The sequence below is a fragment of the Rattus norvegicus genome, chromosome X (genome assembly GCF_021556685.1).
Source record: "Rattus norvegicus strain SHRSP/BbbUtx chromosome X, alternate assembly SHRSP_T2T, whole genome shotgun sequence".
NCBI classification, from domain to species: Eukaryota; Metazoa; Chordata; class Mammalia; order Rodentia; family Muridae; genus Rattus; species Rattus norvegicus.
In genome coordinates this window covers 138,727,045-138,871,223 of record NC_141554.1, presented here as the reverse complement: position 1 = coordinate 138,871,223, position 144,179 = coordinate 138,727,045, and the positions used below count along the sequence as shown (strand labels likewise).

The 144,179-nt window shown below is 41.9% G+C and overlaps 1 long non-coding RNA gene across 50 annotated transcripts; it reads left to right on the top strand.

Moving 5' to 3' along the window:
- Nucleotides 1–65,289: 65,289 nt before the first annotated feature.
- On the top strand, nt 65,290–138,528 carry LOC103690083 (uncharacterized). 50 transcript variants are annotated; one of them, XR_015646769.1, is made up of 45 exons: nt 65,290–65,661; nt 69,420–69,528; nt 73,789–73,862; nt 76,162–76,201; nt 79,024–79,141; nt 81,712–81,863; nt 82,481–83,560; nt 83,997–84,065; nt 84,143–86,722; nt 87,153–89,245; nt 89,676–89,744; nt 89,822–89,986; nt 92,250–92,402; nt 92,833–92,901; nt 92,979–93,143; nt 94,773–94,925; nt 95,356–95,406; nt 95,502–95,666; nt 97,929–98,081; nt 98,512–98,562; nt 98,658–98,822; nt 100,452–100,604; nt 101,035–101,085; nt 101,181–101,345; nt 103,609–103,761; nt 104,192–104,242; nt 104,338–104,502; nt 106,132–106,284; nt 106,715–106,765; nt 106,861–107,025; nt 107,327–107,411; nt 110,025–110,314; nt 111,426–111,558; nt 112,028–112,160; nt 113,105–113,246; nt 114,051–114,203; nt 114,649–114,716; nt 115,723–115,864; nt 116,679–116,831; nt 120,903–121,003; nt 122,175–122,238; nt 124,470–124,541; nt 127,486–129,358; nt 129,783–131,935; nt 135,123–138,528. It is a non-coding gene; the product is annotated as an uncharacterized LOC103690083 (long non-coding RNA). The 50 variants fall into 50 exon arrangements; XR_015646764.1 differs by lacking the exon at nt 122,175–122,238 and having other exon boundaries at nt 90,734–92,402; nt 92,833–94,925; nt 95,356–95,424; ... (4 more) ...; nt 106,715–106,783; nt 120,379–121,003; XR_015646765.1 differs by lacking the exon at nt 122,175–122,238 and adding an exon at nt 105,244–105,385 and having other exon boundaries at nt 90,734–92,402; nt 92,833–94,925; nt 95,356–95,424; ... (3 more) ...; nt 104,192–104,260; nt 120,379–121,003.
- Nucleotides 138,529–144,179: the final 5,651 nt, after the last annotated feature.

Here is a 144,179-nt window from a genome sequence, read left to right as displayed (position 1 = left end):
ACACCAAGGTATTTTATGTTATTTAGGACTTTTGTGAAGAGTGTCTTTTCCCTAATTTCTTTCTCTGCCTGTTTATCCTTTGAGTGGAGGAAGGCTACTGGTTTGTTTGAGTTAATTTTATACCCAACCACTTTGCTGAAGTTGTTTATCAGGCTTAGTAGTTCTCTAGTGGAACTTTTGGGGGTCACTTAAGTATACTATTATATCATCTTCAAATAGTGATATTTTGACTTTTTTCTTTCCAATTTGTATCCCTTTGACCTCCTTTTGTTGTCTGATTTCTTTTGCTAGGACTTCAAATACTATATTGAATAAGTAGGGAGTGAGTGGGCAGCCTTGTCTAGTCCCTGATTTAATAAGATTGTTTCAAGTTTCCTCCATTTAGTTTAATGTTAGCTACTGGTTTGCTGTATATTGCTTTTACTAGCTGTTGGACTGGGACATCAATCAAGCCACAAACCCTTAGACCTACAATCTGTCCTGCCTACAAGTCTTGCTAGGGCAATTGTGGCCCAGAACTTGTGGGAGTGGCCAGCTAATGACTGGTCCAAGTTGTGGCCCATGCCAAGAGAACAAGCCCATGAACGACACTGGATAACCAGGATCCAGAGGCAGGACAACCCCAGAGCCCCAGGATATAACCAAACAAGATTGGCAAAAAGATTCCTAATGATATTCTGCTATCGTTGTAGATTGGTGCATATCCCAGTTGTCATCTGGGTCTGAGAATTGTGACATGATTGCCCTTTATTTAACACCTAGCCCAGGTGACATCTGACAACCAATGCCAATGCAGTTGCAGAGACCCACAGCAGAACATTAGGGAGAACCAGGGGAAGCCCACTGAAGAGGAGGAAGAAGTAGAGGGGTTGAGAACACAATGAGAACATGGCCCACAGAATCAAATAAACAGGGCTGATGGGGGCTCAGAGAAACTAAAGTGACAAATGCAGACCCTCTATGAGTCTGAGCTAGGTCTTCTGCATATACTTGTGTAGACAGGTGTTCTCATGGGATTCCTAAGAATAAAAGAGAGGAGTGCGGAGTGTCGTATTTCTGATGATTGCCACATCCATCCTTGATATGTCCTAATGTCAGACAAAACAGACTTCAAACTAAAACTAATCAGATAAAGAGGGACATTTCATTTCAATCAAGAGAGCAGTTAACAAAGAAGACGTTACTATCCTAAAAACATATGCACCAAAATTTGAGGCACCTAATTTCATAAAAAAATTCTACTCCTGAATTATGAAACACAGATTAACATCAATCCATCAATGGTAGATCATTTCAACACTCCACTTTCCCCAGTAGATAAGTCATCTGGACAAAAGATAAACAAAGAAACATTAGAATAAATTAACATAATATATCAAATAGATGTAACAGATATCTACAGACTATTCTATCCAAACACGAAGGAATTCACATTCTACTCAACAACACATGGAAGCTTTTCCAAAATATGCACACATCTAGGGACACAAAACAAATCAATACAAATTCAAACAGATTGAGATCACCCCCCTTTTCCTATCTGACCTCAATGCAATAAAACTTAAAATTGACAGCAAACAAATCTCTAGGGAATACAAAAATTCCTGGACAGTAAACTACTCATCACTGAATGAATGGCAAATGGGTCAAAGAAGAAATCAAGAATGAAATGAGAGACCCCGTGAGAGAGAGGGACCTCACCGCCTGGTCAGGTGGGCACTCCTGAGGCTGCAGAGCGGAAGAGACCACCAACACTGCCCACCCCTGCCCACATCCCTGGCCCAAGAGGAAACTGTATAAGGCCTCTGGGCTCCCGTGGGGGAGGGCCCAGGAGCGGCAGGACCCCTGACTGAGACACCGCCTGAACCTGAAGGAAACAGACCGGATAAACAGTTCTCTGCACCCAAATCCCGTGGGAGGGAGAGCTAAACCTTCAGAGAGGCAGACAAGCCTGGGAAACCAGAAGAGATTGCTCTCTGCACATACATCTCGGACGCCAGAGGAAAACACCAAAGGCCATCTGGAACCCTGGTGCACTGAAGCTCCCGGAAAGGACGGCGCAGATCTTCCTGGTTGCTGCCGCCACAGAGAGCCCCAGGGCAGCACCCCGTGAGCGAACGTGAGCCTCAGGACCACAGGTAAGACCAACTTTTCTGCTGCAAGTGACCTGCCTGGTGAACTCAAGACACAGGCCCACAGGAACAGCTGAAGACCTGTAGAGAGGAAAAACTACATGCCCGAAAGCAGAACACTCTGTCCCCATAACTGACTGAAAGAGAGGAAAACAGGTCTACAGCACTCCTGACACACAGGCTTATAGGACAGTCTAACCACTGTCAGAAATAGCACAACAAAGTAACACTAGAGATAATCTGATGGCGAGAGGCAAGCGCAGGAACCCAAGCAACAGAAACCAAGACTACATGCCATCATCGGAGCCCAATTCTCCCACCAAAACAAACATGGAATATCCAAACACACCAGAAAAGCAAGATCTAGTTTCAAAATCATGTTTGATCATGATGCTGGAGGACTTCAAGAAAGACGTGAAGAACTCCCTTAGAGAAACACAGGAAAACATTAATAAACAAGTAGAAGCCTACAGAAAGGAATCATAAAAATCCCTGAAAGAATTCCAGGAAAACATAAATAAACAAGTAGAAGCCCATAGAGAGGAGACACAAAAATCCCTGAAAGAATTCCAGGAAAACACAATCAAACCATTGAAGGAATTAAAAATGGAAATAGAAGCAATCAAAAAAGAACACATGGAAACAACCCTGGATGTAGAAAACCAATAGAAGAGACAAGGAGCTGTAGATACAAGCTTCACCAACAGAATACAAGAGATGGAAGAGAGAATCTCAGGAGCAGAAGATTCCATAGAAATCATTGACTCAACTGTCAAAGATAATGTAAAGCAGAAAAAGCTACTGGTCCAAAACATACAGGAAATGCAGGACTCAATGAGAAGATCAAACCTAAGGATAATAGGTTTAGAAGAGAGTGAAGACTCCCAGCTCAAAGGACCAGTAAATATCTTCAACAAAATCATAGAAGAAAACTTCCCTAACCTAAAAAAAGAGATACCCATAGGCATACAAGAAGCCTACAGAACTCCAAATAGATTGGACCAGAAAAGAAACACCTCCCGTCACATAATTGTCAAAACACCAAACGCACAAAATAAAGAAAGAATATTAAAAGCAGTAAGGGAAAAAGGTCAAGTAACATATAAAGGCAGACCTATCAGAATCACACCAGACTTCTCGCCAGAAACTATGAAAGCCAGAAGATCCTGGACTGATGTCATACAGACCCTAAGAGAACACAAATGCCAGCCCAGGTTACTGTATCCTGCAAAACTCTCAATTAACATAGATGGAGAAACCAAGATATTCTATGACAAAACCAAATTTACACAATATTTTTCTACAAATCCAGCACTACAAAGGATAATAAATGGTAAAGCCCAACATAAGAAGGCAAGCTATACCCTAGAAGAAGCAAGGAAATAATCGTCTTGGCAACAAAACAAAGAGAATGAAAGCACACAAACATAACCTCACATCCAAATATGAATATAACGGGAAGCAATAATCACTATTCCTTAATATCTCTCAACATCAATGGCCTCAACTCCCCAATAAAAAGAAATAGATTAACAAACTGGATACGCAACGACGACCCTGCATTCTGCTGCCTACAGGAAACACACCTCAGAGACAAAGACAGACACTACCTCAGAGTGAAAGGCTGGAAAACAACTTTCCAAGCAAATTGTCAGAAGAAGCAAGCTGGACTAGCCATTCTAATATCAAATAAAATCAATTTTCAACTAAAAGTCATCAAAAAAGATAAGGAAGGACACTTCATATTCATCAAAGGAAAAATCCACCAAGATGAACTCTCAATCCTAAATATCTATGCTCCAAATACAAGGGCACCTACATACATAAAAGAAACCTTACTAAAGCTCAAAACACACATTGCACCTCACACAATAGTAGTGGGAGATTTCAACACCCCACTCTCATCAATGGACAGATCATGGAAACAGAAATTAAACAGAGATGTAGACAGACTAAGAGAAGTCATGAGACAAATGGACTTAACAGATATTTATAGAACATTCTATCCTAAAGCAAAAGGATATACCTTCTTCTCAGCTCCTCATGGTACTTTCTCCAAAATTGACCATATAATTGGTCAAAAAACGGCCTCAACAGGTACAGAAAGATAGAAATAATCCCATGCCTGCTATCAGACCACCACGGCCAAAAACTGGTCTTCAATAACAATAAGGGAAGAATGCCCACATATACGTGGAAATTGAACAATGCTCTACTCAATGATAACCTGGTCAAGGAAGAAATAAAGAAAGAAATTAAAAACTTTTTAGAATTTAATGAAAATGAAGGTACAACATACCCAAACTTATGGGACACAATGAAAGCTGTGCTAAGAGGAAAACTCATAGCGCTGAGTGCCTGCAGAAAGAAACATGAAAGAGCATATGTCAGCAGCTTGACAGCACACCTAAAAGCTCTAGAACAAAAAGAAGCAAATACACCCAGGAGGAGTAGAAGGCAGGAAATAATCAAACTCAGAGCTGAAATCAACCAAGTAGAAACAAAAAGGACCATAGAAAGAATCAACAGAACCAAAAGTTGGTTCTTTGAGAAAATCAACAAGAAAGATAAACCCTTAGCCAGACTAACAAGAGGACACAGAGCGTGTGTCCAAATTAACAAAATCAGAAATGAAAAGGGCGACATAACTACAGATTCAGAGGAAATTCAAAAAATCATCAGATCTTACTATAAAAACCTATATTCAACAAAACTTGAAAATCTTCAGGAAATGGACAATTTTCTAGACAGATACCAGGTATCGAAGTTAAATCAGGAACAGATAAACCAGTTAAACAACCCCATAACTCCTAAGGAAATAGAAGCAGTCATTAAAGGTCTCCCAACCAAAAAGAGCCCAGGTCCAGACGGGTTTAGTGCAGAATTCTATCAAACCTTCATAGAAGACCTCATACCAATATTATCCAAACTATTCCACAAAATTGAAACAGATGGATCACTACCGAATACCTTCTACGAAGCCACAATTACTCTTATACCTAAACCACACAAAGACACAACAAAGAAAGAGAACTTCAGACCAATTTCCCTTATGAATATCGACGCAAAAATACTCAATAAAATTCTCGCAAACCGAATTCAAGAGCACATCAGAACAATCATCCACCATGATCAAGTAGGCTTCATCCCAGGCATGCAGGGATGGTTTAATATACGGAAAACCTTTTCTCTGATTATTATTATTACATATATGTATATTTGTAGGCAGATATATGTTATAGGTATTATTGTTACATATATGTGCTATCGTTTTGTCCTTCTTGTGTATATGCTTTCAGGGCTGACCACTCTTCATTGAACAACCAATATGAAAGCTCATCCCTGGGAGAGGCTAATTCTTCTCCCAGCCATCATTAGTTGTCTGCACTACTCTGTCTAGGGGTGTAACCTTGCATAATTTCCCCCATTCCATGTTAACATGTCTGTTGATGCTGCCATTGTCCCAGTCTTACTTATATAGCGATTTTTAGCAGACACTGCTTCACAGCAGACTTCCCAGTGTTCTGCCTCTGACAATCTTTCTGACCTGTCTTCCTTGAGAAGTTCCCTGAATCAGATATGCAGAAGCTGTGATATAGATTTATCTATCAAGGCTCAGCTTCCCACGATCTGTTGATGTCTACATTGTGGTTTTCTATGATACTCCAGTTACTATAAAGAGAACTTTCTTTGGTAAGTGGTGGTAGCTATGTCTAGCTCATTAGTCCTCAGAACGTGGGTCCATTTCCAGCAACTGGAATGATTTCCCTCCTGTTGAGTGAGTCTTAAGCCCAATTAGCCAGATGTTGGATGCCACCGACACTTGAGTGCCAAGCATATCTTATGTAAGTAATTATTGTGGTTCATAGGTATCATGTCTGGATAAAACTGTGTAATCGCTTCTTTCCCTTGGCATCTCGCATAGTATTTTCCTGAACCATGGTTGCTAAACTACAAGAGAGAAGCTTTCGGGTCAGATCCAGCTAGAATCATCTGAGTCCTGTGTTCTAAGATTGCACTGTCTTCAGCCATAGAGATTTGCTCACAACCCCTGAGAGGCAACATTGATAATCTGTATTGGTTTTGAGAGTCATTTGGACTGCCCTGAGCATCCAATAGAAAGAGGATTTCTAACTATATCCATATTTTAAAGGTGAAAAAGCTGTGATGAGTGAGGGAGAAGGGTCAACTGTGTAGAGGGAGCCAGCTGCTAAGAACCAGCCAGTTCAGGTGGCCAGTTCAAGGCTCAGTCTTGCATCTGTGAGGGCTTGCTGTAAAGAGACGCTCCTGCTCGGCTCATGCCAAATTTCCCCCAAGGAAACACAGTCCTGCAAAACACACACTTCCCAATTTTCCTGGTGAAATGAAAGAAAGAAGCTTTGGGGGAATACAGTGATTTCTTGTTAACTCCCCTTGTTTACTTTTCCATAAACTCCCAAGATGGCTTACATGTTAGCTGTTAATCACACCATCTGTTCAAACAGTGCTTCAGTAAATGACTCGATTCATACTTTTCCTCTAAAAGAATCTTTCTAAGGACAATGTTTATGTCTCTGTTATCCTTCATTTGGCGATGTAGCAGGAGATGAGCTATTTTAACTTTGCTGTCACTGTAAACAGGTATTGAATTTCCCATTTCTTCACTGTGCAGAAAACAGGACAACTTCTCTGCATTCATTCCACTTTACTCTGGGCTTGGGTGGGGGTGGGGTAGGAGTGTAACCAGGCAGAGATCCTATTTTAAAAACGAAAAAAGAAAAAAAAAAGATGAAGGAGAGGAGTTCCAGACAATATTTCCTCCGAAATCTTTAATTTTGTGATGAGTAGCTTCCAGCTGTGTGAGGCTTCTCGAGCCAGGCAAAGAGAACAGAGTGGCCTCAGTATTTGGAAAGGGGAAGCTATGTTGAGGGAACTGGCCTCTCTAATCCATCTCATTACTTTGGATACAATGTTGCGGCTGTAAAACCATATGTGAGTTTGACTCTCAGCAAGTCAAATCTCGGGCTTGGATCATTACCTGCCTTGGGTGGGAGCAAAGGGGGCTTCAGGAGTAGAAAGGACAGTTAAATGTGTGATGACAAGCTGCTCTGAAGATGTGTGAAGGACCTGCCTTCATGGCTGAACCTGGGTAAGTTCAGCCAATAGGACTGGTACATTCAAATGCTGGTCCACACTGATGGCCACTGCCCCTTCCCCTGCTTGCCAAGTCTCTTACTTTCATGAAAGCTTGTAGTAGAGGACCTGAAGGAGGGACTCATTCTACATGCACTCTCTTCTACATTTTGTTTTGTTTAAATTTTAGTTCATTGTATGAGAGCTTCATACATGGATGTAATGAATTCTGGTTATATCCACTCTACCATGCTCTAATGCCTCTTGGTCCCCCTCCAAAGATCAGGTCCTCATTTTTATAGCTCAATCAGTGCTGTTTGTGTATACACAGATCTAGGGCCTTCCACTAGAGTATACATAGGAAATCTACCAGGGGTCTCTTTCATTAAGAAAATGGATTGTACCAAACCCATCATCCTTCAACAGCCAAAGTTCCTCAAATAGGGGTGAGGCATCATGAGCTCCTACCCATCTATACTACAAGTTTAAGTATGCCAGAGCTTCTGTGAGTTCCTGAGGGCAACGACCTTGACATGACAAGAAAACACTGTCTTGCACCAATGCTCTATAATTTCTGTCTCTTAGGAACTTTCTGTCCCTTCTTTCATGATGATCCCTGAGCCATGCATGGAGGGGTGTGATAAAGATGTTCATTTAGGGATGAACATTCATTCCCAGATTACCCATTCTTTGGACTCTGACCAGCTGTGAGTTTATGTAGATCTTCTTCAAGTAGATGATAATTAACACAGAGAACCACAGTTTATCAGTGTGTCTCAGAATAACAGACTATGGAATACTGATCCATAAATGGACATCTATATCACACCGTCCCACCAAAGTTAATGGATCATCATGGAATGGGGGGGAGTGGTCACTGTAAGAGTCAAAAAAAGTAGATGGCTACAGCCAAATTATGTTTTTCAGACACAACAGGGCGATTATTCTTATGAACTCAAGCCAGACAAAACCTCAGCATGTAGATGGGGCATGAAGTCCTACCCCTAACCAAGCAGCTATGGGTAATAGGTTCTGGGAGAGAGTTGGTTTTCATTAAGAATATGACCCCTAGTAGGTCAGCCATACTTCATTTGGAAGGCCACACATCTAAGAACACTTGGCCCACACAGATTGAACTCCATGAGCTTTAAAATAAAGGACAAGAAGCTCAGTGGATTGATTAGGAGGTCCGATGAATCTGCAAGGAGTTGTGAGAGGGGTTTGTGAACATGACCAAAATAAATCGCACTAAATTCTCAAAGAATAGGATTGAAAAGTAGAGATGAAGCACCTACGATGGAGAGCCACAGTGGTCTGTATTTAGAAGGAAATTTGATTCAATGTCCATTTAGCAAATTAATAGCAGTAGGTTCTTTCCTGGATTTGTGAGCCAGGTTCCTGAGTATTTTATTTAATCTTTTATGTTTTTATGTTTTTAATTTTTATGTGTATGTATGTTTTGCCTACATGTACTTCTGTGCACTATGAGCATGCTTGGTGTCTGAAAAAAATCATGAGGGCAATGGATCCCCTGGAACTGAAGTTATGAATTTTTGCGAAGCATCATGTGGGTACTAGGAACCCAGATCTTTTGCAATAGTAGCCAGTGCTCTTACCCTCTGTGCCATTTCTCCATTACTCCCATATGGTTTGGAGGAAGGACAAGGTCTCACTATGTCACTACACAGTTGAGGCTGGCCTGAAATTTGGCATACCAACTAAGGTGGTCTCCAACTTAAAATCTTCATGTTTCCTCCCCAGGAGCGGGATCTTGAGTATGCATCGCATGCCTGGCTTCTTCATATGTCTCAAGATACGGACTCAGCCTACATGCCTACCCTAATTCTTCCATCAATCCATGCAAGGTCAGTGCTTTCCCCTCAAACACCTTATTCTTATCAACTCCATATGTAGGGTTGGTGTATGATCTCTAGCTTGCATGTATATAGTCCTTGAGTATCAGTGGTTCTCCAGTGATGGAAACCTAGAAAGAATGAGCTTCATATGTGTTTTCTTCATCCTTTCTTTATCTCTAATCCTAGAGTCAGTGCTTCCTTTCATCCATGTACAGACACTGACTCCACAAATGCACTTCATCCCCTGGTCACCAACTCTTTCCGTTGCTGAAAATCCGACAGAAGTGTGTCACTTTTTTCTCTTTTAGTATCAGGGAAAACTTGCCTCTCTCTGACTTAAAATCGTCTATATGTGTGCCAAATACTCTAAAGGGCTATATGATCTTGCTAATAACGAAGATCACTGTATAGTTGTCTTACTGTGGTGATGATAAATGGTATTCATGAGCAGAAAATAGAAGGCACTCTGGCCATCACCTTAAACGGAAGCATGCATTTCATAGCATGAGAAATGAACCCCAGCCAATCACTTGGCCTGCCTCATTTGGGAACGTACCAATGCTTCAGAATCTCCATGTTGCACCTAAGTTCACATACCTGGTAGCATGCACAATGAAAAGATGGCATAGTATTCAGTAGGCTCCTTTGGATTTTGCAAAGAGCAAAAACAACACTCGGGTATCTCTGCTACCCATTTACCCAGTAACGAATGTGCAATACGGCCTTTTGAGTAAGGACATAGCGTGGAAACCCTGTTTTCTAATGGTGATATGTGCATGCATATAGCCATGTTAGGAAAATACCATTTTCTTTCTTCCATTATTACCTTATTGTATAAATAAGTTATATTGACTTTGTATCCTTATTTAAGTATTGTGGATTTTTAAAAATCCTAACAGCCAACTTATGTGACATTAGAAGGAGAATAAACATCACTTTGATCTTTGTCTTCTCTTCTAGGGAAGGGCCATTTTCTGTTATTCCTGGATGGTGGTGCCTTTTTAGGTCAAGTCATGTCTAACTTTAATTTTTTCAAAACCTATTTTTAGTGATGGTTCTTAAAAACCTCTCTTCTGGACCATCACCCACCAGAGGTAGTGGAAAAGAAAGGCTATGGCAGAAGAGGGCCTCTTTGGAGCCAGTTGCATCTGCATTGTCAGGAAACAGTTCACAGACCAGCAGTGGCAGCTCGATCCACTCATAAACACTTCACAGATACACTAGCAGTCCAGTCCAGTAGTGCTGACATAGCAGCAGTGGGGGGCACGGGCTAGCAGGAGCAGCCAGGCCTGAGCCAAATCAGCACGAGTCAGCAGGGGGAACCAGGGCCAACAGGAACACCAGGAGAAGTTCTCAGCCATGCTCCTCTCAGTAAAGCAAAGATAAGTGAAGATGTGAGACCAATGAGGTTTGCATGGCTAGCTCTACCAGTGACCAAGCCCCCCCTCACAGGCTGTTGAGTCCTAATTATATTCCGTCCAATGTCCTCCATGGGTCTTGCCTCACGACTTGCCTCAGTATGAGTCTGTCTTAGCAAAACTCCACGTGAGTCTGTCTCAGCTGATATCACTCTGCTAATCGGCTGGAGTCCTCGAAAGTGGCAAGAAACTGCAGCACACTACCAGAAGTTTTTGGTATGTTTCTCTCTATGGAATCCCTACAAATGGAGCAATGTAAGGTGAACCAATACATGTGTGTCATTAGCAAAACAAACTTCCATCACATGTCCTTTCACATGCTTGTTTTAGCAGAACATCCTGTTACCTATATCTGCTTCAGCAAAATGTTCCTTCCCATGTCTGCCCCAGCAAAACACCATCTGACACAAATAACTTTCCAAAGAATCCAGAAGTTTCCACTTCAACCAAGCGTGGCGTTGTGGTCTCTATTTGGACATTTGGAGCTCAGTCAGACTTTTGCTTTGGTGAACTAAAATACCTGACAGAAACCACTCAAGGGGATAATTCCTTGTTCTGTTTCCTGGCATCTGATGTTTTGATGCATCATAGCCTGGCTCTGTGTTTCTGAGCCTGTGAGGCAGTTCAGCATGGCAGAAATGTATGGCAGACGTAAACTGTTCACCTCCTGGTGGCTGGGAAGCACAGAGAAACACTAACAAGAAGGAACCTAAACATCTAAACAATGTAGACTTCAAAAACATATCCCTAGTGACATACTTCCTCTAACTCGACCGTGATTTAATTTTTAATACCCTCTCAATAATGCCATCATATTAAAAATCCATTTATTAGGTTATAGCCCTCATATTGTGACTGTATCTAGAAATGGCATCTCAGACACCTCCAGTCATTTTCTTAGGGACTCATAGGATGTTGCTATATTCCATGAGGTTACTGATTAATATTAACCATTACATGAAGTACGATTTAAAGAGATATATATATACTTTCTGGACTGACATGAGACAGCCTTATGGTTGTTAATTGTTTCTGTCAACTTTACTAGATGAAGGGCTACTCATCATTTGGGGGGTGCATACCTGGGAGGGTGTTTCCAGATTAAGTCTGCTAACATGGGCAGGTATGGTCACATCATCTCAGGTTCTAAAGGGTTCAAATATACAAAGGAAGTGTTTTTTTTTTTCTCTTGCTTTTGACCTAGGGGATCCACTTCCCTCTGCCTGCAAACAATTGAATTCCTGGGTCTTGGGCCTTTGTACTCTCAAGCCTTGGACTAGGAGTTAGTTACACCATAAGTTGTCCCAGTTCTCAAGCCTTTGAACTTGGACTGAAATGAAGTACCATTTTATTTATTGCTAAGTTGCAAGCAACACATGATGGGATTTATCAGTACCCATAACCACATGGATCAGTTGCTTCTGATATATCTATAAGTGTAGGTATGTGTATATAATATATAAGTAATTCTCTACCTCAGTCTTCCCATATAAACCTGCATGTGCTCTATTAGTTCTGCCTCTCTGAAGAGCCCCACCTAAGAACAGTCAGAAAGAAGAAAGGCCCTGCAGTTGCTCTGAGCTGTGATGAGTCCTTTCTGCCACCCGACTCTTACAAAGCATCAAATTCAAGTGTGGCAGAGGAGTCAGCGTGCCTGTGGAGGACAGAGATGCTCTGGGTAGCGGCCGGAAAATCCTAACTGAAGAGTTACTGTACAACTACAAGAGTTTTCAATTAGGGCATGCCCTTCTTCATCAACAACTGTCGATTAACAAAATAAACAAAAAACAAAACAAAACAAAACAAAACAAAACAAAACCTTCTCTTGTGCCCTATTCAAGATTGAATATAACAATGTAAACTTTCTGAGCTGGCCATGGTGACACTCCTCTGTAATCCCAGCACTTGGGCACATACAGAAGAATCATTATTTCAAAGTCATCTCCAGCTATATAGCAAGTTCAAGGCCAGTATGGGCTGCATGAGCTCCTGTCTCAGGAAACAAAAGAAATATTAAATAAGTAATTAACACAAAGTTCTCATCAGGAAATGGTTACTCTTAAATCAGCAAGTCCTCCAATTGGATCCATTTAGCAGCATTCTATTGCAAAATGCAAACTATATACAAGGACTGAACTGGATAAGTATAGAAGACATTTATAAATTATGTAAGATGACTCAAAGTTCCACTATGAAAACCCTTCATCAGATATTATTATTATAATTGTTTCTGAGTTTTTATTAACATATATCATATTTATATAGCAATATTTTATTACATTCTCATACATGTATATAATTCGTCTTGACAAAATACACACACACACACATACACACACACACACACATTACCCTCTCTTGTTTTCTCTTTAGGAAGTATCCCTCTTTAGACACTTTGTAAGGTGCTTTTTAAGAGTCAGGTAGCAGAAAGCACTTATCACAGAGGAACACTTTAAAAAGGGACACTTCCACTCCCTTTGACTATCAGACTATTGAAACAATAGATTCCAAAGAATTAAATTTTTTCAGGAGTCTCATGCTGGGAAAAGGGAAAGACTAAAAGCCCTGGTGTCAGATAGAGAAGAAACTTCCCTTCCAGAAAGACAGTACGAATAGTTTCAATAATTTAAATTAACAATCATATTTCTGGTCTTTGTTTCTTCTTTCTTTCATATTTTACCTGCAAATCTGTCTGTGTACCACATGTGCACAGTACCCACAGAGGCTAGAAGAGCGTATCAGATTCCCTGGGGCAGGAGTTACAGTTGTGAATTGCCATGTATGTGCTGGGTACTGAGCCCAAGTCTTCTGGAAGAGCAACAAGGGTTCTTAACCACTGAGCCACGTCTCAGGCCCTATTTCATCCTTTCTATAACATTATGACATGTCAGAGAAAAGGCGGAAGGAAAGTAGGAATCTTTCTCTCCCAAGTTTGATCAAACTGCACATTAAATCTATTTTCCCTTACCAATTGTTTTCTTTCTTTCTTTTAGAAAATAGTGGGTTTCTGGGTCTAAGCAGTTTCTGCCACACTAGTACTGATCCTACTGCTTTCCCCATAGTCCTCAAGAAGAACTTCTTATATGGCCAGTTAGCAAAGTAGGGAGAGAATTAAACTGGTTTACACTTAAATGTTACAATATGCTGATTTCAGCAGATGTGTAAGGATGAAGCATCGTATCCGTACTTAGCAGGATTATCCCAGAGACGCAATAACCATCTCCTACCTAGCCAGAATTCCAAGTATCTATTTCATAGAGGAAAGATGTGAAATATCTGCTACCTTTAAGTTCCACCAATTCCTGGACATTGCCTAGTAATTTGGCAAACTGGTTAGGAAACCAAAACAGCCAGTCATTGAGAAAGTCATGGTTAGTATGGATAAGAACTATAGCTGTGCCTCTAATATAAACACAGATTATATTGCATTGGCCATGTTAGTGGCTTAAACTAATAGTGCCTGAAGAAAGACAGTGCACTTCAAATGCTTCTGCACTGCTTATTTCCGTTCTTGCTGTGTTTGAAATCCTGAGACCATTTCATGTGGTGACACTGAAATAACCTCATATGGCAGAGAGATGAAATGCTTCACTACCAGGCCTGCCTGCAGGGCAATGAAGTATGACACAGTCCAAACTTAGAAGAATCACTCAGACAGTTGAGAAGTTTTTAAAAAACAATGATACATATGTATTGTATTGGGGCAAAAAGGGAAACTATTTTTTATGACTCTATGCATAGAAGCTCAACATTTTAAAATTAATTTTAGGCCAATTGAACTTGCCCTATGCACCTGGGTAGAAGCAGATATTCTAGTAGATCAATTAAAAGGACACTTTGAAAATTTGAATAAAGATACCCCTCCATGAAATGGCACCAGGCTGGGTTTGGTGGAGCTTGCCTATAAACTCAGCTATATGGATGGCTGCGGCAGGAGGATTTCTTATATCCTGGAATTTGATACCACTCTGGGCAGCTTGAAAAGACCCCACTTGTAAAAAGAAAGCTAATAACACCAGACTAAAAATATTGCACCAACCCCTCAACAATCCTATATCAACACAACTTAAACAATTTCATAGCATGAAAAAGACCGGAAGATTGCAGATTCACGTTTTAAATGTATCCGAAGATTGTTTGGGGGGAATCACAGAGCTCAAGCGTTTCATTTAGTTCTAAGGGCTTTGGTTTTTATCTTGTTTAATTTGAAACACTTCCTCAGCCTTCATTTTTCCTGACTCTCAGTTACTGTCAGGATGGCCTCTCTCCACCGGACTTCATATATTCTTACCTCAAGATTGCATCTAGTTGTCGTTTCTCCCTTCAGTCATTTCTTGTCTCTTGTTCAATATTAGGATGTACATGGCTTGGTTTTGCTCCAGTAGTAGCAATGTCCATTCTGAACACTTGATTAAGGTAGCACAGGCCCAGTTAGCCACCATTACTTCCTCCCTGATAAATTTTCCTTTGTGTGCTATGTATTAATATTTTATCAAGGGGCATGTTGGGACTGCATACATATTTTATATTTTATTTCTTAGAGAAATCTCCACCAAATAATCCACGTATAATAATCTCACTTTACTAAGTATGATGAATGAACTTGTAAAGCCCTTTCCGAACCTAAGTTCAAGCCTACAGAAAAAAAAAATACCTTTAAGGAAACAGCATTTTCCAGACCCAGCAGGGCTAATGGACACATGAATTCACACACAATGACAGCAGGCACAGGATCCACACAAGCTCAAGCCAGACAAAATCCAAGCATAAAGGAGGAAGGGTAGACACAAAGTCCCACCCCTAGCCAAGTAGCTATTTGGGATTGATAGCTGCTGGGAGAGGGAAGTCAGTTTTCTTCAACAGAGCTACACTGGGTATATCAACCAATCCAGGGAAGAAGAAGTGAACCAACATAAACTAGAGTCCTTTTTGAAATTTGCTTCTTTCTTTGTTGTTCTGTTTTGTTGTTCTTGGTGTGTGTGAGTGTCTGTGTGTGTCTGTGTCTCTGTGTGTGTGTGTGTGTGTGTGTGTGTGTGTGTGTGCGCTTGTGCATGTGCATGCACACACATCTACAAATATGTGTACACTTGCTTTGGGTTCTGTTTTTTTTTTATGTTTTGCCTTTTTAAAGAGAGACCAAAAAACAAGTAGATGTGTAGAGAAGTGAAGAAGGGTCTGGGAAGAGTTAGAGGACAAGAAAGAATATGATTAAAATATATTGTATTCCATTCCAAAATAATAATAACAGCGTTTTTAAAAAAGAAGACAAAAAATGAAAGTGTAGTACAAAAGTTTTTCTTTCACCCTTTACAAAGGGTACTGAAGAGCTGTTTTAATATTTCTGTGTTAATATTCTTTTGTATATACTTATATATCAATATGTGTGTGTGTATTTTCGTTATACCTTTATGACTTCCTAACAGTAAGTTGCAAACACAACACTTCAGTTTCTATTTGGAAAGGTAACTTAATTCTCTTCCATAACCAAAACATAATTATAAAATCCAAGAACGTTAACACAGCAGAGCTTATATACAGAGCTTATTCAAATAACAGAATTATCTCAACACTGTCCTTTACTGAAAATCCGAGAATCAGCCTGTATTTGTCAGACCCTTTCATTTGGTCTCCTTTAATTCAGAACAGCTCATTAATTTCTCTTTCATTCGGGATTTTCTTTGGTTGAAATTGAACTCATTATGTAGACCAGGCTGCCTTATGATTACTGAGACTAAGCTGACTCTGTTATAATGTTGATAATTCTGTGTGCTATTTTGCAGAAGGTTTTGTTTGGGTTTGTCTGACATTTCCTCATGGTTTTCAGCTATACTTTTTTTTTCCAGGAACGTAACTGAAATGAATAGTTCCCAAGGCATTGTATGAAGAGGCAAAACATGATAATCTTTGCAACTAATTTTGTGATTATTTTTGTTATGCCTGGGCTCCTTGTTGTTTCTACTATAGAGTAAATGTTTTCCCTTTTATATACAGTGGGTATCTTATGATAACTACATCTGAAAGTGTGTAATTGCCTAATTTTGACAGCTATTCTTAATGTTAGCATCCAGGGTTCGTCTTCTATTTTGCTTAATTTGGTTGTTGCTATGATGCCTATCACATAGTCATTATCTGCTTCCATTATTCCTTCTACATCCTTTGTTCATAAGCCATGCAAAGGGACAGGCTTTTCTCTTTTATAATAATTTCAGCATAATGGATTCTTGCTTTTGAATGTGCAATGGTGTGTTACTACCATAATTTATACTAATACTCAAATTGTACCTGATTTGAACAATTGCGCATACTCCAAGCTTCACCCTCTGTCCTTTACCTTATTCCTGGCCCACTTCATATTTTCCATAGAACATGATGTTCAAAGTTCATCGCGTACTTTCCCAGTCACTTCTCTGAAGAATTAATTTGTTTTCGTGGAAAATGGCTTTTTCAAGCTAAGAGCTGAGTGCTAAATGTATTCACCATTACTGCAGTGAAAATGTTTCCAGTTGCTCTGAGGGCTTGGCAAATGGGACTAAGAAATACATGTTCGTGCAGCAATGCATACACTGTGATGTAGACCTACACAAACGCGTGCGCACATACACATGCACACACACACATACACAAACACACACACACACACACACACACACACACACACACACACACACCTGAATCTTTTTCCACATCTATGTGTCTATTATTCAGTCTTTCTATCGGTGATCATGCATCTATATTACTTGTTCATAGTAATATCTCTAATTCTATCTGCCAAACACAGTTCTATACAGTAACTAACCCTTCTTACATTTGATTACCCTTTCAAATTTTAGAAGAGGAAATCATGATGTTTTAGCCGCTGCAATAAGAAAAGTAAGCAAGCAGTGGATTTTTAATAATGCCTCCAAAAGTGCTAATCTCTTTGACTTTACCCATTTTGGACTGCTCACCTCTATAAGTCTATCCTAACCCATTTGTGTTATTCTCTTTGTATGTACTTAAACATCAACACGCATGCATATATTTGTGTGATGTTTTTCTGTCTCTCATTTGTGTTGCTGGGAAATGGTAGCTCATGTCTGTCACCCTTGAAGGGCAGAGGCAAGAGTATTGCTGGGAGTTCAAGTGCACCATGAATGCTACATAAGAACTTTGAGACCAGTTTGGGCTATAGAGTGAGTCCCTGTCTGACATCAAAGATGATGACAGGGTCCGAGTTTGACTTTGAAGAAATGAAGGGCAAGAAGAATGACATTTATGGAGAAGACTAACAGCAGTACATATTATGTTATTAGGACAAACTTAAAATTTGACAAATAATGTATACTGTATGAAATCAATATTGTAAGCCCTGTTTTTATGATCGAAATGAAGATTGAAGAGTGCTATACCAATGAATACACCTTCACTTTTCTAATATCATGTATTAACTTGTTTTCATGGAAGGAGTAATCAGAATTGGTTGGTTCTGTTCAGTTAAACCAGACTCCATTTTTTTGTAGGGAAGGAGCTGTTCTAAACAAATGTTGATATCGATAGAGAACTTGATACAGTACTTGTATCTTTTAATCAGTGAAGCCTTTATGATTGTGTGATGTTGCCCAAGAGCTGGATCCATACAATTTGTGCCATCCTGATATTGGGAGTCTAAATTGAATATCCTTTGAGTTCTGAAAACGTTTAGTTTTCTCTATCTTGTTATGTCAAGTATTACAGCAGGGCCCAAATAGGAGAACCACATGTTTTGTTTATGTGGGTATAAATGGTTTTTTTTTTCATCTTTATTAACTTGGGTATTTCTTATTTACATTTCGATTGTTATTCCCTTTCCCCGTTTCCCGGCCAACATGCCACTAGCCCCTCCCCCTCCCCTTCTCTATGGGTGTTCCCCTCCCCATCCTCCCCCCATTACTGCCCTCCACCCAACAATCACATTTCACTGGGGGTTCAGTCTTGCAGGACCAAGGGCTTCCCCTTCTACTGGTGCTCTTACTAGGCTAGTCAATGCTACTTATGAGGTCAGAGTCCAGGGTCAGTCCATGTACAGTCTTTAGGTAGTGGCTTAGTCCCTGGAAGCTCTGGTTGGTTAGCATTGTTCTTCCTATGGGGTCAAAGCCCCTTCAAGCTCTTTCAGTCCGTTCTAAGATTCCTTTGACGCAGGTCCCGTTCTCAGTTCAGTAGTTTAATGATGGCATTCGCCTATGTATTTGCTGTATTCTGGCTGTGTCTCTCAGGAGAGATCTACATCCGGGACCTGTCAGCCTGCACTTCTTTGCTTCATCCATCTTGTCTAATTTGGTGGCTGTATGTGTATGGGCCATATGTGGGGCAGGCTCTGAATGGGTGTTCTTTCTGCCTCTGTTCTAAACTTTACTTCCCTATTCCCTGCCAAGGGTTTTCTTGTTCCCCTTTTAAAGAAGGAGTGAAGCATTCGCATTTTGGTCATCTTTCTTGAGTTTCCTGGGTTCTATGCATCTAGGGTAATTCAAGCATTTGGTTACCTCACTCAGAATGATATTTTCCAGTTCCCTCCATTTGCCTATGAAATTCATAAAGTCGTTGTTTTTGATAGCTGAGGAATATTCCATTGTGTAGATGTACCACATTTCCTGTATCCATTCCTCTGTTGAAGGGCATCTGGGTTCTGTGCAGCTTCTGGCTATTATAACTAAGGCTGCTATGAACATAGTAGAGCACATGTCTTTGTTATATGTTGGGGCATCTTTTGGGTATATGCCCAAGAGAGGTATAGCTGGGTCCTCAGGTAGTTCAATGTCCAATTTTCTGAGGAACCTCCAGACTGATTTCCAGAATGGTTGTACCAGTCTGTAATCCCACCAACAATGGAGGAGTGTTCCTCTTTCTCCACATCCTCGCCACTATTTGCTGTCACCTGAGTTTTTGATCTTAGCCATTCTCACTGGTGTGAGGTGAAATCTCAGGGTTGTTTTGATTTGCATTCACCTTATGATTAAAGATGTTGAACATTTCTTTAGGTGTTTCTCAGCCATTCGGCATTCCTCAGCTGTGAATTCTTTGTTTAGCTCTGAACCCCATTTTTTAATAGGGTTATTTGTCTCCCTGCAGTCTAACTTTTTAGTTCTTTGTATATTTTGGATATAAGCCCTCTATCAGTTGTAGGATTGGTAAAGATCTTTTCCCAATCTGTTGGTTGCCGTTTTGTCCTAACCACAGTGTCCTTTGCCTTACAGAAACTTTGCAGTTTTATGAGATCCCATTTGTCGATTCTTGATCTTAGAGCATAAGCCATTGGTGTTTTGTTCAGGAAATTTTTTCCAGTGACCATGTGTTCCAGATGCTTCCCTAGTTTTTCTTCTATTAGTTTGAGTGTGTCTGGTTTGATGTGGAGGTCCTTGATCCACTTGGACTTAAGCTTTGTACAGGGTGATAAGCATGGATCAATCTGCATTCTTCTACATGTTGACCTCCAGTTGAACCAGCACCATTTGCTGAAAATGCTATCATTTTTCCATTGGATGGTTTTGGCTCCTTTGTCAAAAATCAAGTGCCCATAGGTGTGTGGGTTCATTTCTGGGTCTTCAATTCTATTCCACTGGTCTATCTGTCTGTCTCTGTACCAATACCATGCAGGTTTTGAGTTCAGGGATAGTGATTCCCCCTGAAGTCCTTTTATTGTTGAGGATAGTTTTAGCTATCCTGGGTTTTTTGTTATTCCAGATGAATTTGCATATTGTTCTGTCTAACTCTAGGAAGAATTGGATTGGTATTTTGATGGGGATTGCATTGAATCTGTAGATCACTTTTGGTAAAATGGCCATTGTTACTATATTAATCCTGCCGATCCATGAGCATGGGAGATCTTTCAATCTTCTGAGGTCTTCTTCAATTTCTTTCTTCAGAGGCTCGAAGTTCTTATCATACAGATCTTTCACTGCTTGGTTAAAGTCACACCGAGGTATTTTATATCATTTGGGACTATTGTGAAGGGTGTTGTTTCCCTAATTTCTTTCTCAGTTTGTTTCTCTTTTGTGTAGAGGAAGGCTACTGATTTATTTGAATTAATTTTAAACCCAGCCACTTTGCTGAAGGTGTTTATCAGGTTTAGTAATTCTCTGGTGGAACTTTTGGGATCACTTAAATATACTATCATATCATCTGCAAATAGTGATATTTTGACTTCTTCTGTATCCCTTTTATCTCCTTTTGACAATCTGTATCCCTTTGATCTCCATTTGTTCTCTGAGTGCTCTAGCTAGAATTTCGAGCACTATATTTAATAAGTAGGAAGAGAGTGGGCAGCCTTGTCTAGTCCCTGATTTTAGTGGGATTGCTTCTAGTTTCTCTCCATTTAGTTTAATGGTTTGCTGTATATGGCTTTTACTATGTTTAGGTATGGGTCTTGAATTCGTATTCTTTACAGGACTTTTATCATGAAGGGGTGTTGAATTTTGTCAAATGCTTTCTCAGCATCCAATGAAATGATCATGTGGTTCTGTTCTTTCAGTTTGTTTATATAATGGATCACGTTGATGGTTTTCCGTATATTAAACCATCCCTGCATGCCTGGGATGAAGACTACTTGATCATGGTGCATGATTGTTTTGATGTGCTCTTGGATTCGGTTTGCCAGAATTTTATTGAGTATTTTTGTGTCGATATCCATAAGGGAAATTGGTCTGAAGTTTTCTTTCTTTGTTGGGTCTTTGTGGGGTTTAGGTATAAGAGTAATTGTGGCTTCAGAGAAGGAATTCGGTAGTGCTCCATCTGTTTCAATTTTGTGGAATAGTTTGGATAGTATTGGTATGAGGTCTTCTTTGAAGGTCTGATAGAATTCTGCACTGAACCCATCTGGACCTGGGCTCTTTTTAGTTTGGAGACCTTTAATGACTACTTCTATTTCTTTCGGAGTTATGGGGTTATATAAATGGTTTAGCTATGGTCCGGCAGCTGAAGTTGCTCGTGGGGGGCTGCTTTTGAGCTCTCCATTAGGGCGTCAACCAGGAGGGCCTGCGCCGCCTTTTCCCAGGGCCCCCGTGCACCTGGGTCCCAGATCGCGTTAGGTGTTTTTCTCTGGAGTCAGAAATGTAGGCAGAGTGTAGTCTCTTCTGGCTTCCCAGGTGTGTCTGCCCCTCTGAAGGTTTAGCTGTCCCTCCCACGGGATTTGAGTGCAGGGAGCTCTTGACCAGGCCCCTTCAGGTCCAGGCGGTGTCTGGACCACAGGGGACCTGCTGCTTGAGTGCCCCTATCTTCCTGTTCCCAGAGGCCATATACAGTTTCCTCTTGGGCCAAGGATGTGGGCAGGGATGGGCAGTATTGTTGGTCTCTCTTGCTCTGCAGTCTCAGGAGTGCCCACCTGTCCAGGCAGTGAGCTCTTTCCGTGGGTATAAACTTTTAACCAAACTTCAGACTTAGGGAGTTGTTTGGAGAAAGCCAATATGTGGTATTTTAACCTATAATTGCTGAGGAAGGGAAAGGAACCTTACGGTAAAGCAGGTAAAAATATAGAAGCACCTTTTATCCCAGGTATGGCTTCTTCAACGGACCAAGCTGCAATGCAGTATTGATTTTACAGAGCCTCAATTTTGATGATGTCTGTTCCAAAATGGCTCCAAATGATTTCTGTACTGCAAAATAAAGCCAAACTCTGGAAACAAACAAACAAAAAAAAAACCCAAAAAAAAAAAAAATCGCAAAATCTGTGTTTTTACAAGCCAGTTGGCTGGTGATCCTCTGTTTCCATAACAAAAGCAAACATACACAGGAGTGTTGTTTTTGTTTGTTGAACATTATAGCTTTTTTTTCAGGGGCAAGAATTTTACCAACAAAAGAGCTTACTTTCCCTTTCCTCCTAGAACCTGTGCTTTTGCCCCATCATCCAACTGACTTGAGCTCATTTAGAGCATCTGTAGTCCATGTGCGCCCTCTACTGTTTATTAAGTAGCATAATTCTACTTATCTTTGAAATTTTGTGGGGGCAGTGGTCGTATTACTGTTTACATTTTCTGGTTTCTTTTGCTTTGCTGTGCTCTTTAAAACCCTGAACTTTTCCCTTTTAACAAATATCTTCCTTACTACACAGTCTTCAAGAGAAAATGCTTATCTTTTTTTTCTTTACCAGAAGTCATGACCTACCCCAAATCAGGGGTTTCATTATATCTGTTTTGTTCATATTTTTGAAGCATTTACTTTATAAGTAAATACATAGAATATATTGTCATCTTATTCATCATTGCTTCCTCTTAATCTTCTCCCATTTATGTGGGATACCTGTATACCAATAATTATCCCTCTTATCTTCGTGTGTGTGTGTGTGTGTGTGTGTGTGTGTGTGTGTGGTGTACGCATACACACATGAACATGTGCACACACACACTGTCCTGTACAAGTCCTGTGCAAGTCTTATGATTTAGTCTGGCTGATATTTTAATATGGCTGAAAATATTTCAGATTCATTTTAAGCCATCTGATAAGCTTTCTCTTTCCCTTGTTTTCTCCGGACTGCCCTTGCTCTCTGTGAAGAGGTTAGAGGAATACAAGAGATAGCTCACTATGACTTTGCCAAATTTTCTACTTGCAGGTAAGTTAAGTAAGCTGAACCAATTGGGGCTATTCTCTGGTTTTATAAGCTCTGTTTTCTGTCTTTTGCTTGCTACTCCAGTCTCTCTTCCAACCAGTCTCAAAAGAAATATTCTTTGTCTCAAAGTACATGTTTGCTTGCTTGTTTTGTTTTGTTTTCCTATTGCTGGGTGCTAAAGATGTCTCCCTAATGGAGTTGCATTGTGTTCAAAGAATATTATTTGTATAAGGAGGACGGTCAAACCACTTGAGAGCTATCTGAAGTCCCCAGATATGGACTATCTTGGCTGTTGTCTGAGTACTTGAGAAGAATAAGTGTTCTTGCTATGTTAGACAGGGTGTTCTAGAAATGTCTGTTACTTCAAGTGCATTGTGCTGTACAAATCTTAAAAGTCTTTAGTAATTTGAAACCTTCTTGAGACAGCATGGTACTGAAAGTTCTAACAATAATTTTTCTTCTTTGTGGGCTTTTAAAAAAACTTTTTAATGAATTTATCTTGAAAATCTACTGAGAAAACGTTTGGATTCTATGATTTTGACAGTTTAGTTATTTAAATACCGCAAATTATTTTTAAATCCAAGATAAATCTAAATTGAGATTAATAAAACTTCTTAAATTTTCTTTTGATTGGTGTTTAAATGGTGTGTCATTTTTCATCCTTTGATTCTTGAGCAGTTTCTGCTTTTAATACTTGAAATTGGATTTGCTCCAACCTGGCAATCCTATATTTTATATAGGGTATTTATGCCTTTAATTTTGAATAATATGTTTTATTCTTTTAAATCCTGGAGTTCAATGTGCTTAAAAACTGGATCCCTATCTCTGACTTTGCATAAAATTCAAGTCTAAGTGAATCAAAGCCCTTAACATAAGAACCAATGCCCTGAAACGTTTAGAGAACAAAGTATGAGGCATGCTTCAACTTACAGGCATGGGTGTGGGCTCTCTGAACAAGATGTTCACAGGATTAAGTCCAACAGCTGACAAACAGATCTCATCATGAAGAATTCCTATATAGGGAAGGAATCTGTCAATGGAGTGATGGGACAGCCCACAAGAATGAGAGAAAATCTTCGCTAGCTACCCACCTGATGGAGGATTTTGTCTAGAATACTCACGCAGAGAGAGAGAGAGAGAGAGAGAGAGAGAGAGAGAGAGAGAGAGAGAGAGAGAGAGAGAGATTCTAAAACTAGCAAGTAAACAAACAACCCAGGGGTTGGGGATTTAGCTCAGTGGTAGAGCGCTTACCTAGGAAGCACAAGGCCCTGGGTTCGGTCCCCAGCTCCGAAAAAAAGAACCAAAAGAAAAAAAAACAAAAACAAACAAAGAAACAAACAACCCAATCAAAAACGGTCTCTTGAACTGAACAGAAAGTTCTCAAAAGTGTACAATATCCTTAGGTGTGAGGAAAACTGAGATTTAAAGCTTTCAAATTCTATGTAAGGGTTGGACAGATGGTTCAGTGGTTAAGAGCGCTGGCTGCCCTTTCAGAGGGCCCAGGCTCTATTCCCAGCAACCAGAAGGTGACACAATCATCCAACTCTAGTTCCAGCAGATCAGACACTCACCACAGGGATGCTTGCAGCACACAGGCAAAACACTCATAACACAGTTTTTAAAATCAAAATATTGTAATTAATTATTTATTTATATGTTGGCCCCCTCCTAGTCCCCCCTCTCAGAGTTCCCCCTCCCCTTCGCCTGAGACAATGACGCTCCCCACCCCACTCCCGGTATCCCTCTCCTCTGGGACATCAAGTCTCCACAGGACTAGGCACGTTCTCTCCCACTAGGGCCAAACGAGGCAGCCAGTCCTCTGCTAGATAGGTGCTGGGGACCATACACATATGTTCTTTTGGTTGGTGGCTTAGTCTCTGGGAGCTCCAGGGGAACAGGTTAGTTTACACTGTTGGTCTTCTTATGAGGTTGCCATCCTCTTCTGTTTCTTCAAACCTTCCCCTAAGTCTTCCATAGGGGTCTGCAATCTCAGTCCAATGGATGGCTCTGAGTATCTGCATCTGTCTCAGTCAGCTTCTGGTAGAGCCTCTCAGAGGACAGACATGCAAGACTCCTGTCTGCAAGTACAACATAGCATCAGTAATAGTGTCAGGGTTTGATGCCTGTCCATGGGATGGATCCCAAGTTGGACCAGTCACTGGTCAGCAATTCCTTCAGTTGCTGCTCCATATTTGTCCCTGCATTTCTTTTAGACAGGAGCAATTTAGGGGAGAAAGTTTTGTTGGTGGGTTGATGTCCTTATCCCTGCACTGTGGGGTGCTGTCTGACTATTGGAGGTGGTCTCTTCAGGTTCCATTTCCCCACTGTTGGGCATTTGGCTAAGGTCACCCACAATGAGTCCTAGATGTCTCTCACATTTCAAATCTCTGGAATTATCTACAGGTTCAACCCCAACACTGGGAGCTAGATATTTCCATTCATTGTCTTAGACCTCTGGGCTTCTCTCCTGCCTTCCCCATATATGATCCTGACTCCCTTTTCCCCTCTGATCTGCCATAGGTGCAAGTGGAGGTGCAGACCAGGAGGGCGATGGGATCATAATCATAAATTTTTAAAACAATTCTATCTCATTCCAGTCAAGAAGGCCATCATCAAGCCACCAAATGGCTGGCATGGCAGGGAGGGTGGTTCTTTTATACTGTGGGTGGGAATGTAAGTTAACACAGTCATTCTACAAATCTATCTGGAGAGTTCTTCAAAAACTAGAAATAGATCTACCATAGGACCCATATTTGATGTTACCATCTCTCTGGTTAGGTCTCATTCCACTTACTTACCTTTTAGTTTCTATGAATCTAGTCACTATTTCTTTTTCTATTTTTTTATACTGCTTTCTCTTGGGTGTAGAATCAATTAATGATTGTGTTTTAACTTTTTGTGGACTAAATTAATTCTTAGCTATTTTGTGCTGTTTTTTAGCTATTATTTTAACAGTTGCTTCAAGGAAAATAACATATAACTTTATCGTAACCAAATACATTTTCGAAATTGAACATGTCTGGGCATGGTGGTGCACACCTTAAACCCCAGCACACAGAAGGAAGAGGCATGAGGATCTCTGTGAATTCAAGACCAGCCTAGTCTTCAGAGAGAATTGTATAACAGTCAGCACTACATAGAGAGACCCTGCCTTTAAAAAAAATGAACACATGAAATATCTGGCATGAGCTAAGAGCCTTACATACTTGTACATCTTGTCCCAGCTTTCATAATGCTATTGCCAGGTATGTTATTGCTTTGTCTCAGCTCCTCCTCCCTCTTCCCCAGATCCACTCCCCTTCCTTTCCTTTTCAGAAAACAGCCATCCTCCAAGAGATGATAACCAAGCAGGACAAAACAAGATAGAATTAAGACAAGATAAAAGCCCTCATACAGGGACTGGACAGGGCAACCCAATAGAGTCTCACCAGCATCCAACAGTTTAGAAATATGCCCATTCCCACTATTAAGAACCCTACAAAACATCAAGCTAACAGCCATAGCATATATGCAGAGGACCTGGTGCAGACCATGCAGGCCCCATGCTTGCCTCTTTAGTCTCTGTGAGCACATATGAGCCCAACTTAGTTTATTAGGGGTCCACATTCTCCTGGTGTCCTCCATTCTTCTGACTCTTACAATCTTTCCTCTCTTCCATGTGGTTCCCCAATGTCTGAGGTGAGGGACCTAATAGAGACTTCCAATTTAGAGACTCTCCTCATAATGTCTGGCTGTGAGCCTCTGCATCTGCTCCCATCTGCTGCCAGAGCAAGCCTCACCAATGTTGTCTGTACAAGGCTCCAATCTATGAGTATAGACCATTATTGGGAATCATTTCATTGATTTTGTTTGTTTGTTTAGACTAGTTTTGTTTGGTTCGACCCTCTTTCTCTGGGCTATCCGGTCTCAAGTTCCTGGTCATCCAGGCAGTGTTGGGCATGGGCTCCCTCTTGTGGCGTGAGCCTCAGGTTAAACCAAACACTGGTTGGCTACTCCCACAAGTTTTGTGCCGACCACAGCTGCTGCATATCTTCCAGGCAGGACAGATTGTAGGTGGAGGGTTTCAGGATGGATTGGTGTTCAGGTTTCTCTTTCCATATCCGGCAGAGTACCTTCCCATGCCAAAGAGACTGGAGCATAGAGGTGAAGGATTCGTACAGACACCAGCTCCATCTCTTTGTGTTCAGTGACCTGTGTGGGTGTTGTCCTCAGCAATGGGGTAGGGTTGCAGCTGTCAGTTTTCAGAGATGGACCTTCTGTTCTGTTCTAGCATCAACCTGTGTTGTTTAGGGACAAACTCCTAATCTCAGTGGCACCTTTGGCCAATAAGTCAAGAGAATGTAACCAAGTTCCATCACTGAAGGTTTGCCTGTCTACAAAGTATGGCCAATTCAGACTCCATATTGTCCATTACTAGGAGTCCTCATTAGATCACCCTTATAGACTCCAGGAAGTGTCCACTGCACTAGATTTCCTCACTATGCTCCCCCATCCCAGCTGTCTTTCTCCTGGCTACTGCTCCCATCCCCACACATCCCCAGTCCACCTACAAAATTATTCTATTTCCCCTTCTCAGGGAGGTCTACACATCCCCTCCAGAGCCCTTCTTTTTACTTAACCTCTCTGTGTCTGTAGATTGCGCTTTGGTTATCACTCACTAAACAGCTAATACCCACTTATAAGTGAATACATAGTGCCATGTTTGTATTTCTGAGTCTGGGTTACCTCATTCGGGATGATTTTTCTAGTTGCATTCATTTGCCTGAAAATTTTAAGTAATTTATTTTTAACAGCTGAGTAATACTCCATCATGTAAATGTAAATTCTTGGACTGGACGGAGAGCTCAATGGTTCAGAGCACTGGTGTGTCCGAAGGCAGCTACAGTGTACTTATATTTAATAAATAAATTAAAAAATCTTAATCCATTCTTCAGCGGAGAGGCATCTGGATTCTTTGGGGATATGACCAAGGGTGGCATAATGGGTCATGAGGTTAACTGATTCTCAGCGTTCTAAGGAACTGTCATATTGATTTCCATAGTGGTTGTCCAAATTTGCCTTCCCACTAGCAGGGGAGCAGTGATCCCGTTACTCTACATCCTCACCAGCACGAGCTGTCACTTGTGTCACTGATCTTAGCCACTCTGAATGGTGTCAGATGGAATCTCAAAGTAGTTTTCATTTACATCTCCCTGGTGGCTAAGGATGTTGTACCTTTCTTTTCTTTTCTTTTCTTTTCTTTTTTCTGTACAGACATTACATACAGACTGCAGTTTCCCCTATCTCCAGTCCTGCCAATTCCCCTTCCACTGCCTCTTTTCCTAGATCCATTTCTTCTCCATTTGTTGAATATTTCACTAAGTGTCTCTCAACCATTTCCAATTTTACTATTGAGCATACTCTGATTAGATCTGTACACCACTTTTTATTGGATTATTTGGGGTTTTGATTTCTAATTTCATGAGGAGATATATATATATATATATACATATATATGTTGGATATTAGACATCTATCAGATGTGGAGTTGGTGAAAATCTTTCCCCTTGTGTAGGCTGCCATTTTGTCCTATTGATATGCCCTTTTCCTTACAGAAGCTTTGCAGAGTTCATGAGATCCCACTTATTGATTGTTGTTCTTAGTGCCTGTGCTGTCAGTGTTCTGTTCAGAAAGCTGTCTCCTACTGTAATGTGTTCAAAGCTAGTTCCCATTTTCCTTTCTATTAGATTTTGTGTATCCAGCTTTATGTAAAGGTCTTTGATTCATTTGGACTTAAGTTTTGTGCAAGGAGATAGATATGGATCAATTTTCATTCTTCTACATTCTGTCATCCAGTTAGACCAGCACTATTTCTTGAAGGGGATTTCTTTTATCCATTGTGTATTTAGGGCTTCTTTATCAAAGTCAAGTGTCCATAGGTGTATGGATTCATTTCTGGGTCTTCAATTCAATTTTATTGAGCAACTTCTTTTATTACTACTGTTCAACTTGAAACAATACAGTAGTACAACTTGAAATCAGGGATAGTGAGACCTCCAGAAGGGTTTTGTTTTTTTCAGGTCTCTTTCAGTTATCCTGGTTTTTCATTGTTGTTGTTTTTCCATATAAAGTTTTAGAATTTCCCTCTCAAGATCCACAAAGAAAAAGAATTACAGACCAATTTCCCTTATGAACATTGATGCAAAATCTCAATAAAATATATGCAAACCAAATGCAAGAGCACATCAAAAAATGTCCACCATGGGAATGCAAACTGGTACAACCATTCTGGAAATCAGTCTGGAGGTTCCTCAGAAAATTGGACATTGAACTACCTGAGGACCCAGCTATACCTCTCTTGGGCATATACCCAAAAGACGCCCCAACATATAACAAGGACACGTGCTCCACTATGTTCATAGCAGCCTTATTTATAATAGCCAGAAGCTGGAAAGTACCCAGATGCCCTTCAACAGAGGAATGGATTCAGAAAATGTGGTACATCTACACAATGGAATATTCCTCAGCTATCAAAAACAATGACTTTATGAATTTCATAGGCAAATGGAGGGAACTGGAAAATATCATGCTGAGTGAGGTAACCCAATCACAGAAAAACACAAAAGGTATGCACTCATTGATAAGTGGATATTAGCCCAAATGCTTGAATTACCCTAGATGCACAGAACACATGAAACTCAAGACAGATGATCAAAATGTGAATGCTTCACTCCTTCTTTAAAAGGGGAACAAGAATACCCTTGGCAGGGAATAGAGAGGCAAAGATTAAAACAGACACAGAAGGAACACCCATTCAGAGCCTGCCCCACATGTGGCCCATACATATACAGCAACCCAATTAGACAAGATGGATGAAGCAAAGAAGTGCAGGCCGACAGGAACCGGATGAAGATCCCTCCTGAGAGACACAGCCAGAATACAGCAAATACATAGGCGAATGCCAGCAGCAAACCACTGAACTGAGAACAGGACCCCCGTTGAAGGAATCAGAGAAAGGACTGGAAGAGCTTGAAGGGGCTCGAGACCCCATATGAACAACAATGCCAAGCAACCAGAGCTTCCAGGGACTAAGCCACTACCCAAAGACTATACATGTACTGACCCTGGGCTCCAACCTGATAGGTAGCAATGAACAGCCTAGTAAGAGCGCCCTTGGAAGGGAAAACTCTTGGTCTTGCTAAGACTGAAACCCTAGTGAACGTGGTTTTTGGGGGGAGGTCGGTAATGGGGTAGGATGGGGAGGGGAACACCTATATAGAAGGGGAGGGGAAGGGGTTAGGGGGATGTTGGCCTGGAAACCAGGAAAGGGAATAACATTTGAAATGTAAATAAGAAATACTCAATTTAGGGGGTTGGGGATTTAGCTCAGCGGTAGAGCGCTTGCCTAGCGAGCGCAAAGCCCTGGGTTCGGTCCCCAGCTCCGAAAAACAGAAAAAAGAAAAAAGAAATACTCAATTTAATAAAGAAAAAAAGGATAAAAAATGAAAACAGAGACATAACAGCAAAATCTGATGAAATTCAAAAACAAAGAAACCCAACAAAAACCAAACACCAGATCCTACTACAAAAGTGTATATTCAACAAAACTGGAAAATCTGGAGGAAATGGAAAAATTTTCTAGACAGATAACAGTTACTAAAGTTAAATGAGGATCAGATAAACCATATAAACAGTCTCATAATTCCTAAAGAAATAGAAGCGGTTATTAACATCTCCCAACCAAAAAAAAAAAAGCCCAGGACCAGATGGATTTAGTGTAGAATTCTATCAGACCTTCATAGAAGACATAATGACAATATTGTCCAAACTATTCCACAAAATAGAAACAGAAGGAACACTACCCAATTCCTTCTATGAAGCCAGAATTACACTTATACCTAAACCACACAAAGAACCAACATAGAAAGAGAAATTCAGAACAATATCCCTTATGAATATCTACATAAAAATACTCAATGAAATTCTCCCAAACTGAATCCAAGAAAACATCAAAACGTCCATCCATAACAATCATGTAGGCTTTATCCCAGGGATGCAGGGATGGTCCAATATAGCCAAATCCATCTAAGTAATCTACTATGTAAATAAACTCAAAGAAAAAAAACACATGATCATTTCATTAGATGCTGAGAAGCCAAATGACAAAATTCAACACCCTTCATGTTAAATGTCTTGGAAAGATCAGGAATTCAAGGCCCATACCTAAACTAAGTAAAAGCAATATACAGCAAACCAGTAGCCAACATCAAACTAAATGGAGAGAAACTTGAAACAATCCCACTAAAATCAGGGACTAGACAAGGCTGCCCACTTTCTCCCTATCTCTTCAATAAAGTACTCGAAGTCCTAGCCAGAGTAATGGGACAACAAAAGGAGGTCAAAGGGATATAAACTGGAAAGGATTAAGGCAAAATATCACTATTGGCAGGTTAGATGACAGTATACTTACGTGATCCCCAAAATTCCATCAGAGAACTCCTAAACCTGATAGTCAAATTCAGCAATGTGGCTGGATATAAAATTAACTCAAACAAATCATTAGCCTTCCCCTACTCAAAGGAAAAACAGGCTGAGAAAGAAATTAGTGAGATGACACCCTTCACAATAGTAAAAATAACATAAAACACTACAATGTGAGTCTAACCAAGCAAGGGAAAGATCTGTATGGCAAGAAATTCAAGTATCTGAAGAAAGAAATTGAAGGAGATCTCAGAAGATGGAAAGACCTCCCATGCTCATGGATTGGTAGGATTAACAAAGTAAAAATGGCCATTTTGCCAAAAGAAATCTACAGATTCAATGCAATCCCCTTCAAAATTCCAAAATAATTCTTCATAGAGTTAGAAAGAGACATTTGCAAATTCATTTGGAATAACAAAAAACCTGGGATCTGGGGGTTGGGGATTTGGCTCAGTGGTAGAGCGCTTGCCTAGGAAGCGCAAGGTCCTGGGTTCAGTCCCCAGCCCCGGAAAAAAAAAAAAAAAAAAAACCTGGGATCTGGAAAACTATTATCAACAATAAAAGAACTTCTGGGGGAATTACCATCCCTGACCTCAAGCAGTAATACAGAGCAATAGTGATAAAAACTGCATGGTATTGGTACAGAGAGAGGCAGATAGACCAGTGGAATAGAATTGAAGACCCAGAAATGAACCCACACACCTATGGGCACTTGATTTTTGACAAAGGAGCCGAAACCATCCAATGGAAAAAAAAGATAGCATTTTCAGCAAATGGTGCTGGTTCAACTGCAGGTCAGCATGTAGAAGAATGCAAATTGATCCATTCTTATCACCCTATACAAAGCTTAAGACCAAGTGAATCAAGGACCTCCACATCAAACCAGATACACTCAAACTAACAGAAGAAAAAGTGGAATAGAAGACATGGGCACTGGGGAAATTTTTCTGAATAGAACACCAATGGCTTATGCTTCTAGAGCAAGAAATGACACATGGGACCTTATAAACTTGTAAAGCTTCTGTAAGGCAAAGAACAGTGTAATGGGACTAAACATCAACCAACAGATTGGGAAAAGATTTTTCACAATCCTACATCCAATAGAGGACTAACATCTAATATATTAAAAGAACTCAAGAAGTTAGACTCCAGAGGGTCAAATGACCCTATTTAAAAATGGGTTCAGAGCTAAACAAAGAATTCACAGCTGAGGAATGCCGAATGGCTGAGAAACACCTAAAGAAATGTTCAACATCTTTAGTCATAAGGGAAATGCAAATCAAAACAACCCTGAGATTCCACCTCACACCAGTGAGAATGGCTAAGATCAAAAACTCAGGTGACAGCAGATGCTGGCGAGGATGTGGAGAAAGGGGAACAGTGCAGACTGGTACGACCATTCTGGAAATCAGTCTGGAGGTTCCTCAGAAAATTGGACATTGAACTACCTGAGGACCCAGCTATACCTCTCTTGGGCATATACCCAAAAGATGCTCCAACATACAACAAAGACACATACTCTACTATGTTCATAGCAGCCTTATTTATAATAGCCAGAAGCTGGAAAGAACCCAGATGCCCTTCAACAGAGGAATGGATACAGAAAATGTGGTACATCTACACAATGGAATACTACTCAGCTATCAAAAAGTTTATGAAAATCATTGGCAAATGGATAGAACTGGAAAATATCTTCCTGAGTGAGGTAACCCAATCACAAAAAAACACACATTGTATGCATACAGTATTATGTGGATATTAGCCTGAAAGCCTGAATTACCCAAGATACAATCCACAGACCACATGAAGCTCAAGAAGTAGGATGACCAAAGTGGGGCTGCTTCAGTCCTTCTTAAAAGGGGGAATAAAAATATTCATAGGAGGAGATATGGAGACAAAGTTTGGAGTAGAAACCAAAGGAAAGGCCATCCAGAGACTGTACCACTTGCGGAGCCATCCCATTATACATACAGCCCCCAAACACAGACAATATTGCTGATCCAAAGAGTGCATGCTGACAGAAGCCTGAAGTAGCTGTCGTTTGAGAGACTCTGCCAGAGAATGACAAATAGAGAGGCAAATGCTAACAGTATACAGCTGAACTGAGAATGGGGTCCCCATTGGAGGAATTAGAAAAAAGATTGAAGGAGCCGAAGGGACTTGCAACCCCATAAGAACAACAATACCAACCAACCCGAGCTCCCAGGGACTAAACCACCATCCAAAGAGTACACATGGACAGATCCATGGCTCCAGCTGCATATGTAGCAGAGGAAGGCCTTGTTGGGCACCAGTGGGAGAAGTCCTTGGTCCTACCATGGCTGGAACCCCCAGTGTAGGGGAATATCAGGGTAATGAGGAAGGAAGGTGTAGGTGGTTGGTGAAGGGGAATACCCTCATAGAAGAAGGGGGAAGGGGCACTGGGATAGGGAGATTATGGATGGGAAAACTGGATTGGGGATAACATTTGAAATGTAAATTGAAAATATCCAAAACCAACAAACAGCCATGTGTAAACCCCACTCTTGGAATCCCACCACAAAGTTGGTGGAAACATGGATTCACTGGCCCGACAGCTTATCATATTTTGAGTTTTAAGCCAGTGAGAGATTCTTCCTCAGGAAAACCGTGGACAGCCTCTGAGAAAACACAGCCCAAGCTGTCCTTGGACCTCTACCATATGAGTGCATATGCACCTGCACACATACATGCATTAAATCACCCGGTGTCCAGGTTCTTCTCATCCCTTGGTATCCCTTGAAATACTATGAGGAGCTCTCACTTGCTCGTGCATGCACACACACACATACATACTTTGTTGTGGTTCTTATGTCCAAAATTTAATTTATTAGCCTGTGAGGAGGTCTAGGTAGCAGTGTTAAGAAATCAGGTGTTCTAGATTGTTGGGGGGAGGGCGGCAATGGGGGGAGGATCGGGAAGGGAACACCCATAAAGAAGTGGAGGGGGAGGGGTTAGGGGGATGTTGGCCCGGAAACCGGGAAAGGGAATAATACTCGAAATGTAAATAAGAAATACTCAAGTTAATAAAAAAAAAGAAAGAAAGAAAGAAATCAGGTGTTTCCTGACTCCTTCTTCCAGTTACCCCACTGGTTTTGTTATGCAGAGGAGAGGATCTCTTTCTCTGATCTTGACCTTAGCAGCCCTTCCTTCCTTCCTTCCTTCCTTCCTTCCTTCCTTCCTTCCTTCCTTCCTTCCTCCCTTCCTCCCTTCCTCCCTCCCTCCCTCCCTCCCTCCCTCCCATTCTCCCTTCCTTCCTTCCTTTCTTCCTTCCTCTCTTCTGCTCTTCCTTCTTTCCTTCTTCCCTTCTTTCCTTCCTTCCTTTCTTTTTCTTTTGCTCTTGAGTGGGAAAAATTCAGAAAGGACACAAAGGTAGATCAAGTAATCAAGGGTACTATCAAAGCAAGAGAGGAAGCAAAGAAGGAATCTGTCCAAGCCAAGAAGCAGCTGCCTAGATTCTGACAGGTATTGAGCCTAAATTTCTCTTTTCTGTCCATTCCTTCTTTGGGCTTCCCCCAGGATGGGCGCTTCTAAGAAAGGAATGTAAAATTCTGTCTGCTCTAAGTAGATGTATAAGACTAAAGAATATGCATAGGGATTTAAGAAAAAGCTGAACTATGCCAGGTATGGATGTGCCTTTGATGGCAGCACTCTGGAGGCATAGGCTTTCTGAGTTTGAGATATAGAAAAACTTCCAGGACAGCCAGCTACACAGAGAAACCTGGTTAAACAAACAAACCAACAAACAAAACAAAAAATAATAAAGAAAGAAAGAAAGATGAGAGAGAGAGAGAGAGAGAGAGAGGGGAGGGAGGGAGGGAGGGAGGGAGGAGAGAGAGAGAGAGAGAGAGAGAGAGAGAGAGAGAGAGAGAGAGAGAGAGAGAGAGAGAGAGAGAGAGAACAACGCTGAAAATAAAAGCTTACTAGGGAAAGAATAAGAAGTCTGGGCATGCTACCCTGCAGAGGAAGTCTTGACTTGAAGTTGTTTTAATCTGATCTAGTTAATATGAACCACTATCTCCATATTCATCTCAGTATCTGTTTCAGATCATGGATGTCTCTCAGCTCCTCTGGGGACAGTGAACCAACCAACGCTCAGAGAAGAAAGCAGAAAGCAACAGCCTACACAGGTGTCCCAGCATCATGCTGACTCCAAATGGTCGATGTACATCAGCCATGGCAACTCTAGCCTTCTGCAAGTTTCTTTTCTGCTCATGTCCCTGGGTGTCGGCTGGCTGTATGTGCCTTTAGTGTTTTCAAGCCTGAGACACAGTGAAGACCTTAAAGCAGGAAGGGTCAACACAACCTACCTGGGTCGCTGGAACAGAACCAGTTGGTCTGTAGCAGTGTACATGTTGCGTCTGGTGGGGAAGGACACTGAACGGAATGGCTGCAGTAGGGTTGAAGACTTCAGTGTGGAGGGGAGGCAGGGAACTTAAACTTGAAAGATGAGAATGAAGCTCTGGTTGGGCCTGACAAGGAGCCGCAGGGCTGCTGAACATAGGAAAGTTGAGCGTGGTGCGCAGCAGGTCTTTTCTGGCCAAGGAAAGGAGAGGGTCTCAACATAGCAGGGTCTGTCAGGTCCTCTGACTCGCAGGGGTGTTCATCCCAGTACCCGGAAGTTGTCCAGAGTAGTAGGAGAGAGTACAGGGCTAAGGCTCAGCCTGTGGTTTCTATCTCCACATGGCCATGGCTGGTGAAGGCACTGGTGGACGATCAGTCTCTACTTGGGACAAAACATGATTCTCTAGTTCTGGTTTTCAGGAGCTTTATGACATCACATTGTGCGCACCACAACACTCACTATGGATAACCTGACAACAGTTGCCAAGAAACACATTAAAGCATCTCCTCGCTGTGCCTCGGGGTCTTGTTCTCACAGATCTGGCCCTCCCCCCCCCCCTTTTGGCCACAGATAAACTTTCAGGTAAGAAAAATCTAGGGTACTCATTGTCCTCACAGCTGGACACGCGGTTTGGCACTCGTTGGGTGTCATACACACCGTTGACCACTAGATGCCGAAAGAGATCCTGGCAAGATGTCTTTTTTTTTTTTTTTTTTTTTTCAGGCCCTATTATTATTTTTTTATTGAAAAGATATAAAAATACAAAAATTTTAATAACACAGTAGTTGAATTTAAAGAAAGATTGAGGCAAAATTGAGAGGAAACTAAAATTGAAATATTTTAGATTATAAACTATCAAACGAATAAATTATTTTTTCTTCTTTTTTAAACTTGGCTTTTCTTTTTTAATCTTTTTCTCCATCTTTATTAAATTGGGTATTTCTTCTTTATTACTTTTTTATTAACTTAAGTATTTCTTATTTACATTTCGAGTGTTATTCCCTTTCCCGGTTTCTGGGCCAACATCCCCCTAACGCCCCCTCCCCTTCTTCATGGGTGTTCCCCTCCCAATCCTCCCCCCATTGCCTCCCTCCCCCCAACAATCACGTTCACTGGGGGTTCAGTCTTAGCAGGACCAACGGCATTCCCTTCCACTGGTGATCTTACTAGGATATTCATTGCTAACTATGAGGTCAGAGTCCAGGGTCAGACCATGTATAGTCTTTTGGTAGTGGCTTAGTCCCTGGAAGCTCTGGTTGCTTGGCATTGTTGTTCATATGGGGTCTCGAGCCCCTTCAAGCTCTTCCAGTTCTTTCTCTGATTCCTTCAACAGGGCTCCTGTTCTCAGATCAGTGGTTTGCTGCTGGCATTCGCCTATGTATTTGCTGTATTCTGGCTGTGTCTCTCAGGAGGGATCTACATCCGGTTCCTGTCGGCCTGCACTCCTTTGCTTCATCCATCTTGTCTAATTGGGTGGCTGTATATGTATGGGCCACATGTGGGACAGGCTCTGAATGGGTGTTCCTTCAGTCTCTGTTTTAATCTTTGCCTCTCCCTTCCCTGCCAAGGGTATTCTTTTTCCTCATTTAAAGAAGGAGTGAAGCATTCACATTTTGGTCATCTTTCTTGAGTTTCATGTGTTCTATGCATCTGGGGTAATTCAAGCATTTGGGCTAATATCCACTTATCAATGAGTGCATACCATGTATGTTTTTCTGTGATTGGGTTACCTCACTCAGGATGATATTTTCCAGTTCCGACCATTTGCCTATGAAATTCATAAAGTCATTGTTTTTGATAGCTGAGGAATATTCCATTGTGTAGATATACCACATTTTCTGAATCCATTCCTCTGTTGAAGGGCATCTGGGTTCTGTTCACCTTCTGGCTATTATAAATAAGGCTGCTATGAACATAGTGGAGCACTTGTCTTTATTATATGTTGGGGCATCTTTTGGGTATATGCCCAAGAGAGGTATAGCTGGATCCTCAGGCAGTTCAAAGTCCAATTTTCTGAAGAACGTCCAGACTGATTTCCAGAATGGTTGTACCAGTCTGCAATCCCACCAACAATGAAGGAGTGTTCCTCTTTCTCCACATCCTCGCCACCATTTGCTGTCACCTGAGTCTTTGATCTTAGCCATTCTCACTGGTGTGAGGTGAAATCTCAGGGTTGTTTTGATTTGCATTTCCCTTATGACTAAAGATGTTGAACATTTCTTTAGGTGTTTCTCAGCCATTCGGCATTCCTCAGCTGTGAATTCTTTTTTAGCTCTGAATCCCATATTTTAGTAGGGTTATTTGTCTCCCTGCGGTCTAACTTCTTGAGTTCTTTATATATTTTGGATGTAAGCCCTCTATCTGTTGTAGGATTGGTCAAGAAGTTTTCCCAATCTGTTGGTTGCCGTTTTGTCCCAACCACATTGTCCTTTGCCTTACAGAAGCTTTGCAGTTTTATGAGATCCCATTTGTCGATTCTTGATCTTAGAGCATAAGCCCTTGATGTTTTGTTCAGGAAATTTTCTCCAGTGCCCATGTGTTCGAGTTGCTTCCCCACTTTTTCTTCTATTAGTTTGAGTGTGTCTGGTTTGATGTGGAGGTCCTTGATCCACTTCGGCTTAAGCTCTGTACAGTGGGATAAGCATGGATCGATCTGCATTCTTCTACATGTTGACCTCCAGTTGAACCAGCAACATTTGCTGAAAATGCTATCTTTTTTTCCATTGGATGGTTTTGGCTCCTTTGTCTAAAATCAAGTGACCATAGGTGTGTGGGTCCATTTCTGGGTCTTCAATTCTGTTCCACTGGTCTATCTGTCTGTCTCTGTACCAATACCATGCAGTTTTTATCACTATTGCTCTGTAATACTGCTTGAGTTCAGGGATAGTGATTCCCCCTGAAGTCTTTTTATTGTTGAGAATAGTTTTAGCTAAACTGGGATTTTTGTTATTCCAGATGAATTTGCAAATTGTTCTGTCTAACTCTTTGAAGAATTGGATTGGTATTTTGATGGGGATTGCATTGAATCTGTAGATCACTTTTGGTAAAATGGCCATTTTTACTATATTAATCCAGCCAATCCGTAAGCATGGGAGATCTTTCCATCTTCTGAGGTCTTCTTAAATTTCTTTCTTCAGAGTCTTGAAGTTCTTATTCTACAGATCTTTTACTTGCTTGGTTAAAGTCACACCGAGGTACTTTATATTATTTGGATCTATTATGAAGGCTGTCATTTCCCTAATTTCTTTCTTGGCTTGTTTCTCTTTTGTGTAGAGGAAGGCTACTGATTTATTTGAGTTAATTTTATACCCAGCCACTTTGCTGAAGTTGTTTATCAGCTTTAGTAGTTCTCTGGTGGAACTTTTGGGATCACTTAAATATACTATCATATCGTCTGCAAATAGTGATACTTTGACTTCTTCGTTTCCAATCTGTATCCCCTTGATCTCCTTTTGCTGTCTGATTGCTCAGGCTAGAACTTCAAGAACTATACTGAATAAGTAGGGAAAGAGTGGACAGCCTTATCTAGTCCCTGATTTTAGTGGGATTCCTTCAAGTTTCTCTCCATTTAGTTTAATGTTAGTGACTGGTTTGCTGTATATGGCTTTTACTATGTTTAGGTATAGGCCTTGAATTCCTATTCTTCCCAGGACTTTTATCATGAAGGGGTGTTGAATTTTCTCAAATGCTTTCTCAGCATCTAATGAAATGATCGTGTGGTTTTGTTCTTTCAGTTTATTTATATAATGGATCACGTTGATGGTTTTCTGTATATTAAGCCATCCCTGCATGCCTGGGATGAAGCCTACTTGATCATGATGGATGATTGTTTTGATGTGCTCTTGGATTCGGTTCGCCAGAATTTTATTGAGTATTTTTGCATCGATATTCATAAGGGAAATTGTTCTGAAGTCTTCTTTCTTTGTTGGGTCTTTGTGTGGTTTAGGTATAAGAGTAATTGTGGCTTCATAGAAGGAATTCAGTAGGGCTCCATCTGTTTCAATTTTGTGGAATAGTTTGGATAGTATTGGTATGAGGTCTTCTTTGAATGTGTGAAAGAATTCTGCACTGAACCCATCTGGACTTGGGCGCTTTTTGGTTGGGAGACCTTTAATGACTGCTTCTATTTCCTTAGGAGTTATGGGGTTGTTTAACTTGTTTATCTGTTCCTGATTTAACTTCAGTACCTGGTATCTGTCCAGGAAATTGTCCATTTCCTGCAGATTTTCAAGTTTTGTTGAATATAGGCTTTTATAGTAAGATCTGATGATTTTTTGAATTTCCTCTGAATCTGTAGTTATGTCTCCCTTTTCATTTCTGATTTTGTTAATTTGGACACACTCTCTGTGTCCTCTCGTTAGTCTGGCTAAGGGTTTATCTATCTTGTTGACTTTCTCAAAGAACCAACTTTTGGTTCTGTTGATTCTTTCTATGGTCCTTTTTGTTTCTACTTGGTTGATTTCAGCTCTGAGTTTGATTATTTCCTGCCTTCTACTCCTCCTGGGTGTATTTGCTTCTTTTTGTTCTAGAGCTTTTAGCTGTGCTGTCAAGCTGGTGACATATGCTCTCTCCTGTTTCTTTCTGCAGGCACTTAGAGCTATGAGATTTCCTCTTAGCACAGCTTTCATTGTGTCCCATAAGTTTGGGTATTGTTGTACCTTCATTTTCATTAAATTCTAAGAAGTCTTTAATTCTTTCTTTGTTTCTTCCTTGACCAGGTTATCGTTGAGTAGAGCATTGTTCAACTTCCACGTATATGTGGGCATTCTTCCCTTATTGTTATTGAAGACCAGCTTTAGGCCGTGGTGGTCTGATAGCACGCATGGGATTATTTCTATCTTTCTGTACCTGTTGAGGCCCATTTTTGACCAATTATGTGGTCAATTTTGGAGAAAGTACCATGAGGAGCTGAGAAGAAGGTATATCCTTTTGCTTTAGGATAGAATGTTCTATAAATATCCGTTAAGTCCATTTGGCTCATGACTTCTCTAAGTCTGTCGACATCACTGTTTAATTTCTGTTTCCCTGATCTGTCCATTGATGAGAGTGGGGTGTTGAAATCTCCCACTATTATTGTGTGAGGTGCAATGTGTGTTTTGAGCTTTAGTAAGGTTTCTTTTATGTATGTAGGTGCCCTTGTATTTGGGGCATAGATATTTAGGATTGAGAGTTCATCTTGGTGGATTTTTCCTTTGATGAATATGAAGTGTCCTTCCTTATCTTTTTTGATGACTTTTAGTTGAAAATCGATTTTATTTGATATAAAATGGCTACTCCAGCTTGCTTCTTCCGACCATTTGCTTGAAAAGTTGTTTTCCAGCCTTTCACTCTGAGGTAGTGTCTGTCTTTCTCTCTGAGGTGTGTTTCCTGTAGGCAGCAGAATGCAGGGTCCTCGTTGCATATCCAGTTTGTTAATCTATGTCTTTTTATTGTGGAGTTGAGGCTATTGATTTTGAGAGATATTAAGGAATAGTGATTATTGCTTCCTGTTATATTCATATTTGGATGTGAGGTTATGTTTGTGTGCTTTTCTTCTCTTTGTTTTGTTGCCAAGATGATTAGTTTCTTGCTTCTTCTAGGGTATAGCTTGCCTCCTTATGTTGGGCTTTACCATTTATTATCCTTTGTAGTGCTGGATTTGTAGAAAGATATTGTGTAAATTTGGTTTTGTCATGGAATATCTTGGTTTCTCCATCTATGTTAATTGAGAGTTTTGCAGGATACAGTAATCTGGGCTGGCATTTGTGTTCTCTTAGGGTCTGTATGACATCAGTCCAGGATCTTCTGGCCTTCATAGTTTCTGGCGAAAAGTCTGGTGTGATTCTGATAGGTCTGCCTTTATATGTTACTTGATCTTTTTCCCTTACTGCTTTTAATATTCTTTATTTATTTTGTGCATTTGGTGTTTTGACTCTTATGTGATGGGAAGAGTTTCTTTTCTGATCCAATCTATTTGGAGTTCTGTAGGCTTCTTGTATGCTTATGGGCATCTCTTTCTTTAGGTTAGGGAAGTTTTCTTCTGTGATTTTGTTGAAGATATTTACTGGTCCTCTGAGCTGGGAGTCTTCACACTCTTCTATACCTATTATCCTTAGGTTTTATCTTCTCATTGAGTCCTGGATTTCCTGTATGTTTTGGACCAGTAGCTTATTCCGTTTTACATTATCTTTGAGAGTTGTGTTGATGATTTCTATGGAATCTTCTGCTCCTGAGATTCTCTCTTCTATCTCTTGTATTCTGTTGGTGGTGCTTGTATCTACGGCTCCTTGTCTCTTCCTTTGGTTTTCTATATCCAGGCTTGTCTCTCTTTGTGCTTTCTTTATTGCTTCTATTTCCATTTTTAATTCCTTCAACTGTTTGATTGTGTTTTCCTGGAATTCTTTCAGGGATTTTTTTGATTCCTCTCTATAGGCTTCTACTTGTTTATTTATGTTTTCCTGCGTTTCTCTAAGGGAGTTCTTCTTGTCTTTCTTGAAGTCCTCCAGCATCATTATCAAATACGATTTTAAATCTGGATCTTGCTTTTCTGGTGTGTTTGGATATTCAGTGTTTGCTTTTGTGGGAGAATAGGGCTCTGATGATGCCATGTAGTCTTGGTTTCTGTTGCTTGGGTTCCTTCGCTTGCCTTTCGCCATCAGGTTATCTCTGGTGTTACTTTGTTCTGATATTTCTGACAGTGGCTAGACAGTCCTATAGGCCTGTGTGTCAGGAGTGCTGTAGACCTGTTTTCCTGTTTTCTTTCAGCCAGTTATGGGAACAGAGTGTTCTGCTTTCGGGCGTGTAGTCTTTCCTGTCTACAGGTCTTCAGCTGTTCCTGTGGGCCTGTTTCCTGAGTTCTCCAGGCAGGTCACTTGGAGCAGAAAAGTTGGTCTTACCTGTGGTCCTGAGGCTCAAGTTTGCTCGTGGGGTGTTGCTAATGCGCTCTCAGCGAGGGCAGCAACCTGGAGGACCTGCGCCGCCCTTTCCAGGAGCCCCGGTGTACCAGGGTCCCAGATGGCATTTGGTGTTTTCCTCTGGAGTCAGAAATGTGGGCAGAGTGTAGTCTCTTCTGGTTTCCCAGGTGTGTCTGCCTCTCTGAAGGTTTAGCTCTCCCTCCCATGGGATTTGGGTACAGAGAACTGTTGATTCAGTCCCTTCAGGTTCATGCAGTGTCTGGGGCACAGGGAATCTGCAGCTCCAGTGCCCCTATCTTCTGGTTCCCAGAGGCCATATACAGTTTCCTCTTGGGCCAGGGATGTGGGCAGGGGTGGGCAGTATTGGTGGTCTCTTCTGCTCTGCAGTCTCAGGAGTGCCCACCTCTCGGGGCGGTGAGCGCTCTCTCCCATGGGGTTTGGGAGCAGTGAGCTGCGGGTGGGGATCAGCGAGGTTGGGAATCCAGCTAAAAACCAGAAGTGTCCGGTCCTAGAGGAATATTGCCTCTGTGCGTCTTGAGACACACAGGTTCTGGTGGTGTCTCGAGAAATATACTTCTGATGTTTAATAACTGTCCTGTCCAAAAGTCCAGCCTCTTTCTTGCTACTCTCTGAGTGTCCTCCTTCACCTCGCCCAACTCCTCCGTTTTCATTTTTGATTTTGTTAATTTAGATGCACTCTCTGTGCCCTCTGGTTAGTCTAAGTGTTTATCTATCTTGTTGATTTTCTCAAAGAACCAGCTCTTGGTTTTGTTGATTCTTTGTATAGTTCTTTTTGTTTCTACTTGGTTGATTTCAACCTGATTTTGATCATTTCCTGCCTTCTACTCCTCTTGGGTATATTTGCTTATTTTTTGTTCTAGAGGTTTTAGGTGTGCTGTCTAGCTGCTAATATATACTCTCTCCAGTTTACTTTTTGAGGCATTCAGAGCTTTAAGTTTTCCTTTTAGTACCACTTTCATTGTGTCCCATAAGTTTGGGAATATTGTATCCTCATTTTCATTAAATTCTCAAAAGTCTTTAATTTATATCTTTATTTCTTCCTTGACCAGGTTATCGTTGAATAGAGTGTTGTTCAACTTCCATGTATATGTGGGCTTTATGTCATTTTCATTGTTATTGAAGACCAGCCTTAGTTTGTAATGATATGACAGGATGCATGGGATTATTTCAATCTTCTTATACCTGTTGAGGCCTGTTTTGTGACTGATTATATGGTCAAATTTGGAGAAGGTACCATGGGGTGCTGAGAAGAAGGTATATTCTTTTGTTTTAGGATGAAATGTTCTATAAATATCTGTTAAGATCATTTGGTTTATAACTCTGTTAGTTTCTCTATGTCTCTGTTTAGTTTCTGTTTCCATGATCTGTCCATTGATGAGAGTGGAGTGTTGCAATCTCCTACTATTATTGTGTGAGGTGCAATGTGTGCTTTGAGCTTTAGTAAGGCTTATATGAGTATAGGTTCCCTTGCGTTTGGAGCATAGATGTTCAAGTTTGAGAGTTCATTTTGGTGGATTTTTTCCTTTGATGAACATCAAATGTCCTTCCTTAACTTTTTTGATGACTTTTTGTTGAAAGTCAATTTTATTCGATATTAGAATGGCTACTCCAGCTTGTTTTTTCTGACCATTTGCTTGGAAAAGTTTTTCCAGCCTTTTACTCTGAGGTAGAGTCTGTCTTTGTCACTGAGGTATATTTTCTTTATGCAGCAATATGCTGGGTCCTCCTTATGTATTCCAGCCTGTTAGTCTATGTCTTTTTATTGGGGAATTGAGTCCATTGATATTAAGAGATATTAAGGAATAATGTTTGTTGTTTCCTCGTATTTTTCTTGTTAAAGGCTGAATTATGATTTGTGGCTATCTTCTTTTGGCTTTGTTGCAAGGAGATTACTTTCTTGCTTTTCCTAGGGTGTAGTTTCCCTCCTTTTGTTGTAGTTTTCCGGGCTGGAGAGATGGCTCAGCGGTTAAGAGCACCCGACTGCTCTTCCAGAGGTCATGAGTTCAATTCCCAGCAACCACATGGTGGCTCACAACCATCTGTAAAGAGATCTGATGCCTTCTTCTGGTGTGTCTGTTGTAGTTTTCCATCTATTATCCTTTGTTGGGCTGGCTTTGTAAAAACATATTGTGTAAATATGGTTTCTCATGGAATATCTTGGTTTCTCCATCTATGTTAATTGAATATGTTGCTGGATATAGTATCCTGGGCTGGCATTTGGGTTCTCTTAGGCTCTTTTTTACATCTGCCCCACATGATCTCTGGTGAGAAATCTGGTGTAATTCTTATAGGTCTTCCTTTATATGTTACTTGACCTTTATCCCTTACTGCTTTTAATATTCTTTCTTCGTTTTGTGCATTTGGTGTTTTGACTATTATGTGACGGGAGGAATTTCTCTCTGGTCCAATCTATTTGGAGTTCTGTAGGCTTCTTGTATGTTTATGGGCATCTCTTTCTTTCTTTTTTTTTTTTTATTAACTTGAGTATTTCTTATATACATTTCGAGTGTTATTCCCTTTCCCGGTTTCCGGGCAAACATCCCCTAACCCCTCCCCTTCTTTATGGGTGTTCCCCTCCCCATCCTCCCCCCCTTGCCACCCTCCCCCCAACAATCTAGTTCACTGGGGGTTCAGTCTTAGCAGGACCCAGGGCTTCCCCTTCCACTGGTGATCTTACTAGGATATTCATTGCTACCTATGTGGTCAGAGTCCACGGTCAGTCCATGTATAGTCTTTAGGTAGTGGCTTAGTCCCTGGAAGCTCTGGTTGCTTGGCATTGTTGTACATATGGGGTCTCGAGCCCCTTCAAGCTCTTCCAGTTCTTTCTCTGATTCCTTCAACGGGGGTCCAATTCTCAATTCAGTGGTTTGCTGCTGACATATGCCTTTGTGTTTGCTGTATTCTGGCTGTGTCTCTCGGGAGAGATCTACATCCGGCTCCTGTCGGCCTGCACTTCTTTGCTTCATCCATCTTGTCTAATTGGATGTCTGTATATGTATGGGCCACATGTGGGGCAGGCTCTGAATGGGTGTTCCTTCTGTGTCTGTTTTAATCTTTGCCTCTCTATTCCCTGCCAAGGGTATTCTTGTTCCCCTTTTAAAGAAGGAGTGAAGCATTCACATTTTGATCATCCGTCTTGAGTTTCATTTGTTCTAGGCATCTAGGGTAATTCAAGCATTTGGGCTAATAGCCACTTATTAATGAATGCATACCATGTGTGTTTTTCTGTGATTGGGTTACCTCACTCAGGATGATATTTTCCAGTTCCGACCATTTGCCTACAAAATTTCATAAAGTCATTGTTTTTGATAGCTAAGTAATATTCCATTGTGTAGATGTACCACATTTTCTGTATCCATTCCTCTGTTGAAGGGCATCTGGGTTCTTTCCAGCTTCTGGCTATTATAAATAAGGCTGCGATGAACATAGTGGAGCATGTGTCTTTTTTATATGTTGGGGCATCTTGTGGGTATATGCCCAAGAGAGGTATAGCTGGATCCTCAGGCAGTTCAATGTCCAATTTTCTGAGGAACCTCCAGACTGATTTCCAGAATGGTTGTACCAGTCTGCAATCCCACCAACAATGAAGGAGTGTTCCTCTTTCTCCACATCCTCGCCACCATTTGCTGTCACCTGAGTCTTTGATCTTAGCCATTCTCACTGGTGTGAGGTGAAATCTCAGGGTTGTTTTGATTTGCATTTCCCTTATGACTAAAGATGTTGAACATTTCTTTAGGTGATTCTCAGCCATTCGGCATTCCTCAGCTGTGAATTCTTTGTTTAGCTCTGAACCCCATTTTTAATAGGGTTATTTGTCTCCCTGCAGTCTAACTTCTTGACTCTATCTGTTGTAGGATTGGTCAAGATCTTTTCCCAATCTGTTGGTTGCCGTTTTGTCCTAACCACAATGTCCTTTGCCTTACAGAAGCTTTGCAGTTTTATGAGATGCCATTTGTCGATTCTTGATCTTAGAGCATAAGCCATTGGTGTTTTGTTCAGGAAATTTTTTTCCAGTTGGGCATCTCTTTCTTTAGGTTAGGGAAGTTTTCTTCTATGATTTTGTTGAAGATATTTACTGGCCCTTTAATTTGGGAGTCTTCACTCTCTTCTATACCTATTATCCTTAGCTTTGATCTTCTCATTGTGTCCTGTGTTTTCTGGATGTTTTGGGTTAGGAGCTTTTTGTGTTTTACATTTTCTTTGAAGGTTGTGTCATTGTTTTCTATGTTATTTTCTGACACTGAGATTCTCTCTTGTATCTTTTGTATTCTCTTGATGATGCTTGCATCTACGACTCCTGATCTCTTTCCTAGGTTTTCTATCTCCAGGGTTGTCTCCCTTTGTGATTACTTTATACTTTTTCTTTCCTTTTTTAGATCCTTGATTTTTTTTTCAATTCCTTCACCTCTTTGGTTGTTTTTTCCTGTAATTCTTTTAGGGATTTTTGTGTTTCCTCTTTAAGGGCTTCTACTTGTTTACCTGTGTTGTCCTGTATTTCTTTAAGGGAGTTGTGTATGTCTTTCTTAAAATCCTCTGTCATCATCATGGGATGTGATTTTAAACCCAAATCTTGCTTTTCCGGTGTATTTGGATATCCAGTCTTTGTTTTGGTGGGAGAACTGGGCTCTAATGATGCCAAGTGTTCTTGGTTTCTGTTACTTAGTTTCTTGAGTTTGTCTCTCACCATCAGGTTGTCTCTCTGTCTTGCGGTTTCTGACAGTGGCTTGACCCTCGTTTAAGTCTGTGTATCAACACTCCTGTAGACTTGTTTTTTCCCAGTGGGATCTGAGTACAGAAACCTATGGGACTGGGTCAGCTCTGGGTACAGGCGGAAACCAGAAGCGTCTTGTCCCAGACTGATCCTGGGTTTGTGTGTCCTTAGGACTCCAGGCAATTCAATTGGAGCAGAAGAGTTGGTCTTACCTCTCTGCTCTCAGATGTGTCAGTGTTCCTGGCGACTGGCCAGGGTGCAGGCAGAAACTGGAAGTGCCCTGCCCCTTGCTGCTCCTAGGTTCCTGTGTCCAGGGGGTCTCTACGCAGGTTCTTCTTGGGCCAGGAATGTGAGCAGAAGTGGTGGTCTTCCCTGAGCTCTCAAGATTGTCCACACTTCTGAGAGTTCAGCTCTCTCCCCCAAGGGATTTAGGTACAGAGATTCTTGGGCCCAGGTCACTCCAGGTGCAGGCAGAAACCAGAATGGTACTGTCCCAGACTGCTCCTGGGTTTGTGTGTTCTGAGGGCTCGGGGAGGGGGGTGTACTTGGAACAGAAGGGTTGGTCTTTCCTCTGCTCTCAGGTGTGTCAGTGCTCCTGGTGACTGGCTTCCAGCTCTGAGTGAAGGTAGAGACTGGGCCGTTTTTGAAAAATGTGGGTTCTGCAGCTTGAACCCAAGTCTTCAGGCTTCCAAAGCAAGCATGTTGCTGACTGAGCTAGTCCCTCAGATGAAGTTTCCAATTTGGGGTACATGATATGCAGTTAGAAATGTGGTAAAAAAAATAACTAGGTGTAGTTTGGAAACCTTAACTTAGACCCTGAGTGCTAAGTGTTTCATGGACATTTCCTGGAGAGACACAAATGAACATCAGACAGGGCTCTGACAGTTCAAGGTTATTATTCCATCAGAGCCCAACTTGGTGAGTCCGTGAATTTAGAAATTTCAGTGAAGGAATGAGGGATTACTTACTGGAGCATTGGTGGCCTCAAAGCAGAGACACCATCAAAAAGTCTCACTGTGGCATGGATAATGGGCATCATCCCCATAGCTGCCTAGATGACTACCTCTAACAGTCAACACTCCATACTCTATTCTCTAGTGTTTCCAGAGAGTACAGAAGCACAGCAGCTGGGTCACAACTACACCCAGCTGGGAAGGAGGTGCAGCAAGGAGAGCCTAAACTCTCAGGTGATAGTCTAATGACATCTCTCCTCCATCGTACCCACATGTCCTTCTATAAAGAAACATCACAGGCAGATGGTGGTGGGGTCTATGAGAAAGCAGGCTGAGTAAGCCTTGGAGCGAATACTAATGAGGAACAGTCCTCCATGGCCTCTGCTTTGGCTCCTGCTTCTGGGTTCCTACCTTGAGTTCCCTTCATGGTGGACTACACTGTAAGCTGAAATAAATCCTTTCCTCTCAAGTTGCTTTCAGTCAGAAGGTTTATAATTAAAACCTATTGAAGACAACATATTCCTGAATAGCTAATAAAACAGACACCCTTAAACCTCATGTTGGAACCATCTTCAGCATGACACTTATCCTGTACTCGTTGTAAGGTCACTTGTTTTTAAGAAAGCTTTTAATTTTAGAGTCTTATATTTACAGAGAAGTTGCCAAAATTTGCAGAGTATTCCCAAATGCTCTGTGCCTGTTTGAGTCTATTGTTCCTACTTTAATAAAGGGGATTTATCATAATTGATGAGCCTATTGATGCATTTCTGGTTACTAAATCTCATGCTTTATTCAGATTTCTTTATATTTTCCCTGTTGTGATTTCCAAAATTCCATTCAGGAGCCTATATCATACATCAGTGATTCTATCCTATGGCTTTACCATCAGACTAGGTCATGATGGGGTTATAGTTAGTGTTTAGGTATCATTTACCATACTTCTGGAGGAACATGAAATATTAGTGTGTCCCATCCTCTGCTTATCTCAGTGAAAACAACTACAGCAACAGCATGTACACATTAGACCACAGTGAGGCTTAATTGCTCTTTTCTGAAGCAGAAGACCCCCAGCTCCTAGTTGCAGAGATCAAGCTCTCTATGTTGTATATTCGTTTTATAAAAGCTCCATCTCATAATGAAATCTCACAGATACAGAGGCTGTCCTAGTTTGTCAACATGACACAGTCTCAACTGACAGGAAAGCTTCCATTGAAAAATTGCTTACATCAGATTAGGAGCTTGACTGTTGGACATGTCTGGGCATGATTGCCTTAATTATTAATTCATATAGGAGAGATAAGTCCACTGTGGGCACTACTATTCCTAGGCAAAGTGTTCCTGATTTATATAAAAATTCTAGCTAAGCGTGAGCCTATGAGCAAGCAGCACTCTTCCTTCCATGATTCCTTCCTCCAGACTCTTGCCTTGTGTTCCTGCCCTGACTTCTGCTAGTGATGGACAATGATGAACTGTGACTTGGAAGACTATGCCAAATAAACCCTTTCTTCCCCCAGTGAAACAGCAACAGTGGCACACACTTCCGGCAGGCATAGGCAAGGGGATACATGTCCCAGATTAGTCTGGGTTACATAGTCAGATGCTGAATCAAAAACTAAAACAATGTTGCTAATCATAAAATGAAAATGTAAATCAATTTGTAGGAATGCAGGTCACTGACCATACTTATTCCATTGTGTCATGGAGTGCCATTTCCTGTTACTCATGTTCATGTTCTCCTCTCAAACCCATTAAAGTCCTTCTCTGTCTCTTGGATTTTCTCTAATACTAGTGTAGGTATGTCATGAATTCATCTAAAGGGATTATGGAAGTGGTGTGTGTGTGTGTGTGTGTGAGTGTGTGTGTGTGTGTGTGTGTGTGTGTGTGTGTGTGTAGAGTGAGATAGGGGGTAAAGTCGCATTTGTATACATAGATAGCCTGCAATCCCAAGACCATTTATTGAAAAGATAGTCATTTCCCTCCATACACTGGAGATGCTAGCATGTGATGTATTACATGTTTTATTCAAAAAGCTGTGGATCTCTCACCAGTGACTATGGAGGCTAGAAGACGGCAACATCCTCTACAAAGTGGTGACAGAGAAAAGAGTTAGCCCAGAGTTGATTGTCCATTGTAAAAATCCTACACCAATGAAGGTGAAATAAATGTTTTTGTGAAAATAGAAAAGTAAGAATTCTTTTCACATGTAAACACAATGAAATTCTTCAGGTTGAAAAAAATAGCAACCGAAATAAAAGCATTGCTTGGTGCAAATAAAGAACATCAGCAAGTTTGAAAGTCCTCTAGATACCAAATTCTCTATTTCCAGTTCTTATCCTTTAAAATCATATAGGGAGTGGCAAGATGGCACAGTGCCTACAGATGCACGATGGCCTGACTTTGACTCGCTGGAAGGCAGAAAGGGAGAAATGTCTTCTAAAAGTTGTCCTCTACCACCACATGTGTATTGTGGCACAAACATATATACACATAAAAATGGATAGAACATATATATATATACATACATATACATATATATATAACACTTAAAAGCAAATGATAATATTTTAGGTATGTCTAATACATATGCCAATGAATTAACAATAGCATACCTTAGCATAAAGAACATTAGAGAATATAGAGAAATTTCCTTTTTCTTTTGAAACTTGGTCTCACCCGCTAGCCCATACCAGCCTGGACCTCACTGTGAAGATCTGGCTGGCCTCGAACTGATGTCAAGCCTCATGTCAGTAATAAGTTTGCTCATAGCATTTTATATGAAAGTGTGATTTTACTGTTTTTATTCATTCCATTTTCCTTCTTCATTTAAGAAGAACATTATCACTGTAACATAGTCTATTTTATTTTACATTTGTATTTACTTATTTTGTGTCTGTTTCACAGCCCAAATGCGGGGTTCAGAGAAAAAAATTGTGGGGTCAATTCTTTCTTTCTAACTTGGGTTGTCAGCCCTGACATCACGCTTCTTTATCTGTTGAACCATCTCTCCAGGTCCTTCTCCTCCTTCTTTCTGGTCTCTTACCTCTCTCCACAAATACCACCACCCTCTGCTTTCATGACACACGTGACCCATTATGCTCTCCTCTTCTTCCTCCCCACCCCTTAAGACCTCTTCCTACTCTATAAAGGTCCCTTTCTATTTTCATGCCCTATATACGTATGTGAAAACACACACACACACACACACACACACACAGGCTTGCACATGTGTATGCATTCACACACACACACACAAATTTAAAGCTAGAGTGTACATAAGAGAAAAATCAGGAGATATTTTTACTTATTCAAAAGTTTTATTTATATATTTGTAGATATATCTGTGTATGCATCATGTGTGTGTGAGTACCACAGGAAATCAGAAAAGAATTTTAGATTCATTGGAGCTTAAGTAACAGACACTTGTGAGATGCCTAAATTGTGTGTCTGAAATTGAACTCCAGTCCTCTGAAAGAATCGTAAGTGTTCTTAACTGCTAGTCCATATCTCCAGAACATTTTACTCATTAAAACATTTTATCATCATCATCATCATCATCATCATCATCATCATCATCATCATCAGTGATGATGGTGTGTGTGTGTGTGTGTGTGTGTGTGTGTGTGTGTGTGTGCATGTGCTCGCCATAGCATGGGTATAAAAGTCAGAGGACAGACAGCTTTTCAGGAGTTGTTTCTTACCTTCCACTTTAGATGAAAGCAAGTTCTCTCTTGCAGTCTCTGTCATGCTGCGTTTTTCAAACTACTTGAACCACTGCATTTAGCCCTTCCTAAAAGAGCCAGAATGACAAACATTGCACAAGTTCTCTCTCATGTGCAGTTCCTAGTTCAAAATTTCAAGATGAGAGTATATAACCTAAAGTAACTGCAGCAACCAAAAAGGTAAAAAAGGAGCCAGAGGGTGGTGTTGGGGGGTAATAGAGAGGTGACTAGCAGGGCACATGTGATTGGAAGAAGAAAATGGGAAGTGGGGAATTTTATTTAAGGAACAGGGGAAGGAGATAAATATAAAAGGAGAGGGGAGGGTAAACAACAGTAGTTATGTCTGGAAAAGGCATAAAGAATCATACTATTACCTATCTACCTAGAACTACATCTAATACACATAAGTATCTGTATAGTACATATATGCATAGTTTAAATGAAAAATTTCCATCTGGGCTAACAAGTTTCTTCATAAGAGTCATTTATTATTGAACAAAACCACAAAACCATACACCAGACCCTTTTTGAGTTACATGTCATGATTCTCTAAGAGACGCCCAAGGCATTACAGTCTATTGCCTATTTTTACTCTGTTCTTACCCAGCCCCCAGAGGTGGATGCTAAGTCCCTATGGCACCAGAAGGCACCAAGAAAACAACTAAAGGAGAGGAGCAATCAATATTCCTACCTTGCTATGAAGTCTATGAACACATCAATCACCCAAATGGCACAATAACCCTAAGGGTGCAGTAGTGATATAAATACCACAGTGGTGACCAACAGCTCTCTAATTGGACTTAAAACCTGGTAAACAAGGCGGAAATCGTGTCTGGAACCGTAAGCCTAGCCAACAACCCAGGGCTAGTGAAGTCATGGATCTTGGAGGAGAACAGACAACTGCAGTTTTACTAAACCAGACATCATTTTATATTTGTGCTGACATAATTAACTATCTTGCTTTTAATAGCTGCAGGACAAAACAGCTTTTGAAAAATAATTACATAATATAAAGTCCAATCTTCTTAGGCACGTGTGATGACATTTAAAGTGGTTTTTAAAAAATAAAAGACCCCAAAAAACAAGCTGGAGTAGCCATTCTTACATCTAATAAAATAACTTTCAAACAATCAAAAGTCATGCGGAAGGACACTTCATGCTCATCAAAGGGAAAGTCCACCAAGATGACATCTCAATTCTGAACATCTATACCTCAAATGCAAGGGCACTCACATTTATAAAAGAAATATCACTAAAGCTTAAATCACACATCAAACCCCACATATTAATAGTGTGAGACTTTACCACCAAACTCTCACTAATGCACAGGTCATCCAGACAGAAACAAAACAGAGAAATATGAATCAAATGGACCTAACAGATATTACTGAATATTTCACCCAAACACAAAAGAATATATCTGCTTCTTAGCACTTCGTGGATCCTTCTCCAAAATGGACCGTATAGTCAGTCACAAAACAAGCATCAAAAGATACAAGAAAATTGAAATAACACTTTATATCTTATCAAACCGCCATGGGCTAAAGCTGGACTTCAACAACAACAGAAACAACAGAAAGCCTGCACACTTATGGAAAGTAAAAAACTTTCTACTCAATAATCACTAGGTCAAGGAAGAAATGAAAAAAAAGAAATTAAAGACTTTCTAGAATTCAATGAAAACAAAGGTACAACATACCAAAATTTATGGGATACTAAGAAAGAAGTGCTAAGAGGAAAGTTCATAGAATTAAGCACCTTCATAAAGAAATTGGAGAACTCTCATACCAATGACTTAAAAGAACACCTGAAAGTTCTAGAACAAAAAGAAGCAAACATATCCAAGAGCAGTAGATGGCAGGAAATAATCAAACTCAGGGCTGAAATCAATCAGAAACAATGAGAACAATAAAAAAGAATCAATAAAACTAAGAGCTGGGTTTTTTTTTTAGAATAATCAACAAGATAAACAAACTCTTATCCTAATTAACTACAAGACACAGAGAGGTTATCCAAATTAACAAAATCAGAAACAAAAAGGGGAACATAACAATAGACAGTGAGGTAATGCAAAGAATCATTGGGTCTTACTTCAAAAGCTTATACACCACAACATTGGGAACTAAATGAAATGGACGATTTTCTTGATAGATACCGTTTATGAAGTTGGGTGACAAGAGTGGGCTACTCCACCCTCTCAGAGGGAGAGGGTGGGGTGAAGGACTATGTGAGTGGGGAGCAGGAGGGGAGGCAGCATTTGGGATGTAAAATGAATAAATAAATGTTTTTTTAAAAGATAAGTTAAACAATTTAATAGCCTCATACTTCCTAAGGAAATAAAAACTATCATTAAATGTCTCCCAACTGGGGCTGAAAAGATGGCTCAGCAGTTAAGAGTACTGGCCGCTCTTCCAAAGGTTCTGAGTTCAATTCTCAGCAACCACATGGTGGCTCACAACCGTCCATAATGGGATCTGATGCCTTCTTCTGGTGTGTCTGAAGACAGCCACAGTGTACTTATATATAATAAATAAATCTTTTTTTAAAAAGTCTCCCAACAAACAAACAAAAAAAGCCAGGACCAGATGGGTTTAGTGCAGAATTTTGCCAGACTTTCAGAGAAGAGCTAATACCAATATTACTCAAACTATTCCACAAAAGGAACATTGCCAAAGACTTTCTATGGGATTAGAGTCACCCCAATGCCTGAACAACACAAAAACTTAACCAAGAGAGAATTTCAGACCAATTGCCCTTATTCAAACTTATGAAAAACATACTCAATAAAATACTCAAAATCAGAATCCAAGGACACATCAAAAATATCATCTACCATGATAACAAATATGCTTCCTCAGAGAGATGCGTAGATGTTTTAACTTATACAAATCAATGTAATCCACCATATAAACAAAGCTGAAAGGAAAAAGATCACATGGTCATTCCATTAGGTGCTGAAAAAGCCTTTGACAAAGTACAAGACCCTGTCATGTAAAAGTCTTGGAGAGATCAGAGATACAAGGAACACAACTAAACACAATAAAGGCAATCTACAGCAAGCCAATAGACAACAAGAAATTAAATGGAGAGAAAGTTAAAGCAATCCTACTAAAATCAGGGACAAGACAAAGTCACCCACTGTCTTCATTTCTGTTCAATATACTACTTGAAGTTCTAGGTAGAGCAACAAGACAACTAAAGGAGATCAAGTGGATACAAATTAGAAAGGAAGAAGTCAAATTATCATTATTTGTAGATAATATGATAATATACATAAGTGATCCCAAAAACTCTACCAGAGAACTCCTAGAGCTGAAAAACACTTTTATGAAAGTGGCTAGATACAAAATTAACTAAAAAAAAATTAGTAGCTCTCCTTTATACAAACAAACCTACAAACAAGCAAAAACAGTCTGAGAACAAAATTAGGAAAACAACACCTTTCACAAATAATATAAAGTATCTTGGTGTACCTCTAACCAAGCAAGTGAGAGGCCTGTGTGACAAGAACTTCAAGTCTCTAAAGACAGAAATTGAAGAAGATGAAAAGCTCTCGAATGCTCATAGATCAGTAGCATTGACCCAGTAAAAATGGCCATCTTACCAAAAGATGAATTTACTGGTTCAATGCAATCCCCATCAAAATTCCAACATGATCCGTTACAGACCTTGGAAGAGCAATTCTCAACTTCATATGGAAAAATAAAAAAATTCAGAATAGCCAATATAATCCTGTACAATAAAAGAACTTCTGGAGACATAACCATCCCTGATTTCAAGCTGTACTACAGAGCAATAGTAATAAAAGATGTAGGATATTGGCATAAATACAGACAGGTTGATCAATGAAATAGGATCAAAGATCTATAAATAAATACACACACTTATAGACACTTGAATTTTGACAAATATACCCAAACAATACAAAGGTAAAAAGAAAGTCTCTAACAAATGGTGCTAGTCTAACTGGATTTCTGCATATAAAAGACAATATGAAAATCCATATTTATCATCCTGCACAAAACTCAAGTCCAAGAGGATCAAATATCTCAGCATAAAACCAGATTCACTAAGTCTAATAGAAGAGAAAGAGTGGGGAACTGCCTTGAACATGTTGGTACAGGAGACAATTTACTGAACAGAAAATCAATGGCTCTAAGGTCAACAATTGACAAATGAAACTGAAAAGCTTCTGTAGGGAAAAGGGCACCATCAAAAGAACAAAACTGAAGCCTATAGAATGGGAAAAAAATCTTCACCAACCCTACATCTGACCTAGGACTAGAGTCCAAAATATATTAAGAACTCAAATAATGAGACATCAACAATTCAGATAACTCCATTAAAAATGGGGTACAGAGCTAAACAAAGAATTTGCAGCTGAAGAATATCGAATGCCTGAGAAGTTCCTAAAGCAATGTTCAATGTCCTTAGTCATCAGGGAAATGCAAACCAAAATAACTCTGAGATTCCACCTTACACTCATCATAATGGCTAAGATTAAAAAAAAAAAAAACCTCAGGTGACAGCACATGCTGGTGAAGATACAGAGCAAGGGGAGCACTCCTCCATTGCTGGTGGGAGGGCAGACTTGTACAACCACTCTAGAAATCAATTTGATGGTTTCTCAGAAAATTGGGAATAGTCTCACCTCCGGGATCCAGCTATACCACTCCTGGGCATATATCCAAAATATGCTCCAACATTGCGCAAAGACACATGCTCCTCTATGTTCAGAGCAGCTTCATTCATAATAACCAGGAACTGGAAACAACCTAGATGTCCCTCAACTGAAGACTGAGTAAAGGAAATGTGGTACATCTACACAATGGAATACTACTCAGCCACTAAAAGACAAAGACATCATGAAATTTGTAGGCAAATACATGGATGGAACTAGGAAATATCATCCTGAGTGGGGTAACTCAATCACAGAAAAACACACATGGTATGCACTCACTGATAAGTGGATATTATCTGTAAAGTACAGTATAACTGTGCTATGATCCACAGACCCAAAGAATCTAAATAAAAAGGAGGGCCCTGCACATATGTAGCAGATGTGCAGCTTGGTCTTCATGTGGGTCCCAAACAACTGGAGTGGGGACTGTCCCAAAAGCTGTTGTCTGTATGTGGGATATATTCTACTAGCTGAGCTGTTTTGTCTGGCCTCACTGGGAGAAGATACACCTAGCCTAGCAGATACTTATGTACCAGGGGGCAGGGATACCCAGGGAGGCCCCCACCTGATCAGAGGAGAAGAGTAGATGGGTGGAAACATTGTGAGAGGGTGTGATGAGGAGGTGGGGAGTGAGCAGGGTGTAAAGTGAATAAGCTTTTTAAAAAAGGAGGGCCCAAGGGAGGATGCTTGAATTTCACTCCGCAGGGGAAGTAAAATAGTCATCAGAGGTGGATGGAGGGGGAACTTGATGGGAGAGGGCATAGGGAGTCAGGGGTAGGGAGAAACAGGGAGAGAGGGCCTGGATAGTGAATGGAAATCGGTGCCAGTGGAGGGTGAGTGACATCTCTAGGACCTGGGACGGGGCTGACTCCAGGGAATCTGTGAGGGTGACTCTAGCTGAGACTCCTGGCAGTGGGAGTTATGAATCCTAAAGGAGCCACAATCCTCTAGCCAGGCAGGACTCCCAGTGGAGGGATATGAATACCAACACACCGAAGAAGTACAGGGACAAAGATAGAACAGAGAGTGAGGGAATGTCCAACCAATGACTGGCTCAACTTGAAATTCATCCCATGGGTAAGCACCAAACCATCAAACTATTAATGACATTGTGTTATGTTTACAGACAGGAGCCTAGCATAACTGTCCTCTGAGAGGCTCCACTTAGCAGCTGACTAAAACAGATGCAGAGACCTACAGCCAAACATGAGATGGAGGTAGGGGAGTCTTGTGGAAGTGGGGGGAACAATTGAGGGAGCCAGAGGGGTTAAGGACACCTCAAGAAGACCTACAGAGTCAACTAACCTGGGCTCATGGGGGCTCACAGAGACTGAACCACCAACCATAGAGCATGCAGGGTCTGGAACTGGTCCCCGAACACATTGTAGGGCATTGTGCAGGTTGCTTTTCATGTGGGTCCTCTAGCAACTGGAGTAGGGGCTGTCCTTGTTGCCTGCCTTTGGATTCCTTTCCCCTATCTGAGGTCCTTTATCTGGTCTTAGTGGTAGAGGATGTGTTTAGTCCTACTTCAACTTGATATGCCAGGGCAGGTTAGTACCCATGGGGAGGGTTAGAGTGTCACTTTCCCTTGTCAGAGAGGGAAGGGAGTAATTGGGGGATAGGGTTGTGATGGTGGGCCTGGGATGAGAGGAGAGAGGAGAGCTGCAATTGGGACATAAAGTGAATAAAGAAATAAACTAATTAAAAATAAAAGATCAAAGAAAAGGAAATTTTCAAACGACAAGAAATGTCCATGTGAAAACATGACATTTGAAATTCATGTTCCCAAATTTTCTCAATAAAAGCAACACACACACGCACGCACGCACGCACGCACGCGCATGGCAGAACACCATAGACTGAAGTTTAGTCGAGTTAACAGAATAAGAAGCATCTTCTATCTTATAATTACTCGGCCTGTCATCTGACTCCTGTATGTGGATATTTGCCTTAGGAACTGGTCACCAAGTGCATTTAAAAGAAATCCACCAAAGACTGGGCATGGTGGTGCATATGTAACCTTGGGACTAGAGAGCCCGAGCAACAGGATTTTGAGTTGAAGGACAGCCTGGGTTACAAAGAGAGAACATGAATTTTAAAAGTTATAAAATAAAATAAAACCAAAGTGATGAATATTTGTAGTGTTAGAGCATATCCATTTTTCCATTGCTAGAGAAATAAACAACGGCAGGAAACACTAACATTTGAACCAAGATGTAACGGAAGAAAATAAATGATGATGTGTTCATGTATGAGTGAAGGTGCTTCAGGCGTCCTGCGAGCAAACAGAGTTTATTGACTTGCAGGTGGTGAAATTCATTTGGTTAAACAATGTCAGTTCTCATGAGTAGCTGTACATCTTGTTTACAGCGTTTGAACACATGTACCCATTAAGCTGCCAACAGTGGCTCCCCTGGGATTTTAGATAAAGTGCTTCCATATGGCTTTTTCAGACGTGTGTACTCTACAAGAATTTTCATAATGATTGTGTGTGTGATTCCATAACAAATCTAGAACAAATATGTGCAGAAGTAATTATTGTGCTCCCCACATGCAAGAGGCCTGGGTATCTATATTTTTGAGCATACAAAACATGAGGTCTGAAGACACAATGCTATCTTATAATCTGTGAGTTTCTGCTAGCATTCGCTATAATTTCATGGTCCTTTCATAAATGGGTGTTGTAAAGTCTCCAAAGGATTCATGAAGAAAAATCCTTATTCACTGTTGCTGATTTCGTAAACTGGTGGGGGCTACTATAGAAATCAGAGAGGAGTTTTTTCACAAACTAAAGATAGTACTATATGAATCAGCTATATCATTCCTGGACATACACCCAAAGGAATAAATACTACCACAGAATACCACACTCAAGTATACTGTTTCTCTATTTAAAATAGCAAGAAAATGAAATTCATCTATATATTCATGAACAGATGACTGGACAATAGAATTATTTTTAAATTATTACATATGTATAAATTAAGAATGAGAATGACCTTTTCAACATTCTGTGTTTTTTCACATCATTAATTTTGAAGTTTGCAGTAGGTGTTGTTTTACATTTCTTAGCTCGCGAAAGCCTTTCTAAATTAGAATAAAGGGATCTCAGATAGCGGGGTATATCACTGTCACCCCTCCCTAAAGTTTGGGGACCCATGATGGAACAGCAGATGGAAAGACTGAAACACTGTGTCCTGGATAGGACAGGGCCACTGTACCCCTGAGCTCACAGATGAAGCAAGTCAGCGTTCCAACCTGGGGTGCATTTATGGCTCCTGAGTCCTCACCCCTACTAGCTAGATAGCTATTGGCAGTTGATGGTTTCTGGAGGAAGGAAGGTAAGTTTTCATTAATGGTGGGGCTCCTGGGAGGTCAACTGTGCTCCAGTGGACGGACCCATACCTGAGAAATTGGAATCAATTGAGTGCCAGATGGATCTGGGCCAATTTAGGGGTGAGGTGGGGTATGAATTTGATCAAAACACAATGTATTAGGTTCTCAAAGAATTAAGCTGGGAGTGATGGCACACGCCATTAATCCCAACACTGGAGAGGCAGAGGCAGGCGTAACTCTGTGAGTTCAAGGCTAGTCTGGTGTACAAAGCAAGTTCCAGCACAACTATGACTGCATAGGGAAACCCTGTCTTAAAAACCAAACTAAACCAAAAAAACAAACAGAAAAGTAACTTCTTCCTTAAATATATACATGTGTATGTTAGCAAATAGAAACTGATAATGATTTTATTCAAAATTATATTGGACATTAATTCAATTATATTTTAAGAGAAGCAAACTTATACATTAACATAATCTATAGATATGCAAATATGCTAAAAACTACATATAATTTTTCAGTACTGAAAATTGAATCCAGGGAGTCCCACATGTTAGGCATGCACTTTAACCCTCCAAATTGTGCAATTTTAACAATAACAAATATTTTTATAATTAAACAATTAAGTTTTAACTTCTTTACTTACATAGACATGTGTTAGGTTGTATGTACACATATATATCCATAAGTATGCAAACCTTGATATTTAGCCTGGTATACAACACATTAAAATCAGACTGATTCATATGTGCAATTTTCACATTTTGCTTCCTGGGCAGTTTGTTATTATCATGAAAAATGTGCAAAACTTGCTGTTTTGGAAGTAAAATAAAGGAAACCACTGATGAAGCATTGTGGGTGACCTGTACTTTGACGCTGGAATAGACTGCACCTGGTTTACTGTTACATAGATGCACACAAGACACAAGGTTCACTTATACAGGAATGTGGTCTGTTATATTCCAACTAATGAAATGGCCCGATTAAGTTATGGAATAAAACATTGTCTAAAACCTTTTTGAGACTGGTATGGTGCCATAAGCCTAAAATCCTACCACATAGGAGTTGAGGCAGAAGACCCTTATGTTTAAATCCAGTTTGGATTAAATAGGGAGGCTTTGGCTCAAGAATAGTTGTTGAGCATGCATCGCTTCATGTTCTTCTTTAGTTTGGTCAGCAGAAAAATAGTGGACCTCATTGTGATGTTTTTGTACATAAGTACAGTATAGTTTGATCATATTCATACTCCGTAGTTAAAACATAGGTTACGTTTAGACTGCGTGATGTCTCTCAGGAGTAGATCTTGGGGTTTTCTTTAAGGATTTATTTATTTATTTTATGTATATGAGTACACTGTAGCTGTCTTCAGATCCCATTACAGATGGTTGTGAGCCACCATGTGGTTGCTGGGAATTGAACTCAGAACCTGTAGAAGAGCAGTCAGTGCTCTTAACCACTGAGCCATCTTTCCAGTCCTGGATCCTGTATTTTAATTCTTATGTATCTGTATACATTATGTGTGTTTGTCAGAAGATATAGTTCACAAAACTTTTTAGGGGCCCATGAGAGATAAGAAAGGGGTATTAAGGTGTGGGCACAAATTACGAGGGGAAATAAAGGAAGTGGGGGAAGGAGAGTATCTGTGTCTGGAATGGACAGAGGGTCTAGTGGGGGTCAGGACGGGGCAGAGCAGGAAGGAAGGACAGGATTTGGGTGAAGGCAAGCAGGAAGATCAACAAAACTATGTTTGAAGTCATTTTTATAGTAAGAAAAGTAAATGTACGGAAAGCACAGAATCAGAGTTTGCAGCTCATACAGCTGCACCTACATAGCACAGAGGAAATAGTGGAATCTTGCTAAAGCAAGACAATCTCAAGCTTGAGGCCAGTCTTGGCTGAATACCTAACGAATTTCCATACCAGCCTCAGCTACATAGTGAGTCCTTAGTTAAATCATATTTAAATTCATAAACAAATTCTTTTGAAAAGGAGAAAAAAGATCCTATGTATCTTGTGAGGCATGTAAGTGTAGTTATAATTCGGTATTTGCTTTAGAATAATACATACTGTACATATTAACATGAGAAAGCCCAAGTCTTCAAATTCTGTTTGTGAGTGTTACACAAAGAATTAAATTTCAATTGCTTTTTGAGGTTTTGTTTTATTGAGACAGGATGGTATTATGTAGCTCCTTGTCTTAGTTAGGGTTTCATTGCTGTAAAGAGACATCATGACACTGGCAACTCTTATCAAAGATAACATGTAATTGGGGCCAGCTTTCGGTTTCAGACGTTTAGTCCATTATTATCATAGCAGGAAGCATGATAGCGTCCAGCAGGCATGGTGCAGGAGGAGCCCCTAGTTCTACACCTTGAACCATAGGTGGCAGATGGATACTGTGTCCACACTGGGCATACCTTGAATATAAATAAGACTTCAAAGGCCACTTCCACAGTGACACACTTCCTCCAACAAGGCCACAATTATTCCAATAAGGCGACACCTCTTAATAGTGTTACTCCCTGTGGGCCAAGCATTCAAACACGTGAGTCTATGGGGCCATTCCTACTCAAACCACCACACTCCTGCTGGTCTCAAAGTCACCACTTGCTTCTGCTTCCTCATTGCTGACACTGAGGGTGTGTGGCACCATTTCCTATTTATGTAAGTTATATTTTATACACATTCTTAAGTTTTGTTTGTTTTATGTACAAGGCTGTTTTGCTTGCATGTATGTGTGTGTGTTACATGGAGTTCTGGTCAGAAGAGGGCATCTGATCCTCTATAACTGGAGTTACAGAGGTTTGTGAACTGCCATTTGAATGCTTGAAATCGAACCTGGGTCCTCTATAAAAGCAACAAGAGCTCTTAACTACTGAGTCATCTTTCTGGCCTTGATTTAAATGAATGGTTTTTTTTTTTAATAAATTGTATATTTGTTTCAAGAGACCCTAATCCTTTTAGTCAATCTGCCAACCAAGAAGTTGTTTGGAGGGAGGGGAAGGCTGGAGAGGTGGGAGAGTGATTAACAGTGCATCCTGCTCTTGCAAAGGAGCTGAGATCAGTGCTTAGCACCCACATGTTGCCGGTAACAACATCCTATAACTCCAGCTGCGAAGACTCCAATGCTTCTGGCCTCATCCCACACCCACATGTATGTGCCCACACCCCGACATAGACACACACTCCTATGCACATATAAGTAAAAATAAAATCAATGCTGTCATAAAAAAAAGAAAGCCATGATTCTAGGTATAGTGGCATCCATGGGACTCTAGCACTCAGGAAGCTGAGGCAGGTTGAATGTCGAGCTTGCCTGAGCTATATAATGAGTTCCAAGCCAGCCTGGGCTACAGCATGATACGTGTCTCAAACAACAACAACAACAACAACAACAACAACAACAACAACAGCTTTTGGTCAGTGTTTTATTTTATGAAAAAATTGGCTTATGTAAAATTTTCACGAGAATGATTAACTGTCCTGGAAATAGGTAAAAATATGAAATATAAAAATATCTCTTTAAAACATAAACATATAGGAAGCTTGATATAGATGTCTGTGTATGTATTGGTGAAGTCAATACCAATACAATGAATCTCAGTTTGTATGTGTGTGCTGAGACAGCACGTATCCGTGGGAGGAGAGGCCCTTCTCCTGTGAAGGCTCAATGCCCCAGTGTAGGGAATGCCAGTGCGGTGATGCAGGAGGGAGTGGGTGAGTGGGGGAGCACCCTCACAGAAGCGGGGGAGGGGAGGGGGGATGGACTTGGGGGTTTTCAGGGGAGGGGAGACCAGGAGAGGCGATAACATTTGAAATGTAAATAAATAAAATATCCAATAATAAAAAAGAAACAACATGTAATTGTTTATCTGTGGTTTCCACCAGGAGCTGTTTCTGAAGGTGCTTTACTTTTGACCAGCAACACATGGTTGTTTTCTGAATTCTTAGCAATACCATGCCTTGTTATTATGTATAAGGAAATATTGTAAGACGATCTCCCCAGGGATGTGTACCTACACAGTGAAGTCATTGACAGCCACACCAAAACCATGAGAAAGAAGGGTTGGGGATTTAGCTCAGTGGTAGAGCGCTGGGGCTGGGTTTGGTCCCCAGCCCCGAAAAAAAAAGAAAAAAAGAAAAAAGAAAGTGTCTCTGGTAATGAGACCACAAAGCTAAGATTTTCACACCTGGAATTTGCCAGTATTTGAGTATGTGGATCATTCTAAATGACACTGTGCAAGTGGACTTTGTCTTCTAATTTCAATGAATAAAATAATGGTCAAAACCCCTTTCTCCTTAATACGGAGCATACTGCCTTACGTGTGTTCGTAGTCCACTAGACACACAGCTTGGGATTGTGGAGAAATAGCAGTTTCTTCCTAACATACAGCTATGATACTCTGGCTAGAATATGTGCAGAATCCCTAGGGAAATGTGGGAAGGGAGTCGGCGAAATGGCTCTGGTAAAAATGCCTGGAGCGGCTCTTCTCCAGCCCTGTAGCTGAAAACATTTCTTTCCTCCTAGACTCCTGAGTCCCTGGATATTTTTCCCATCCGGATACTCTAAGACAATATGCTTCCATGAGTAAATGTTGCGCAAAGTGTGTGTGTGGGGGGTGGGGGAAGAGTTGTGAAGGCAGGCCAAGTTGAAACTGATTTCTTGAACTAGGTAGGCCTCTGACTTGAGAGGAAAACGAAAAGGGAAATCATGGTGCAAGCAAGTTTTTCTCCAACTGGGCAAGGTCAAAGCAGACTTAGTTTCTGGTGTCTGTCTCTTGGCCACTCGCTCCCCTCCCAGGCCACCCTATCCCCCCCAGCCTACCCCCCCCAAAAAAACCAACCAAACAAAAACTAGATGGGAAGAAGAGAAGCAAGCAGAAGAGATCGGCTCTCTGCTACAGTTCTAGGCGCCACCCTGAGGGCATCTCTGGGAAATTCCTGTCATTGGAGTCCGGGTGGCGAGAGTGATCCGGGCTTCTGTTCCCAAGGCCTCCCTCTCAGGGTCCACGTGAGGGGAACTGGCCAATGGGGGAAGGCCAGGCAGAGGCGCTCTTGGGAAGAGGGCGAGGTTCTCCGGACAGTGGGCGGGACTAGAGAGGCCACCTGCAGACACACCCTGGCTTCTCCTGGTCCCTCTTCCCTCCCTTCCCCCTCGGGGCACAGAGACGATCCACACGTGGGGTCTCCGAGCTCTAGGGTCCTTTTACGTAGCATAGTCAGGCCTGGGATCAGAACGTCATGTTCTTGCTAAAAGTCTCGGTGTGTCCTAGTTGTTTTAGAGACTTGGAGAGGAATGGGGGTAAAAAAAAACCCCAAAACCCGAGAACTATCGCGCCAAGAGAAGTCAGGATTCTAGGAAGCCTAGGACGCCAAACAAATGGAGACCAAAAAACAAGACGGGAGGACTGGAGACGAAGCAGGCAAAAAGTCATCAGCCACGGCTGTTGTACGGTAGGTAGTAAACCAGAGACATGGTTGTTTCTAGAAAATTGAAAAACGGGCAGAATTTTTAAAGCAGTATTATTCTAAAGATTTACTATATTTTAAAGGTATTAAAGCCACAAATGAGGAAAACTTAACGATTTAATGCCCAAAGTACAAAGGAATTTGCCCCTTAAAAATTATATGTTACACGCAAAGTGAAGTTTAGAGAATGTGTGGCAAGGCCGTTTTTGTTGTTTGTTTGTTTTTTTGTTTTTGTTTGTTTTGTTTTTTTCTTCTCTGATTAAAGTACAGTTTGTTTTTACTTTGTAATTTCTCAAAATTTGAATACTTTGCCAACAGTGGGTAAACGTTTACAATTTCTTGGTATAGAAAGGGCTTCTGAAAACAAATATAATAACGATGCCAAGCACTTGGGGAGCAAATGGTATGTTTGTGCCGAGCACTTTCTGCGGAGCCATACCCTGCATGCCTTCGGTTATATTTAAGAAGAAACCAGCTTGAGTGCGTACTTATATCCAATCCTTTCCTTGTAGACGCTGTTTACAGTTTTATACTTTGAACCTAGTCAGTGTTAAAGAGGGCTTGACTGTACTGTTCAACCTGAACATCTCAGCCAGTGTTGTGTATTCATATCTATATTGTATTTATATTTTTACACAAATACATCACTGAAGTACAAAGGGTGTGAATGCACCTGTTGGCCAGTTTTCTTAGAATATACACTTGTGTGGCTGGATTTCGGAAATAACTATTCCTTTTTTAAAAACTGCCTTTACGGTCAAAACTTGAGCAAATACGGTGACTACTACTTTTTAAGCTAATAGTTTTCCCCCCTGCCTTTATTGAAAAAATGAGTAACACATGGAAAATCCAGTGTATTCGGTGTATACAACACATTTATTTTTTCCTGAAAAGATAGGCACTATCAAGTTTCACAAGTTACCTGTTTGAAATTTACTGTGTGGACAATATTCAAGAGAAATGCTAAAGGCATCTTAAAGTTTTAAGAAACTTAGGTTATTAAATTCTATATGTCTTGCCGGTTATTTTTTTAAGATTTGTTTGCCTCAAGTAAGTACACTGTGGCTGTCTTCAGACACACCAGAAGAGGGTATCAGATCTCATTACAGATGGTTGTGAGCCACCATGTGGTTGCTGGGAATTGAACTCAGGACCTCTGGAAGAGCAAGCAGTCAGTGCTCTTAACCACTGAACCATCTTTCCAGTCCTTGTCTTACAGTTTTAAAGATATTTTTTGTAGCAAAGTCTACGAAGTGTACAGCTAGAGTTCCTAAGCCCCCCTCCCCCCTCTTTAGGACAGGGGTTCTCCGTGTAGCCCTGGTCTCTAGCTGTCCTGGAACTAGCTCTGAAGATCAGGCTGGCCTCAAACTCAGAGATTGGCTGGCCTCTGGAATCAAAGGCATGCGTCCCCACCACCTGGCTGAGTTCCTAAGTTTCTTAAGGTTTAATGTGCATATCTTTGTCGTTATCACGTGGCAATTTAGGTAAGGAAGGCCTTGACAACAAATTCCTTGAATGATAATATTATAGCTATTTTGTATTGCTATATAGATTTTTAAATATTAAGGGAGAAACTAATATTCTTTGTTGAACAGTCAGTGTAGAAAGTTTGGAGATCTCTTTATCTAAAATCCAGTCCTTTGAAATATTTCAGGATGTTTTAATCTACCTGGAGCTCAGAAGTACAGGTTTGGAATTTAATGGGATGTGTATGTCAATCTAATTTCATTATAAATTTGTTGCACTTTACTGGCCATAAATAGAGATTATATGTGTGTACTGAAAAGGGAAATGGGAATAAATTTGCAAAGAATCAACAGTGCTTGATCCAAAAGCTTAGGACATTGCTTTTGTTCCTGACCAAGATCGGGTGACTTTCTAAATCTTTGCAACACTGGAAGACTCACTCCTAAGCTTTAATGGGTCTAATAAAAAACACAAGAAACACTCATTAATGATTCAGGTGTGAAGGAAATGTGGTTGTGCTCCCATGTCAAATGAACCTATGAGACAAATTCAAGTCCCTTTTGATGGGAATTTATAGTCACTCCTGGAGATTCATAAGAATGCGGAGTTGGGATGTGAAGCTGCAGCCATGTTGCCTCCTACTGAACACAGAAGGCCAAATACCCTGGTGAGAAAATGGCGGATTCCTGGGAATCTGATCCTGAGAACTAGGTCTGGTCTGTGTGGTGCCTAAATTTGCATTTCCCTGGGAGCTAAATTCCAGAGTCCTCTTTGTTTTCTTAGCAGGGATTGGTCACTGAAGCAGATGACTAGGCTAAGAGTAGGGAATCTTGGCTGAATGAAAGTGGAATTCTTGAAGACCATCCATAGCTAATAAAATTGGGTGCTACAGGCCTGTAAGATGTCTCCTACCAGAGCAAACTGGGTGGTAGCTTTCTTCTCACAAGGTTTTTTTTTCTCCAGCCAAACAGTGGAAAGTAGAAGGGGCGGCGGGTTAATCAGGTTCTCCAGAATAATACTATCCACAAGAGGAAGGTGTTTTCCGGTATCTTGCCGTGAGAGTAGATCTAACAGTTAAGAAAGGTTGGCTCTTTTGATAAGTGGGCCTAGGCCCGGAACAGACCACCTTTAACTTCCACGTACGAGCTTGAGACAAAGATGGGATCCAAAGGAAGCAACTAAAGGGGAACTGTTGGCGTGGTTGTGTGACTGAGGCCAGCTGCCAGATTGGTAAATTGGCCAAAGCCCTGTAGCTAATAGTCAGTGAAATCAGGCAAAAACAAAGCACTCAAGGAGTTTTTCGGGGAGGCTCTGGGATTTGTTTTCTGTCTCTGCTACTTGACAGAAGTGGTAGAAGCTGAACAAATCTCTGGAATTTAGCTCCCAAGGTAATGCAAATTTAGGCACCCAATAAACATGACCTAGGACTTGGGATCAGATTCTCAGGGAATCCTACTTTTCCTCATGGAGTATTTGGAGTCTCAAAAGACACTCAGAATTGGTGCTCCATTGTCAAGATCCAGGGAAAGCCTAGAGAGTAGAGGTGGCCTTTTCAGGCCCAAAAGATAACAGCTAGAGTGGCTGTGCAGTTTTTCCCCAGGGTGTGGTGGAAGGCCTGTTCTAGAACAGTGTGCTTCTCAACCTTCCTAATGCTGTGACCTTTAATATAATTCCTCATGCTGTGCCGTCCCACAACCATGAAATTATTTTCATTGCTACTTCATAACTGTAATCTTACTACTGTTATAAATTATAATATAAATATCTGTTTTCTGATGGTCTTAGGTGACCCCTGTGAAAGGGTTGTTTGACCTTCAAAGGGGTCACGACATACAGGTTGAGAACCACTGCTCTAGAAGGATATGCTCTTACCTCAGTTTTCCTAAGAGACGGGACTTTGCCTATTTAAACTGGATGCCATTCTAGTAATAAAAATGAAACTCATGCTATTTGGGACCTAAGTGTGGATTCATGTTAGCAGGTATTATTTTATTCAACTGCCTGCTTCTTAGCATTTTTCAAGTGAAGATTCCCTCTAGGCCTACCAGGATAGCCTCTTATGAGAATTTAAAGCACATCAGAAACTCTTGGAGGACCGAGGATCTCTTGGTCTCAGCATAGTAAGAAATACTGAATATTTCATAGGATTCACTGGCCGTGAATATTTCCCTCTGTGCTAATGAGAGTATTGGTAGCTGTGTGCTCACAGGACAGGAGGGAGACCTACTCTGCTCCATTGCTTAATGCCTGCTCCCTGCTTGAACTCGTTTACCCAGGTGTGTTTCACCTCTCCTACCAAGCCTTCATCCCTGTCTATGAGGACGAAGAAGTTACCGGGGAAATTGGTGATGGGCCTGGCTGTCCTGGAGAATGCTCTTGATTAAGGTAGGCCATGGAACGAATGGGGACATTAGAAATAGCATATTTCCATGGTTTTGAGTAGTATGCGAAAGTGACCCATGCCTTCTTCAGCCGACTGTGGGCAAGCAGGTGGTGAGAAATGCCGTGCCGGCTAGGTTGAGCTGTCTGCAGTGAAGTAATAGTTTCTAAGGGATTTACCTGTGTAAAGATGGTGCATTGTTTCTGAAGTTAGAATTGTAGAATTGTACCACAGATAGGGTAGCCCAGAGCCCTAGAAATCTTAAGGTATAAGAATGTCGTAGTCACATACATTTTGCTTTACATTAAGAGACTACATCTAGCCAGAAGGTGAGTGGAAACCTAAAGTAGTAGTACCTCCCTGGGTCCCAGGAATTCAGAAATGACAGATTGCAGCTATGGCTAACTGACATATTCTTCAAGCATTATATTCGTGTCAGTTCAAATGGTATCTCTAAATGAAAGGTTCAAAGGAAAGAAACAGTTCAGTAACGGCACAGTGGACCCCCATCTTTACCTTAGCAGAGAGTCCTAAGTTCAGCAGTGCTGAAGTTAAACAAGTACAGTTCAATACTTCCATTATGCCCCGTGCCTTAAGTGAGCAGGGACATGAAAACAAAGGCATTCTTACAACTCACTTTGGGCGGAGATTTACAGAACTGTACAAGCTCTAACCAGAAAAGCAACGCTGTTTATTGATTCACCATTTCCAATGTCAATGGTTACAACAGTTAACCTTTCTCATAGAGCAAAATAGTATTCTTAAATCTTTCGAACATTGAAAGCCATTTTCAAGTCCTCCTTAGGGGAAAGATAGATGCCTTTGCTTTAGGAATGAAATAATAGATTGTTAGTACATTCAGGTGAAGCTATTTTAGTTAGATAATAGTTCAGGAGCCATCTTGGGAAGGCTATGGCTAGCAGGTGGCCTACCTGGAGGTGGCCCACATTTTTGCCTGGTCTGTGATGGGTGAACTCTATGTGGCAAGGTCTTAAAGAGACTTCATCTCATGACTGCTTCTTGCAGCTGATATGATTTTCCTGACATTAGTAAATTAATATTATATAGCTCCTGGGCATTAGCCTACTATATTGAGCAGATTTCTTGCAGATCAACATAAAGATGGTCTTTCCTGAATTACAGCTATTTAGAGGAATTAGGATTTTTATAGAGTTTTTGATTTGATTCAAATAATCTTAGGAAGAAAGTTTTAAGAGATGGTTCTAGTTGTTGGCTAGGAAGATAGAATAAAGTTTGAATCAAGAATAGAATGTGCCTACTCCTCAGAATAGTAAGTAAAGGCTGTATAATAAAAAATACAATGAGCTTTCATAATTACGCTAAAAAGAAATAGGCTTGAGACAAATTAGTGTTCAAGGAAAAACATTCAGGTCCAAGGATGAGGCCAGAGGTGTGCACTGACAAGACAAGGCCATGAGAAACTGTTGATTTGAACTTACAATGAGCAATAGAGAGTGGAACACTGCTTTGAACTTAATATCAACATCCTTCTGTAACTCCCATTTTGTGGAACATTTTATTTATGAGGTACTTTTCTAAGAACTTTTGTCTATTAAAAGGCCAGAGAAAAGAAATAAAGATGGTGTAGTGTGCTGTGGTGTGGTGGCTTGGGGAGCTCTGCCCCATCTCCCCATTCATCCATCCATTTGTCCATCTGTCTGTCTGTCCATCTGTCCAAATGTATATGTCTGTTTATATGTAGGTCTATGTGTATGTTTGTAAGCATGCATGAATACTTATGGAGTTAATAGAGACAGATGCCCAGCCTGACCAGAGTGTGGGTATGTGAATGAATTTGTGTCTGTGCAAAGTTTCCTGGGTAAGGGATCTTAATTTGTTTCCTTTCCTTTCTCTGTGGTTCAAAAAGATTTAACCACCCAGGCCAATGAAGGACTTCTGGCTGCATAGCCAGGACAAAGGTTATTAGCAATAAATCCTTTCCCTAAGTGCCCCCTCCAACCCCTGGGTGTTACGCAAAAAGTAATAATTCATCTGAAGCCATCGGCTTCTGGCCCCAGTATAACTAAGAATCAAAGAGAGTAAGTATTAATACTAAGCAACCTTTATAGTCACAAAACCAAGTTTTGTCCCCTGCTGACTTGCCCATCAGCTCCAGAGGACCCAAGGTGGCAAGCTTCCGGCAGGAATATAAGAATTTCTCCACTTATTTACTGTGCACATGTTTAAATATGTTCTTCACAGAAACATGGTGAGCAAAACAATGACTAGGTCCAAAGGACTAATTGTGTAACTGCCAGTTGTGTATTTTCCTTCAAGTTGTTAAAAATCTATTATTAGTATTGTTATTCTCATTTATTTTCTGTGAATGGGCATTTGGTCTGCATGTGTGTCTGTGTACACATGAATGGTGCCCACAGAGGCCAGAGGAGGGCGTCAAATTCTCTGGAACTGGAAATAGAGTTGTTGTGAGCCACCATGTGAGTGTTGGTAACAGAACTCAGGTCCCCTGGAAGAACACATGTCCTTAACCACTGAGCTATCTATTCAGCCTCAGCCATAAAGTTTTAATTTATGTGTTTAGAATTAAAATATTCAAAATGGTTTTAATTTATGTGTTTAGAACTAAAATATTTCAAAATTTGAAATAATTTTTTAAAACAGGAAAAACCCAGTACCGTTCAAAAACTAAATTGGAAAATAACCATGTCTTTTCCTTTAAAAATAATCATATTTCTATGCAAAATTTAAAGGCGTCACTTTTTTATATTAACTATACAAAATAGCAAGTTTCACAATTTCATTTCTTCTCTTTTCCTTTGTAGGGAGGGGACCAGAGTTTGAGACTCCCAAATTCAGACTAGTCTGGAGCTCACAGTGTGGCCTAGATTGTCCTCAAATTGCCGTCCATCCTTCTGCCAATCAAGGGCTGGAATTAGGCATGAGCCATCACCCCTGCTAGTTATGGCATTTTCCTAAAGACGTTTACTATACTTTGATACCATACATTGCTTCTGTTACCTTGCTCTTCCATATCCTCATACTCCCAGTAGTCCCCAATGGCCTCCCTCTTAAGCGACTTTACTCTCAATGTTTACGCAAGTGGAATGCTATCATTAATTTCTACACGTAATGACATATGACAGGGATTATGATAGGAGACCTGAGAATACAGATAATAGAAGCAACTGAAGAGGCAAGAAGATATTCCTTACACATTATACAAGTCAGAATCAATACCAACAAATCCTGTCAGCCTGTATACAAACTTGTGCCCATGTATGTGTTGTCTATAAGTACAACAGCCGAGTGCAGTTGATCAAAGATGAGATAGCTATACAGCATCTAAGAATATTTGTTTTATTTGATGGTTTTTGTTTGTTGTTTGCCAATATGCATGCTAGTCTTTGTACTAGTTCAACTACAAGGTAACACTATGAGGGCCTGGAGAGATGGCTCAGCAGGTAAGAGAACTTACTGGCTGTTCTTGCAGAGGACCCAGGTTTAATTCCTAGCACCCACATTGCGACTCCTTTAACTTCAGTTTCAGGGGATCTGATGTCTTTTAACCTCCATGGAGATAAGGCACACATGTGGGAAACATTCAAGCAAAACATGGTATAATTAAATAAATAAAAAAATTTTTTAAAGAAAATGCTATGATATTTACCCCCACACACACCAAAAAGTCATGTTTCCTGTGAATAGTCTGTGCTTACTGTCCTGTGTGTTGAGTGACGGACTCATGGCACCTAACCAGGTATAATGTAATAAAAGAAAGAATGAAGATGTATCGTATGCTTTTTAGGATTATGCTAGCATACCGAAGTGCCAGCACATCAGGAGTTCAGGGCCAGCATTAAGCTACATAGCAGGCTTGAAGGCAGCCTAGGCTGAGACCCTGTCTCTCACATGAAAGAATGTGGGTTGTTTAATAATGAGACTAAATCGATTTAATTAAATTCCAATCCTTTGAAAGAGTTGTCCATCCTTTTTACAATATGCTGGGGCTAGGAGTACACTTCAGTGGCAGAACACACATGTACATGTACAAGAGCCTTGGCTCCAGCCACAGTGACGCACCTACAGAAGTAGGTCAAGGTCATAGTCTTTCAGGGATATTGAATTTGGAGTGAATTGAGACCACTTGTATTAATTAGATAAGTTGTATAGTCTAGAGATTCTTGAAGAATTGAAAATAAACTTTAAGTAATTAAGTGTAGAAATAATTGCTCATGAAATGTGATCTGTTGGCCATTTGTGATTTAATATATTTGTATCTCCAGTTGGTGATAGAAAACGGGAGAACTGAAGACAAGCACTTTATAAACTCCCTTGTCTGCTTGAATTTGTAGTGCTGGTAAGTTCTGTATTTTTTAATCCATGAGTAGCCTGTAATTGTTACTTCTAAAACCACAGAAGTTAAAGAGGAAGCATTAAAAATATTATACAATCTATGGCTAGGTGTGGTTTCTGTGACTTCAATTCCAGCACCCAGGAGTCAGAGACAGATAGATGGATGTCTGAGTTCAAGGCACCCCTGGACTACATAGTGAGACCTTGTCTAAAGTGGGGAAAAGTACATATTCCAAAGAATAGTTAGTGTGCTTGGAGGACCTCAAACTAGTAAGTGATGAGGAAAATAATAATAATAATAATAATAATAATAATAATAAATATGTAATATTTTATATATATTAGAAGAGGGTCTACTTCAAAGAATAAATATAAAAAGTTTTCTGTTTAGGGAAAATATATTAATATGGAAATATTCTGAGTGTCTAGTTGGTACAGAAGATTGTAGATAAAGCTGTACTCAGTATGAATGAAATTGCCATTAATGTGGCAGAACTATGTGCTTATATACATATGAACATGACATGTAGCAATATAGATTAAATATATCAAACAAAATAAGCATCATTTATAGTGATTTACTTACTAAAAATGAGAACTTGAAAAATTAATATGTAATTTTGTCAGACTGCTTAGGAATAAGGAATGAAATCTATTTGTTGTTTGGTTTCTTTATTTTTCCCCCTTCTTAATTTTTTTATTTTTCATGCCAGGTCACACATTAGCTTAGCTTTGCCTGGTGACCTTTGTGGCCTTGGCTGGCCTAGTCTTGTGTTATTTCTCTTGCCTCAGCCTCCAGAGCAGCAGGATTTCTGAGCCAAATCACTATACCTGGCTCAAAGATTGGACATTTCTGTATGAACCAAAGGGTAAAAACATCGAATTTTAATACAAAGTTTATTGTTATTTGTGAAAGTAAGTTTTAGACTCTGATGAGATGGCCTAAAGGGAATAATCTAAAAGTTTATCAGAGATCTTAAAGGCTGTGTGGGAGGAGGTGATTTATACATGATTGGTTTTGGAATCTTTGACTTGTACTGTGTGGTAGAGCCTAATGAGAAAAGTTTTTATACTTTTCTCTACAACACAGATGATTGCCCCCAGAACACTGAATGATGTCATATCATAGAAAACAGCTGAAGTCTATTTAATAACATGGCAAAGTGCTGTGTTCAAGTGATAAATGAAAGTGTCCACACAGAATAGGTCTCACTTCAAAGGGAATAAGAGATAATGATCATTTATTCTGGAGCCAAAATGTGACCATGACCCAGGAACACAAATACTATGTTCTATATTTGAAGTAATTATATGATATTTTATTATAAAACAAAGTCATAAATCAAAGAATTTTCCAAATGCATTGGGAGATGTCACAGATATGTGAATTATAGCCAAGGGAAGAATTCTGATGTAGGTTTTGGATTTGTGAGAGCTAGTGGTCTGCCAAGAATATATTTTAGGGTGTTGATAGTCACAAAGATGTTAGAGGAGACACCAGATGGCAGTGGATGGCTTTCAAAGAGATTGAAAACAGCACAAGGTAGTTCGGCCTTGGCTTGCAATAAATACTTGTATAAACTTCAAGTTCAGTCTATTGAGCCAGAGGTGGTGGCTCATGCCTTTTCAGCACTCAGGAGGTAGAGACAGGCAGATTTTTGAGACCAAGGCTAGCCTGGTCTACAAATTGAGTCCAGGACAGCCAAGGCTGGTTACACTGAGAAACCCTGTCTCAAAAACACAAAAACAAAGTTCAGTCTCTTGGCTCTGTCGAGTCTTTAGCCCAGGGTCAGCTTCTGTTCTTCCTTCTAGTAGCTTTATTTAGTTCATACAAGCCTAAGAAAACACTTGAGTAGTCTGACTGGCATGTAATATACACACACATAGGAATCCTGCCATGTGTTGCATACAGTGATAAGAACTCATAAAAAGTCTATGACCTAGGTCTTTTACAGAATATGGTGAATTACTTGGGAGATTGGAAGGTGAACCAAAAGAGGGTGTTACCTAGAGAGGATCGCCCGAGCTTGAGCTTGAGTTCCTGCATCTTTCCTTTCCTTTTCTCTCCCTTTTTCTTTTCTTCCTTTTCCCTTCCTTCATTCTTTCCTTCCTTCCTTTCCTCCTCCTCCTCCTTTTTCAATTTTAATTTTTCTTAGGCTTAGCTCCTTTGTCTTCAGGAGCTGACAACTCGATGACTGGGGAATATACTAGAGGTGTGTGGTGCTCAGCGAATGAGAACAGAGCTGTGAGTGCTAGCAGTGAGACTTAATTTTATAGTATTGTATTGTTTGTTTCTTCCATAGAAATTCATGGGTTAAGGCTATGCTCCTGCATCAACTACAGGTAAGATAAGAAACTTGAGTGGCACATAATTATTAATTATTTTTTGAGACAGGGTCTCTCAATATAACTCTGCCTGTCCTGGGACTCACTCTGTAGACAGGCTGGCTTGGAGCTCAAAGACCTGCCCTCCTCTGCCTCCAGAGTGCTGAGATTAAAGGAATCTAAAATTTAGATTTTTTTTTAATCTTTTTTTTTTTAATTTTTTTTTTCCTTTTAATTCTTGATGAGCATAGTGATTTTCTGCTACTGTTTGGTTTTCGGTTTAGAAAAACAGACAAGTTTTGTTTGTTTGATTTTTTTTTTTTTTTTTAAATGATCCTGGTAGCCATGCTTGCCGGTACCTTTTTTTTTTTCTTTTTTTGCGGATGCGATGGGCGGGAGAAGAAAGGCACACATTGTTAACTGTTTGTCTATCTGGAGCTCTACTGCCATCGCGTGGATATAGGTTCAAATCCCAGAGCGCAGTTATTATCGAATTCTCGAGAGGACTTCCGGTTTTTACAAATCCATTCTGTAAAGAAGACTAGCTGGCCCTAATATCAAAATGGCCCACCTTTTTTCGAGTCTTAAGTTAGTCTAGGAGTTCTGGGCAGAAGTTCGATGTAGACTGGGAAACATTTCATCAGTGTTGAGGAAAGCAAAAGCTGCTCTTAGCTTTCCGGAAGTTGTGAGGCGGGACTTTGGTTGCAGAAGCCTTGCGCTCAGGAACAGGGCCCGCTGTCTCTCACTCTCTGACTGTTTCACCTTTTCCTAAAGCAACATTGCAGCATAAGAAACTGACTAACTGAAAGTGTTACCCGCCACCACCAGCAGCTCCCTGTCCTATTGTTTTGAGACAGTCATTCACCGAGTCCAAGGAATTTAATAGGTATTTTCATTATATAGTAAATGCAGATGAACACAAATCCCCATAAGAAAAAAAAATCATCCGGTCAGACTAAAGTATGAGAGCTAAAACCAAAACCTCCATAATTTTTTCCCCAGTTAAGTAACTTCAGTGGAGGAACATTCCTTTTCTGTTGTAAACCCCCATCTACCTTTGTAGTTCCTGTATCCCCATAGATTACATCGGAGAGAAAATGAGTGATATTCTTCCCTCTCAATATTATGTCTTGTTTTCAGTAGTGACAGATGGAGACAAGTTTTACAGCCAACCAGAAACAACACCAAAAACCTGAATTAGGGCTCAATCTGTTTTACTAATGCAGCTATGACTAGCCAGTTAAAGACCTGTGTTAAGAGATGAATCATATGAGTTTTATATATTTGAGAAATTTCTGCTCAAAAGGAGATAATGACATGGCTCCAAAGAAGGATATCTGAGCATGTCTTCTAGGAATCTAAAGCAAATAGGTACCTCCCATTTCATTTACTTTAGCCCAGTAAATAGAGGAGGACTATTTACTGCCTCCAGTGGTGACAATCTCCTTGACCAGACTTTATCTACTGTCTCTCCTTAAAAGAAATAAGCTTTTGTGGTCTCATCTTCTCTCTCTCTCTCTCTCTCTCTCTCTCTCTCTCTCTCTCTCTCTCTCGTTTACCTGTGCTGGGATTATAGTCATGAGTCACCATGCTTGGTTTGCTGTGCTGAGGTCTGGCCCTCCTACTTTCTAAGTTAACACACACACTCTCTCTCTCTCTCTCTCTCTCTCTCTCTCTCTCTCAGGCCCTCCTACTTTCTAAGTTAACACTCTCTCTCTCTCTCTCTCTCTCTCTCTCTCTCTCTCTGTGTGTGTGTGTTTATTCATTCATTAAATCATACCCCAGTCCATCTGAACCCTTAATTAATTAGTAATTAATTTGAATAATAGATATTCATCTTTGAACAGTAGAGTTAGTCAGTTTGATATAGTCCCATATTAAAAAAAAAAAATGAGGGGTTGGGGATTTAGCTCAGTGGTAGAGCGCTTGCCTAGGAAGCGCAAGGCCCTGGGTTCGGTCCCCAGCTCCGAAAAAAAAAAAGAAAAAAAAAAAAAAATGAAGACATTTCCCATACACTGATAGTCCCCACTTAGCGCCTTGGTTGTAAGTCCCTAGCAGCCTTTGCTGTATTCAGGGCTGAGTCTGATTAATTTTTTCCCTGTTGAAAGGTTTTTATTGCGATAGTCTTCATTGTTTTAACAATAACCAAAGTAAGTTTGTCATTATTACTAATAAGTCGTCAGGGTCTTAGAGATGCCTCCCTGTGCCATTAACGTTTCTTAATTTCTTTATTTCTCTTAGGCCAGGCTTATGAGGGTTTGCATATAAAGCAACAAACAATAATTTGGGTTGCTAAAGACATGAAACCAAGAGCAGCAGTATATAATACTAAGAAAACAAGATTCTTGCTGAGAATGATGGTGATGACCATAGTCCTCACTTTGGCTTCAGACAGAAATAAGCTTACTTTGTGACTTGTCCACGCAAGGCAAATATAAAGCAGCGGCCCTGTTTTCCTGATGACCTCTTTTCTAGTGAGCATTTTGTTTTTTCTTTTCTTTTTTTTATTTTTTTTTAGATCGGAAGGGCGGGGTAGGAGTGGGCGTCTGTATGCATACCTGGAACTTTACTGCCATCTTGCGGAGGAAGTTTCTTTTTAAAAAAGACAAGCAGGTTGTTTTGGTGGCGCGAAAAGTGGTATCATTTAATCTTGGCCCTTGAGAAACTGAATGTGACATATTTTGGTGAGTTCGGGTCTGCATACTGAGTCCTTATCTGAAGGAAAGAACAGGCCCATGAAGACGTCATTCCCATGAGCTCAACACTTCCAGCAGCTAGTCTAGCCTTTGGGGAGATCTCAGAGGCTTGCACTCAGACTTGGGTCACTTTCTTTACTGCAGATGGATCTGGACCCTGGTGTATTCTCCCTGTGGACCAACAGCTGTCAGAAGACATTGACACAGGAAGTCAAGGGGCAGGATCTCCATCCTCCCAGTTTCTTTGGTTTTACATAGAACTGTGAGTATCACTAAAAGGGTCGGCTTTCTTTGGTGCTCTGGGTCAGACAGTAATGTCATGGCGAGCACTCCACCTTTGGCTGGCTGTCCAAAGACATTCACACATCAAGTACATAACAAATGCTTGTAAACTTCCTTTTACTGTCCTATCAGTTATACTCTGATAGAAACTAAAAGGACTCCAAAGAGTAGATTTACCGCAGGAAAGACAATTCTTTCTCCACAAGATGAGATGTAGAGGAAAATATCCCACAAAGACCTGCATTTGTCTCAAATGCCTGCAAGTCTCAGAATTGAAGTATTAGCCCATGACTTCCTGTGTCTGTGTGCCTTGGAAGCTCCAGGTTCTACCCAAAAGTAGTTTTAAGGGTTCAGATTATAACTTGTGCCCTAGTAATATAAGGAAGTATGCCTAACAGCAGAGTCCAGGTCATTTCCAATCCCAGCAGGCTCCATCTTTGCATACCGCTAAGGTTCATGGGAAAGAACCTGACACATGTGCTGCTTTCTTGGAAACTGTGGCCGCATGGTGGCAGTAGGGCTCCAGATACCGCCAGAACCGCCATCTTTGCGTCCTCTTCTCCCGCCCTTCTTTGTCTGAAAAAACAAACCTTTCGCTGATAGGGAAAAAGCTCCAAGAAAGCCTGCCCTCCATTTTGTCAAATTCAGTGGAGCAGGGTAATGGAGCGGCCATTTTACTTTTGTTTTCCTTCTCAAACCAACGTAAGGACTAAAATCACCTATTCTGTCCAGACTTTTGTGTTTTCCCTAGGTAAATTTTCACTGGATTTTTGTTCACTAAAGTGTGGTTTCTTGTCCAATACCTTAAAGCCTTTTTAATGCTGTAAGTAATGTGGAGAAAAGCAGAAAAGGGAAGAAATTTCTTAAAATCCTTGCACAAGTCAAGTTCCTTTTTAGTTCTTTCTATTAGACCCAGATCAATGAGTACACTTCCTATGATTTTAGACCATGTGTGTATACACATATATGTAATATATGTATATATTTGTAATTATATAATTTTATATATCATTTAGATAATATTTAACACTTATACTATATTTATATATACATATATTTATGTTCTTATATAATTATATTTATTTAACTATGATTATACACACACACACAATGTACTGAAGATTAAACTTGGGACCTCAGGCAAGGTGCAGAGATAAGCCTTCTACCTCAGAGCCATTCGTGAAGGTCACTTTCCCTTTGAAGCAAGGCCACCCAGTGTTGCTTGGGTTGCCTAGGAATTTAGTATGTTGACCAGGCTGCTCTGAATTTTAAGATCAGTAGCCTCAGGAATAGGTGGAATTACAAATCTTTCCCTCCTTGGATACCCTACCTTTTTCTTTCCCTCAGGCAAGGATTTACTTTGTGGCACAGGCTAATCTCAGACTCCCAAGTCTCAGGTTCCTGGCCTATCTAATCTTTATCTGAGATTAGAAGACTGTTCTCTCCTGCCTGCCGAAATAGTTAGTAGCCTGGCTACTCTCCAAGGCAGGAGGAAGTGAATTGTGGCTTTGTATTGGCCTGAGACATAAAAGAAGGGTGGCAGCCATCATTGCCACATGTCAGTCACATTACATAGTGCTTTGCTGAGTACTCAACAGCGTCTATGAGACATCACTCCGAGTGCTGCCATCTTCTCTCGTGAGAATTCAGTGTGTTCCAATGTCATGAGTTATGTTCCACCACTTACTGTGATTTACACTGGGGCGATGGTGCATATGAAGAATTGTTAAGTAAATCTTTGGTAGAGAACCTTGTAGGATCGCTCATTGGTAACTTTCAGAATGATGCTTTCACAGCACTCCAAAAGAGGACATGCTGGGTATAAAGCAGTGCCAAAACTTGTTTCAAAGCACGGATAACCTTTTTAAGTATCTATGCACACATCATTTTGTATATACATGTCTTGATTTTATTTCACACAATCTCTAAATCTATATAAAAATTGGATAGGATAGTACATTATACATTGAATTAGACCAGTTTATAGTTAAGAAAGACTTGAGGAAAATGAGAACTCAGGAATGGTGTCATTCTTACTTATAAACATTATGTTATAAAAGCAATGTAGAAAAGAAGCTCTAAAAATCACTTGAGAAATACAGATTAAGTGAGGTGCTCTTGTTTTGAGTTAGGGTCTCTACTTCTGCCTGGCCTGGAAATTTGCAATGATCCTAGGAATATTATTGTGACATGTTTTGTTTACTTAACAAATCTGTGGCTTAATTACTTATATTGCAGAATTTCTCTGTTGGAAACAGTCATTCAATGTATGTGTTTAGGGTGAGTGGGGAAGAGGTGTTTAGATCAAGAAGATTCTGACTTTATGAATGGCTTAGTGACTGTTGGAGCTATAAGATTTTGACAGAATTAAGAGTTGGACTGGGAGAGAGGTTTTTAGTTTGCGTTTTGTATCTATGAAGCTCTGGTGCATTGAACAACATTAACCAGGCTGCTCCAGTTCAGGGGACAAGCAGACTTCACAAGCAAGCATGAAGGCCTAGTAGTGCTTTGTGCAGCCCTGAGGTTGCCACATGTCCTTTTGCTCCCTAGAAGTGATCCCGGAGATCGCTCTCAAGACCAGGAATCCATCAGCTTCAGGGGCAAGCAGGGAGGCAGAAAGCTGCTGGGTGCAGATGGGGAGCAATGCAGGATTTGAGCATGGACTGCACAGAGTTCCTCCCAAGAGAAGAGGAATGAGGCAGGTGGGTGCCTCAAGGCTTGCTTTCCTTTCCCTTCTTGTTTGCTTTCTTTTTATATTTCTTTTTATCCATTTAATTATTTCCTTATTGGGAGGACAGGTCCAGCCTCCTTAGAAATGACATTGGTATAAAATGCAAAATAGAAGCTAAACTCTAGGAGTACAACAGTCTTCTGAAAGGAGGAAGGCTAGACAGAAGCGTTCGTATCTAATTTTTTTTCATACTGGAAAGGCGGGGACAGAGAGCTTCAGTCAGGGGACCTTCACTGGTATGGGGTCACAGCGCCATCATGCGGAACATGTTTCCTACAGTCCTGCACAGGCATGCACTGGGACTTCCATCGTTCCTGCTTGTTGCCATTTTGAAACAGGGAGGGTCTCAAAATCCCGAATGGCCAAGCTTGCCTCTTACATTTTTTCACTCCTTTTGTAGGCAGATGGGAAACACAGGACATTACAGAGTATTAATGCAGACCCTGTTGACTGAGAGACTTTCACCAAGTACACAGATGACCCGAGGTCTAGAAACAGGAAGCAGAGGGGCGGGTGCCAGCCTCGGTCAGCTAGCCATGTTAACCTACCACCTGGTCGCCTAAGGCAGCCAGACACCTCACTTTCTAGGTTCTGAAGAGAAAGCACTACAGTCAGAGTCTCTGTTGGGACCTAAGAAGTCCAGGAAGCGCAAATAGGCAACCAGAGCTGATCTTCTGCCTGTAATCTTCTACCATCACTAAGAATCATGGGGAGGCAGGTCAGTGGTGTTGTCAGTTTTGAAACCGTAACCTCATGATGGCAGTAGAGCTCCACACAAGCGCTTGTGAGTGATTGTCTCCCGCCCTTCCTGTCTAAAAAAACCACCAAGGGTGGCTGTCCTGACTTCTTCAGCTCAACTTTGAGTAATTTCACCAGTATTTTATTTTATTTTTTGCCTTTTCCTTTTGTTACCTAAGATATCTCCTTTTCTTTCTGTATGACAGCTCGTTTTTTATCCATTTCCAATACTTAATGGTCTTCTTAAAATTTTACAATGATTGATTTTTTCATGGGTTTTACACCATAGTTATTGTGGAGATTTAGAAGCAAAGGACTAAAGCTCTGGTTGTAGTGAACTGACTATATGGACCAGGCTCCTGTGATAATATAATCTAGTATGAAGACAGTAACAGGCATATATAGTTATGTCATGGGAAACAGTAATAGGCCTCCAATGTCGGAAGACTCTTGTGCCCTTGCTCCAGTGTGAACTAAATCATCCCCTAGAGAGAATCAGTGACAGATCCATTTGGAAACCACTCTGATTTCAACGCACATGTTTCTCCAAGTGGGGTTGTGTAAAGCATTCAGTGTTGACAGGTATCTGGATCCTCTATCCAGGGCCATTAGAGTCAGCCTGGCACAGGACACACAAGGCCTTTTGTCTAGAGCCCTTGTCTGGATCACACACAGCGTGGTATCCAGGGAAGTCTGTGTGAAGTAGGTAAGAACTAGGTCTCCTGATGGTTTGCTTTTGTTCAGCCCTGAGGTTGCCACATGTCCTTTTTTCCCTAGAAGTGATCCCTGAGATCTCTCTCAAGACCAGGAATCCATCAGACTCCAGGGGCAAGCAGGGAGGCAGAATGCTGCTGGGTGCAGATGGGGAGCAATGCAGGATTTGAGGGTGGACTGCACAGAGTTCCTCCCAAGAGAAGAGGAATGAGGCAGGTGGGTGTCTCAAGGCTTGCTTTCCTTTCTCTTCTTGCTTGCTTTGTTTTTATATTTCTTTTTATCCATTCAATTATTTATTTAGTGGGAGCACAGGTCCATCCTTGTTAGAAATGGTATAAAATGCAAAGTAGCAGCTAAATTCTAGGAGTACAGCATGCTTCTGAGAGGAAGAAGGCTAGACCCACACAGCTGTGGGATACTGCTTTTGCAATGAATTTTTTTTCATATTGGAAAGGCGGGGAGAGAGAGCTCCTGTCAGGACATCGTCACGCCTTTGGGGCCACAGCGCCATCATGCGGATTATGTTTCAAACATTCCAGAACATGGTTGCACAGGGACTTCCTTGATCCTGTTTGTCGCCATTTTAAAACAGGGAGGGTCTCACAATCCCTAATGGGCAAACTGGCCTCTTACATTTTTTTTCCTTCTGTAGGCAAGACCTTTCAGAATATGCAGACACTTTTGACTGAGGGACTTGGACCAGGTACAGAGCTGAGCGGAGGTACTAGAACAGGAAGCAGAGGGGCGGGTTTCACTGGCGTTCACTTGGCAATGTTAACCTACTAGCTGGTGGCCTAGGCCAGCTAGGCCTCTCACTGTCCAGGTGCTGATGAGAAAGCAGTACTGAAACTACAGAGTCTCTGTTGAGGCCTCAGGAGAAGTCCAGGAAGCCCAAATCGGCACCCAGAGCTGATCTTGTCATCAGAAAAGCTTCCGCCATCGCTGAGGATCATGGGAAGTAAGGTCAGTGGTGTTGTCAGTTTTGAAACCGCATCCTCATGATGGCAGTAGAGCTCCTCATAAGCTCTTGTGAGTGATTGTCTCCCGCCCTTCCTGTCTGAAAAAAACGCCAAAGATGGCTGTACTGAGTTCTTCAGCTCATCTTTGAGTAATTTCACCAGTTTTTTTTTTTTTTTCTTGTTTTATGGGATTCTTTTCCTTGTGTGATCTGGAATATTTCTTTTTCTTTCTTTATGATGGCTCATTTTTACCCATTCCAGATACTTATTGGTCTTCGTAAAATTTTGGAATGATTAATTTTTCATAGGTTTCACATGATAGAGGTATTGTTTAAAAGCAAAGAACAATGCTAAGCCCTAGTTGTTGTGAGCTAACTACATGGACCAGGCTGCCCTGGGTCTTTCCATGAGACTTCTGTCTTTGCCCCTGGGAATTTCAGAATTTCTAGGTTCATGCTACCATGACCAGATGGCAGGAGTAGGTTTCACCTTGTCTTAAATAACATCACCGAACAAACCCTCGGCAGTTACTAATTTTATCCTAAAGACAACGTCCAGGCTTCAAGGTTTTTCCTTTCTCTTTCTTCATCCACCAATTTACCCACCTTTGAAACACAAGTAAATCCAAGGGGAGTTTAACAGGTCTGAACGGAGAAGGTTCAGTGGAGAGTTACTTCTGTGAAACAGTAAGAAAATACGAGACATCCATGCTTTTGTCTGTCTGTTTTGGTTATTGTATTTTTTTTTTAGGCTTGAGCATGGGGGAGGAGTAGTCAAGGATGGCCTTTGTGAGCCTCTGCTGTGCCCTACTGCTATCCTGTAGGCAGAGCTACAGTGCAGGGCCATTACAGCTTCATTCCCATGAGTCCTGGCAATGGGGAATCAATGTCAGGTAGGATTCCTTTGGCTTCCAAGTGGACCCCAGTGCTTTTCCTCTCCAGCAGGAGAGATTTGAACACCAGCACTACCTTGGAGCTAAAAATGAAGAGTACAGGACCAAGAGAAGACCAGTAGACAAGCTGACATAGGAAGTTGTGGGGCGGGGTTTTGGTCTTTTTATCTGGGACCTGACAAGAAGAAACCACAGGAAAAGAAGTGCAGGCTCTTGAAGGGGATGTCTGTCTCCTGCTCCTTGTGCCATGTGTGGGCCGGATTTTAAGTTTGCCTTCTTGCTGAGACACATCCACTCCCCGTTTAGCCCAAGCTGCCCTGGCACACACTGTGTAGTCCCAGCTCCTCTCAGAGGTCCATGTCTTGGTTGCCAAGGGCAAGTATAAGACTGAATGTATAATCTAGAGTGAAGACAGTAACAGGCATATATAGTTATGTCATGGGAAACAGTAATAGGCCTCCAATGTCGGAAGACTCTTGTGCCCTTGCTGCAGTGTGAACTAAAGCATCCCCTAGAGAGAATCAGTGACAGATCCATTTGGAAACCACTCTGATTTCAGCGCACATGTTTCTCCAAGTGGGGTTGTGCATAGCATTCAGTGTTGACAGGTATCTGGATCCTCTATCCAGGGCCACTAGAGTCAGCCTGGCACAGGACACACAAGGCCTTTTGTCTAGAGCCCTTGTCTGGATCACACACAGCGTGGTATCCAGTCTGTGTGAAGTAGGTAAGAACTAGTGAAAGACCTCCGGAGAGGACCTCTCCCTCAGGAGGAGACCCCAAGCGCCCAATGACCGAACCGAGGCCACTCCGATGCAATCAGCAAGAGGGTTTATTGGAAAACACAGGTACCTGCGGGCACACAGTCTCTTCAGAGGACTTGCGCGCCCAGCAGCTCCAGCATGGGGCTTTTATAGGGTTTGGGGAAGCAGAAGCGGGCGTACAGAAGCAGATGCATAGTTACGGGGATTGGTGGATTTAAACGAGGCATATAGACATGTTCACATATGATTGGTTATTTCACATGATGAGGTAATAAGGTATAGCTACACACATTGGCAGGTTTGCATCATATTCAACTGAGGTTGTAACATGGTAAAAGAGTACATGCGGGCTGGGACGTCCTGAATGTCGGGGGCTAGGGGCTTATCCCTTCCTGCCAGATCTGGTACTCCTAGTCTGTTCTGTATTCCTTTCCTTTTATGGTCTGTTAGTTTTAACGGTGACTCGGCCCTAGGTATCTGGGTGTGCCTGGGCTCCTTCAAGCCTGTTGCAGCTCTGAGTTAAGACTCATGGGGTGGGTCTTTCACTAGGTCCACTGATGGTTTGCTTTTGTGCAGCCCTGAGGTTGCCACTTGTCCTTTTTCTCCCTAGAAGTGATCCCTGAGATCACTCTCAAGACCAGGAATCCATCAGACTTCAGGGCCAAGCAGGGAGGCAGAATGCTGCTGGGTGCAGATGGGGAGCAAGGCAGGATTTCAGCATGGACTGCACAGAATTCCTCCCAAGAGAAGAGGAATGAGGCAGGTGGGTGCCTCAAGGCTTGCTTTCTTTTCTCTTCTTGCTTGCTATGTTTTTATATTTCTTTTTATCCATTTAAGTATTTATTTAGTGGGAGCACAGGTCCATCCTTGTTAGAAATGGCATAAAATGCAAAATAGAAGCTAAATTCTAGGAGTAAAACAGTCTTCTGACAGGAAGAAGGCTAGACCCACACAGCTTTGGGATACTGCTTTTGCAATGAATTTTTTTTCATATTGGAAAGGCGGGGAGAGAGAGCTTCTGTCAGGACACCTTCACTCCTTTGGTGCCACAGCGCCATCATGTGGAAAACCTTTCAGACATTCCAGAACACAGGGACTTCCTCGATCCTGCTTGTCCCCATTTTAAAACAGGGAGGGTCTCACAATCCCTAATGGGCAAACTGGCCTCTTACATTTTTTTTTTCCTTCCGTAGGCAGGACCTCTGAGAATATGCAGACTGTTTTGACTGAGGGACTTGGACCAGGTACAGAGCTGACCTGAGGTACTAGAAGAGGAAGCAGAGGGGCAGGTTTAACTAGCGTTCACTTGGCAATGTTAACCTACTAGTTGGTGGCCTAGGCCAGCTAGGCCTCTCACTGTCCAGGTTCTGATGAGAAAGCAGTACTGAAACTACAGAGTCTCTGTTGAGGCCTCAGGAGAAGTCCAGGGAGCCCAAATCGGCACCCAGAGCTGATCTTGCCACCAGAAAAGCTTCCGCCATCGCTGAGGATCATGGGAAGTAAGGTCAGTGGTGTTGTCAGTTTTGAAACCGCATCCTCATGATGGCAGTAGAGCTCCACACAAGCTCTTGTGAGTGATTGTCCCCCGCCCTTCCTGTCTGAAAAAACGCCAAAGATGGCTGTACTGAGTTCTTCAGCTCATCTTTGAGTAATTTCACCAGTATTTTTTTTTTCTTGTTTTATGGGATTCTTTTCCTCGTGTGCTCTGGAATATTTCTTTTTCTTTCTTTATGATGGCTCATTTTTACCCATTCCAGATACTTAATGGTCTTCGTAAAATTTTGGAATGATTAATTTTTCATAGGTTTCACATGATAGAGGTATTGTTTAAAAGCAAAGAACAATGCTAAGCCCTAGTTGTTGTGAGCTAACTACATGGACCAGGCTGGCCTGGGTCTTTCCTTGAGACTTCTGTCTTTGCCCCTGAGAATTTCAGAATTTCTAGGTTCATGCTACCATGACCAGATGGCAGGAGTAGGTTTCACCTTGTCTTAAATAACATCACCGAACAAACCCTCGGCAGTTACTAATTTTATCCTAAAGACAACGTCCAGGCTTCAAGGTTTTTCCTTTCTCTTTCTTCATCCACCAAGCTACCCACCTTTGAAACACAAGTAGATCCAAGGGGTGTTTAACAGGTCTGAACGAAGAAGGTTCAGTGGAGAGTTACTTCTGTGAAACAGTAAGAAAATACGAGACATCCACGCTTTTGTCTCTCTGTTTTGGTTATTGTATTTTTTTTTAGGCTTGAGCATGGGGGAGGAGTAGTCAAGGATGGCCTTTGTGAGCCTCTGCTGTGCCCTACTGCTATCCTGTAGGCAGAGCTACAGTGCAGGGCCATTACAGCTTCATTCCCATGAGTCCTGGCAATGGGGAATCAATGCCAGGTAGGATTCCTTTGGCTTCCACAGTGGACCCCAGTGCTTTTCCTCTCCAGCAGGAGAGATTTGAACACCACTACTACCTAGGAGCTAAAAATGAAGAGTACAGGACCAAGAGAAGACCAGTAGGGACTGAGACAGGCTGACACAGGATGTTGTGGGGTGGGGCTTTGGCCTTTTTATCTGGGACACCTGCTCCTTGTGCCATGTGTGGGTAGGATTTTCTTGCTGAGACACAGCTACTCCCCGTTTAGCCCAAGCCGCCCTGGCACTCATTATGTAGTCCCAGCTCCTCTCCGAGGTCTATGCCTTGGTTGCCAAGGGCAAGTGTAAGACTGAATGTATAATCTAGAGTGAAGACAGTAACAGGCATATATAGTTATGTCATGGGAAACAGTAAGAGACCTCCAATGTCGGAAGACTCTTGTGCCCTTGCTCCAGTGTGAACTAAATCATCCCCTAGAGAGAATCAGTGACAGATCCATTTGGAAACCACTCTGATTTCAGCGCACATGTTTCTCCAAGTGGGGTTGTGTAAAGCATTCAGTGTTGACAGGTATCTGGATCCTCTATCCAGGGCCACTAGAGTCAGCCTGGCACAGGACACACAAGGCCTTTTGTCTAGAGCCCTTGTCTGGATCACACACAGCATGCTATCCAGGGAAGTCTATGTGAAGTAGGTAAGAACTAGGTCCCCTGATGGTTTGCTTTAGTGCAGCCCTGAGGTTGCCACATGTCCTTTTTCTCCCTAGAAGTGATCCCAGAGATCGCTCTCAAGACCAGGAATCCATCAGACTCCAGGGGCAAGCATGGAGGCTGAATGCTGCTGGGTGCAGATGGGGAGCAATGCAGGATTTGAGCGTGGACTGCACAGAGTTCCTCCCAAGAGAAGAGGAATGAGGCAGGTGGGTGCCTCAAGGCTTGCTTTCCTTTCTCTTCTTGTTTGCTTTGTTTTTATATTTCTTTTTATCCATTTAAGTATTTATTTAGTGGGAGCACAGGTCCATCCTTGTTAGAAGTGGCATAAAATGCAAAATAGAAGCTAAATTCTAGGAGTACAACAGTCTTCTGACAGGAAGAAGGCTAGACCCACACAGCTTTGGGATATTGCTTTTGCATTGAATTTTTTTTCACACTGGAAAGGCAGGGAGAGAGAGCTTCTGTCAGGACACGTTCACTCCTTTGGGGCCACAGCGCCATCATGCGGAAAGCCTTTCAGACATTCCAGAACACAGGGACTTCCTCGATCCTGCTTGTCCCCATTTTAAAACAGGGAGGGTCTCACAATCCCTAATGGGCAAACTGGCCTCTTACATTTTTTTTTTCCTTCCGTAGGCAGGACCTCTGAGAATATGCAGACTGTTTTGACTGAGGGACTTGGACCAGGTACAGAGCTGACCTGAGGTACTAGAAGAGGAAGCAGAGGGGCAGGTTTAACTAGCGTTCACTTGGCAATGTTAACCTACTAGTTGGTGGCCTAGGCCAGCTAGGCCTCTCACTGTCCAGGTGCTGATGAGAAAGCAGTACTGAAACTACAGAGTCTCTGTTGAGGCCTCAGGAGAAGTCCAGGAAGCCCAAATCGGCACCCAGAGCTGATCTTGTCATCAGAAAAGCTTCCGCCATCGCTGAGGATCATGGGAAGTAAGGTCAGTGGTGTTGTCAGTTTTGAAACCGCATCCTCATGATGGCAGTAGAGCTCCTCATAAGCTCTTGTGAGTGATTGTCTCCCGCCCTTCCTGTCTGAAAAAAACGCCAAAGATGGCTGTACTGAGTTCTTCAGCTCATCTTTGAGTAATTTCACCAGTTTTTTTTTTTTTTTTCTTGTTTTATGGGATTCTTTTCCTTGTGTGATCTGGAATATTTCTTTTTCTTTCTTTATGATGGCTCATTTTTACCCATTCCAGATACTTATTGGTCTTCGTAAAATTTTGGAATGATTAATTTTTCATAGGTTTCACATGATAGAGGTATTGTTTAAAAGCAAAGAACAATGCTAAGCCCTAGTTGTTGTGAGCTAACTACATGGACCAGGCTGGCCTGGGTCTTTCCTTGAGACTTCTGTCTTTGCCCCTGGGAATTTCAGAATTTCTAGGTTCATGCTACCATGACCAGATGGCAGGAGTAGGTTTCACCTTGTCTTAAATAACATCACCGAACAAACCCTCGGCAGTTACTAATTTTATCCTAAAGACAACGTCCAGGCTTCAAGGTTTTTCCTTTCTCTTTCTTCATCCACCAATTTACCCACCTTTGAAACACAAGTAAATCCAAGGGGAGTTTAACAGGTCTGAACGGAGAAGGTTCAGTGGAGAGTTACTTCTGTGAAACAGTAAGAAAATAGGAGACATCCATGCTTTTGTCTGTCTGTTTTGGTTATTGTATTTTTTTTTTAGGCTTGAGCATGGGGGAGGAGTAGTCAAGGATGGCCTTTGTGAGCCTCTGCTGTGCCCTACTGCTATCCTGTAGGCAGAGCTACAGTGCAGGGCCATTACAGCTTCATTCCCATGAGTCCTGGCAATGGGGAATCAATGTCAGGTAGGATTCCTTTGGCTTCCAAGTGGACCCCAGTGCTTTTCCTCTCCAGCAGGAGAGATTTGAACACCAGCACTACCTTGGAGCTAAAAATGAAGAGTACAGGACCAAGAGAAGACCAGTAGACAAGCTGACATAGGAAGTTGTGGGGCGGGGTTTTGGTCTTTTTATCTGGGACCTGACAAGAAGAAACCACAGGAAAAGAAGTGCAGGCTCTTGAAGGGGATGTCTGTCTCCTGCTCCTTGTGCCATGTGTGGGCCGGATTTTAAGTTTGCCTTCTTGCTGAGACACATCCACTCCCCGTTTAGCCCAAGCTGCCCTGGCACACACTGTGTAGTCCCAGCTCCTCTCAGAGGTCCATGTCTTGGTTGCCAAGGGCAAGTATAAGACTGAATGTATAATCTAGAGTGAAGACAGTAACAGGCATATATAGTTATGTCATGGGAAACAGTAATAGGCCTCCAATGTCGGAAGACTCTTGTGCCCTTGCTGCAGTGTGAACTAAAGCATCCCCTAGAGAGAATCAGTGACAGATCCATTTGGAAACCACTCTGATTTCAGCGCACATGTTTCTCCAAGTGGGGTTGTGCATAGCATTCAGTGTTGACAGGTATCTGGATCCTCTATCCAGGGCCACTAGAGTCAGCCTGGCACAGGACACACAAGGCCTTTTGTCTAGAGCCCTTGTCTGGATCACACACAGCGTGGTATCCAGTCTGTGTGAAGTAGGTAAGAACTAGTGAAAGACCTCCGGAGAGGACCTCTCCCTCAGGAGGAGACCCCAAGCGCCCAATGACCGAACCGAGGCCACTCCGATGCAATCAGCAAGAGGGTTTATTGGAAAACACAGGTACCTGCGGGCACACAGTCTCTTCAGAGGACTTGCGCGCCCAGCAGCTCCAGCATGGGGCTTTTATAGGGTTTGGGGAAGCAGAAGCGGGCGTACAGAAGCAGATGCATAGTTACGGGGATTGGTGGATTTAAACGAGGCATATAGACATGTTCACATATGATTGGTTATTTCACATGATGAGGTAATAAGGTATAGCTACACACATTGGCAGGTTTGCATCATATTCAACTGAGGTTGTAACATGGTAAAAGAGTACATGCGGGCTGGGACGTCCTGAATGTCGGGGGCTAGGGGCTTATCCCTTCCTGCCAGATCTGGTACTCCTAGTCTGTTCTGTATTCCTTTCCTTTTATGGTCTGTTAGTTTTAACGGTGACTCGGCCCTAGGTATCTGGGTGTGCCTGGGCTCCTTCAAGCCTGTTGCAGCTCTGAGTTAAGACTCATGGGGTGGGTCTTTCACTAGGTCCACTGATGGTTTGCTTTTGTGCAGCCCTGAGGTTGCCACTTGTCCTTTTTCTCCCTAGAAGTGATCCCTGAGATCACTCTCAAGACCAGGAATCCATCAGACTTCAGGGCCAAGCAGGGAGGCAGAATGCTGCTGGGTGCAGATGGGGAGCAAGGCAGGATTTCAGCATGGACTGCACAGAATTCCTCCCAAGAGAAGAGGAATGAGGCAGGTGGGTGCCTCAAGGCTTGCTTTCTTTTCTCTTCTTGCTTGCTATGTTTTTATATTTCTTTTTATCCATTTAAGTATTTATTTAGTGGGAGCACAGGTCCATCCTTGTTAGAAATGGCATAAAATGCAAAATAGAAGCTAAATTCTAGGAGTAAAACAGTCTTCTGACAGGAAGAAGGCTAGACCCACACAGCTTTGGGATACTGCTTTTGCAATGAATTTTTTTTCATATTGGAAAGGCGGGGAGAGAGAGCTTCTGTCAGGACACCTTCACTCCTTTGGTGCCACAGCGCCATCATGTGGAAAACCTTTCAGACATTCCAGAACACAGGGACTTCCTCGATCCTGCTTGTCCCCATTTTAAAACAGGGAGGGTCTCACAATCCCTAATGGGCAAACTGGCCTCTTACATTTTTTTTTTCCTTCCGTAGGCAGGACCTCTGAGAATATGCAGACTGTTTTGACTGAGGGACTTGGACCAGGTACAGAGCTGACCTGAGGTACTAGAAGAGGAAGCAGAGGGGCAGGTTTAACTAGCGTTCACTTGGCAATGTTAACCTACTAGTTGGTGGCCTAGGCCAGCTAGGCCTCTCACTGTCCAGGTTCTGATGAGAAAGCAGTACTGAAACTACAGAGTCTCTGTTGAGGCCTCAGGAGAAGTCCAGGGAGCCCAAATCGGCACCCAGAGCTGATCTTGCCACCAGAAAAGCTTCCGCCATCGCTGAGGATCATGGGAAGTAAGGTCAGTGGTGTTGTCAGTTTTGAAACCGCATCCTCATGATGGCAGTAGAGCTCCACACAAGCTCTTGTGAGTGATTGTCCCCCGCCCTTCCTGTCTGAAAAAACGCCAAAGATGGCTGTACTGAGTTCTTCAGCTCATCTTTGAGTAATTTCACCAGTATTTTTTTTTTCTTGTTTTATGGGATTCTTTTCCTCGTGTGCTCTGGAATATTTCTTTTTCTTTCTTTATGATGGCTCATTTTTACCCATTCCAGATACTTATTGGTCTTCGTAAAATTTTGGAATGATTAATTTTTCATAGGTTTCACATGATAGAGGTATTGTTTAAAAGCAAAGAACAATGCTAAGCCCTAGTTGTTGTGAGCTAACTACATGGACCAGGCTGGCCTGGGTCTTTCCTTGAGACTTCTGTCTTTGCCCCTGAGAATTTCAGAATTTCTAGGTTCATGCTACCATGACCAGATGGCAGGAGTAGGTTTCACCTTGTCTTAAATAACATCACCGAACAAACCCTCGGCAGTTACTAATTTTATCCTAAAGACAACGTCCAGGCTTCAAGGTTTTTCCTTTCTCTTTCTTCATCCACCAAGCTACCCACCTTTGAAACACAAGTAGATCCAAGGGGTGTTTAACAGGTCTGAACGAAGAAGGTTCAGTGGAGAGTTACTTCTGTGAAACAGTAAGAAAATACGAGACATCCACGCTTTTGTCTCTCTGTTTTGGTTATTGTATTTTTTTTTAGGCTTGAGCATGGGGGAGGAGTAGTCAAGGATGGCCTTTGTGAGCCTCTGCTGTGCCCTACTGCTATCCTGTAGGCAGAGCTACAGTGCAGGGCCATTACAGCTTCATTCCCATGAGTCCTGGCAATGGGGAATCAATGCCAGGTAGGATTCCTTTGGCTTCCACAGTGGACCCCAGTGCTTTTCCTCTCCAGCAGGAGAGATTTGAACACCACTACTACCTAGGAGCTAAAAATGAAGAGTACAGGACCAAGAGAAGACCAGTAGGGACTGAGACAGGCTGACACAGGATGTTGTGGGGTGGGGCTTTGGCCTTTTTATCTGGGACACCTGCTCCTTGTGCCATGTGTGGGTAGGATTTTCTTGCTGAGACACAGCTACTCCCCGTTTAGCCCAAGCCGCCCTGGCACTCATTATGTAGTCCCAGCTCCTCTCCGAGGTCTATGCCTTGGTTGCCAAGGGCAAGTGTAAGACTGAATGTATAATCTAGAGTGAAGACAGTAACAGGCATATATAGTTATGTCATGGGAAACAGTAAGAGACCTCCAATGTCGGAAGACTCTTGTGCCCTTGCTCCAGTGTGAACTAAATCATCCCCTAGAGAGAATCAGTGACAGATCCATTTGGAAACCACTCTGATTTCAGCGCACATGTTTCTCCAAGTGGGGTTGTGTAAAGCATTCAGTGTTGACAGGTATCTGGATCCTCTATCCAGGGCCACTAGAGTCAGCCTGGCACAGGACACACAAGGCCTTTTGTCTAGAGCCCTTGTCTGGATCACACACAGCATGCTATCCAGGGAAGTCTATGTGAAGTAGGTAAGAACTAGGTCCCCTGATGGTTTGCTTTAGTGCAGCCCTGAGGTTGCCACATGTCCTTTTTCTCCCTAGAAGTGATCCCAGAGATCGCTCTCAAGACCAGGAATCCATCAGACTCCAGGGGCAAGCATGGAGGCTGAATGCTGCTGGGTGCAGATGGGGAGCAATGCAGGATTTGAGCGTGGACTGCACAGAGTTCCTCCCAAGAGAAGAGGAATGAGGCAGGTGGGTGCCTCAAGGCTTGCTTTCCTTTCTCTTCTTGTTTGCTTTGTTTTTATATTTCTTTTTATCCATTTAAGTATTTATTTAGTGGGAGCACAGGTCCATCCTTGTTAGAAGTGGCATAAAATGCAAAATAGAAGCTAAATTCTAGGAGTACAACAGTCTTCTGACAGGAAGAAGGCTAGACCCACACAGCTTTGGGATATTGCTTTTGCATTGAATTTTTTTTCACACTGGAAAGGCAGGGAGAGAGAGCTTCTGTCAGGACACGTTCACTCCTTTGGGGCCACAGCGCCATCATGCGGAAAGCCTTTCAGACATTCCAGAACACAGGGACTTCCTCGATCCTGCTTGTCCCCATTTTAAAACAGGGAGGGTCTCACAATCCCTAATGGGCAAACTGGCCTCTTACATTTTTTTTTTCCTTCCGTAGGCAGGACCTCTGAGAATATGCAGACTGTTTTGACTGAGGGACTTGGACCAGGTACAGAGCTGACCTGAGGTACTAGAAGAGGAAGCAGAGGGGCAGGTTTAACTAGCGTTCACTTGGCAATGTTAACCTACTAGTTGGTGGCCTAGGCCAGCTAGGCCTCTCACTGTCCAGGTGCTGATGAGAAAGCAGTACTGAAACTACAGAGTCTCTGTTGAGGCCTCAGGAGAAGTCCAGGAAGCCCAAATCGGCACCCAGAGCTGATCTTGTCATCAGAAAAGCTTCCGCCATCGCTGAGGATCATGGGAAGTAAGGTCAGTGGTGTTGTCAGTTTTGAAACCGCATCCTCATGATGGCAGTAGAGCTCCTCATAAGCTCTTGTGAGTGATTGTCTCCCGCCCTTCCTGTCTGAAAAAAACGCCAAAGATGGCTGTACTGAGTTCTTCAGCTCATCTTTGAGTAATTTCACCAGTTTTTTTTTTTTTTTCTTGTTTTATGGGATTCTTTTCCTTGTGTGATCTGGAATATTTCTTTTTCTTTCTTTATGATGGCTCATTTTTACCCATTCCAGATACTTATTGGTCTTCGTAAAATTTTGGAATGATTAATTTTTCATAGGTTTCACATGATAGAGGTATTGTTTAAAAGCAAAGAACAATGCTAAGCCCTAGTTGTTGTGAGCTAACTACATGGACCAGGCTGGCCTGGGTCTTTCCTTGAGACTTCTGTCTTTGCCCCTGGGAATTTCAGAATTTCTAGGTTCATGCTACCATGACCAGATGGCAGGAGTAGGTTTCACCTTGTCTTAAATAACATCACCGAACAAACCCTCGGCAGTTACTAATTTTATCCTAAAGACAACGTCCAGGCTTCAAGGTTTTTCCTTTCTCTTTCTTCATCCACCAATTTACCCACCTTTGAAACACAAGTAAATCCAAGGGGAGTTTAACAGGTCTGAACGGAGAAGGTTCAGTGGAGAGTTACTTCTGTGAAACAGTAAGAAAATACGAGACATCCATGCTTTTGTCTGTCTGTTTTGGTTATTGTATTTTTTTTTTAGGCTTGAGCATGGGGGAGGAGTAGTCAAGGATGGCCTTTGTGAGCCTCTGCTGTGCCCTACTGCTATCCTGTAGGCAGAGCTACAGTGCAGGGCCATTACAGCTTCATTCCCATGAGTCCTGGCAATGGGGAATCAATGTCAGGTAGGATTCCTTTGGCTTCCAAGTGGACCCCAGTGCTTTTCCTCTCCAGCAGGAGAGATTTGAACACCAGCACTACCTTGGAGCTAAAAATGAAGAGTACAGGACCAAGAGAAGACCAGTAGACAAGCTGACATAGGAAGTTGTGGGGCGGGGTTTTGGTCTTTTTATCTGGGACCTGACAAGAAGAAACCACAGGAAAAGAAGTGCAGGCTCTTGAAGGGGATGTCTGTCTCCTGCTCCTTGTGCCATGTGTGGGCCGGATTTTAAGTTTGCCTTCTTGCTGAGACACATCCACTCCCCGTTTAGCCCAAGCTGCCCTGGCACACACTGTGTAGTCCCAGCTCCTCTCAGAGGTCCATGTCTTGGTTGCCAAGGGCAAGTATAAGACTGAATGTATAATCTAGAGTGAAGACAGTAACAGGCATATATAGTTATGTCATGGGAAACAGTAATAGGCCTCCAATGTCGGAAGACTCTTGTGCCCTTGCTGCAGTGTGAACTAAAGCATCCCCTAGAGAGAATCAGTGACAGATCCATTTGGAAACCACTCTGATTTCAGCGCACATGTTTCTCCAAGTGGGGTTGTGCATAGCATTCAGTGTTGACAGGTATCTGGATCCTCTATCCAGGGCCACTAGAGTCAGCCTGGCACAGGACACACAAGGCCTTTTGTCTAGAGCCCTTGTCTGGATCACACACAGCGTGGTATCCAGTCTGTGTGAAGTAGGTAAGAACTAGTGAAAGACCTCCGGAGAGGACCTCTCCCTCAGGAGGAGACCCCAAGCGCCCAATGACCGAACCGAGGCCACTCCGATGCAATCAGCAAGAGGGTTTATTGGAAAACACAGGTACCTGCGGGCACACAGTCTCTTCAGAGGACTTGCGCGCCCAGCAGCTCCAGCATGGGGCTTTTATAGGGTTTGGGGAAGCAGAAGCGGGCGTACAGAAGCAGATGCATAGTTACGGGGATTGGTGGATTTAAACGAGGCATATAGACATGTTCACATATGATTGGTTATTTCACATGATGAGGTAATAAGGTATAGCTACACACATTGGCAGGTTTGCATCATATTCAACTGAGGTTGTAACATGGTAAAAGAGTACATGCGGGCTGGGACGTCCTGAATGTCGGGGGCTAGGGGCTTATCCCTTCCTGCCAGATCTGGTACTCCTAGTCTGTTCTGTATTCCTTTCCTTTTATGGTCTGTTAGTTTTAACGGTGACTCGGCCCTAGGTATCTGGGTGTGCCTGGGCTCCTTCAAGCCTGTTGCAGCTCTGAGTTAAGACTCATGGGGTGGGTCTTTCACTAGGTCCACTGATGGTTTGCTTTTGTGCAGCCCTGAGGTTGCCACTTGTCCTTTTTCTCCCTAGAAGTGATCCCTGAGATCACTCTCAAGACCAGGAATCCATCAGACTTCAGGGCCAAGCAGGGAGGCAGAATGCTGCTGGGTGCAGATGGGGAGCAAGGCAGGATTTCAGCATGGACTGCACAGAATTCCTCCCAAGAGAAGAGGAATGAGGCAGGTGGGTGCCTCAAGGCTTGCTTTCTTTTCTCTTCTTGCTTGCTATGTTTTTATATTTCTTTTTATCCATTTAAGTATTTATTTAGTGGGAGCACAGGTCCATCCTTGTTAGAAATGGCATAAAATGCAAAATAGAAGCTAAATTCTAGGAGTAAAACAGTCTTCTGACAGGAAGAAGGCTAGACCCACACAGCTTTGGGATACTGCTTTTGCAATGAATTTTTTTTCATATTGGAAAGGCGGGGAGAGAGAGCTTCTGTCAGGACACCTTCACTCCTTTGGTGCCACAGCGCCATCATGTGGAAAACCTTTCAGACATTCCAGAACACAGGGACTTCCTCGATCCTGCTTGTCCCCATTTTAAAACAGGGAGGGTCTCACAATCCCTAATGGGCAAACTGGCCTCTTACATTTTTTTTTTCCTTCCGTAGGCAGGACCTCTGAGAATATGCAGACTGTTTTGACTGAGGGACTTGGACCAGGTACAGAGCTGACCTGAGGTACTAGAAGAGGAAGCAGAGGGGCAGGTTTAACTAGCGTTCACTTGGCAATGTTAACCTACTAGTTGGTGGCCTAGGCCAGCTAGGCCTCTCACTGTCCAGGTTCTGATGAGAAAGCAGTACTGAAACTACAGAGTCTCTGTTGAGGCCTCAGGAGAAGTCCAGGGAGCCCAAATCGGCACCCAGAGCTGATCTTGCCACCAGAAAAGCTTCCGCCATCGCTGAGGATCATGGGAAGTAAGGTCAGTGGTGTTGTCAGTTTTGAAACCGCATCCTCATGATGGCAGTAGAGCTCCACACAAGCTCTTGTGAGTGATTGTCCCCCGCCCTTCCTGTCTGAAAAAACGCCAAAGATGGCTGTACTGAGTTCTTCAGCTCATCTTTGAGTAATTTCACCAGTATTTTTTTTTTCTTGTTTTATGGGATTCTTTTCCTCGTGTGCTCTGGAATATTTCTTTTTCTTTCTTTATGATGGCTCATTTTTACCCATTCCAGATACTTATTGGTCTTCGTAAAATTTTGGAATGATTAATTTTTCATAGGTTTCACATGATAGAGGTATTGTTTAAAAGCAAAGAACAATGCTAAGCCCTAGTTGTTGTGAGCTAACTACATGGACCAGGCTGGCCTGGGTCTTTCCTTGAGACTTCTGTCTTTGCCCCTGAGAATTTCAGAATTTCTAGGTTCATGCTACCATGACCAGATGGCAGGAGTAGGTTTCACCTTGTCTTAAATAACATCACCGAACAAACCCTCGGCAGTTACTAATTTTATCCTAAAGACAACGTCCAGGCTTCAAGGTTTTTCCTTTCTCTTTCTTCATCCACCAAGCTACCCACCTTTGAAACACAAGTAGATCCAAGGGGTGTTTAACAGGTCTGAACGAAGAAGGTTCAGTGGAGAGTTACTTCTGTGAAACAGTAAGAAAATACGAGACATCCACGCTTTTGTCTCTCTGTTTTGGTTATTGTATTTTTTTTTAGGCTTGAGCATGGGGGAGGAGTAGTCAAGGATGGCCTTTGTGAGCCTCTGCTGTGCCCTACTGCTATCCTGTAGGCAGAGCTACAGTGCAGGGCCATTACAGCTTCATTCCCATGAGTCCTGGCAATGGGGAATCAATGCCAGGTAGGATTCCTTTGGCTTCCACAGTGGACCCCAGTGCTTTTCCTCTCCAGCAGGAGAGATTTGAACACCACTACTACCTAGGAGCTAAAAATGAAGAGTACAGGACCAAGAGAAGACCAGTAGGGACTGAGACAGGCTGACACAGGATGTTGTGGGGTGGGGCTTTGGCCTTTTTATCTGGGACACCTGCTCCTTGTGCCATGTGTGGGTAGGATTTTCTTGCTGAGACACAGCTACTCCCCGTTTAGCCCAAGCCGCCCTGGCACTCATTATGTAGTCCCAGCTCCTCTCCGAGGTCTATGCCTTGGTTGCCAAGGGCAAGTGTAAGACTGAATGTATAATCTAGAGTGAAGACAGTAACAGGCATATATAGTTATGTCATGGGAAACAGTAAGAGACCTCCAATGTCGGAAGACTCTTGTGCCCTTGCTCCAGTGTGAACTAAATCATCCCCTAGAGAGAATCAGTGACAGATCCATTTGGAAACCACTCTGATTTCAGCGCACATGTTTCTCCAAGTGGGGTTGTGTAAAGCATTCAGTGTTGACAGGTATCTGGATCCTCTATCCAGGGCCACTAGAGTCAGCCTGGCACAGGACACACAAGGCCTTTTGTCTAGAGCCCTTGTCTGGATCACACACAGCATGCTATCCAGGGAAGTCTATGTGAAGTAGGTAAGAACTAGGTCCCCTGATGGTTTGCTTTAGTGCAGCCCTGAGGTTGCCACATGTCCTTTTTCTCCCTAGAAGTGATCCCAGAGATCGCTCTCAAGACCAGGAATCCATCAGACTCCAGGGGCAAGCATGGAGGCTGAATGCTGCTGGGTGCAGATGGGGAGCAATGCAGGATTTGAGCGTGGACTGCACAGAGTTCCTCCCAAGAGAAGAGGAATGAGGCAGGTGGGTGCCTCAAGGCTTGCTTTCCTTTCTCTTCTTGTTTGCTTTGTTTTTATATTTCTTTTTATCCATTTAAGTATTTATTTAGTGGGAGCACAGGTCCATCCTTGTTAGAAGTGGCATAAAATGCAAAATAGAAGCTAAATTCTAGGAGTACAACAGTCTTCTGACAGGAAGAAGGCTAGACCCACACAGCTTTGGGATATTGCTTTTGCATTGAATTTTTTTTCACACTGGAAAGGCAGGGAGAGAGAGCTTCTGTCAGGACACGTTCACTCCTTTGGGGCCACAGCGCCATCATGCGGAAAGCCTTTCAGACATTCCAGAACACAGGGACTTCCTCGATCCTGCTTGTCCCCATTTTAAAACAGGGAGGGTCTCACAATCCCTAATGGGCAAACTGGCCTCTTACATTTTTTTTTTCCTTCCGTAGGCAGGACCTCTGAGAATATGCAGACTGTTTTGACTGAGGGACTTGGACCAGGTACAGAGCTGACCTGAGGTACTAGAAGAGGAAGCAGAGGGGCAGGTTTAACTAGCGTTCACTTGGCAATGTTAACCTACTAGTTGGTGGCCTAGGCCAGCTAGGCCTCTCACTGTCCAGGTGCTGATGAGAAAGCAGTACTGAAACTACAGAGTCTCTGTTGAGGCCTCAGGAGAAGTCCAGGAAGCCCAAATCGGCACCCAGAGCTGATCTTGTCATCAGAAAAGCTTCCGCCATCGCTGAGGATCATGGGAAGTAAGGTCAGTGGTGTTGTCAGTTTTGAAACCGCATCCTCATGATGGCAGTAGAGCTCCTCATAAGCTCTTGTGAGTGATTGTCTCCCGCCCTTCCTGTCTGAAAAAAACGCCAAAGATGGCTGTACTGAGTTCTTCAGCTCATCTTTGAGTAATTTCACCAGTTTTTTTTTTTTTTTTCTTGTTTTATGGGATTCTTTTCCTTGTGTGATCTGGAATATTTCTTTTTCTTTCTTTATGATGGCTCATTTTTACCCATTCCAGATACTTATTGGTCTTCGTAAAATTTTGGAATGATTAATTTTTCATAGGTTTCACATGATAGAGGTATTGTTTAAAAGCAAAGAACAATGCTAAGCCCTAGTTGTTGTGAGCTAACTACATGGACCAGGCTGGCCTGGGTCTTTCCTTGAGACTTCTGTCTTTGCCCCTGGGAATTTCAGAATTTCTAGGTTCATGCTACCATGACCAGATGGCAGGAGTAGGTTTCACCTTGTCTTAAATAACATCACCGAACAAACCCTCGGCAGTTACTAATTTTATCCTAAAGACAACGTCCAGGCTTCAAGGTTTTTCCTTTCTCTTTCTTCATCCACCAATTTACCCACCTTTGAAACACAAGTAAATCCAAGGGGAGTTTAACAGGTCTGAACGGAGAAGGTTCAGTGGAGAGTTACTTCTGTGAAACAGTAAGAAAATACGAGACATCCATGCTTTTGTCTGTCTGTTTTGGTTATTGTATTTTTTTTTTAGGCTTGAGCATGGGGGAGGAGTAGTCAAGGATGGCCTTTGTGAGCCTCTGCTGTGCCCTACTGCTATCCTGTAGGCAGAGCTACAGTGCAGGGCCATTACAGCTTCATTCCCATGAGTCCTGGCAATGGGGAATCAATGTCAGGTAGGATTCCTTTGGCTTCCAAGTGGACCCCAGTGCTTTTCCTCTCCAGCAGGAGAGATTTGAACACCAGCACTACCTTGGAGCTAAAAATGAAGAGTACAGGACCAAGAGAAGACCAGTAGACAAGCTGACATAGGAAGTTGTGGGGCGGGGTTTTGGTCTTTTTATCTGGGACCTGACAAGAAGAAACCACAGGAAAAGAAGTGCAGGCTCTTGAAGGGGATGTCTGTCTCCTGCTCCTTGTGCCATGTGTGGGCCGGATTTTAAGTTTGCCTTCTTGCTGAGACACATCCACTCCCCGTTTAGCCCAAGCTGCCCTGGCACACACTGTGTAGTCCCAGCTCCTCTCAGAGGTCCATGTCTTGGTTGCCAAGGGCAAGTATAAGACTGAATGTATAATCTAGAGTGAAGACAGTAACAGGCATATATAGTTATGTCATGGGAAACAGTAATAGGCCTCCAATGTCGGAAGACTCTTGTGCCCTTGCTGCAGTGTGAACTAAAGCATCCCCTAGAGAGAATCAGTGACAGATCCATTTGGAAACCACTCTGATTTCAGCGCACATGTTTCTCCAAGTGGGGTTGTGCATAGCATTCAGTGTTGACAGGTATCTGGATCCTCTATCCAGGGCCACTAGAGTCAGCCTGGCACAGGACACACAAGGCCTTTTGTCTAGAGCCCTTGTCTGGATCACACACAGCGTGGTATCCAGTCTGTGTGAAGTAGGTAAGAACTAGTGAAAGACCTCCGGAGAGGACCTCTCCCTCAGGAGGAGACCCCAAGCGCCCAATGACCGAACCGAGGCCACTCCGATGCAATCAGCAAGAGGGTTTATTGGAAAACACAGGTACCTGCGGGCACACAGTCTCTTCAGAGGACTTGCGCGCCCAGCAGCTCCAGCATGGGGCTTTTATAGGGTTTGGGGAAGCAGAAGCGGGCGTACAGAAGCAGATGCATAGTTACGGGGATTGGTGGATTTAAACGAGGCATATAGACATGTTCACATATGATTGGTTATTTCACATGATGAGGTAATAAGGTATAGCTACACACATTGGCAGGTTTGCATCATATTCAACTGAGGTTGTAACATGGTAAAAGAGTACATGCGGGCTGGGACGTCCTGAATGTCGGGGGCTAGGGGCTTATCCCTTCCTGCCAGATCTGGTACTCCTAGTCTGTTCTGTATTCCTTTCCTTTTATGGTCTGTTAGTTTTAACGGTGACTCGGCCCTAGGTATCTGGGTGTGCCTGGGCTCCTTCAAGCCTGTTGCAGCTCTGAGTTAAGACTCATGGGGTGGGTCTTTCACTAGGTCCACTGATGGTTTGCTTTTGTGCAGCCCTGAGGTTGCCACTTGTCCTTTTTCTCCCTAGAAGTGATCCCTGAGATCACTCTCAAGACCAGGAATCCATCAGACTTCAGGGCCAAGCAGGGAGGCAGAATGCTGCTGGGTGCAGATGGGGAGCAAGGCAGGATTTCAGCATGGACTGCACAGAATTCCTCCCAAGAGAAGAGGAATGAGGCAGGTGGGTGCCTCAAGGCTTGCTTTCTTTTCTCTTCTTGCTTGCTATGTTTTTATATTTCTTTTTATCCATTTAAGTATTTATTTAGTGGGAGCACAGGTCCATCCTTGTTAGAAATGGCATAAAATGCAAAATAGAAGCTAAATTCTAGGAGTAAAACAGTCTTCTGACAGGAAGAAGGCTAGACCCACACAGCTTTGGGATACTGCTTTTGCAATGAATTTTTTTTCATATTGGAAAGGCGGGGAGAGAGAGCTTCTGTCAGGACACCTTCACTCCTTTGGTGCCACAGCGCCATCATGTGGAAAACCTTTCAGACATTCCAGAACACAGGGACTTCCTCGATCCTGCTTGTCCCCATTTTAAAACAGGGAGGGTCTCACAATCCCTAATGGGCAAACTGGCCTCTTACATTTTTTTTTTCCTTCCGTAGGCAGGACCTCTGAGAATATGCAGACTGTTTTGACTGAGGGACTTGGACCAGGTACAGAGCTGACCTGAGGTACTAGAAGAGGAAGCAGAGGGGCAGGTTTAACTAGCGTTCACTTGGCAATGTTAACCTACTAGTTGGTGGCCTAGGCCAGCTAGGCCTCTCACTGTCCAGGTTCTGATGAGAAAGCAGTACTGAAACTACAGAGTCTCTGTTGAGGCCTCAGGAGAAGTCCAGGGAGCCCAAATCGGCACCCAGAGCTGATCTTGCCACCAGAAAAGCTTCCGCCATCGCTGAGGATCATGGGAAGTAAGGTCAGTGGTGTTGTCAGTTTTGAAACCGCATCCTCATGATGGCAGTAGAGCTCCACACAAGCTCTTGTGAGTGATTGTCCCCCGCCCTTCCTGTCTGAAAAAACGCCAAAGATGGCTGTACTGAGTTCTTCAGCTCATCTTTGAGTAATTTCACCAGTATTTTTTTTTTCTTGTTTTATGGGATTCTTTTCCTCGTGTGCTCTGGAATATTTCTTTTTCTTTCTTTATGATGGCTCATTTTTACCCATTCCAGATACTTATTGGTCTTCGTAAAATTTTGGAATGATTAATTTTTCATAGGTTTCACATGATAGAGGTATTGTTTAAAAGCAAAGAACAATGCTAAGCCCTAGTTGTTGTGAGCTAACTACATGGACCAGGCTGGCCTGGGTCTTTCCTTGAGACTTCTGTCTTTGCCCCTGAGAATTTCAGAATTTCTAGGTTCATGCTACCATGACCAGATGGCAGGAGTAGGTTTCACCTTGTCTTAAATAACATCACCGAACAAACCCTCGGCAGTTACTAATTTTATCCTAAAGACAACGTCCAGGCTTCAAGGTTTTTCCTTTCTCTTTCTTCATCCACCAAGCTACCCACCTTTGAAACACAAGTAGATCCAAGGGGTGTTTAACAGGTCTGAACGAAGAAGGTTCAGTGGAGAGTTACTTCTGTGAAACAGTAAGAAAATACGAGACATCCACGCTTTTGTCTCTCTGTTTTGGTTATTGTATTTTTTTTTAGGCTTGAGCATGGGGGAGGAGTAGTCAAGGATGGCCTTTGTGAGCCTCTGCTGTGCCCTACTGCTATCCTGTAGGCAGAGCTACAGTGCAGGGCCATTACAGCTTCATTCCCATGAGTCCTGGCAATGGGGAATCAATGCCAGGTAGGATTCCTTTGGCTTCCACAGTGGACCCCAGTGCTTTTCCTCTCCAGCAGGAGAGATTTGAACACCACTACTACCTAGGAGCTAAAAATGAAGAGTACAGGACCAAGAGAAGACCAGTAGGGACTGAGACAGGCTGACACAGGATGTTGTGGGGTGGGGCTTTGGCCTTTTTATCTGGGACACCTGCTCCTTGTGCCATGTGTGGGTAGGATTTTCTTGCTGAGACACAGCTACTCCCCGTTTAGCCCAAGCCGCCCTGGCACTCATTATGTAGTCCCAGCTCCTCTCCGAGGTCTATGCCTTGGTTGCCAAGGGCAAGTGTAAGACTGAATGTATAATCTAGAGTGAAGACAGTAACAGGCATATATAGTTATGTCATGGGAAACAGTAAGAGACCTCCAATGTCGGAAGACTCTTGTGCCCTTGCTCCAGTGTGAACTAAATCATCCCCTAGAGAGAATCAGTGACAGATCCATTTGGAAACCACTCTGATTTCAGCGCACATGTTTCTCCAAGTGGGGTTGTGTAAAGCATTCAGTGTTGACAGGTATCTGGATCCTCTATCCAGGGCCACTAGAGTCAGCCTGGCACAGGACACACAAGGCCTTTTGTCTAGAGCCCTTGTCTGGATCACACACAGCATGCTATCCAGGGAAGTCTATGTGAAGTAGGTAAGAACTAGGTCCCCTGATGGTTTGCTTTAGTGCAGCCCTGAGGTTGCCACATGTCCTTTTTCTCCCTAGAAGTGATCCCAGAGATCGCTCTCAAGACCAGGAATCCATCAGACTCCAGGGGCAAGCATGGAGGCTGAATGCTGCTGGGTGCAGATGGGGAGCAATGCAGGATTTGAGCGTGGACTGCACAGAGTTCCTCCCAAGAGAAGAGGAATGAGGCAGGTGGGTGCCTCAAGGCTTGCTTTCCTTTCTCTTCTTGTTTGCTTTGTTTTTATATTTCTTTTTATCCATTTAAGTATTTATTTAGTGGGAGCACAGGTCCATCCTTGTTAGAAGTGGCATAAAATGCAAAATAGAAGCTAAATTCTAGGAGTACAACAGTCTTCTGACAGGAAGAAGGCTAGACCCACACAGCTTTGGGATATTGCTTTTGCATTGAATTTTTTTTCACACTGGAAAGGCAGGGAGAGAGAGCTTCTGTCAGGACACCTTCACTCCTTTGGGGCCACAGCGCCATCATGCGGAAAGCCTTTCAGACATTCCAGAACACAGGGACTTCCTCGATCCTGCTTGTCCCCATTTTAAAACAGGGAGGGTCTCACAATCCCTAATGGGCAAACTGGCCTCTTACATTTTTTTTTTCCTTCCGTAGGCAGGACCTCTGAGAATATGCAGACTGTTTTGACTGAGGGACTTGGACCAGGTACAGAGCTGACCTGAGGTACTAGAAGAGGAAGCAGAGGGGCAGGTTTAACTAGCGTTCACTTGGCAATGTTAACCTACTAGTTGGTGGCCTAGGCCAGCTAGGCCTCTCACTGTCCAGGTTCTGATGAGAAAGCAGTACTGAAACTACAGAGTCTCTGTTGAGGCCTCAGGAGAAGTCCAGGGAGCCCAAATCGGCACCCAGAGCTGATCTTGTCATCAGAAAAGCTTCCGCCATCGCTGAGGATCATGGGAAGTAAGGTCAGTGGTGTTGTCAGTTTTGAAACCGCATCCTCATGATGGCAGTAGAGATCCATATAAGCTCTTGTGAGTGATTGTCTCCCGCCCTTCCTGTCTGAAAAAAACGGCAAGGATGGCTGTCCTGAGTTTTTCAGCCCAACTTTGAATACTTTGAGCAGTATTTCTTTTTAATGTTTTTTTTGTTTCAGGTGAAGCCAATATGAGGCCCAATTTTTGCCTAGAACTTGGGACTATTTTCATTCTGTTACCTAGGATCTTTCCCTTTTCTTTCTTTATATGTCTTTATTTTTTCCCTTTATAGATACTTAGAGGTGGTATCAAAATTTGGAACCATTAATTTTTCTGTCCGTCTCATACAATAATGTTTCCTGGGAATATCGAAGGAAGTGAGTATGCTAAACCATGTGCAATGGAATCGATACAGCTGAGGTCTACCTTTCTATAATAAGAAACCCTAGGACCTGAGTTTTAATCACTGTTAATGGGTGCTGGGTAGCTACCTCATACATAGTTAATCCTATTGAAAACTTCCCAATTCCTAATGTCTTGAGTAACATGGAAGAGCAGAAAATGTTAATAAGATTTATCTATTTTGCCATAATAATTTTATTAATCCTTTTAGTGAATGTTTTCTATATGTGTGAATTCATTCTTGAGCATGAGAAAATTTATTGTAAGCATCCAATATGTGTACCGTGATTTGATATTCCTTGTGTACTTCAGATTCACAATGTATAAGGGAAAAGTTGCCCTTTCTGAATTATGCTTGTCATATGTGTAGCAAAGTCACCAAACTGCATTCACGTATTATATACCAATAATCCGTACATGCTTTTATAACTCCAACTTGATTTCATTTTATAAACTATAGTTTGAACAGATATCTAAGGAACAGTAATGAAATAAATTTTAAAATAAACATTGGATAATGACAAAGCAACTGAACAAAAACGGAGCCAAAGTAAAAGCACAGGAGTCTACACACAAAGGAATCCTATAAAACTGAAAACCAAGTGTTTTGTACACACAGACACACCACACACACACCACACACACCACATAGGAAAAGGACCTGTAATGTTTTCTTTCTTTAAAATACTGTGACTTTTATTTATGAGACAGCGAACCTCCAAGATGGCCCTGAATTCGTTCTTTTTTGGCATCTATTACTGGGCATGGGGCCTGGCCTTAAGAGTGGTTTGTTTCCCTAGTGAGACTCTGTGAAGAAAACTAATTGTCCATTTGCAAGTGGCTGTCAATGGGAACCAGATTTTCTATTTGGTATGGTGTTGTGTGACTTCTCTTTTAGCCAGAGGATCCCGTGTGGTGCAGACAAACGCAGGCCTTGTGATTGCTACCTCAGTGTAGTCCAGTCTTGCTGTGTCTAGATGATTGGTGCCCTGTCCCACTGACTCCTCATTTTCTTCCGGTTTCTCTTCTGAGGGTTCCCCAAGTCCTGAGGAGAAGGATTTCATGGAGACCTTTTTGTTGGTTTGTTTGTTTGTTATGTTTGTAAGGGTTGAGTATGTTAAGTTTTCACTTTTGATGTAATGTCTGGTTGTGACTCTATTTGTTTCCATCTGCTGGAGGAGGTAAAGCTTCTCTGATGATGGCTGAGCAAGGTACCTATAAGAGTCATTTTAGCAGAAGAGTCGTATTTGGTTTCCCCCTTGGTCCCTGGCCTATGTAGTCTTAGGTTCTTGGCCACCCAGGCAGAATAGGGTATGGGTTTCATTTGGAATGGGCTAGACCTCAAATCAGACATTGGCTGGTTATTCTCACAAGCTTTGTGCCAGCATTGCTCCATGGGAAGTCACTCTTGTAGATTTTTCTTCCAATCCCATGGACACTAGTCTTTTGGGGTGAAGGTGCTAGGTAGACACCAGCTTGACTTCTTCACTTCAGTGAGTCACAGGCGTTCTCTTGAGCACTTTGGCCTTGCTGTCCATTTATGAACAGCCACGGAAAGCCTTTGTAACAGCCTAGGTTTGCCCAAACTTGATTAGAAACTCCCAGCAGAACTGGAGGCTTCATTTAGTGACAAGAGGTGTCTACCTGGGGCTTTGTGTACCATTTTGTTCCCTCCCTATATATCCTCCCTTCCCTTCCTCTCCCTACTTGTTCTTCCATTTCAGCCCCCAACTCTGTCTTCCATAACTATCAGTTCTTACATTCTTCTTCCAAGGAACATCAGTCCTTCTTCCATATTTCCTTACTTTATATATAATCTCTCGTTATATGAATTGTAGTTTGCTTCTCAGAGATTTAAAAGCTAGCATTCACATATAAGTGACTATGTTAAATAATTGTCTTCTGGGATCTGAGTTACCTCAGGATGATTGTTTCTCCTTCTATTTACCTGCAAATTTCATGATTTTTCCTTTTTAAAATGGCTAACTAATATTCCATTGTGTAAATGTATGACATTTTCTTCATTCACTCATTGACAGACATCTAGATTTCCAGATTCTGGCTGTTTCGAATAGAACAGCAGCAAATATGGTTGAGAAAATGTGTTTGTACTAGGTTGAAACATTCGTTGCTATACTTTCAAGAGTGACATAAGTGGATCTTGAAGTACAGCTATTCCCATCTTTCTGAGTAGCCATCAAACTGATTTCCATAGTGGCTGTAAAGTATGCATTTCCAGCAGCAATGGAGGAGTGTTCCCCTTACTATGCATCCTTGACACCATCAGCTATCCTTTGCATTGTTGGTCTCAGCCATTCTGATTGATGTAAAATGAAATCTCAGTGGAGTTTTGATTTGCCTTCTCTTGATAGCTTTAGTTAAGGTTCTTGAACATTTTTTAAGTGTTTCTTCCCTGTCTGAGATTCCTCTTTTGAGAATTCTCTGTCTAGAACTGTACCCCATTTTAATTGGATTATTTATTAGTGATCAGTTTTTAAGTCTTTTATTTTTCTCTAATGTATTACATCTGTACTGCAATTTCTACCTCCCTACACTTAAACCCTATCCCCATGTCACCTCTCCCCCAGATCAACTCCTTCTCTGTTCCCATCAAAATGGGGAAGGAGGAAGAGGAGGATGAAGAGGAAGAGGAGCAGAAGCAGCAAAATCAGTAGCAGCTGCTTCCCAGGGATATCTACTGGACATGGCCTAACAAAATAAAATAGAACAGAGCACAAACTCTCATATCATACCTAGATGTGGAATCCAAATAGGAGGAAAAGAGTTCCAAGCAAAGGAAAAGATTCAGAGGCACATGTCATCCCACCCCTACTGTTAGGAGTCTCACAAGAACACCCAGCTGCTACACAACCATAAGGTAAGGTATATGCAGAGGACCTAGCTCAGACCCACATAGGCTCTATGTTTGTTGTTTCAGTCTCTGTGAGCCCCTCTGAGCCCTGTTTTGTTGACTCTTTGGGCTCTGTTGTCATGGTTTCCTCAACCCCCCTGGCTCATACAATCCTTCCTCCTCTTTAATGGGTTCCCTGCCTTTACCTAATGTTTGGTCTCTGCATCTGCTCCCATCAGTTGCTGGAGGACAGCCCTCTGATGACTCTTGGGTGGCATGGATCTATGACTATGAGTATAGCAGAATATTATTAGGAATCACTTCATTGACCTTTTAAAAATATTTATTGGCAGTCCTGTTTGGTTCTATCCAGGCTCTTAGGCTGTCCTGCCTCTGGTTCCTGGTCATCCAGGCAGTGTCAGCCATGGGCTCACTCTCCTGTTAGTTTGGGCCAAAAGTTAGGCCAGTCATGACTTGTTCATCACAAGTTCTTGACCACCATTGTTCCAGCAAGTCTTGCAGATAGGACATTATATGTCATTGCTTTTGTGTCTGGGTTGGTGTCCAAGTTCAAGGACTAGGAACTTTGCCTGGTTATAAAAGTCAGTCAGTTCAGGCTGTATATCCCGCATTACTAGGAGATTTTACTGGGGTCACTCTCATAGATTCCAAGGAGTTTGCACTGTATTAGTTTTATACATCACCCCCAAAAGAACCCCTGGTTCCAGTTGTCTTTCCCTCCAACTCCTACAACCCCCTCCCCCTGCTCCTGAACCTTCCTCTTCCCGTTCCTTCAAAATAAAGGTATGAGGAGTTATACATAATACAGTACAATTTAAACGCAAATTTATTGACTGTTCACTTTTGTTTGAGGGTAAAACATACTCTGTGATCTATCTGATTGGGATTTATAGTGATTTCAATACATTTGTCACCCTTAAATCTTGAGACCTATCCAGATCATCATTAAGGGGGTTGGGCGGGAATAGTCAGCTTGGCTGGGCCCCCATTCCAGTTGCCTAAGTCAGGATAGGTATGGTGCCCAGGGAATCCATTCAGGGGATCCTGCAGAGAACCAGGTTTCCTGGTTCCTAGCTTTGATCCTGAAGTTTGGCAGTATTTCTTTTTTTCTACCTAGAACTGGATGATAAAGTTTAACCTCCATGGCACAAGCAAGCACTGGGGTAGACTGCTGCTGGGTGAAGAAGAGACCCAAGACTTGATCAGTGAGCAGCCATTGATTTCTTCCCAAAGTATGATGCTTTAGGAAGGTGGGTGCCTCAGAGTTCCTCCTTCCTTCTCTTTCTGCCTAGATGATATATTTCATGTCAGTCAGACTCCTTCTTACATTAGAGGTTTTCTTTTGGTTTTGGTTGTGGATTCCTATGAATCCACATACAGGTAGATAGATAGCTGTGGCAGTGCCATGAAATTTAAGTGGAAGCTAAACTCTCCATAGATGAATTTTCCTTATTTTGAAAGAAAGCAGTTATGAAAACTGCCACAGTTGTTGGACTCTGTCCATTCGAGTTTTTTTTCAAACTGTAAAGGCGGGGGGAGAGAGCTGCAGGCAGGGTACTGTCCCTCCTCCGGGGTAACACTGCCATCATGTGGAAGATGTTTCATAAATTTCCTTGCACATACGCACATGCACGCACTTGCCGCCATTTTGAAGGAGGGAGGCTAAGGAAGGTGCTTAAATGCCAAAGATTGCCCGTTATACTTTTTTTCCTTTTGTAGGCAAATCGGAAAGATCACAGTACCTCTCAGAGTATTAATGCAGACCCTGTTTACTGAGAAACTTGGACCAAGTGCACAGTTGTCCTGAGGTCCAGGAAGAGGAAGCAGAGGGGCGAGTTTCACTCCAGCTCAGGTAGCGATGTTAACCTACTAGCTGGTGGCCTAGTCAGCCAGGCCCTTAACTCTCCAGGTTCTGAAGAGAAAGCTTTACAGTCAGAGTCTCTGTTGGGACCTGAGGAGAAGTCCAGGAAGCACAGGCACCCAGAGCTGATCTTGCTGTCTGTAATTTTCCGCCATCTTCCGCCATCACTAAGAATCATGGGGAGGCAGGTCAGTGGCGCTGTTAGTTTTGAAACCTTAACCTCATGATGGCAGTAGAACACTACACAAGCTCTTGTGAGTGATTGTCCCCCGCCCTTCCTGTCTGAAAAAAAAGCCAAAGATGGCTGTCCTGAGTTCTTCAGCTCATCTTTGAGTAATTTCACCAGTATTTTTTTTTCTTGGCTTATGGGATTCTTTTCCTTCTGTGACTTAGGATATTTCCTTTTCTTTCTTTATGACTGCCCATTTTTACCCATTCCAGATACTTATTGGTCTTCGTAAAATTTTGGAATGATTAATTTTTCATAGGTTTCACATGATAGAGCTATTGTTTAAAAGCAAAGAACAATGCTGAGCCCTAGTTGTTGTGAGCTAACTACATGGACCAGGCTGGCCTGGGTCTTTCCATGAGACTTCTGTCTTTGCCCCTGAGAATTTCAGAATTTCTAGGTTCATGCTACCATGACCAGATGGCAGGAGTAGGTTTCACCTTGTCTTAAATAACATCACTGAACAAACCCTCGGCAGTTACTAATTTTATCCTAAAGACAACGTCCAGGCTTCAAGGTTTTTCCTTTCTCTTTCTTCATCCACCAAGCTACCCACCTTTGAAACACAAGTAAATCCAAGGCGAGTTTAACAGATCTGAACAGAGAAGGTTCAGTGGAGAGTTACTTCTGTGAAACAGTAAGAAAATACGAGACATCCACGCTTTTGTCTCTCTGTTTTGGTTATTGTATTTTTTTTTTTTTTTAGGCTTGAGCATGGGGGAGGAGTAGTCAAGGATGGCCTTTGTGAGCCTCTGCTGTGCCCTACTGCCATCCTGCAGGCAGAGCTACAGTGCAGGGCCATTACAGCTTCATTCCCATGAGTCCTGGCAATGGGGAATCAATGTCAGGTAGGATTCCTTTGACTTCCAAGTGGACCCCAGTGCTTTTCCTCTCCAGCAGGAGAGATGTGAACACCAGCACTACCTTGGAGCTAAAAATGAAGAGTACAGGACCAAGAGAAGACCAGTAGACAAGCTGACATAGGAAGTTGTGGGGTGGGGCTTTGGTCTTTTTATCTGGGACCTGACAAGAAGAAACCACAAGAAAAGAAATGCAGGCTCTTGAAGGGGACTTCTGTCTCCTGCTCCTTGTCCCATGTGTGGGCCGGATTTTAAGTTTGCCTTCTTGCTGAGACACATCCACTCCCCGTTTAGCTCAAGCTGCCCTGGCACACACTGTGTAGTCCCAGCTCCTCTCAGAGGTCCATGTCTTGGTTTCCAAGGGCAAGTGTAAGACTGAATGTATAATCTAGAGTGAAGACAGTAACAGGCATATATAGTTATGTCATGGGAAACAGTAATAGGCCTCCAATGTCGGAAGACTCTTGTGCCCTTGCTGCAGTGTGAACTAAAGCATCCCCTAGAGAGAATCAGTGACAGATCCATTTGGAAACCACTCTGATTTCAGCGCACATGTTTCTCCAAGTGGGGTTGTGTAAAGCATTCAGTGTTGACAGGTATCTGGATCCTCTATCCAGGGCCACTAGAGTCAGCCTGGCACAGGACACACAAGGCCTTTTGTCTAGAGCCCTTGTCTGGATCACACACAGCATGCTATCCAGGGAAGTCTATGTGAAGTAGGTAAGGACTAGGTCCCCTGATGGTTTGCTTTTGTGCAGCCCTGAGGTTGCCTCATGTCCTTTTTCTCCCTAGAAGTGATCCCAGAGATCGCTCTCAAGACCAGGAATCCATCAGACTCCAGGGGCAAGCATGGAGGCTGAATGCTGCTGGGTGCAGATGGGGAGCAATGCAGGATTTGAGCGTGGACTGCACAGAGTTCCTCCCAAGAGAAGAGGAATGAGGCAGGTGGGTGCCTCAAGGCTTGCTTTCCTTTCTCTTCTTGTTTGCTTTGTTTTTATATTTCTTTTTATCCATTTAATTATTTATTTAGTGGGAGCACAGGTTCATCCTTGTTAGAAATGGCATTGGTATAAAATGCAAAATGGAAGCTGAATTCTAGGAGTACAACAGTCTTCTGACAGGAAGAAGGCTAGACCCACACAGCTTTGGGATACTGTATTTGTATTAAAATTTTTTTCATACTGAAAAGGCGGGTGGGGGGGGGAGCTTCTGTCAGGACACCTTCACTCTTTTGGGGCCACAGCGACATCATGCGGATTATGTTTCAAACATTCTAGAACATGTATTCACAGAGACTTCCTCGATCCTGCTTGTCGCCATTTTGAAACAGGGAGGGTCTCAGAATCCCGAATGTGCAAACTTGCCTCTTACATTTTTTTTCATTCTGTAGGCAGATGGGAAACACAGGACCTGTCAGAATATTAATGCAGACCCTGTTGACTGAGAGACTTGGACCAGGTACAGAGCTGACCTGAGGTACTAGAAGAGGAAGCAGAGGGGCGGGTTTCACTGGCGTTCACTTGGCAATGTTAACCTACTAGCTGGTGGCTTAGGCTAGCTAGGCCTCTCACTCTCCAGGTTATTATGAGAAAGCAGTACTGAAACTACAGAGTCTCTGTTGACGCATTAGGAGAAGTCCAGGAAGCACAAATAGGCACTCAGAGCTGATCTTGCCATTAAAAAAGCTTCCGCCATCGCTAAGGATCATGGGAAGGAAGGTCAGTGGTGTTGTCAGTTTTGAAACCCCTTCCTCATGATGGCAGTAGAGCTCCACACAAGCTCTTGTGAGTGATTGTCTCCCGCCCTTTCTGTCTGAAAAAATGCCAAAGATGGCTGTCCTGAGTTCTTCAGCTCATCTTTGAGTAATTTCACCAGTATTTTTTTGTTTTTTCTTGTTTTATGGGATTCTTTTCCTTTGTGACCTAGGATATTTCTTTTTCTTTATGACTGCTCATTTTTACCCATTCCAGATACTTAATGGTCTTCGTAAAATTTTGGAATGATTAATTTTTCATAGGTTTCACATGATAGAGGTATTGTTTAAAAGCAAAGAACAATGCTGAGCCCTAGTTGTTGTGAGCTAACTACATGGACCAGGCTGGCCTGGGTCTTTCCATGAGACTTCTGTCTTTGCCCCTGAGAATTTCAGAATTTCTAGGTTCATGCTACCATGACCAGATGGCAGGAGTAGGTTTCACCTTGTCTTAAATAACATCACCGAACAAACCCTTGGCAGTTACTAATTTTATCCTAAAGACAATGTCCAGGCTTCAAGGTTTTTCCTTTCTCTTTCTTCATCCACCAATTTACCCACCTTTGAAACACAAGTAGATCCAAGGGGTGTTTAACAGGTCTGAACGGAGAAGGTTCAGTGGAGAGTTACTTCTGTGAAACAGTAAGAAAATACGAGACATCCACGCTTTTGTCTCTCTGTTTTGGTTATTGTATTTTTTTTTTTTTTTAGGCTTGAGCATGGGGGAGGAGTAGTCAAGGATGGCCTTTGTGAGCCTCTGCTGTGCCCTACTGCTATCCTGTAGGCAGAGCTACAGTGCAGGACCATTACAGCTTCATTCCCATGAGTCCTGGCAATGGGGAATCAATGCCAGGTAGGATTCCTTTGGCTTCCACAGTGGACCCCAGTGCTTTTCCTCTCCAGCAGGAGAGATTTGAACACCAGTACTACCTAGGAGCTAAAAATGAAGAGTACAGGGCCAAGAGAAGACCAGTAGGGACTGAGACAGGCTGACACAGGAAGTTGTGGGGTGGGGCTTTGGCCTTTTTATCTGGGACCTGACAAGAAGAAACCACCAGAAAGGAAATGCAGGCTCTTGGTGGGGGCATCTGTCTCCTGCTCCTTTTGCCATGTGTGGGTAGGATTTTAAGCTTTGCCCTCTTGCTAAGGCAGAGCAACTCCCAATTTAGCCCAAGCCGCCCTGGCACACATTATGTAGTCCCAGCTCCTCTCAGAGGTCCATGTCTTGGTTGCCAAGGGCAAGTGTAAGACTGAATGTATAATCTAGAGTGAAGACAGTAACAGGCATATATAGTTATGTCATGGGAAACAGTAATAGGCCTCCAATGTCGGAAGACTCTTGTGCCCTTGCTCCAGTGTGAACTAAAGCATCCCCTAGAGAGAATCAGTGACAGATCCATTTGGAAACCACTCTGATTTCAGCGCACATGTTTCTCCAAGTGGGGTTGTGTAAAGCATTCAGTGTTGACAGGTATCTGGATCCTGTATCCAGGGCCACTAGAGTCAGCCTGGCACAGGACACACAAGGCCTTTTGTCTAGAGTCCTTGTCTGGATCACACACAGCATGCTATCCAGGGAAGTCTATGTGAAGTAGGTAAGGACTAGGTCCCCTGATGGCTTGCTTTTGTGCAGCCCTGAGGTTGCCTCATGTCCTTTTTCTCCCTAGAAGTGATCCCAGAGATCGCTCTCAAGACCAGGAATCCATCAGACTCCAGGGGCAAGCATGGAGGCTGAATGCTGCTGGGTGCAGATGGGGAGCAATGCAGGATTTGAGCGTGGACTGCACAGAGTTCCTCCCAAGAGAAGAGGAATGAGGCAGGTGGGTGCCTCAAGGCTTGCTTTCCTTTCCCTTCTTGTTTGCTTTTTTTATATTTCTTTTTATCCATTCAGTTATTTATTTAATGGGAGCCCTTGTCCATCCTTGTTAGAAATGACATTGGTATATCATGCAAAGTAGCAGCTAAATTCTAGGAGTACAGCATGCTTCTGACAGGAAGAAGGCTAGACTCACCCGGGTACAGGATATTGCATTTGTATTGAAATTTTTTTCATGCTGGAAAGGCGGGGACAAAGAGCTTCTGTGAGGACATCTTCACTCCTGTGGGGCAACACTGCCATCATGCGGAATGTGTTTCATACATTCCCTCACAGGCATGTACAGGAACTTCCTCCATTCTGCTTGTTGCCATTTTGAAACAGGGACAGTCTTGTAATCCTGAATGGACAACCTTGCCTGTTACATTTTTTTCTACTTCTGTCGACAGACTGTAATTATGTTACTGAAAAATCCCACGCAGAGAGACCCTTACTCAAGTCTTGGGAAATCGCGGACCCCAGACACAGAGAGACCATTTTGGATGTAATAAGCAAAGGCGAGGTTTATTATGGAGACCTATTACAGAGATCTCCGGGCCGACAGGTTTCTTGCGCAGGAGACAGAGGTGTAGACCCTGAGAAGCTGGGAGAAAGAGTATTTAAAGGCAGAGGCTGTGAGCCCAGGGGATGGGGGATGTCAAAGGGGAAGGCACCACAAGTTACAGGATTGTTTTATGGCTCCAGGAGATAAGGGGATGCCAGAAGGTTTTATGGCCCCCTGGTTCCTGGAACAGAGCTACTAAATCAGGAGAACGGTCGGGTCTTCAGGTCCTCATTATTTTTAAAAGTTTGTCAGAATTGATGAAGCATCTGTGTTTGAAACACCTCTGGTTAGGCTTGGCCTGCTGGTTTCTTGGGGTGCTCTCTGTAGGACGCAATGGCTGGAAAGCACAAGCAGGGGCTTAAATAAACATCACGGGCAGAACAAAGAACAGTTACTCACACCGGGTGATAAGCAAAGTAGTTCTCTTGTATTCCTTTTCTTTATCTTTATGGCCTGCTACTCCTGAGTTTGTGGCTTTTGGGGCTTACTCTTTTAATTTTATATTTTTAAACCTTAAATTCGTATAATTTTCCTTTCATTACCTTACAGAGTATTAATGCAGACCATGTTGACTGAGAGACTTGTACCAAGTGCACAACTGTGCTGAGGTCCTAGAGCAGGAAGCAGAGGGGCGGGTTTCAATTGTACTCACCTGGCAATGTTAACCTAGTAGCTGGTGGCTTAGGGCAGCCAGGTGCCTCACTCTCCAGGCTCTGACAGGAAAGCACTACAGTCCTGCATTTCTGTTGGGGCTTGAGGAGAAGTACTGGAAGCCCAGATAGGCACCCAGAGGTATTTTTGCTGTTTGTAAACTTCTGCCATCTTCTGCCATTGCTAAGAAACATGGGTAGATAGCTCAGTGGAGCCTTTTTCTTTCTTTTTATAAATCACAACAGTGAGTTTAAAGTCCACCCCCATGACAGTGGTAGAGCTCCAGGAAAGAGCCTGTCACAACTTTTCTCTGCCCCTCTCTCAGAAAAGCAAAAGAAAGCAAAAGAAAAAACACCATTAAGAGTCAAAAGGCACCAAGGAAGATGGCTGTCCTGAGTTTTCAAACCTTATGGCTGTCCTGAGTTTTTCAAACCTTAATACAGTATTAGTATTTTAATTTTTGTCTCCCCTGTCTGACAATATGCTACCCCGAAATAAAGGCACAAAGCAAGATGTGTGAGTACTTTGAAAAGTATTTTTGATGAGACTTGTTTTCCACATAACATTATCAGTAGTCTGAGGCACACTCACATGCAGGCACATCAACAAGACATTCAAAGATGTTGAAATGCTGTACAAGCTTCCTCTTCCAATTGATGTGAAGTAGCACACTGACCTAAAGCTGGATGATGTGTAGAGAGTGTGTGACTTCAGAACACTCAGTCCTTAAGGCAATGTCTCTATCATGTCCTTCCCGTTGTTACTCAGGAAGCTATTTAGAAGGGGAAGCAGAGCACGCTAGAGGTATCTTCCAGACACAACAGGACTGACACATTAGAACCCACTGAGACAGGGCGGACACATGCATAGGGCCTTCACAGGCCGAAACTGCACATCATCCCAATACTGACAGTGGAAAGTGGACACAAATCCCTACCCCTAACCAGGAAGCTAGCTGCATATGACACCCACTTCCAAAGGAAGTTTTTGTTTTTGTCAGTTGTGTCCCTGGATATATAAACACACTGAAGGGTAGGCCTCATAACTAATAGGTAATGGCCATCTCAAAGCAAACTCAGTGATAATTTTGTTGATCGATTGGTCTCAATTCTTTCCCTGGGCATTTTTTAAATTTGCTGCTATTTAGTTTGCATCTTACAGTTTCTGAAATTGTTTTGTTATGATTTTTCTGTTTGTGTGCATGTATGATTCTTACGTACTTTTTCTTCTGGTTTGTTTGTGCTTAGGATCCATAAGGAAATAGAGGAGAAAGCAAGAGTAAATTATATTGTATGAAAAATTATTTTCAATTAGAAAAGAAAAAATACTTGATACAAAGAAATGTGTTTTCCTCCTGTTTTTAACTGAGACCGGAAGGATGGGGACAGTGTGGTCTCTTAGTGGAAATTTATACTATATACAGGAAGCACAGGTTACAAAGTGGTGACTGATGGGAGCTGTCCCTGCTTCTTCTTAGGTATTTAGGGCAAAGAGTTGCCAACAATTCAACACACAGTAGGACAAATGGAGGTGAACTTCAGGGTAGCATGTGCGGACTTTTAGGAATGTGTTCAGTTTTCTTAGGGCCCAAAGTTCAGTCTTCATTTCATACAGAGTCCACATAACTAGCTGGAGCAGATAATTTGATAAGGTTCACAATGCCTGTTGATAGGTAGGAAACACACCCACCCACTTACTGCGTGGAGGGGATAATCTGACTCATGTCAAAAGATTCCTTGTGGGTTGAGACCACAGTTTGGTTTCACAGGGAGCACCTGGCCAAGAGCACAGCAGTGTGAACTTGTCCTTTCAGACTGGGCCAAGTACAAAGCTGCCATGTCTTGTCTTCTTGCAGGTTCTCTCTCTCTCTCTCTCTCTCTCTCTCTCTCTCTCTCTCTCTCTCTTTGAAATGAGGCGTATGGGAGAAAAAGGCTCAAAAAAATGGGGCTTTTATAAGTATGTAGAATAATACTGCCCTCTTGAAGAATCAGTTTCCATGTAGCTGGCGCCATTCCAGCTTCCTGCACTCTCCCTGGAGCAAGGTTGGTCTTGGAGGCCTGGAGAACTTGGCCTTGGCCTTCCTTGAATTTCAATATGGCCTAAGAGAATGTGTATCCTCATACACTCTTGGTGTTACAAATAATGGAATGGTTATATTTACTGTTTGACTATTTTATGATGTTTTACTTAGGGTGTTTTTAACTGTTCCTGAGTACATTAAAATAAACAGTAGTAGATGCTTTGAGATTGCTCATGTAATACGATCCCTTTATTTCCATATTTTCTCTTTAAAAAGGAATTTCCTTATTTCCTGAATCTATGCACAAACATTTTTAAAATGACCGGTTCAACAGTTAATGAAGACAGACTCTAGAAGCCATGCAGTGAAAGTGATTGCTCGTCTGCTTGTTCTCAGCTCCTGGTCCAGCAGCTCGCCTGCCTGCTCGCTTCCATGCTTCTCGCAACATTGGACATCAATTTACTACTGGAAAGTGTTAATAAGCCTCCAATGAATTGCTTCCTAGTGGCCCTTCACAAGAATAGGAGAATAATAAGACACTGTCACTTATCTCATTGGAATTTATAGGCAGTGCAATGTTTATTTCTCCCCCTTCGATTATGAGCATTCAAAATTACTACTTAGATTCTCCTTATATGATGCTAGTCAACCACCCACTGCCCACACGAGGCCTGTTATGTCCTTCGGGATATGGTGCCCAAGGAATAAGTGAATTTGTCTGAGAGTAGGGTTTCTGGTACCTGGATTTGCTCTAATGCAGACACGGAGGTTCCATACAGCATTTTCTTTCTTCTTTCTAGAAATGGATCCTAAGAGCACAAGATAATCATAAATATCACAAGAACCCTTTGGAGGTTGAATGCTGACTTTATCCAAAGAGAAGATGCATGAGGTGCCTCAGGTCTCACTTTTCTTTCTCTTTCCTTCTTTATTCGTGTTTTGGTCTTTTGTCCTTTGGAGATCCAAATCAGGAAGAGATCCAGTTGGTCTGACATTGACGAAAAATGAAAGCCGAAGGGGACCTCTTTGTTCACTTTGAAGGAAGGGGGAAAGGCTGCCTCCATTGCTGGACTCTCCAATTGGACTCAATTTTTGTTTTTGTTTTTGTTTTTTGTTTGTATAAATCAGAACTGGGGGTTGGGTACTGTTTCTTCTTTAGAGCAACACTTCCGTCATTCAGAACATATTTCATACATACCTGACTACAGGTCTCTTCCTCCATGCTGGAATTACAAATATTAAGGAAAGCTATGATAGTTTGAAAGTTACTAATTATCCGTGTTTGGACTCTTACTCCACTTCTTTTCTATGTAGAAAATAATTCATATATACCCAGGCACAGAGCACTACCTTAATGTTTTTTCTAGACATTATGGAGAAGGCAGAGTGTCCAGGGGAATTCATAAATGGCCAATTGTGGCCTCTCCTTACTCCGTTTTTTTTTTTTATAGGCAGTTTGGAGGTATGGGCTATCACAGAGTCTGTTAATCCTTTTGACTGAAACACAAGTGCCTATTACATTTCCTGTGGTCCCGGAACAGGAAGTAGAGGGGTGGGGTTTCACGCTGCCCAGATTGCAATATTGATCTATTGGATGCTGTCCTATGGCAGTAAGGCACTTTCCAGGTTCCAATGAGAAAGCACTACGGTCTGAGCTTATGTTGGGGTCTGAGGAGAAGTCATGGACACCCATAACTGTTCTTGCTGTCTGTAATCTTCCGGTATCTTCCGCCATCGATAAGACTCCTGGGAAGGCGGGTCAGTGGTGCTGTCAGTTTTGAAACCGCATCCTCATGAGGGCAGTAGAGTTCCACACAAGTGCTTGTGAGTGGGTGTCCCCCCCGCCCTTCCTGTTTGAAAAAACGCTACCCAGAAAGAAAGTGACCAAGTAAGATGGGTGCTCTGGGTTTTGCTCCGCTCTGGGTACTTTGAAAAGTTTTTTTTTTTTTTTTGGTTCTTTTTTTTTCGGAGCTGGGGACCAAACCCAGGGCCTTGCGCTTCCTAGGCAAGCACTCTACCAGTGAGCTAAATCCCCAACCCCGAAAAGTATTTTATTTTTGTTGTGTTTTCAGGTGAAGCCAAACTAAAGCTCAAATCTAGAAGGGATCATTGGATGCTTTTCCTAAAACACCAAAGGTTGTTTCCCATTTGCTTCCTTTCTACTTTGTTCAAGTGCCTAATATTTAAAATTTTGGTACCCTTTTAAACTTTTATGCAATAAAGATGTGCTGTGAGATTTAGAAGTAAACACATACAGTGAACACGTAATGCAATGGCTATAAATGGGGGGTACAATGCTTGGGTTACATGTCCTTGCCCTTGGTTTGATCCTCACTACTGGAGGTGGGGAGCTAATTTATTTCTACAGTATGTGCCCTGGAATTTCCCACTTCCTAATATCTGTGGCATTAAATCTTATCATTATATGACTGGGATGGAAATTTAGAAAATAGTTGATGGGATTAATAATGATAACCCATTTTGATGAAATCATTTTATTAATATATTTAGTTCTCTTTGTTTTTGTTTTTTGTTTTGTTTGTCCTCAAAACAATTGTTCTGTATCCTTGACTGTTCTAGAACTCACTCTAGGCCAGGCTGGTCTGGAACTAACAGATCCATCTCCCTCTTCCCCTGCTCAGGAGTGCTGGGATTCAGGGTATGAACCCCCACTATGGCCTTTCTTATAAGTCATTGTTACAGAATATTTTTTTTATGTCTGTGTATCTATTCTGTAAGCTGAGAAAATTCATTTTAATTATAAATATCTTTCCAGTAAAGTCTAAGAGGAAAAATTGGCCAGCCTGAAGCCCACATTTATTAATTTGTATTACAAACTTCCATGTTGCATTCAAGTATTTTACCTTATTCAACTTTATACATTTCTGTAAGTCCAGTTTGTGCACACACATACATAAACACATACACACAACAACATATGCACCACAAGAAAGTCAAAGGGGTTGAAAAATGTTTTATTCAGTTTGTCTTCCAGTAGTTGGGAAGTAACACAGAGACATACAACTGGAGACGGAGTCTTGTGGAACACTTGCTCCTGAATGGTTCTCCCCTCAAGGCCCAGGGAGCTATGCAGATGACAAGCTCTTAAGATTGTAAGAGCCAGAGGGCCTGTGTGTCTTCTGAACACAACAGGGCTGACACACATCACAGCTCTCAGGACTCAGAGCATGTGCAGGCCCTACACAGGTTGAAGCTAGATGTGATCCCAGCCCTGATAGTGGCAAGAGACCCCCATTCCTAACTGAGACTCTCTGTAATTGACACCCACTTGCAAAGGAAATTCTGGGTTTCTCTAATAGAGTGTCATTGGGTATTAAACCACACTTAAGGGTAAACCTTTTCTTTGGGTATTTTATCTTATAAGTCTGTTTGTATGTTACAGTTTCTCATTCTGTTTTTATGGATTTTGTGTTTGTATGTGTTTCTGTGTATCTCTGTTTAATACTTGTGTTTTGTAAAGGGAACTTTTACTCTTCTGTATAATTGTCATCTTGGAGGCTTACTGCCTTCAGTCTGCTAACCTAGGCCTCTGTACAGTCTTATCTAGGCCTAGAATGTCTTCAGCCTGTGAGACTTACTGCTGAATAAGCTCACCCTTTCTAGTTCTTTCTGATTTCTGGCTGGCTGGTCAACCCCTGCTTTTCTGGACTAAATTCCTCTCCCAGCTGACTGATTCAGTCAGGCTTTTCTCTAGGTTTCTCACTGAATTCTGTGCTTGGCCTCATACTACCTTTATGATCTGTTCTAATCTTTGGGCTCCTCATTCTCTGACTCCTGTCTTCGCCTATGTCTATTTTGTTCTCACTCTGCTAGGTATGTGCTAAGGCTGAGCCTTACCATGAAGAGATTTTTGCCAGGTCACACTCTTGGGGTTCACTATGCGATCAAATATCCTTCAGTAGGGCTTTTGCTTCTTTTTAAAAACAATCTGGTTTGTTTGTATTTTTCACCACCACCCCTTTTAAAAGGAAAAAAAAAATCTGTAGTTCTGGCTGGCCTAGAACTCAAAGATCTGCCTGTTCTGTCTCCTAAATGCTAGGATTAAAGGAGTGAATCACCATATAGGCTCCCTAAGGCAATGGCCTGGAGTTGGGACGGGGGAAGGGGAGGTGTTAGAGGAGATGGATGGGGAAGGGGAAACCATGATCAGAATTTATTGTTAAAAAATATTTCAGTTAGAAAGAAAAGAAAACACTTCATAGCAAAGGAATGCATTTTCGTTCCACTTTAAGCACAGAACTGTGGGCTGAGCGAGGTCTCTCTGTCCTAGCAGAAAATTATGCTATATACAGGGGGTACAGGTTAGAAAATGGTGTCTGATGAGAACTGTCTCTGCCTCTTCTTAGGTCTTTAAAGCACAGAACTGCCAACAATTCAACACAGAGTATGAAAAATGGCGGCGAAGTACAGTGTCGAATGTGAGTATAGCATTTCAGACAAGATCTGCCAGAAGGGTAGATGAGAGAATTTAAATGTGAAGGTGATTTAACTCGTAAGAAAATGTTAACAATGAAGTGGCAATGAAGTGGTTGGCCTAAGTTTGGTTTTATGGAGAATAGTACACCTAGAGCAAAATAGTTTGATCTTGTCCCTTCCAACTGGACAGTATACAAGGTATCCATAGTTTATGTAGGTTTTCTTTTTTTCAAACAAGAAGGGCGGGAGAAGACATTACAAAATGGCGGTTGTGTAAGTGTCTAGTACAATACTGCCACCATGAGGAAGCAGTTTCAAAACAGCGCCATTCCAACTTCCTGTCCTCTCCTTAAAGCAGTGATTCTCAAACTGTGGTTTGCATACCAGATGTCCTGCATATCAGATATTTACATTATGATTCATAACAATAGTAAAATTAAAAATTGGTGACCCCAATGATATTACACTCCAGGTCAGCACAGCATGAGGAACTGGAGTAAAGGATTTTGGCATTAGGAAAGTTGAGAACCTCTGACTTGGATTAAGGTCCATCTGTAGAGGCCTTGAGAAGCTAGTGCTAGAGGCTGGCCTTAAATTCCTCTCAGGCCCTAAGAGAACTGTTAGGCCGTACATGTTATCAGTTATCAAAGAATCCATGTTTACTGTCTGAAGTAGTTTATGCTGTTTTCCATAAGAATCTTAATCGCTCCTGAGTATATAAAATTAATAGTAGTAGATGCTCTGAGATTGATTGCATGACTCTTTATTCGATATGACCCCTTAATCTCCACATTTTCTCTTTTAAATAGTACTTTCTTATATTGAATCCATGCACAAAAATGTTTGAAATTATCATTTTAACAACTAATGAAAGGGTAATCTTGAGGCTGTGCAGTGAAAACATCCCTGGGCTTGTACTGTGCATGAGGCCTTCTGTTTGCATCTAAACGTTTTATCAACAGTGGAGCCTGCCTTCAATCCCAGCAGTAGAAGGTGGAGGCAGAACGATCAAAAGTTTAATCATGGGGCTGGGGATTTAGCTCAGTGGTAGAGCGCTTACCTAGGAAGCGCAAGGCCCTGGGTTCGGTCCCCAGCTCCGAAAAAAAGAACCAAAAAAAAAAAAAAAAAGTTTAATCATAATGGGCTACCTTGGGTCTTTTAGACCACTTGAGCCAAAGACCCTATCTCATGAAATGAAGGAAAACCTAACCTGAAAAGGAAGCAGTAGAATATAGTTAAAAGCTGTTGAAGTGGTTTTTGTTGCTCTCTTTTGTCAATATGTGTATCTTGGTTATGAGGAGTGTATTAAGAAATCCATTAGTTTATGAGGATTGTAGAGTTAACAGAAGAATCTTTTGCAGAGCCTCAGAGCTAAGATTTGTTATTAGAGATGCCTTCTTCTGGGCAACAAATTTAAATTCCAGAACATTCTTCTCCTTTTTTATTTGGAATGTCCATTTTCTCTCTGAGACAGAGATATGATGCAGTGGCCAAGTATGGGACATGGAGTACTGGGCAAACACAGGTCCAGATGCATGAGAAACACCGCGTGGGGAAGCAGGGAGCACATTTGATTTCTACGAAATTAATTCTTTTGCTGAAAGTTTGGTTTCGAATAGAAAAACAAAACAAAAGTTAGACCCTTCAGAATATCCTATTGAAAGTCAAAACAGTTGTGTTCCCTGACATCTTTTTTTCTGGATGATGTTTCTCAGGTAGGAAGGGCACTATGATGGCGTTTTGACCACAGCTAGTGCATTATTAACAGCAGGAGGATGTAGAATTACCAAGAATGATTTCCCGTGAAGGTTCCCAGTGATGGGGAGAGTGGGCTGGAGAAGGCCAGGGTCTTGAGATTGCTATGTTGGCCCAGCTAGTCAGCAACCCTCAATCCCCCTGTCTGAACGTCTGTAGGGTGGGAATCACACATAAACCCCAGCATGCACAGTTGCAAAGATACAATTGTAAAGTAAGAATTTAGGATACAAACAGGAAGAAGCCCAGCTCTGGAATGGGCTCAGCAGTTAATAGCATCTCTTGCTGTCCCGGAGGAATTGAGTTTGGTTCTCAGTAGCTAACTGAACAGGCTCATAATTTCCTCTTAACTGTAGTTCCAGGGAAGCCAACTCCTCATTTTGGACTTCGGGGCTACTTGCACATACATAACATACATTCATACACATAAGCATATACATGTGCACACACACATATAAAATAAATCTTCAAAAAAATCTTGCGGCTATTAACCTGTATTAAGATTTTAAAAGTTTGTATTATATATGAATAGAAACTTATTAATATATTAAATAATACATTGGTATTTTTGTTTGATGTTTTTCTTCTTAGTTTCCAGGCTGACATATACTCACTAGAAATAAGCTAGCCTCAAACTCTGAGCTATAACGATTCCTTAGCCTTAGGTACATTATGCATAGTAAAGACATGAAAATCATTGTGCAACATAATGAATTTCAATGCAAATTTAATGAGTATTTCATTATCGGTAATGAGCTGTGGATCTAGGCATTGGGAGAGTTGGAGTGAATGTGGAAAATTCATCAGTGTGAATATTAAGTTTAATGAAAGTGCTGAATCCTGTATATGGTGTATATCTTAAGTATCAATGAGGAAAAATAACACTGAGGCTCAAGGGAAAAATAATGATGAAGAATAAGAGGTCCACAGTGAAAGGAGAGGAAACTGCTAGACTGTTGAACATGCTCAAACACTAAAAATGCTTGGGCTTCTGTAACATTCAGTCTTCACCAGTCTCCAGGTCCACCTTACAGGTCACATCCTGCGGTCCACACTGGGCCTATTATATGTATCAGAGTTTGAAATATGAGGCCTAGGGAACAAGGGAAACTGGCTGACAACCTGGTTTCCTGGAGCTCACTTAGTTCTAATCCAGGTACCGAGTTAGCTGTATTTTCATTTCCTACCTAGAACTGGATGCTGAGACTTGCCCCCCAAATCCCAAAACAATCAGGTAGCATGAGAAAGCACTGGAGCTAGAATGATGCTGGCTGAAGACAGGGAGAAATGCAGGATTGTCATTGACTAGGCTGTCACTTCTGGCTCTCAGGTCTTCAGAGAGGATGGACAAGGACGGGAGGTAGGTGTCTCAGCAACACTTTCACTCCTCCCCCATCGTTCTGTCTGACTGTCTGTCTTTTGGTGCTTGAGTTCTGATACAGGTCCTTATCCAGTAGATTGGTAAGAGTATAAAGTGAAAATGGAAGCTAAACTGCCCAGATCAGTTTTCCTCACAATAAAGGAAAAAGGCAAAGAGACCTCCCATTTATTCCAGTTTTTAAAGGCAGGAGCAGAGAGCTAGAGTCAGTGGACCTTTAATTCTCTGGGTCAACACTGCCATCAACAAATATTTCATACATACCCACACATGCATACCTCATCATCAAACCTGATTGTGGACGGCCATTTTGAAGTAAGGAAGAATCACGGGAATGTATAAATGACAAACCTTGGCCTTTACTGTTTTGTTTTGTTTTTTTCACTCCTTTTGTAGGCACACTGGAATCACAGGACATTACAGAGTATTAATGCAGACCCTGTTGACTGAGACACTTTCACCAAGTACACAGATGACCCGAGGCCTAGGAACAGGAGGCAGAGGGGCAGGTTTCACCCAAGCTCGGCTAGGGATGTTAACCTACTACCTGGTGGCCTAGAGCAGCCAGGCCTCACTCTCTCCAGGTTCTGAAGAGAAAGCATTACAGTCAGAGTCTCTGTTGGGGCCTGAGGAGAAGTCCAGGAAACACAAATAGGCAGCTAAACCTGCTTTTGCTAGCTGTAATCTTCCGCCATCGCTAAGAATCATGGGGAGGCAGGCAGTGGCGCTGTGAATTTTGAAATCATAACCTCATGATGGCAGTAGAGCTCCACACAAGCTCTTGTGAGTAATTATCCCCCGCCCTTCCTATCTGAAAAAAACGTCAAGGATGGCTGTACTGAGTTCTTCAGCCCAACTTTGAATACTTTCAGCAGTATTTTTTTTTTTTTTTTTTGTCCTATGGGGATCTTTTCCTTGTGTTATCTAATATATCTCCTTTTTTTTCTCTATGACAACTCATTTTTTATCCATTTACAATATTTAATGATCTTAAAGTTTTACAATGATTAATTTTTCATGGGTTTTACACCATAGAGTTATTGTGGAGATTTAGAAGCAAAGCAAAGAACTATGCTAAGCCCTGGTTGTAGTGAACTGACTATATGGACCAGGCTGCTGTGATAATATAATCTAGAGTGAAGACAGTAACAGGCATATATAGTTATGTCATGGGAAACAGTAATAGGCCTCCAATCTAGGAAGACTCTTGTGCCCCTGCTCCAGTGTGAACTAAAGCATCCCCTAGAGAGAATCAGTGACAGATCCATTTGGAAACCACTCTGATTTCAACGCACATGTTTCTCCAAGTGGGGTTGTGTAAAGCATTCAGTGTTGACAGGTATCTGGATCCTCTATCCAGGGCCACTAGAGTCAGCCTGGCACAGGACACACAAGGCCTTTTGTCTAGAGCCCTTGTCTGGATCACACACAGCGTGCTATCCAGGGAAGTCTATGTGAAGTAGGTAAGAACTAGGTCCCCTGATGGTTTGCTTTTGTGCAGCCCTGAGGTTGCAGCATGTCTTTTCTCCCTTGAAGTGATCCCTGAGATCGCTCTCAAGACCAGGAATCCATCAGACTTCAGGGCCAAGCAGGGAGGCAGAATGCTGCTGGGGGCAGATGGGGAGCAATGCAGGATTTGAGCGTGGACTGCACAGAGTTCCTCCCAAGAGAAGAGGAATGAGGCAGGTGGGTGTCTCAAGGCTTGCTTTCCTTTCTCTTCTTGCTTGCTTTGTTTTTATATTTCATTTTATCCATTTAATTATTTATTTAGTGGGAGCACAGGTCCATCCTTGTTAGAAGTGGCATAAAATGCAAAATAGAAGATAAATTCTGGGAGTACAACAGTCTTCTGACAGGAAGAAGGCTAGACCCACACAGCTTTGAGATATTGCTTTTGCATTGAATTTTTTCACTGGAAAGGCGGGGAGAGAGAGCTTCTGTCAGGACACCTTCACTCCTTTGGGGCCACAGCGCCATCATGCGGAAAGCCTTTCAGACATTCCAGAACACAGGGACTTCCTTGATCCTGTTTGTCGCCATTTTAAAACAGGGAGGGTCTCACAATCCCTAATGGGCAAACTGGCCTCTTACATTTTTTTTCCTTCCGTAGGCAGGACCTCTCAGAATACGCAGACTGTTTTCACTGAGGGACTTGGACCAGGTACAGAGCTGACCTGAGGTACTAGAGCAGGAAGCAGAGGGGCGGGTTTCACTGGCGTTCACTTGGCAATGTTAACCTACTAGCTGGTGGCCTAGGCCAGCTAGGCCTCTCACCAGGTTCTGATGAGAAAGCAGTACTGAAACTACAGAGTCTCTGTTGGGGCCTTAGGAGAAGTCCGGGAAGCCCAAGTAGGCACCCAGAGCTGATCTTGCCATTAAAAAAGCTTCCGCCATCGCTAAGGATCATGGGAAGTAAGGTCAGTGGTGTTGTCAGTTTTGAAGCCGCATCCGCATGATGGCAGTAGAGCTCCACACAAGCTCTTGTGAGTGATTGTCTCCCGCCCTTCCTGTCTGAAAAAACGCCAAAGATGGCTGTCCTGAGTTCTTCAGCTCATCTTTGAGTAATTTCACCAGTATTTTTTTTTTTTTTCTTGTTTTATGGGATTCTTTTCCTTGTGTGATCTGGAATATTTCTTTTTCTTTCTTTATGACGGCTCATTTTTACCCATTCCAGATACTTATTGGTCTTCGTAAAATTTTGGAATGATTAATTTTTCATAGGTTTCACATGATAGAGGTATTGTTTAAAAGCAAAGAACAATGCTAAGCCCTAGTTGTTGTGAGCTAACTACATGGACCAGGCTGGCCTGGGTCTTTCCATGAGACTTCTGTCTTTGCCCCTGAGAATTTCAGAATTTCTAGGTTCATGCTACCATGACCAGATGGCAGGAGTAGGTTTCACCTTGTCTTAAATAACATCACCGAACAAACCCTTGGCAATTATTACTTTTATCCTAAAGACAACGTCCAGGCTTCAAGGTTTTCCCTTTCTCTTTCTTCATCCACCAATTTACCCACCTTTGAAACACAAGTAAATCCAAGGGGAGTTTAACAGGTCTGAACGGAGAAGGTTCAGTGGAGAGTTACTTCTGTGAAACAGTAAGAAAATACGAGACATCCACGCTTTTGTCTCTCTGTTTTGGTTATTGTATTTTTTTTTTTAGGCTTGAGCATGGGGGAGGAGTAGTCAAGGATGGCCTTTGTGAGCCTCTGCTGTGCCCTACTGCCATCCTGCAGGTAGAGCTACAGTGCAGGGCCATTACAGCTTCATTCCCATGAGTCCTGGCAATGGGGAATCAATGTCAGGTAGGATTCCTTTGACTTCCAAGTGGACTCCAGTGCTTTTCCTCTCCAGCAGGAGAGATTTGAACACCAGCACTACCTTGGAGCTAAAAATGAAGAGTACAGGACTAAGAGAAGACCAGTAGACAAGCTGACATAGGAAGTTGTGGGGCGGGGTTTTGGTCTTTTTATCTGGGACCTGACAAGAAGAAACCACAGGAAAAGAAATGCAGGCTCTTGAAGGGGATGTCTGTCTCCTGCTCCTTGTGCCATGTGTGGGCCGGATTTTAAGTTTGCCTTCTTGCTGAGACACATCCACTCCCCGTTTAGCCCAAGCTGCCCTGGCACACACTGTGTAGTCCCAGCTCCTCTCAGAGGTCCATGTCTTGGTTGCCAAGGGCAAGTATAAGACTGAATGTATAATCTAGAGTGAAGACAGTAACAGGCATATGTAGTTATGTCATGGGAAACAGTAATAGGCCTCCAATCTAGGAAGACTCTTGTGCCCTTGCTGCAGTGTGAACTAAAGCATCCCCTAGAGAGAATCAGTGACAGATCCATTTGGAAACCACTCTGATTTCAACGCACATGTTTCTCCAAGTGGGGTTGTGCATAGCATTCAGTGTTGACAGGTATCTGGATCCTCTATCCAGGGCCACTAGAGTCAGCCTGGCACAGGACACACAAGGCCTTTTGTCTAAAGCCCTTGTCTGGATCACACACAGCGTGCTATCCAGGGAAGTCTGTGTGAAGTAGGTAAGAACTAGGTCCCCTGATGGTTTACTTTTGTTCAGCCCTGAGGTTGCAACATGTCTTTTTTCTCCCTTGAAGTGATCCCTGAGATCGCTCTCAAGACCAGGAATCCATCAGACTTCAGGGGCAAGCATGGAGGCAGAATGCTGCTGGGGGCAGATGGGGAGCAATGCAGGATTTGAGCGTGGACTGCACAGACTTCCTCCCAAGAGAAGAGGAATGAGGCAGGTGGGTGCCTCAAGGCTTGCTTTCCTTTTGCCTCTTGTTTGCTTTTTTTTTTTTTTATATTTCATTTTATCCATTCAATAATTTATTTAGTGGGAGCACAGGTCTATCCTTGTTAGGAATGGCATTGGAATAAAATGCAAAACGGAAGCTAAATTCTGGGAGTACAATAGGCTTCTGACAGAAAGAAGGCTGGACCCAACCAGTTACAGGATACTATATTTGTATTGACTTTTTTTTCATACTGGAAAGGTGGGGAATAGGGAACTTCAGTCAGGGCATAGTCACTCCTGTGGGGCCACAGTGCCGTCATGTGGAATATGTTTCATATATTCCTGCACAGGGCACAGGCATGCACAGGGACTTCCTTGATCCTGCTTGTCACCATTTTGAAACACGGAAGCTCTCAGAGTCCTAAATGGCAAAGCTTGCTGGTTATATATATATTTTTTCCTTCTGTAGTCAGACTAGAATCATGGGATCTTACAGAGTGTTAATGTAGACTATGTTGACTGAGAGATTTGTACCACATGCACAGCTGTCCTCAGGAACAGGAAGCAGAGTGGCGGGTTTCACTGGTCCTCAGCTAGTTATCTCAACCTTTTAACTCGTGGCCTATGGAAGCCAGACACCTCATTCTCCAGGTTCTGATGAGAAAGCACTACGGAAACTACAGAGTTTTTGTTGGGGCCAGAGGAGAAATCCAGGAAGCTCAAATAGGCACCCGGAGCTGTTCTTGCTGTCTGTAATCTTCTGCCATTGCAAAGAATCATGGGACATGGTGTTGTTAATTTTGAAACCATGTTCTTATGATAGCAGAGCTGCACACACTGGCTTGTGAGTGATTGTCCCCCTACCCTTCCTGTCTGATAAAAACACCTAGGATGGCTGTCCTGAGTTCTTCAGCCTCTTCCTTCCTTCTTAGTGTCTTCCTTCTCTGTGTCACTAAACCTCCACTCCATTTCCCAGTCTCCCTGTTTTCCTCTCCCTGTGTGTCCATCCAAAGGTACAAATACAATATTACCCTGACAAACATATACGTAATTTAAAAATATGAGCTCTCATCAACAAACTTCCTTTTATTCCATTTCCAATCAAATACACATATATAACAAGCTGTTAATGGTGATTGCTTTGAGTAATGTTATTTGCAACAAAGTTTTCATTTGTTCATCCTAGATGTGAATATTGGAAATATAATTCAAGAAACTGAGCTGCAGTGCCACCACTCCCAAGGTTGGAGGATGGTGATAGCATTGAGGCCTAGGACAATCTGGCCAACCTACACAGTAGCATTGGGCTGTAATTGCTTTATATTTTACTTATTCCTAGCATAGCTCTCTATGTCATAAGTGAGCTGTGGATCTGCTGTGTCCCTTCTTGTCGCTTCCAACCCCGACCAGCAGGAAAGGAGCGACACCAAGACGTTCTTCTCAAAGCAGTTTATTCAGGAACCTTTTAGCATACAAGCAGCAACAATCTCTCTCCAGCCCCGAGAGTACTCCCTTATAACCTCCCTCAACTCAACCATCCAGTGTGCGTATCCTCTGTTCATAGGTCCACGTCACATGGCCTGATCTATGGTCATGGTGCGCCTGCACAGCTCTCATGATGGGGCGTGGCTTACTTTCAGGTGCTAGTCTTAAAACTCGGCAGCAGTCCCTGGCGCCATCTTGGGATTGCTGCTACACCCATTCCCCACACCTTCTGTTCCGGAAACCTTAATTCTCTTCCCTGAACTCCTCTATTGTGGGAATCACAGGTTGGTACCTTCAGCACAGATTTAACTATAAAGTTTCATGGTAAGGTTTCAGGACAAGAACATGAGAAGAGCTCCAGAGGTGACTCATTAAGAACATTTCCTGCTCTTCCCAAAGCATCTGAGTTTGTTGTGGGTACCCAAGTCAACAGGCTCATCTCTTCCTGGGAACTTTAGCTCCAGGGGTTCTGACACACCCTTTTGTCCTCTGTGGTTAGCATTACACACTTGGTATACATTCAGAGGCACACTTTAAAATAAAACAAAACAAAAAACAATGTAAACACCAAGACAGCAAAACATCTGCTTTTCTACTGTAAAAGTATGTATTATGTCAGTATATACAGTACACATTTATTCTGTAATACAGGTGATTTTTTTTCCCCTTCATTCAACAGGTCCCAATGTAGTAGTCCAGGCTTATCTTGAACTCATGGCTGTTTGGTACCCCTTGATTAAATGAGTAACAGTGTAAGATAACATTTGGTCCAGATGTTAAAACCCTTGAGAAAATTTTATATTTTGTTAAGATTTGGCCAATCTTAATGATATTTGTAGTCTAGAATTTTTATTTCATTCCTTTCTTTCTTTTTTTATAGATAGTTTTTTTTATTTTTTGCTCTTCAGACTCTTGAATTTGAGGTCATCCCAGGCCTTGGGCCTGTATTCTGACTTTCTTTGTTTTATTACTACAAATAGTTCAGTAAATTGCTACCTTATTGGAACATGTAAGTTGGGGTAACCTAGATATGCATTCTTGAGTCAAGATTACTCATATTTGACTTCAGTATACAGTATCTCTAATCCCTTTGGAGGTGAGGGCTGTATTTTTGTGTTAACAGTAAATATGAAGACTCATAAACCTTGTTTGTCACACTTTAGACCTCTACCACAGGTAATGGTAAAATTTAATATACTGTAAAACATTGCTTTATAAAAAGTAGACAGTATTGTTTTGCTTGAAATTTGAGAAATGCTTCTGTATGGATGTATGTCCTTCAGAATGGCTTTATGGGAGAATGGCACTTCAGTTAGGAGTTAATGTTATTTAGAAAATAGGAATTTCATAGGTGAGTGGGCCTGAGGTAACTTGCATTAAATAACAACCAAAATCTGCTAAATATTTGCTAGAAAACAGGCTTCAAGCAATTTTGTCTTCCTGGCTTCATCCATGTTACCCCACTGAGGAGATATGATAATACAACAGCAACTTTCTGGACCATTGATTCCCATTGTGGAGTTCAGAAATTTACCTAGGAAAAGGACAGGAGTGCTGATGGGTGGAGTTATAGGCATCTGTTAGCCTTGAAAAGGTAATTCGGAAACAAAATGGCTGCCTTATGAGCTGCCTCTGAGCCTAAATGGAAGGCAGGCTTACTTTCTGATATTTTTAGAAATGGAAAATGATTTTTTTCTTTTTTTTCTTTTCAGATAAGATGGGTGGAAGAGGAGGGCACCACAATGGCTCCTCGTAGAGCTCTACTGCCCCCATGAGGACACAGTTTCATCAGACATGTTACCTCCAGTTTCCTTCCCATGACAGCCCTGGCCTTTAGTGTTCTAGAAGAGATTGGGCATTATTTTCTTTCTACAACCTGGAGAACTGAACCCTAACTGTACATTAGTGTAGAACCTAGGGGGTGACACGAACTATCAGCAGTGAAGCAATTTAATAGCATACATGTTTACTGTAGGTGCGAGTGTACCCCTGTAGTATGCTTGCCAAGGTCTGAGAACAATTTGTAAGTGTTAGTTATCTCCTTTAAAGAGGGTGCTGGAGATGGAACAGAGGTCCTCAGGCATACATGCAACCCCAGTATCACAAACGGTTATCCTCCCACAACCTGAGGACACTGCAGAAATTCATAAGTACAGAAATGAGTAAAAAAGCACTTGGATTCAGGATTTACTAGACATGCCCTCAGAATTCACATGCTTTCTTTCTACTTTTTATTCACCTACTGGACAAGTATCACCAAGTAAATCAAGCCTGAATGCACAGGGCTCTGAGGGAATTTATCTAGACAAAGGAGAGGTGTTTTCATGAAGAAGGGTGGTGGTTTGCAATCTTTGGTTTGAATTGCAAATGCAAAAGTAAAATGGCTGCCTTGTACAACTAGAATCTGCACAGAAGAGGAAGCAGGCATTTTTCTTGTCCTTTTTTTCAGACTAAACTGGGGGGAGAATAGGATGTAAGGTGGCATTGCTGAACTTATCTAGAGCTCTGCTGCCCCCAAGAGGAATTAGTTTCAACAGGACACCAGCAGTTTCTTTCCTATAAGCCCCTGCTAGAAGGAAGGCTAGCCTTCAAACTGAAGCTCATTGTCTTCCAATGCCCCAAGAAATGCCAGGAAGCTGGTGTAATTCCTCATAGAACCTGAAGGTTGTGGGACCTGAAGTGGACCACAAGTAGTCTGGGATACTGAAACTGTGCTATTCCCAGCTTTGATTTGAAAATGTAGAAATAACTCAAAAACAAATGCAAACTCTCCGTCATCAAGATGGCTCCTGCTTGTAATCCCAGTGTTCTGAAGGTAGGAAAGGACTACAGTGAGCACTAGGTAAACATGGGCTAGAGAGAAGATTTTGTGTCAAGGAACTCAAGAATGAACTTTTAAAATGGGTTAGAGGCACTGCACTATGAGAAGGGGTGTGTGTTCCTATTGCTCTTGCCCATGCTGGAAGCAGAACTTCACGCACCATCACTGTTCTACAGCCCTACTTACTATACCCGCTGGATCCAGGAACTGCAGCAGTGGAAGACCGGCAAGAAAAGCCAATTCCACGTGCCAAGGGAGTTTAGAAAAGGCCTGATGTGTACCCAACTATCAAAACACAGGGCAAAGAATTAGGCTTCCATCTAGAAGAGTAAATGTATGTGTGGGGATGGGTGGGTGGGATAGATTCAATGTAAATGCTTTTTTTTTTTTTTGGTTCTTTTTTTTGGAGCTGGGGACCGAACCCAGGGCCTTGCGCTTCCTAGGCAAGTGCTCTACCACTGAGCTAAATCCCCAACCCCGCTTTTTTTTTTTTTTACAGAAATAGAATTGCTAATTGTAAATGTCACTTGGAATTTGAAGACAAGTAATTGACAATGAATTTCATATAAGACACGGTACCAAGCTCTATTTACTTTATCATTTCTTAAATGTCTTCTCAAGTAAAATACAGAAGTCCAGATATTCAAAATATAAATATGAATATATGCCCACAGTTTAAGGTGATGACAAAGACTGTATAAAGCTATGTTTTTATAATATCTGTCAATGTTGAAGATTACTTTATAATTTAATAACTAAAGAGATGTTCATGAAAATCTTTTTTTTTCTTTTTTTTTTTTTTTCCTTTTTTTTTTTTTCGGAGCTGGGGACCGAACCCAGGGCCTTGCGCTCGCTAGGCAAGCGCTCTACTGCTGAGCTAAATCCCCAACCCCGTTCATGAAAATCTTGAGTGTATGAGAATGGTTTGCTATGTCTGAAAGCTCTCAGTGTACACAGCTGGGTGACTGTATTGGAGAAGCCAGTTTTAAACATCATTTGTTGAGGTTCCCCCCTCCCCCAATGGATTTTGAAGATACAAATGTATCTTTTTCTCTTGGAGGAATCACACTGTGTAGTCCACCTAGGCTGGCCTCTAACTGGCAATTCTACCTCAGTCTGGCATTATAGATATGTAAAGACTTAAGCATTAAACAACAACAAAAGCTATGTAGAGACCTTGTCTCAAAAAACACAAACTTCTGAGTAGTGAAATGACCTTGGGATTCCCTAGTATATATTAATTTTATATGTATTATGTATGAAATTTGTTTAACTACTTAGTGAATAAAATGCCTTAATTTTTGTCATAAATAGCTGAAAGAAGACTTTTATTCGGTCCTAGAGAGATGTTATAGGAGTCAAGAGCTCTGGTTGCTCTTACAGAGACCTAGTTCAATTTCCGGTATTCATATAGGTAACCACCACCTATCATTGCTATTTTCCAGGGCTCCAGTGCTTTCTTTTAACCACTGTGAGCAATACATATATACAGACTATGTACATACATATGTATATACATATATACATACATACAGGGAAAACAAGTAAAAATGAATACATCTAATAAAAAGATTTATATATGAGCAAAAAAATGCTAAAAAGAAGCTGTATCTGGTTGTGAGTAAAAACTGGAAGAACTGGGCTGTGGTGGTACATGCCTTTATTCCCAGTGCTTGGAAGGTAGAAGCAGGTGGATCTCTGACTTCAGGGCTAGCCTGGCCTACAGAGTGAGTTCTGAGGCAGCCGGGGTTACACACAGAAACCCTGTCTCAAAGACAAAAAACAAATAAACCAACAAGACGTGGATTAATCAGTCTTGGAGGAGTCTGTCTTCCGAGGCTGATGAATCACAGTCTTATGGAGAGATTTGGGTTTTTTCAGGTTTAGAGGACAATTACTTTAACTTGGGCTAGTTTTAGCCTTCTGAAACAGCCATTCCTTGTTCCATTCACTCTGATGTGAAGCAACACATCATGATAATACATAAAAAAGCCTTAGAAGCTATTAACTTAGCAGAGCACTAGCTTCCACCCATTCAAGAGTGCAGAATGTCAACAGGTAGCATCTTGGAGCTGTAGAATAACTTCCCTAATCATGTTACAGCCACCTCTCCCATGTATCCACCAATGTCTTTTAAACTTGCCCTGATTCATGATTTTATTTGTTGTATAAAAGTATAAAAATCTTGGGAAACTGTTTCCATGTTGGAACATGTAATCTGGGGTGATCTAAACCTGTGTTCTCGGGCCATGGTGACTCAAAATGGATCCAGAATAAACCATCCTTATTTCCTTTAAGTTGCGCGCTGTGGTTTTTATGTCAGTCTATGGCTGTTTTATTTTCTACATTCTAGACCTTGCCATTATTTAAAAATGTCAAAAACTGTTCAGAAAGTAGAACTTGTTAGAGGTAAAATACATTGTAATTTAGTTTGTTTAAAAACTAAGTCAGCTTCATTCCTGGGCACAAAGGTCACAATGGTTGGAAGTGAATCTGAATGAGAACCACGCTTTGCTGTTCTCTAATCCTGATGTTTATGAATTTTCTTTTCTTCCCTAGGTCTGGATCCCTTTGGTTTGCTATCAAGACCACCAGAAAATTTGCTAAATATAGAATCACTTGATAGAAAACTCCTGGATAAAGATGGGCAGACATCAGAGGCCTTAATCATATGTATTCTTACATCTTCAAAAAGATGTCTGATGACAGATGATAGTGGGTACCCTAGATCTTACTTCTTTTTCTTTCTTTTAACATATTTTTGGTGCTAGGATAAGATTCTAGCCCTTCCTAATATATCTACTATTGATAGCAAAGGGAAACAAAAATGTAATTTTTTAAAAATTATTTTAATTTTTTTTAAATTACAAACATTTTTAATGACACGAAATCAAGACAGTTTGGTGTTCAGTAGCTAACATCAAACTAAATGGGGAGAAACATGAAGCAATCCCACTAAAATTATGGACCAGACAAGGCTGTCTACTCTCTCTGTACTTATTCAATATAGTGCTCAAAGTCCTAGCCAGAACAATCAGACAACAAAAGGAGGTCAAAGGGATACAAATTGGAAAGGAAGAAGTCAAAATATCACTATTTGCAGATGATATGATAGTATATGTGACCACAAAAGTTCCACCAGAGAACTACTTAACTTGATAAACAACTTCAGCAAAGTGGCTGGGTACAGAATTAACTCAAAAGAGTAAGTAGCCTTCCTCTACACAAAGATAAACAGGCTGAGAAAGAAATTAGGGAAAGGATGCCCTTCAAAATACTCCCAAATAATATAAAATACCTCAGTGTGACTTTAACCAAGTAAGTGAAAGATCTATATGATAAGAATTTCAAGCCGCTGAAGAAAGAAATTGAAGATCTCAGAAGATGGAAAGATCTCCCATGCTCACGGATTGGCAGGATTAATACAGTAAAAATGGCCATTTTACCAAAAGCAATCTACAGATCCTATGCAATCCCCATCAAAATTGCAATCCAATTCTTCATAGAGTTAGAAAGAACAATTTGCAAATTCATTTGGAATAACAAAAAACCCAGGATAGGTAAAACTATCTTCAACAATAAAAGGATTTCTGGAAGAATCACCATCCCTGGTCTCAAGCAGTATTACAGGGCAATAGTCATAAAAACTGTATGGTATTGGTACAGAGACAGGCAGATAGACCAATGGAACAGAATTGAAGATCCAGAAATGAACCCACACAACTATGGTCACAATTATATGGTATTGGTACAGAACAGGCAGATAGGTCAGTGGAATAGAATTGAAGACCCAGAAATGAACCCACATACCTATGGTCACTTGATTTTTGACAAAGGAGCCAAAACCATCAAATGGAAGAAAGATAGCATTTTCAGCAAATGGTGCTGGTTCAACTGGAGGTCAGCATGTAGAAGAATTGCAGATTGATCCATTCTGATCACCCTGTACAAAGCTTAAGTCCAAGAGAATCAAGGACCTCCACATCAAACCAGATAAACTCAAACCAATAGAAGAAAAAGTGGAGAAGAGTCTTGAACACATGGGTACTAGGAAAATTTTCCTGAACAGAACACCAATGCCTTATGTTCTAAGATCATGAATCCACAAATGGGACCTCATGAAACGGGAAAGCTTCTGTAAGGTAAAAGACACTGTCATTAGGACAAAACGGCAACGAACAGATTGGGAAAAGATCTTTACCGATCCTATAACAGATATAGGGCTAATATCCAAAATATCCAAGACCTCAAGAAGTTAAACTGAGGAATATGACTGAGAAGCACCAAAAGAAATGGTCAATATCCTTAGTCATCAGGGAAATGCAAATCAAAACAACCCTGAGATTTCACCTCACACCTTTCAGAATGGCTAAGATCAAAAACTCAGGTGATAGCAGATGCTGGCGAGATGTGGAGAAAGAGGAACACTCCTCCATTGTGGGTGGGATTGCAAACTGGTACAACCTCTCTGGAAATCAGTCTGGAGGTTCCTCAGAAAATTGGACATTGCACCACCTGAGGACCCAGCTATACCTCTCTTGGGCATATACCCAAAAGATGCCCCAACATATACCAAAGACACGTGCTCCACGTGCTATGTTCATAGCAGCCTTATTTATAATAGCCAGAAGCTGGAAAGAACTCAGATGCCCTTCAACAGAGGAATGGATACAGAAAATGTGGTACATCTACACAATGGAATATTACTCAGCTATCAAAAACAATGACTTTATGAAACTCATAGGCAAATGGATGGAACTGGAAAATATCCTGAAGTAACCCAATCACAGAAAAACACACGTGGTATACACTAAATGATAAGTGGATATTAGCCCAAATGCTCAAATTACCAAGATGCACAGACCACCGGAAACTCACAAAGGATGACCAAAATGCCGATGTTAAACACTCCTTCTTTAAAAGGGGAACAAAAATAGCCATAAGAGGTGATAGGGAGGCAACATTTAGAGCAGAAACTGAAAGAATGGGCCATTCAGAGCCTGTCCCACATGTGTCCCATATATATCTCCACCAAAACTAGGTAAGGTGGATGAAGCTAAGAAGTGCAGACTGACAGGAACCAGATATAGATCTCTCCTGAGAGACACAGCCAGAACATGTCAAATACAGAGGCGAATGCCAGCAACAAACCACTGAACTGAGAACGGGGTCCCTGTTGGAGGAATTTGATAAAGGATTGAAAGAGCTGAATGGGCTTGCAACCCTTTAAGAATAACAATGTCAACCAACCAGAGTTTCCATGGACTAAACCACTACCCAAAGACTATAACATGAACTGACCCTGGGCTCCAACTGCATAGGTAGCAGTGAATAGCCTTGTTGGGGCACTAGTGGAAGGGGAAACCCTTGATCCTGCCAAGGTTGGTCCCCCAGTGTACTGGATTGTTGGGGGGAGGGTGGTAATGAGGGGAGGATGGGGAGGGGAACACCCATACAGAAAGGGAGGGGAGCTGTAGGCGGCTGATGGAAAAGAAATCGGGAAAGGAATTAATGTTTGAAATGTGAATAAATACCCAATTTAATAAAAATGGGAGGAAAAAAAGAGTCAAGGGTTGCTCCCAAGCCCAGGTGACTCCTGAGGAACAGACACTCTACTGGGCTTGACAGTGAAAAGAAAAAATTAATTTTTGGCCAGCTGCAAGATGCTGTGTATATTCAGTGTTCCAAACCTTAGTTCATTCAACACTAGCACCTACATGGGAACCTACAGAGAAACAGTCCTACTATTCTAACATGAAAGCCATGTGCTACTTAGCAGGGTTTACATTAGGATTTGAGCCACTCCAGCTTATGTCAAAATACGCTTTACTGAGCTAGTGTGGTTTTTCTTCCTAGAAAGCCCATCTGTGGTGTAATAGATTTTGGCCCTACACCCATGCTTTGCAGCTTGCCTGGGTCTACCTCTTTACTCAGAAACCCTCCCCCTTTTCGTCCTTTTACCTTCTCTGGGCAGCTAAAAGGTTTACACCTTGGCCATCCTGGGAATGTCTTTTTATTTTTATTTATTTTTATTTTTTATTAACTTGAGTATTAGGGTGTCATTTCCCTAATTTCTTTCTCGGCTTGTTTCTCTTTTGTGTAGAGGAAGGCTACTGATTTATTTGAGTTAAGTTTATACCCAGACACTCTGCTGAAGTTGTTTATCAGCTTTAGTAGTTCTCTGGTGGAACTTTTGGGATCACTTAAATATACTATCATATCATCTGCAAATAGTGATATTTTGACTTCTTCTTTTCCGATCTGTATCCCCTTGACCTCCTTTTGTTGTCTGATTGCTCTGGCTAGAACTTCAAGAACTATATTGAATAAGTATGGAGAGAGTGGGCAGCCTTGTCTAGTCCCTGATTTTAGTGGGATTGCTTCAAGTTTCTCTCCATTTAGTTTAATGTTAGCAACTGGTTTGCTGTATATGGCTTTTACTATGTTTAGGTATGGGCCTTAAATTCTAATTCTTTTCAGGACTTTTATCATGAAGGGGTGTTGATTTTTGTCAAATGCTTTCTCAGCATCTAATGAAATGATCATGTGGTTCTGTTCTTTCAGTTTGTTTATATAATGGATCACGTTGATGGTTTTCCGTATATTAAACCATCCCTGCATGCCTGGGATGAAGCCTACTTGATCATGGTGGATGATTGTTTTGATGTGCTCTTGGATTCGGTTTGCCAGAATTTTATTGAGTATTTTTGCGTCGATATTCATAAGGGAAATTGGTCTGAAGTTCTCTTTCTTTGTTGGGTCTTTGTGTGGTTTAGGTGTAAGAGTAATTGTGGCTTCATAGAAGGAATTCGGTAGTGATCCATCTGTTTCAATTTTGTGGAATAGTTTGGATAATATTGGTACAAGGTCTTCTATGAAGGTCTGATAGAATTCTGCACTAAATCCGTCTGGTCCTGGGCTCTTTTTGGTTGGGAGACCTTTAATGACTGCTTCTATTTGTTTAGGAGTTATGGGGTTGTTTAACTGGTTTATCTGTTCCTGATTTAGCTTAGGTACCTGGTATCTGTCTAGGAAATTGTCCATTTCCGGCAGATTTTCAAGTTTTGTTGAATATAGTCTTTTATAGTAAGATCTGATGATTTTTGGAATTTCCTCTGAATCTGTAGTTATGTCTCCCTTTTCATTTCTGATTTTGTTAATTTGGATACACTCTCTGTGTCCTCTCATTAGTCAGGCTAGGGGTTTATCTATCTTGTTGATTTTCTCAAAGAACCAACTTTTGGTTCCGTTGATTCTTTCTATGGTCCTTTTTGTTTCTACTTGGTTGATTTCAGCTCTGAGTTTGATTATTTCCTGCCTTCTACTCCTCCTGGGTGTATTTGCATCTTTTTGTTCTAGAGATTTTAGGTGTGCTGTCAAGCTGCTGACATATGCTCTTTCCTGTTTCTTTCTGCAGGCACTCAGCGCTATGAGTTTTCCTCTTAGAACAGCTTTCATTGTGTCCCATAAGTTTGGGTATGTTGTACCTTCATTTTCATTAAATTCTAAAACGTCTTTAATTTCTTCCTTGACCAGGTTATCATTGAGTAGAGCATTGTTCAATTTCCACGTATATGTGGGCATTCTTCCCTTATTGTTATTGAAGACCAGTTTTAGGCCGTGGTGGTCCGATAGCACGCATGGTATTATTTCTATCTTTCTGTACCTGTTGAGGCCCGTTTTTTGACCAATTATATGGTCAATTTTGGAGAAAGTACCATGAGGAGCTGAGAAGAAGGTATATCCTTTTGCTTTAGGGTAGAATGTTCTATAAATATCTGTTAAGTCCATTTGGCTCATGACTTCTCTTAGTCTGTCTACGTCTCTGTTTAATTTCTGTTTCCATGATCTGTCCATTGATGAGAGTGGGGTGTTGAAGTCTCGTACTATTATTGTGTGAGGTGCAATGTGTGTTTTGAGCTTTAGTAAGGTTTCTTTTACGTATGTA